The 144,179-nt window shown below is 36.0% G+C and overlaps 1 protein-coding gene across 1 annotated transcript; it reads right to left on the bottom strand.

Annotated features, from left to right (window-relative positions):
- Positions 1-10,089: 10,089 nt before the first annotated feature.
- MUSK (muscle associated receptor tyrosine kinase) lies at positions 10,090-84,496 on the bottom strand. Its single transcript, XM_072404439.1, has 17 exons — positions 84,320-84,496; positions 66,771-66,897; positions 61,308-61,459; positions 58,424-58,551; positions 57,691-57,832; positions 48,966-49,090; positions 47,438-47,597; positions 44,865-44,871; positions 42,918-43,181; positions 36,000-36,175; positions 34,391-34,414; positions 32,774-32,862; positions 30,836-30,995; positions 29,320-29,512; positions 25,468-25,659; positions 18,581-18,729; positions 10,090-12,634 (listed from the first exon to the last, which is right to left on the bottom strand). Exons 1-17 carry the CDS (start codon positions 84,396-84,398, stop codon positions 11,955-11,957), a joined length of 2,847 nt encoding a protein of 948 aa, XP_072260540.1. The 5' UTR covers positions 84,399-84,496; the 3' UTR covers positions 10,090-11,954.
- Between the last annotated feature and the right edge of the window lie 59,683 nt (positions 84,497-144,179).

Consider the following 144,179-nt stretch of genomic DNA (forward strand, 5'->3'; position numbering starts at 1 on the left):
AACAGCAAAGGCCCAGGCAAGAGATAATGAAATAAAAGTAACTCCCTGGGTATAGATAACCTTGGGGTTGGATTCTCAAACACATTGTGCTGGGAATAGAGGCCTTTATAGAGAGCTAGCTGGTCTATAGTAAAGTCCTATACTAAATTGGACAAGTCTGCTAACCATTATTGAAAGGTCAGACAAGGCACAATTACCATGAACCTCAAAAAGTTGGGTTCAAACCTCAAATTCTTTTATGATATAAATAAAGCATTGAATCAAAAACACTTATGATATCAATAAACCCAATTTCCCCAATTTTTTTTAAATGATTACACAAGTATGCCAGTTTTGCTGACCTAACTTTTCTTGTCTTTTCAGAGGTTTCTGGAATGTTATTTGTTACAGATGGTGGAATAGTAAGTTTAGCATCTGTGTAGTGCAGGTGCTGTTGAAATACTGATCAGGGAATTTTGCTTTATCCAGAGAGCTTGGAGGACAAGTCTGTATCAGGAAACAAGCAAGCACAAATACTTTTATGAGAAAGTTGTTGGCTAATCCAGAAGTGATCTAATGAACCAGACAATTCTGCAGACATTTCTGACACGTGTGGATTTACATGTGTATGCACATTGACAGACAGCCTTAAAGTGGACTTTCCATGGCAAACAGAAAATAGAATGTATGCCAGTTCCTGCCCTCCAACACAAAAAGTCATTCATAAACAGTTTGTCCACTCATATGTTTAAAAAGAACACCGTTATCAGGTCTCCGATGCTTCCTGGCAGCATGTCACCTTGCTTTTTCCAGCAAGAGAGAAGCTAACAATCTAAAAAAATAAACACTTTTATAATGGGCTGGTGTGCATTCTTGTAGAATTTAGAGATCTTTTGTTTGTCTTAGATCAGAGGTGGGCAAACTCCGGCCTTTAGGTCAAACACACCCTAGCCGGTAGTTTGTTCTGGCCTAACGCCCCCTGGCCGATCTGGCCTAATGCTGGCCGGCAAAGCACACTCCGGAGCCGCAGATTAGGCTGGAACAATTTACCGGAGCAGCAGGAGGCTCTTGAGACTCCTTTTGCTGTGGCTCCCTTCTTCCCTATGTTCCCTATTTACCGCGGCCAGCGTTAATACTTCCTACTGGGGGGCAGAGCCATTAGGGCAGAACTTAGGGAGAGTCCAGCCTAGTGTGCTCCTGCTCACTCCATAAATGGCCTAGTGGCCCTAAAAGATTGCGGACCTCTGCCTTAGATGGTCCACTTCAAGGGAATGCTGGTCACAAAATGTAACATCTTCCCTAATAAACAGTAAAATTTTTTAATTGAAGGCCAATTCAATGACTCAAAGTTGATCTAAACCCTAGGTGAATGATATTTAGTTTGTTAACCCACCATTATAAATCAAATGTTAAAAACAAATACATTTTTCTCATGAAATACTGTCTCACTTTTTTCATCCATTGTTGTTACATCTCAGTGCTGCTAATCTCCTCTAGCTTTCATCAAATGCATGTTCTTGCTGTAGAGCAGGCCTCTTGATAATAGTCAACTATACCTGCGCAATGGGTCTGATTTATTAAAGCTTGTTAAGACTGCAGAAGATCATGGGAGAATCTGGGTGATCCTGGAAATTTTGGAATGGATCTGGTCAAGAGTTGAAAACATTTGCCAACTAATAGCAAATTACTTTTATTAAATCAATTACAGGTTTGCTGGATCACCCATATTCTCCCATGATGTTCTATTTTCTCCAGTCTTGGAGAGCTTTAATAAATTAGGTGTGTTTGGCAGAGCAGCTTTTCTATACAGAAGTGGTAGTGTGACAATGCAAAAGCACCTTTCAGAAAAGGACCTTCCTGCAGAATCACTAGGTATTATTTTTAAGCTTCAGATTTAAAAGGATTAAAAACAATCAAAATGTTAGAACAGGTATTGCTATTATGAGGTTTAAGGGTTTGACTTTAGATACACTTTAAAGCTGAACTCAAGCCTCACATTTTATCTCGCACAGATGAAAAGGCTTCTCTCCTGTGCTGAAATAGTTTATTATGATTTCACTGCACACAGTCAGCCTCTCATATTGTGCATTAGAAACTACAGAAAATGACATAGAGCCCATCTCATTTCCTGGCTGTTCATGACCACTTTTAATTTATTGTATTTGAATTATTCTGGTAATGGAGGTTCAGAGGCACACAGAGGTGTTTACTGGAGCAGTCTGCTTTAGCAGGGTGCTGTGATGTTTTGGGAAGCCAGGATTTTCCCATATTGCACAGGGAACTGTGGCCTAACAATTGGGACTGCTATTAGCATACAAAAGGTATGCATATACTTTTTATATATATTATAGCTAAAATAGGTTTGTGTGTTTTGTTGAGTGCGCCAGATCAATTTAGATTGTAAGCTTTTTTGATGGCAGGGGGCATTATAAACACAATAGATACTGCCCAGGAATTTGTGAGCACTATTTAAGGAATATTAAATACATGAATGAAAGGTATTAGACTAGATTCAATAAAACTTATAATGTAACAATGTAGGCTACAGCTTGCCTTTCATAGTAGGACATTTCACTATCCATTCAGCTAATTTGGTAATTAAAATGAATCCATCTAATACTCCAGATTATGACAATCCAATTCTTCCAGTGGATATTTCATTATGTCCTATAAGCGCTTATTGATATTACTGAACTGCATTAGCAAACCCAATCATCCTTATGAGTAAGATGCCAAAAAGAAGGAAGACACAAAAAGCAAAGGAGTCGAATACTACTATACTAATACTTGTACCTGTTTGTTACTATTTGACAGCACTCTGTTCATTTTAATGTTCACAGAAGTTAAATTAATGCAGCTTGTTTTGAAGACATGTGAAAAGAAAGTTTCCTCAAGAATTTCTATATATTTCAGGCTTTTTTTGTATTTTTTAAATATCTAGTGAAATAATTAGAATTCCAAAATTTCCAAATGTCATCGTACTTTTGTCTTTACACTTTTTTACGTCTTTTTTGGTTAAGTAACAAACATGGCACACCATAGACCCTCCACAACTAAACATAAGGCCTAAAACCAAAAAATGTCTAAAACAAAAAAAAATATATATAAAAAATATTATATATATACCAGTCCTTTTAATAGGTGGTTGCAATAGTTTTCTTTTTTAATTTCATTTTTCCCTTACTTGCACTTGGCAATTCTTTAAATAAACTGTGGGTAATAGTTATTATTGTTTTATGCTTCTGGTTCAGCCCATAGAAAGAGGCAAGGTCATTCTATTCCTAGCAAAATCTACAGGTATTTTCTGTGCTTGTTGTAAATATTATTAGCTATAAAAATTAAAGCACGGCCCTCATATTGAAGAATTAGGAAGTATATAAAATTATTGTTCTTCAGTAATTCTTTAAACATGAAAGTAGGGCACATGGAAGCCTTAAAAGTGAACAGTAGGCAAGGCCTCACAATTTATTACTGTAGACCTGCCACATGAGACCTCCTGGTATTAGAAATGGCAAATCTACTGAGACCCCAACCCACAGTGCAATACAAACACTTCTCAGTAGGTTTTTGATTGACTATAGATGATGCTCAGTGCTGACTTTTCCAAAAGTCGATATTTGTATACTTTAGAACAGGGGTGCCCAACAGGTGGATCGCGATCTACCGGTAGTAGATTGGTAAATAAACTCTATTTAAACGAAACTCATAAGAGTTATTAAGTCCAATTTTTTATTGTTGATAGATCATTTTGACTTGGTCATTTTAAAAGTAGCTTGCAAGTCAAAAAAGTGTGGGCATCCCTGTTGTAGAAGCTTTGAGAGAAAGCCAATTCAGTCTCTAATAAACATTTGCTGATTATTAATTCTAGCATCTGTTACTAGCACTATAACTTTTTTAATTTCCTTTCAACATGAAGTTGTTATAGACAAGTTCTTGTTACATTTGTTGCAATATAAAAAATACAGCAAACCAAAAGTAAGCTTTTAAAGTAAATATATAAAAATACATTTTGTTACATCACTAATGGAAAGAGTTAAATATACTGTACAGTTGTTGAGCTTGTCCAATATTTTACCATCTGCTGATGATTCATGAGGCTCTGGAGTAATAATTCATACCAAGGTAGCCTATAAATGCCATTATGACTTTAGTGATCGCAGGCTTTTTTTCCAATATATATTTTTGAAAACTGAGTCTTGTTCCTTCCACCTCTCTGAGCATAAAATCCAGACCACTATCCAGTGAGTTAATGGAAAAAACATCCTATAAAAAGTCACAGAGACACATGTGATTAAGTGTGAATGTCTCTGCTTATGCATTTGGAAGAATAGGGTCAAGGGGCTTTCCCAGCTTCAATATAATTTGTTTTCCATTCTTCTGATACTCAAGAATGAAATATGCCAATGTCAACCATGATGTATTCATCATATATATAACTTACATTCAATTATACAAAACAAGAATGTAAAAATGTGTAATGTTACGTTTCATAATATCAATTGTTGATAAATGTAAAGTTTCTGTTAAAAGTTACACAGATATGTTTAAAAAAGCAATAAAATGGCTATGTCTAGAGGAAGTTAAGGGGGCAGCTGAGCAAAGGCAGTTGAATTAATTCCCTGAATTATTATTATTACTACACAGTACTTATTTAGCGCCATCATATTACGCAGCGCTGTACAAAGTCCATAGTCGTGTCACTAACTGAATTAAAATATGAACTTTGATTAATGATATCTGTATATGCCATTTGTTCTACATCCTGAGATTTTAGTGTTGCAGCCGCTCTTCAGCCTGGAGCTCTGCTGCCACAGTATCCCCAAGTTCCTTTCCAGTTTTGCAGTCCCAGTTTTATTTTATGTTTTATATATTGGTAACACCTTTTACCATGGCCTTGGTGCATTATCCTTTTTTTTCTCAGCATTTATATCCATTAGTCATTGAACCGTTCAACTGTCCATTGCGCCATTTTGTCAATCTTATCATAAAACTAAAATTGACATAGAATGTGAAGTGAAGCTTTAAAATTTGAGTTATGTGTTTGTAGTGATTGGAAGACTCCTCAATACTCTCCATGGGTGGGTTTGGGTGGATGTATGAGGTGACATCACTACCCTACTTTAGCTTGTCACTGAAGCATTTAAAATCTGTAAGCGCTTTATATTGTTTTTTTTAGGAATTGTAATAAATAAAACTATACAGTAATCTGTTTTTTTGTTATTTTGAATCAATCACATTGGGCCTTATTTATTAAAGCTTTTCAGGGCTGGAGAGGATACACTTTCATCAGTGAACATAGGTGATTCAGAAAACCTGGAATGGATCTGGTCCAGGATTGAAAACATTTGCTAATAAATAGCAAATGACCTCTAAGATTTCTTTCTAAGAAATTTGCTGGACCACCCAAGTTTATTGTTGAAAGTGTATCCTCTCAAGTCTAGGAGAGCTTTAATAAATCAGGACCACTATTGGAGGTTCCTTCCACTCATGAATGGACACTTTTTGGTTACACTAATAATTGGGGAGAAGCAAAGCAAGTGTTGAGCACTAGTGTTGGTCGAATATTTCACTCTTCAATCTGACAACTTTTCGATCAAATAGGGGAATATTGTTCGGGTGATCGAATGCCGAATTAAAGTCAATGGTGGGAAAATTCGGGTTATTTTTAGGGACTATGTAGAACTGTGAGAGCAATCAGGAGAACAGAGCTGACAGCGTTGCTCTCGATTGCTCTTGAAGCCCTTTACTATTTGTATGTGTTCTTGAATAGAGTTTCTCTATCCAAGAACACAGGAGTCCACACATAGAATAGTGCTCCCTGATTGGCTGAGGAAAGCTTTCCCACACTGACTGGAGGATTCCCATGTCCAGCAACTGTGTAGCTGTGGGAATCATCCTGTCATTGTGGGATAACCTGTAAAAAAATAAAAGTTAGTTACACAAATCAAGCACATTCAATAAATTACTTTAACAATAATTTTTTTATAACACATTTTTTACATACAAATTTGCACCATCAAATCCCATGTTTTTCGGGTCGGGTCTATATGAATTTGAACAGCCATATCTGTGTCAAATATAAGGACAACCCGAATTCGAACACCAACACTGGTGAGCACATCCATGGGTCCAGTCAGTTCCAGACAGAGATTGTTTTCTGTTCACATTAAAATGTTTTAGTTGTTTTTATTTTGAGTTGTTACCAGTCAACTAAAAAAGAATAACTCTATACGGTTGGTTATGCCAAGTTTAGTCACATGATTAGAGCCATGGATAGACTCAATGTTGTAAAAAGAATTATTTTACCTTTGCTGCCATCCTTTAGATGTTTTAGATTCTTTACAGCTATCTCACTAAAGATGAATTCCTCCTGAAGAACATTGATGAGGAAGCCTGTAATTTGACCTCAAGTGCTTTGGCAGATTTAGAAAATCCTAACAGCTGCAAACTAAGATGAAATTTTCACTGTAATAGTGGGTGACTTGTGTAGAAATTATGTTCTATCATTTTTATGTGTTTAGTATATCTAAGGTCATTTTTTTAATATTGGATAGAATATGGAATGGCAAAAAAGCTTTTTTTTCCTTCTTGGCCTGTAGGGAAGATTTTCCTACATCCCGTCTTGCAAATACAACAAGAACTGAATAAACCAAATTGAGCACTAAGCCCTCTTAGTTTTCATCAAAAGAAATTTAAAAATTTCCCCTAATCACTTTTGTGATGACTAGAGTTGATTGCATTTTTCTGTTTGGTTTAAGGACCATTTGCCTAAAAGGAGGAACAATCCAGAATATTCAATCATAAGGTGTAACTATATTGCAATGCAAAGCCTTTGTCACCACCAGAGTAATAAATGGACAATAATATAAATTAATGGATAACCCAGCCCTGTTTCCTTAAAAGGGCTGAGATCACAGGAGCTGTACTGTCAATGTGGGTTGAAACTAATTGAGAGAATTGACCATTTTGTGTAGGGAGAGATGGTTTACATTACTATTTATTTCACTACATGCTTACCATGGCTGTGTCTGATTTCTGATGCCTTTTTGTTTGACAATAGCTTGCATTTTATTCCGGCCAATAGCATACATTGAATTACAACCTTTACTCCAATAGACTTTAATACAGTTTGCTGCAAAGGTCACAAACTTCAAAATTCAAAGAAGATTTGCAATACTGTTCTTGACCTGAACCAAGGCAGATTCACTCATCTCTGTTTAGCATTTCACTAGGGAAAGAATGCTGTCACATTCACCTAGGCACTTTGGGAGCAAGCCAGGGTAGGGTAAAAATTTTAATTTTTCTTTACTTTCATATCATTATTTACAATGGAGACGTCAAGGTCTAGATCCCAATTCTCTTATCTAGGCATTGAGCAACATTCTTTATCCAATCGGCCATGGTCAGTTGTTATATTAAATAGTGCTACTATAATTTTTGTGTGCGTTTTTCAGGAACAGAAATGCCTTTTCATCCGTATGTTCATTATAAATACTAGAGAGAGGTGAGAAGGCCATAGTCTGCCTGCTGTAACATGTAAGCAACAGGAAACGTGCATCTCCCAAATCACTTGGCACTGATAGTCAATTATGGCAAGCAGCATTTTTTGTAACTGGGCTTACTCTCACTATGTAATGAAATGTCCTAGGTGAGGCTGGGTGATCCAGAATCTGGTTCAGAACTGAAAACATTTGTCAAAGATCAGCAAATAATTTTAAGAAATCCACATCAGGTATGCTGGATCACTCAGGTTCACCCATGGTAGTCTTTTCCAGTCTTGAGAGGTTTAATAAATCCAGCCCAGTGGATTCAGCAATATATCAACAATATATAATCACTAAAAATATTTGAAATACAACCTAGCAATTACCAGTATTTGCCTTGATTTCAGTCTGATGTATTCTACAAGGGTAGAGCTAGCAGAAAGACTGGACTGCTTTACTGTCCAATCACAGGCTGGGAGCAGGCAGATGACCAAACTTTATTGCATGATTGCAATGGAGAAAAGTCAGGTCACTAACCAAGTTGTGCTGTCTGCCAAGACTGAATAAACAGCTCACATATTTGTAGTTGAACTGTCTTTCAACCGGTTGTCTGGAGTTCATCTTTAAATTATAAATCAACGGAGCAGGCAGATAGGTTTCTCAATTTCATAATTCACTAGCAGTGTAAAATGGGGTGTAAGGAGAATTATGAGTGACTATATAAATATTTTCCATAATGTTTATAAAATCTTTCTAATGTATAACACAGTCTTATGATATTTTTCTTTATACCAAATTTAGATATTACTGTTAAATAAACACAGCATGGTCGATAAATTCACTATCTGCTTGTCACAATGTAAGAAATATTGTTCTGATAAACACAGGAACAGGTAGCTAATGACCTTTCTTGTGTTTTCATTCAAAATAATCTTTTGATAAGCTGGTATTTAGACAACATTTTATGTTGAGGCATAAATAGTTTTAGAAGCAGATGATGATATAATGTGCACAATATATTTCACAGGTAATGATTTATTGTCTTCTCCTGTTCTTGTTGTCATACGTGACATACAGTGACTACTGAAATTTGTTTGTAGCTATGTATTACCAAGATAATAAAATATCTTTATGGCATTCTATTTTAACCATATGATCTCTTAGAGAGCAACTTTGAAGATTCCCAAAGTCCTATATAGTCCAGTTTACCCCATATTTTGGGGTTAAGCCTTCAGGAGGGAGAAATACAGTCTCTCAGCCCAGAGCTTACCATCCACTTTTGCTTGAATCTTGCATGCTGCCATTCTACCGCAAAAGAAGGACACTCCTCTGACAGTACAACTGTGCTATTTATTGCCCATACCTCCTGTTTGGCTGAAGCAAAGTCCATGTGGCTACCAGGAAGGAATTGGAAGGCCCATTCAGTACCTCACTTCCAGTTCTAGAGTCTGAGGGCCTGAAATATCATGAAAAACAATTGCAAACTAAAGTTGATTCCTATTTAGAATCCTCCCCTAGCGACCTTTCTCTATATAAAGAGCAAACATACCTCCCCTTCAGGACCCATCCCTGCTGATGGTACTACATACAGTTTCCCTGAAGAAACATATTTTTAAATTGACTGATCCATGCCAGATGTCTGAAAAAGAGAAAGATGCCAAAAAGAGAAAGGCAATTTTATAAACAAATATCATAGCAATAACAAAAAAATTGTAAAACACAGTTTTGGCCATATTAAATTTCCAAATAGACAAAGTATTCGGAAAATTATTTATGCATTAAAATAGATTTTGGGAAATAGAACTTGGGAATTGTCTGTAACATGGATTTGCCACTTCCAGGATATAGACCACAGACCTCTGTCTCACATATCCCAACATAGATTCCTATAGGTTAGTTCACATGGATTCAGGTGCACCTGCATACTTGAGTGGCATCTAAAACATTATGGTGGAGTCAACTAATGAGGTGTAAAGTGAAAGTCTGTGAGTCTGCCATATCTGAAACTGGCAATGCTCAGGGCAGCATGATGAAGCATGAAGCTAAGTCTGCAATCATTGAGAAGAGTGTGCAATCGTAGGGGAACTGCAGAGTTCATCTGCAGTTCAGTTCCCACAGTCACATGACCATGGGAACTTTTTCGGTCACAGCTGTGACTGCAGGCAATCCCCTGGCACTAGAGGTTTCCCCATTCATCACATCTAGTGCCCTGTGTTCTTGGATAGAGGATCTGATTGCTCTTGCAGCCCTTAATAGTCCCTAAAAAAACCCAGAATTCTCCCACCATTGACTTCAATGATGTTCAAATTCGGCATTCGATCACCCAAGCAATATCTCACTATTCGATCAAATAGCTGTCGAATCAAAAAATGAGATATTCTAACAACACTATCTAGTACTCCAGTACTAGTATGTACTGGGCTGATTGCTGAATACAATCTTTCTTTCCCAAAAACTTATTAGCACTGGAAGGATATTCATGCTGGGCATTGAACAAGGTTGTAGTGATTTGGAGTACTCTTCCAAGTCTGATAACAATAAAATATGAATCATGAGTAAATTAACACTTAATAGCCCATTATTATAACTTATTTCAAATATAAATAAACCAAACAAATCATTAAATATCCACTGTTTATTTGTAATAATAAAAAAAGACATTTAAAAGTGACATACATTTGCATTTGGCTGAAATAAAAAAGTAAAATAAAATGTAAATGGAAACATAAATGTTTGCTCTTGAACAATTCAACACAATTACTAGGTGCTGTGAAATTGTCTTGAAAGTTTTATTTCATTAGAATTATGTACCACTTTATTACAACAGAATCCGCTGGTAATGGAAATACATATTGCACATTGTTATGAAATAATTGGTACCACTGTAAAGCTATACACTGCATGCCATCGAGCAAATGTGAAAAAGCCATAGTAGATGTAACCCCAATCACAAAAATCTCAAATAAGCTTGAACATGTTAATTTAATTTCAAAGTCATGTTATGTCTTTTGAATTTGCATCTTTCATTAAAATAATACTTGGGTATCCTTCTTTGAAATTCCTTGTTTAGACACGTTCTGTTAAAAGGTGACAACACTAACCCAATTGTGTCATCCTGTCTCATAAGCGTGTAGTGGAGACTATAAGCAGTTTTGCTTGCACTTAATGCACAAACATTTTCCAGTGTTTTCATCATCAGGAAATCAGTCCTGAGAAATGCCATGCAACCATTACTAGAGTGCATGCATGTGGTTTAGAACTGGATATAAACAGGCTAAACGATATAACAAAGAGTGCTTTAGCAAACTAAATGACACCCGGTAAGAATTTACATTTGTTATAAACATTATGTTTATAGAAAAAAATGCTTTTGCTTTTTGTTTCTGTACCATTTGTACCTCTAAAGCTTAGCCCTCACCTAGGAATCTATATTCTAATTCAAAACCTACATGATGAGAAGAGTCATCTAATGTGGATGAACAGTTCTTAAAAAGAGACAGCAAGTGTGTATCAATGTTGAAAAAGTTCAGCAAACAATACATTTACAGGGTCATGTCCATCTCCATAAATACTATCAAGATCTATGCACTTTAGAACAAACTGAGACACATAACGCTGTCCATTTCCATAGTATTATTCTTGTCCTTAACATCCCAGTTTCTTTTTTTATATGCCTGCTTTTTTTTGTTCCATTTGTTAATATTTATACTTGCTTTATAAATTATTGTGCAGTCAACAGTCCTCCTTATGGACCACCCGTGTTTCTGGTAGTGGCAGTTGATATGAAAATACATTCTTGATCTTTAATTTTGGTTAACATATTTCATTTTATTCCTGCAATGTTGGACCCACACAGTTGTCAGAGTTCTCCAGACCTTCAGCTGGCAGACTATATAAATGTTGAGGTGTTGCTCACATTCCATCTTTCAAATATTTAGGAGGTGTTGAGTGGGTCCCAATGATTGTTTAAATGATGCACATCCACTCTGCATGTAACAAATATTTTTTGATATTTGTTAATAAATTGCATAAATTCTAATTACCTAAATCTAAATACTCACATCCTGCACTTTTCAGGAAAACACTGAGTTGTCTATAAAATACCAGGAATGAATTGGATCTTTGGAAGCTTTATGATGTGAAAATGCACTACAACTGAATACTGTTATTTTCCAACTGTACATTACCTTGAAATGTCCTTAATGTTAATTAATGTGTGTTGATAGTTTGAGCCATGATACTAAAAAATGAACTTTTGTAATTTTTGTAATATCAAACAAGATATACATTGATACAGTGAGATTTTTTGGTTATTCAGTTGTGATATACATATGAGAGCATTTTTCTTTTCTTCTGGTGATATCTATCCAATGACTACTCATGAAGTGCTGGCTACCAGTGTACTCACACATATCATGGTACCACAGCAAATCATAGAAGACCAAGATATATTATGTAAAGGTGAATGTAGTTCGTAATCTACATGTGTCCTCACACTTGAGCAGAAACTGCTCTGTCGTACATGCGCTCTAAAATACGATGGATGGAAGCAAAGCTTGGGCGATCAGCAGGCATCTTGCTCCAGCAGAGACGCATTAAATTATAAAGCTCCAGTGGACAGTTTTCAGGGCAAGACAAAATATTTCCATCTCTTACATAGTAGATGACTTCTTCATGAGCCATGCCATAGTATGGTTGCATTCCATATGAAAATATTTCCCATAAAACAACACCATATGCCCAGACATCTGATTCCGTAGTATACCGGTTGTAAAATATGGACTCTGGAGGCATCCATCGGATGGGTATAGCATCATTCTCATTAGCCTTATAATAATCAGCTGAATATATGTTTCTTGAAAGACCAAAGTCTGCTATTTTAACCACCATATTTTCACCAACCAAACAATTCCTGGTGGCCAAGTCTCGATGGACAAACTTCCGTTCTGACAGATAGGCCATTCCTGCTGATACTTGACGGGCAATGTGTAGCTGATCTGTGCAAGATAATGGCGATGGATTCATGTCCGAGAGTCGAACCTTTGTGGCAAGGCTGCTGTAACTTAAGCTGCTTAAAGCTCTAGGTGACCTATGACGCAAGTATTCATTTAAGTCACCATGGGCCATGTATTCAAAAAGAAGGCACATAGGTTTCCCAACAGCACACACACCTGAAAAACAAACAAATAAAATGCTATTAGTAATGTCTTTTTACCTACATTTACCCAAGTTTAAGGACTGTTTTATTTGGTATGGACCTGTTGAATGTAACAAGATAAAAAAGAAGCAGACAACCCTTTAAAAATTTACTAACTCATTTGTAACACTTGGCAATTTTTTCTTACTTGTTTTTTTCCATAAAACAAAAAGTAAAGGTGCGAAGTGCACTACCCAATTGCAACCAAACACATAATTATATAATCACATCAATGCAGTATTACATCATGGTATTAAACAGGCCCGATAGTCTTCCATGTTTGAAAATGCAAAAGAAAATAAGCAAGCAGTAACTTTTTTCCATTAAAGGCCACAGCCTCAACATCTTCTTGCTGGTCCTTTTTTGGGTGCAGTACTCTAGCACAATTGCAAGGTTAAGATTTTTTAACAAAAGTATTGTAATCTTATACAAATGCTAAACTGGGGAAACATGGAAACATGTGCTACTTCCCCCACCTCTGGGATTGTAAGCTTTTCTGTATGCTTTTCTGGGCAGGATCCTGTCCTCCTCTTGTGTCATCTCCAAGGCTGGAGAAGATACACTTTCATTAGGAACCTGGAATGGAGTTTTTTGCTATTTGTTAGCAAATGTTTTCAATGCTGGACCAGATCAATTTTAGGTTTTCTGGATCACTTAGCTTCACTGATGAAAGTGTATCCTCTCCAGCCTTGGAGAGTTTTAATAAATCAGGCCAATTGCATCTGTCTGTCACTTGCGACCCATATTTAATGTACAACACTGCGTACCACCAGTAAACTAGTCCTCTTAAAATGAAAGGTCAACAGTGGCAGTCTCTATATCCTTTCTGTATGGGTTTCCTTTAAATAGAACACATTTTCAACAATTGTCTGAGGCTAATTTGTTATTTGTATTCCATTGTGGTTTTAACAAAAATAACAAAAAAAGTTGGCTAACAAGAAACAAATATGTGACCTCAGACTCTCAGTGTGATGACTTAGGAATGCAGAGACAGAACACTGTACTTGCCTAATCTGTCTATGACCTAACAAAAATATGTGTGAAATCAATGTTAATAAATCCATGTTAGCAAATATGTGTGAAAACCATTATTCACCCAGATATATGTCATACCCATGTTTCATACAGATTTTATATTAGTATATGTATATATGAAGTATATATAATGTATGCATGTTATTGTCAGAGCAATACAACAGTAGATCAAACCAAAAAGAGAAAATAATGTATGACTATGGCACTATATATATTATAAAATAAACTGAGCTGTGTTTTCCTAATAGGCATCTCCCTTTCTGCTGCACCTTTTTTTTGAGATCAGAGCTTATGTTTTAGATGTCAACCACAGTACCCATTTGTCATGTAAAAAGTATTTCAAAGCGTCTATTTATAAACAGGGAATGTGACTAGATTCTCACCAGGTCCATGTGTTTTTAATGGCAGTGATTGATTCCCCACCAGGGAATGTAAAGCCAAGTATTTTGGCAATCAAATAACCCCACCTCTAGCTGATATGGAGCAAGCATGCATGTACTATGACTGGTCCGGTTGAGCAAATGACAGCTGCAAACTGCTAACTCCGAAGTTGGTACATGAAAACAATGCAATACAATTAAAATAATGATTAAATAATCTTAAATAACCATGAAACACAAATAGATATTTTCCTACCATGATAACAAAAATGTGATCTTCTGTCTGGAGACACAGGTAGCTAATAAATCATTTAAACTGAAAAATGAATTTTGAAATTTGTCCCTTTAGAAATGAAAATATTCATCTGGTACATGGCAGAATGATTCATACATCAGATGTATTTAAAGTCTTTGTGTAATGCTACAAAACCAGTTGAGGAAATAGAACGAAAACAAAAATAATAAAGAATTATATGCAAAACAGTAAAAAAAACATAGCAGATAGAGGAAGAAGGGGATGCACATGTTACTATTAACTAATTGGGGTAACAAAAGGGTAATAAGCATTTCAAAAAATTTTATTAAATTGAAAGTTTATGTGAACAATGATATTAGAAAATTATATTATTATATTAAAAAATAGAGGTTTGCTGAGACTGGTATTAGGTGCAGATCCAAGGACAATACTTTGACTCACGGGCTGGCCTGTCTTGTTGGTTGTAATGGTCAGGACACTGTTGTCAGTGTGACAGTCAGAACCTCAAGAGTGCTGGGACAGAATGAGAAGAAGGCATAGAATGGAGCAGGTACTTTAAATAAACATTTATGGACCATGCAAATAGATACTAGAACTTGCTGATGGATTGACAGTCACAGTCCAATTCTGTGTAGCAGAGCAGAGTTGTATCTTTGGCTACAAAGTCCATAGTTCTATCACTAACTGTCCCCTATAGAGGCTCACAATCTATTGTCCCTACCAGGTAAAGTCAATTAACCTAACAGCATGTTTTTGGGATGTGTGGTGTGACTAGAGGAAGCCCATGCAAATGCAGGGAGAAAATACAAACTATGCACTTAGTGCACAAAGGTAAGTGTGGTAACCACTGAACCATTTGTGCTGCACAAAAAGCAATTGGTCAAGAAGCACCTAGTTTAAAGATTCAGTATGTATAAAAAAACAGGAATTACTAGAAGAAATCTACCTTCAACATAAATGCCAGCTGTATATATAACGTACAGTACAAATACATACAGTACATCAGATTTGCTATGTATGTCATAAGTACACATCTATGAATCTTTAAGCTAGATATGTTTTGACTTTAGATAGTGGTAGACTTTAGATTGTTGACTAAGGTTATGTTATATTCAGTTGTCTTTCAGATTACAAAAATAGGTGGGAACATTTGTCTTGTACATTGTAGTATATATATATATATATATATATATATATATATATATATATATATATATAAATGTAAGCCACATACATATTATGGCTATATACACATATATATATAAAAAACATAGTTTAAAGGCTGCATATTTTGTTATGGTTCAAGAACGTTAATCCTGGTGGAAACCATTGGAAGCGCAATGGGCCTGACAAACAACAAACACCCTGGATTCAACTCAAACCCAAGGTGCAACCTCGAACCTCATCCTTATCAACCATAATGTTTCAACAGAAAAATCCTAATGACCTTTGTGGTGCTAGTCTTATATTAGGAAGCCAGATATAAAGGACCTGATTTCATAAAGCACTCCAAGAACTCATGTTATTCACTAAACCTGGATAGGATTTCTTAAAGATCATTTGCTATTAGTTGGCAAATGTTTTTAATCCTGGACCATTTCAGGTTCGCTGGATCACCCAGGCTTGCCCATGAAAGCCCATCTTCACAAGTCTTGGAGAGCATTAAATGAAACACAATACCCATTGTATTTCACTCTCATATCTTCAAACAGCATAAGAGATTGTTGTTATAGCTGTCCATTACATCTATTTGGTGTCTCAGTGGCAATGGAGTACCTTTTTAATCTGTAAAACTAAACTACATTTTATAGAAAGGTATGCCTAAAAAATCATTATACTCAAAATATTTATATATATCCAGACATACAAAAAATGTAGGATTGTCCTGTCCTCTCCAATAATGGAATTTGGTAGAGCAGCCTAAATATTTAATGGAAAACTAACATTATGAACGGAAAACATTCCAGGGAGTTAAGAACAAAGGCTCTTGGGCTGAATTAGTTAAACTACAAATGTAATTTTACTGTGCAACACTGTGTTCCAAGATGTGTGATTACCAGAGATGGTGTGCAAATCTATGAAATACCTCATTAGATGTTGTTTACTGTTCTCCAGGGGACTGACTAGGATAACTATATGATGACAAAGCACAGCTGACCACAAACAACGTGCATGATCCGATTGAGTAGTAATCAAAATTGCTGACCTTCGTTGATGACTTATTATAAAACAGGCAGCTGCTTAATCATCAAATTTCAGCATGACTTTTTCATTTGTTCTGCTTCTTACAAGCACCATGAAATGTGACATTGTTGAAACAATCTTAGTCATTAGTCATACAAATTAAAAGCTGCACTCTACTTAACTGGGCAAAGTGGGTGACATTTTCACCACCATTCCCATTATAAAACATTCAGACACCCTCACTGTAGGATCATTATAAAGTAAAAAATATCCTACCATGGAATTCTCTGGGACCAACAAAACTATTGTGAAAACTCAATCTGACTATCCTGTAAATAAAATTATAACCTTGTTTTTTCAGCTCATACCTACAATTGTAGATCAGCCTCGCCTCTGTAAACTCATTATACAACAATGTGTTTGTTTTACTTTTAATATTTATGATGCAGCAAGTTTATGTAAATCTGTCAACATTTAGGAACTTTAAGCACTTTCCACAGTTTCAAATATATGAAAGCAAAGTCAACATACAGCACATTTTTTGTTATAATTGGCCTGATTTTAAAGAGGAAGACATCAGACTTAAAGAAGGTAATGTCCTGGTTAATTGCTGAATTACAAATAGAAAGGTGTGGCATGGAAATATACAATTGTCAAAGACATACAAATGACAGAATACCAACATAAATCATTAAAGATAATAATTCTTTATTGGAATATTTGTTCATAAACAAGTAGAATTTGTTTGCAAATGAATTATTTTGTACTCAGCTTAGTAATGAGGTTAGGATACATTATTTTTACTTTGCAAAGACCACCCAATTATGTTCAAGGCAAAATCAGAACTTTTTCTTGCACAGTAATTGGTTGACTGAAGTCAGCACAACTTCACCAAAGTACAAATGCATTGTATAAGTTAAAATTCACTTTCCTAAGTGAACAGACTATAATCTTTTAGTAAATCAGTCCCAGTCTTTCAAGATTACATTACTGTGTGCATGACAAATCTGAACTGTAGTCTGTGACTGCTTATGAAATTAAGACTTTTTGCCAAAGTTCACTGTAGCTAATGATGTATTCTGAACAGATTGTTCAGTGTTTTACACCAAGGAATGCAGTCCTTTTGCTAACAAAAAATAGTTTAAATATGTGGCTGAGAAATAATGTTTTATGAAATGTTGTTTCATTATTCCCATTACACACAGAAAAGCAGCTTAAATTTATAGATAGTAAATATAGATGTTAAAGTACAATTTTCAGCACAGTGTCTGCACATGGCTTGTTATTCACAGTGATTCACTTTTCCCATAATTTGATATTGAAGTCACCCAATTTATTAAGTGAAGATTCCTAACTCATCTAGCAAATTGCCTCAATCTCTAAAATATGTATTTCTGGAAAAGCACCATACTTGGTCAAAGTACCTGCTGGTGTTCTTCATTTGCCTGGATACCCATAAAGCTGCTGAATTGCTGTCCTTAGAACTCAGCATTTGTTCAGGGTATACAGAAACTTTGCATGTAGACCAGGGGTGGGCAAACTTTTTCAGTCAGGGGCCACAATCTGATATAAAATTTTACAGAGGGGCCGGGTCAAGTGATTAAACCATTATGGAAGTTTCTGTTCTATAGTAAAATTCATAAAACCTAAGGGGGTGAGTTTGTCACATCTGTTTTAAATTTAGAACAAGAAACAAGTCATTTTAAGTAAAGTCTAAAGAAAAATACCAGCCTACTAAGATTCCTGGGCTCACTAACTGTTGTTTTATAGTTACCTATTCTCGCTGCATGGGTTACTAATTTGTCCCAGCAAGGGCAAAATCATACCTGATCCTTTTTTGGCATTGATAAGAACACTTTAAAAAAAGCACAAGTGTGTTTTCCCAGTGTGGTGCTGCAGCACACTGATACCAATAAAGTGCATAATGTGAACCAGACCTAAGTCGGGGTCATTCATTTCAGCCCCAGATTGTGATGTCAGTTTATTACCTTTTATAAGATGTTACTATAGGGAGCAACCCACGGACATTATGTCATAGTTAATGAGCAACTGTAGATCTCCTTACCTAGAAGTTTTACAATGTTTGGATTATCAAATTCTGCCATAAGTGCTGCTTCCCTCTGGAAGTCTGCTTGCATGTCAGCTGAGGCTTCTTCTTTCAACATCTTTACCGCCACCATGGTGAAGGGTTCATATGGAAGGAGTCCTGGAGCCCTGCATGTCAAAATAATGATTATGTTAATTTTGTGTTTTTTTTTTAGGTAAACACATTGCTCCCTTAGGACATCAAGATGATTGCAAATTACAATAGTCAAAAGGACAAAGATAAGGTATTACCATAATGTGCTATTTATGTTTAGTTTATTCATTGTGCTAGTACTAGATTTTAAGGGAGAGTACCTATCATTTTAGAGCTACAACATCAAAGAACACTTTCCATGTGCAATGCTTAAACTTGTTTTTTTTTTTTGTTGAAGATGTTCCTTAATGTCCTTTGTGAATATCTAAAATCAACATCTATCCATGAGGGCTAGTTAAAAAAACATGAGCCTCATTGTTATTTCACAATGGTGAATACATACCCATCAACAATCCCATCTTCAAATTGTACACCAATACCCTAATTGTACAAAGATCTAAAGAAGATGTTCACTGGGTTTGTATTCTCTTTTCCACTATTCCTTTTATAGATATGTCTTTTTTTTAGTAACCTTCCTGTGTAGTTTTGTAACTTTCATGAATGTCATATAAAATTGTAAACAGAGGAGTCCTAATATCACTGGCAGTGTTCTACTTGGGTTATAGGATATAGTTATATTTAAACTACGCCAGATCTGTTAAACAACATGATAATACATAGTATTAATGCAATAAAAACATGCGACAGTCTTAAATTCCTCTATTTAGTACTTACAATATGTTCTTTTTAAGGCCGGATTTTTAAATATATACATTTATAGAAAACATTTTAAAAAAACATTCTAAAAAAGAATACGATGGTATAGAATGAATGCTCACAAAGTAAGAAATTTCAACCCCCAGCATAATTCAGTTTCCTAGAAATGTGAACAGAGAGGACAAACATGGTTCCGGAATCACACTGCTAGAAATATGCCAAATGATAACAGCATTAAATGCGGAAACGTGGAAAGTAAGCTTATAGACTACTAGACATGTTTGCTTAGCACACGTGTAATGAGCCAGAAGGTTATCATTTGTCCAAAAGTCAAAACCAGCAAAGGCAAAGTGACTGTCCTAGATTTTGTGGAAATTTCCTGGAAAGTTTTGCACAGATCTATGATCCATCTCATCATTAATGGATAATTCCTGTTACATCTATCCTGCTTTTCATTTCTGCAGTCTCAGTTATATATTTTTTCATTTTGTATTTGGGTAACTTTCTGAATAGACTGGATTGCAATGGTTTATTGGAATATTTTAACTTTATTCACAAATCAGCAACAACTATAATGTGTTAAAATAACTGTTATTTTCATCAATAGCAACCAATCAGAGCGGACAATTACAGTCAAATCAAAATAAATAATGTTTGTTAGGGCATAGAACTTGCTACAAAAGCATAGAAGTATTTTGCATAAACAATTAAATGTAAGTGGAACTGATTATTAAGTATTTGTGGAAGTGCTACAGAATATGCAGGGGAAAAAAATAAAAGTCATTTTTATTTTCAGTATTTTCAGTACCCGTATATTCAGTATTTTCAGTACCCAGTTACTGCAGCACAATTTTTGATATAGGTGCTATCACACTGGACGCTCCAGGACACAGAAATATTTTAATGTATTATAATTTTTTTATTTAATTGCTTAAAAAGGTTACTAATAGTGTGTAGTATGTGTGTCTGTCCATATTGTATGTGTTATCAACCAGCTGAAGAGAAAAAGAACCAATCACTTGAAAACTAGTAGCATGTGGTAATAAGGCAAGTGCCCATAAGCACTGAAATAGTGTTGTAAATTAAAGAATACCAGTCTACCTGGTATAAAGGACATACACGTTAGTATCAGAATGCCATGGGATCTACAGCCTCACTGGTTTTATGCCATTAAATATTATTATTATTATTATTATTAATAAACAGGATTTATAAAGCGCCAACATATTACGCAGCACTGTACATTAAATAGGGATTGCAAATGACAGACTAATACAGACAGTGATGCAGGAGGAGAGGACCCTGCCCTGAAGAGCTTACAATCTAGTAGGTGGGGGAATTAACAGACAATAGGATGGGAGATATGTAGTGGTGGAAGTAGTGATGGTTTCAAAAGACAGAAGAACATGGGTAGGCAAGTTTGAAAAAATGTGTTTCGAGCGCTCTTTTAAATGAGCAGAAAGTAGGAGCAAGCTGAATAGAACGAGGAAGACCATTCCAGGAAAGTCGGGGAAGCTCCAGAAAGGTCTTGTATCCGTGCGTGTGATGAGGTTATGAGTGGGGAAGACATTAGGAGGTCGTTGGAGAAGTGGGGAGAGCGGCAGGGGGAGTATTTTTTTACCAGGTCAGAAATGTAAGTGGGACAATAACTGTGTAGGGATTTGGCAAAGGCAAAGCACAGGAGCTTTATATAAACCCTTTCGGCTAGTCTGCTGGGGTTGTGAGAATATTAATTTTCCTTCAATGTACAAAATATTAATAGCTAAGAAATCCAGAAGTATTAAACATCATCCAATTCCAAACACAAACCTTTTTTAAGTTGCAGTGTACCAGCCCTTAAATTTGTTGGCTTCACTAGTTTTTTTGTTTTTAGACTTGATTCCTTATATTGTCACCTGATAATCTTGTGAATAACATACTTCCTATCCAATTATACATTGCTTTCTTCATTGCATCTATTGAGGGAGCCATCAATGTTAAACAGCTGGACTTCAAACATTTCTGCCTTTGTTTGTCTCGTGTCATGGTGAATTGATGGAATTGATATTTTACACAAGATAGATAGCATTATTTGTGCTTTCTTTTCAGATTACAGCAAGCCACAAGGACAATGCATATCTACCAAGATCAGCAGGTATTTTTTATACTTGCTGAAAATGTTGTGAACTTGCAAACAAAAATGAATGAAGTCTCCACATCTATGGCCTGGCATTTTGAAATATATTTATTTTTGTTTTTCTGTTTAGATCCTTTTCCCGCAATGCTTGCCTCCCCTCCGGCAAAAATTAGGTCATCCAAGAACCAAGGCATGTGTACATTGCTATGTATTTCCTACTGTAAAAATATATTTTTTTAAAATGTACTTTAAAGGAAAATTCTGTTTTAACTGATGGAACAGGAAAGGGGGGGGGGTGATGTTTGTTGGTCTACTGCTTATATAACTCTTGGGAATCAAGCTAAGTAGGCTTAAATGATATAGCTTGTGCATTACAGAGTAAAAAGATTTTGTACTTTTTAGACTGTCATACAGTAACATTTAGTTGTACTTTTTCAGTGCACCTGATTTGAGTTTTTATGTTTCTATTTTAAATTAAAAAAAAAAATGAGAACAAAATTAAAGTTTATGTCTAAAGTTTAAGAAGTAGAGCAAGCAGTCAAAAAGTATTGTATTATTGATAGGATCTCAAAATACAATACAAATCAAACATTTGTATAAATTCCACAAGATAAAAACACTAAAACTAGACTAAATAAGCAGCTACTAGATATGTATAGTAGGTGGGCTAAAAAAGAGTCCAGTTAGAATAGTATCCGTGTAAAGAATTCAGCAGATTGCAAACGTGTGACTGTGTTACCCGACGCGTTTCACCCGATGTAGGCTTATGCAGCGGTAAACTTTATTGTTGAGGGTTGGCAATACCCGGTAAGGGAAATTACATATTCTATTCATTTCCAGGGACACTACTACTACACTACTTTCCCTCTTCTCTATTTTTATGGCTAAAGTTGCAAACCCAAATATTTTTTTTTTTTTTTGAAAAGAGGGTCCTGGGCAGGGTCATTGTTTGTATTTGTCATTTGTAACCCCTATTTAATATACAGCACTGTTTAATATGTTGACACTTTATAAATACAGTTTAATAATAATAATACTTTCTTAAAAATATTCATTGATAATTATAGACAATGGTATCTATTCACATTTTACCTTCTCTGATTTTGGCGCTGGCTGTTGTGAACAGTGCTACTCATTTTTGTTGTTTTTGGCATTTCAAGCAGCACAAAAAGAAATGCAAAGGTGCAACTGTAACTTTTAGCAAGTTAGCAATCTCTTTACTATGCAATTCTTGTACTTTTATAATTAAAGATGTGTATATTTGTTAGCTGCATGTTGGTCACAGATTTAGCACTTCCCCTTGAGAGATTTAGTAAATGCCATGACCCTTATTTCCTGCACTGACAAGCTCCTTGACTATATGCAGGCTTTAAACAACATAAACAGAATGCTGCTGGTTGACATATTACTGGCACTAAACTAAGAATTATGTCTCAGGAGACAAAATGCTGCACTAGGGGATACGGGGAGGTTGCTAAGTTTAGAAACAAGAACGTGTTTAACATAAGACAAGACAAATATTTTAATAACAGCAGAAGCAGATGATTCGACTTGTGCTGATAAATGTTGTGCTTCATAGACACGAACATATGGTGCTAAAATGTAAATTTGAGATAGACACAGTGCATATGTTAAGGAAAAAATGCATAATGTAAGTCTTACTATTCTTTTCACAATACACCAGATGTCTTATACACTATTTAGGATATTTAAAGATTGAATTCCATTTTTTAGAGAATCCCCCAAATGAGATTCTTCCAATTATTGATCCCAAGTGTTATTAGATCCCACATTCCTTTACTCTATTTTTGGAGCATCATTGTGTCTGTATAGTGGCTTTATGATATCAGTTTTTATTATCAGGTAGGGTTGGATATACCAGTAGGCTTAGTAGGCTTGTGTTTGTGGGTGACAGGGGCAAAAAGGCAGCTGTAAAGTGACTGGGCAATCAATTTTTGAACCTTTGGTCGAAACAGAGTCATCACATATTTATGGATATATGCATATTTAATGGTAATGCATCTTCATAATTAGCCAGGCCAGGATAACACTAGTAAATCAAGAACAAAATAAACTTACTTGATTGTTGAGGAGCAATGTTACTAAGTTGTGTGCCTACAGGCTCCAGTAATTGAAGTGATTGAAATGCAGCCATACCACCAGATGGTACGGCAGCTAAACCCTCTGATCTAACAGCTGAAGAAGTTAGGCCAAGAATGCAGGGGCTTTTCAGTGAATAAAGGACATTTCCCATAAGGTAAATAGCAATAATCATGGTTCAGTAGGCCATATCTGACCAGCTAACTTGTATCTTTTTTGTTTTACTGTAGCAAAAGGTCAGGATAGTTATGTCTACCACTGCCAACAAAGACTATCTGCTTTTTGAAGAAGAGACCCAAAGAGCAGGAGTGTTTTTGAATTCCTTTGTCTACCACTTGATTTACTCCGTGTACCTCCAATCAGCTGAGACCGCGGTCCCACGGTCACTGGGCTTTACTTATCATTGATAGTTCATCTGCAGTTCTACTGCGATTCCTGGGCACTGGAGGTTAATTAACCTCTAGTGCCAGGGATCGCACACTGGATTCCCAGGGCTGCATAAACGAATGCAGCCCTGGGAATCCAGTGTGCGATCCCCGGCACTAGAGGTTAAATATGGATAAGTCCCCCCATTCAAAACCTCCAGTGCTCTCTGATTGGCTGAGGAAAGTTTTCCTCAGCCAATGCATTTTTTTAAAATATTTTCTTTTTGAAATTCGATCTCGTTTGGCGAATTTACACCGGCCGTTCCCACTTACAATTTCGGTAAGCGGGAACGGCTGAATTTGCTCATCCCTAGTTGCTAAACGTGGGCTTTAATGTAAACCTATCTACTTACTCATATCTTTGAATAAACTATGGGGAAATGTTAGTGTTTCTGTAAAATTTTTATTATTACTTCATATTCATTACCATAAATAAATAAATGAATATATTTTTTACTTTATTCAGGTTAATAGGAAATATTGCATATGAATAGTTCATATTTTTCTGTTTTAGCTGACAGGTAAAGCTCTGGACTATTCTCCACAAAAGGCCAACCATCACAGGTCCCTGAAGGTTTAGGGGATCTGTGCACCCATTAGCTCCTCCTACCATGAATCTCATTGAAGTAGGAGGACCTTCCATTCTCCATTTTTTAGGTCCCTGTATGCACTTACCAGACTCTTTGGCATTCCTGACTTCACCTTGACTTTGCATCTTGATCTTTGGTATAGTGATCCTGGTTCTGTCCTGACCATCCCTGTTTGACTCCTTGGCCCATCTGACTAGGTTCCTGCCTATCACTTTTTTACTTGATCTCCAGAAGTTCCAGAAGTCACAGCCTCTGCGTGTACTGGGGCTGCAGCCTGGGCACAACCCCCTAAAATCCAAAAGGTTCCACCATCCTGCCAATGAGTGTCACGGTGCTGCAGGACAGCATGATGGACCCTCCGTGTCACCAGCTCAGCTGGCACAGACGTGCGTGGGGTGCAGAGTCTAAGCAGTAGCTGACTGGGAGTTACATGACCTAGGCCAGAAAGTGAGCCGAGGAGGTGATTCCTGAGCAGAGTTAGTGCAAGCAGCAGGGGAATGGAAGGTGGGTGACCCTGAAGGGGGCACAGATCCTGTGGTCCTGTGGGGATCTGTGACAAAGAGTTCTATCTTGCTTCATACCTAATTTCAATGGAAAGGGATAGACAGTATGAAAGAAAACAGCTTCAACTTTGCCTTATCTTCGGAAAACCAATAATGCTCCATGGCACCTGTCTTCAGAGAACATTTTAAATATGTATTAGTATTATTAGGATTCAACACAATAGTAAAAAAAAATGATGATGCCCATTTCATGTAAAGGACTTTTTCCCAATGAATGAAAAATTATGATATACATGTTTCTGCACAATAAATAAATAAATACCTGGCTTGAAAGACTCTCCCAAAAGCTCCTTCTCCAATGTCTCTTACATATTCTATATTATTCCTGGGATATTCAAGGCTGATGAGTTTATGGTTAAGGAGCAGAGGCATTCTCTGATACATTGGGTTTGGATGTAATCTGTCCAGGACAAGTTCTGATGGAAGAGCTGTTAGAGTTGGGACCTCAGATTCCCTGAAATAAATGTAATTTACTGTCATTAAAGTAGCATTTATTCAATGTTTTATGTGTACATTGGAAGAAACATTTACAACCTGCAAAATAATGAGATATTAGCAGTCATAGAAAGGTGTGTAAAGGTGCGTACACACTTCCAATTTTTATCGTTCCAATCGAACGACGAACGATCGTTTGGGCAAAAAATCGTTCGTAAAAAAGTAACCAACGACGCCGACGAACGAGGAAAGTTGTTGGAAACGAACGACCGGACCGGCGGATCGGATTGGGCGACGATCGTTGAACATTGTTCGTGTGTACGGTCGTTCGTTGATCGTCCATGAGCTGAGCATGCGTAATGAACGAACGTTCGTTCACTTTCCTGTCGTGCACATAGTTCCTCTATCGCTTAAACGATCGTATCTATTGTGTGTACAATATCTACGAACGATCGTGTCGTTATCTCTATGTGCAGGATCGGTGCTATACGATCGTTCGTAGATATCGTGCAGGATCGTTCGTCGTTCGTTTTCCAACGATAATAATTGGAAGTGTGTACGTAGCTTAACTGTATAAAACAAAAGGCTTCTTAGCTTTTCACATAGATAATGTGAAGTGATCTTTAATCAATCATTCTTGAAGTAGTACACTTACAGTACAGTATTGTAAATTTCATTGTTCTATAAAGTGAATCATACAGGGCAAAGTATATTGTTCACTTTAGAGCCAGTCCACACAGTTGTCCATACTTACCTCACTATTAGGGATGAGCGAGAATGCATCTGACATTCTCGCAAAAATTTCCTTGAACTTCCGATGGGTCAGTGAAATTTCGGTAAACCCATTTTGTGGACCCATTAGAAGATCGAGGTAATCATTACAGGAGGAGTACCGCGGCTGCATTTAGGAATGTACCTGTGGGAATCCTCCTATGCGTGATCCCTGGGCACTAGAAGTTAAATGAGAGTAACCTATAGTTCCCTGGGATCGCACACAGGAGGATTCCCACAGGTGGATTCATAAATGCAGGCGCAGTATACCTCCTGTCAGTGTGAGTCCCTTGGCTGTGCTCATCATTGAATGCAGCCGTGGGAATCATCACAGGATGATTCCCATGGCTGCATTTCTTCATGATGAGCACAGCCGCTGGACTTCTGTGTTCTTGGATAGAGAATGTCTTAACATTAGATAGAGGGTGTCTTAACTTAAAAGAAGCTTTGCATTTGTGTTGCCATATGGCAGAAAACACTAGGTATGATCTGGGAACAAGCAAAATTATATGTAGTTGCAGTGACTGGCACCAAAGTGAACTTGTTGTTTTACACTGAATGAGCAAAGCACAAATGAAATTTAAATGAGCGTTTCTGTATAATAATAAAGGAACAGGGACAGTACAGCTGGGATGAAAAGGGCTAGATAAAGATGGATGTCCTCTAGCATGAAAAAGAGGCAGGCTTCAACTTTATTTGCTGCAGTTTCTAAAACCCAATGTGATAATCTCACAATCTCACAGATTATTCGATTTTTAAAACAGGAGCCTGAACATCTGCACAAGACTAAAGGTAAAGCTGGAGTTACCTTTAGGAAAAAAAAAGATTTTGCCAGCCCTATGGGACAACCATGTAATTGATGGGGCCCTTCCATACTAGTTGCTGTGCTGTAAACACACAGAAGGAACATTTGTCATTTCATGCTACAGGTCAGAGTAGGTGAAGCGGGTAGGACCCTGGTAAGCTTCAGTTCATATCTCCGGACAGTTTCAGTAAGTTAACACATTTTGACAACTGAAATACCAATTTAGGGTTTATTACTATCTGCATAGCTGCTATACATTTGAGATTACCAACTTTTATAATTCATAAGACATAGCAAATGCTGGCCATACAAGTGCTGTAATTACCGTAAAGGACAGGGATGTCTGTTTTTCAAACTGTTTTGTAAAATATCTAAATCATTCTTTGAGCAGCTGGACTAAGCCATGTTGGTTCTATGTGTGTGGTGCTTGCTGTGAAGAAGACCGGCTATAAAATGTATTCCTGACATTACAAAGAAAAAACAAGAGGATTTGTGTTTGACTAAATTAGCAGTGAGTAACTAAAAATATTTGTGTATATCCTAATTGTTTTAATTCTTGTGTAAGACATAGGGCTCTTTTTATAAAACTGGGACTTTGACATTCCCTCAAACATTCCCTCGTGGGAATCTTCCATGTGTTTCAAAGGCGGTGATTGATTCCGACCAGGGAACATTTTAGCGAATGTCTGATTACCTGTTTTATAAATAGAGCCCATAGTGATAAAATGTAAGCAGAATGAATATCTGTTTATACCTTAAAATATATAAAATGTAAAATGTAAATAATATATAAACATTCTAATTATTTTTAAACATTTTATCTTTTTAAAGTTTATTTTACATTTTGCATGTTTTTTTGTTTTTCATTCACTTGAAATAGTAATGTCAACCACCTAACACTGTATTATGTTAATATAATAATAAATAACTAAAATAAATAAAAATAGGCATGCTTCATGCAAACGTTAAGCTTAATGTTATTTTTATTTAATGGTTCATAGTTTGATTGTGTTAAAGAAATGTTCCAAAGCCAGATAAGAGACATTTAAATGTAAATGAAATCACTTTTCATTCAAATTACCTTTCAGTCAATAACAGGCACAATTGAAAAAAAAATCAGAAGCATATGGGACTATATAACAAATATGGTGGTCAGTTACATAGTTCAAGGTATTTGTGGTACTGTTATGTTACAGGTATTTATAAATGCAATCAAAGGACTGGCTGCCATCATATAAAATCTGATTACCGTAAATAAATCTGGTATTGCTGCTACAGTTTCTACTGCATGCATACGGTTAATGTTTGTTTTTACATTTATTTTGCTTTTTGACATCTTTGTTATTGCAATACCAATGGTCACTTAGTACTGTGGTAGTCAAGTAGGGGAGGTTTTCAGCTTTTGTTGCTATTGTAGATCTGTACCTGTGATGTTGGGAGATCATTTAAATGGTGCTGTTTCAGTTTTGTTTTTGCTGATTCACTTTATTTGATTCACTTGATTTACTTTGTTTGCTTTTGTTTAATTTAATGTTTTTACTAATAGCAACTTTCCAGAAACAATGTCAATAAATAGATGTATTGTTTGGAGTACTTAACTAAGGTTTTTTGTTGATCACTGGCAGGAAAACCAGAAAAAATAAGGAAGGATGATAGCTTGAATAACCAATTCCAAAATATGTTATACTATAATATATAAAGTGTTAGAAACGGGCTTATCAAATTTGAGAGAAGTAAAGTAGTACTTCAAAGGGCTACATTACTACAGCAAGCAAGGCTTCAGACTGCATATTACTGACCCATACCTATTGAATGTTTAATTTAAAACAAACCTGGTTGGGAAAATTAAAAGTGATCTATCATTCTTCATCTACCAAGTCAAAGAGAAAATATCTGGAGCAATAAAAATTTTGCAAAGGTTTGAGTTGTAACCATTGCAAATCCACACTCAAGATAAAGTAAGTACAAAGCTTCAACATATGTTTCCAATCTAAATGTTAAATGTGAGCCACAAGATGCATAAACCTGAATTATAATAAATAATAGAAAATATAAATAAAAAATAAAATAAATATAATAATATTATATTTATAAAAGAAATACCTGCTTATATTCTTTAGTTTCTTTTGTCTGCGACAGCAAACCAGAATGACAGTTAGCAATATCAAGGCACCAAAGCTGGATATGGTGGATATGATGACTGTCATGGAGTGTGCTGGAGAGAAGGATGAAGATAATGATGGTATAGCCGGTGCTTCAAATGCAGTTTTAATAGTTGCTGGTAAATGTGGTACACCTTAAAGAGGAATAAAATGAAAGTGTATAACTTAAAAATATAAAAATAATGTATTTTATGGGTACATTTTTGTTTGCATTTTAAAAGGTAAATTTCAACAGTACAGTCATAAGAAAGAACAATATGAAAATAGAGCAATTTACATCCAATAAAAACAACAGTAAGAAACACATATGATATAAAACAATACTAATACCGGGGGGGTTGGGGAGCTAGGGGTGGGCAAACAGGGGGTGGGGATACCTGGGAATCATAATCTAAAAGAGAACAAGTAGTCTGTTGACAAGTGAAGAAGAGTTGGAATATATCAACCATATAAAGCATGGAGAGGTAAAAATAATGTATTTTTAATGCCCATCCAAACCTGAACTAGCAGATAGTCAAATGTGTCAGCTACTCTCTCCATTCTAAAGCAAATTTGTGGTTAAAAAAAGATTTTTGAAATATATTTTGCCTGCAAATATCATAACCAGTACTTGTCTCCATCACTGCCCATATAGCCATCTAAAGACCTTTAAACAGTGATACTTTCAGACATAATGATTTCTCAGCCCCCTGCTACACTATTTGGTTCCTCCTGTCGGCTCCTATCTTATTACAGTACACACTAGTGATGTAGGGCTAGTAGATCAACCACTGTGTGACAGGGCGACCAAGAATCTGAATCCAGTACTCCTAAGTTTTGTTTCATTGCGTTAAAAATAGGCAATAAGAGAAATTAGTATTAACTATCCTTTGTGCAGGTAAAGTTTTAGTTTCAATACCTTGTCATCAAATTGCTTGGTATTGTTATGTAAATTATTATGGACTGATTAGCTTAAGTTACAGTAATTCACTCAACTTCTTTCTAGTTATCCATAAAGCCCTACTTCCTAGGGTCTAATCCCAGAGCTTAAACAGCAGGTAGAAAGACTAGCAATGTCAGGGAATGGCTTTAGGAACTAGGATAAGGCATTCTTTAGTTCCAAAATCAAGTACAAGGGATCCTGTGTGCACCCAGGGATGATATTTACTAAAAGGAGAATATGCAAAATTGAGAAATTTGTTTTCACAAAATAATTGCATAAATACAAGTTTTAGTGAAAATGTATTGAAAATACAGATTGGCCTTACAAGTTACCTGCAGAACCCCTGAAGATAGTATTGCCTCTAAATCTGTGTTGAGGTAAGGGAAGGCAAAAGGTGGGTAGGAATTAGGGGTGTGGAAACATGTCTCAAGTATTTCCATCATGATCATTATATTGTACTTGAAAATCTAGAAGCATCGAAGTGTTTTTAAAATTCATAGCGAGCAGCACAAACTTGATTGTGGAAATACACTACCTGTCCTACATAATGGAATGTTGCAGTACTCCCATCGAACATTGGGATCTGCTGTATAACACCAAGGCCTATCGTGTTCTCCTCCTGGGTTTCTACAATAATTCTCAGAATTGGCTAGCTCTTGGAAAACATCTGACATCCTCCTGTGTAGATAAGGTAGCTAGAAGAAAATAAAAATCTCCTTTAGTAATGGAGGGAAAACCTGATTTAGTTCATATTTATCAAAACCAATACTTAAAGTGTGTTTCTTTGACAGCCATTGTACTGTAGTAGATTCACTAAGCTAATTTTAGGCTTGCATTAGAATAAATGATGGATGTACGGTCCATAGGTAAGCATTTGTCTCAGTGTATGTTCCTTTAGATGTTCCCATGAGTTAACACATCACATTGTGAATGTCTGTTGAGCTCATGTATAGACTTTGGTTTGGGCGCTTCCTTTAGGACTCTCAGGTTAAACCAAATATCATTTTAGAGTTGCAGGGGAAGTTGGTGCTGGAAGACTACACTGTACCAGATGCTCTGACCACAGAAAGGGGAGCAGCACTGTGACTGCAGACCTAATCAATAGCTAAGATATGAACTATTTCCACTCTGGGCCACAAACTCAGCATAATTTAATATTATTATAGCACTGAACCATGAGGAAAATGTCCCACTGACGCCCCAAGCCCAGTCCTCTCCTGAGACTTAATCATGGTGAGCATGAATGTATAATTACTCATGCTAAACCAGACATTTTATATTTATATACATTTGTGGGGTACAAAACTACTAAACCAACAGTTGGAAGTAGTAGCTGACAGTGTAAATTAGCCAAATTCACTGGATGGATCCTAGGATTCACATAATAGATACACATAAGGATCAATAAGATTTTTAGGTTTAACCTATAATCTTATTTTCTAAAGTGAGAATTTAGGTTAAATGGTATCTATTGTCAATATTTTTTTTTAATTCTGGATGAGTAAAGTGTAGTTGGAGTTTGTCAGATGTGATTGATGCCCCTGCTAGGAATGGTCAGCCACTATATGTTCTAGTGAGAAAATAAATACATATAAAAAATATTGAGTTGCTATCAAAAGAGAAATAGGCTTGTAACCTTCCAATGAGGGCAATTGTTCCAGTGACTGAAAAGCAATTTGCCTCACTTCAGAGAGATTTTCTTTCACCTACTGTTTTGTCTTTCAGACAATATATGAAAATGAATATTTTGAATGGTATAAAGATGACCAAAAATACAACTAAACAAAATGTCTAACTTTTCTCCACTTCTCTAAAGAGTTTTGATACACTTTGTGAACTGTTTAATTCCATCATCCAATCACAGGCAAGCTAGGCTCTATTTTATTTGAGTTCCTCTGTACATAATTGGATGTTTGTGGTAAGTTATCAACTCTTTATATTTAAAAAAATGAGTCCAAATAAGAGCAAATTAAAATATTGAATTTTAAACAACAGGGAATGCTCATCTAATGTAGCAAAAGCTAATAGATTTTAGTAATTCTGTTTAATGTTGTAAAGGATAGATAGCACATATCTCTTTTGTATCATTCATGTGCAGCCCCCAACAAATGATTTTCTCTGTAAATAGTGCTAAACCGAACCACAATTACATTTGCAGCTGCAGCCATTTACCATTTCGCAGAAGTCTTTTAGGGTCTGTGTTTATATCTCAAGTTACTCATTTTAAAATCAAATAAAGCATTAGAAAATCCCATTCTGTTTCAACAAAAGGATATGCAGGTGCTTGTGCAGAACAGCAAATATTTTTCAATGGTCTCAGCTGAATAGGAATTTATTTTATTAGCTCTTTTCCCACATTTAGATAACACATTGGAACTTGAATCCAAGAAATGCTCAAATCGTAGACACTGGTCTGCCCTTGACTGAGGCTTTTGCTTCTGTAATGTGTATAATATGATGTAAGATATATTACCTGCTGACTCCATTTCTGGCAAGGAGTTCCTGAAGCTGTAGTGTTGACATTTCCTTGGTAATGTCTTCCATTACCTCTATAACATGTTTCTAGGATACAAAAAAAACTTCATTCTTATCCTTTTTTATATCAAAAGAATCAGTTCACCCAAATCTATTCTACCAGTTTATCAGATTAATTAAGCTGTCCAACAGTTTCTTACATCTCTTGGGAAACCGCTAAGCTACAGATATCTGAGCCCCAGTGAAAAGTTTTAGAAAAGTTCCCCCCTTCCTCAACTCCATGGTTCAATTCTTGCCTCCTGTGTAAATTTAGAAAGTGGCTCTGTTATTAACTAGTGCTGCTGGCTGCAAAAGACAAGGAAGGAATCAGAATTGGATGGCCAGGGAATGGGGCAGGGTTCGGTAGGACTAAGAATGGGCAAAACTAAGAAATGTATTTTCATTAAAATTTCCAAATGTGGTCAAAGCACCTAAAAATGAAAAATAAAATAGAAAATTGTCATTAAAATGTCTGGGTGGTATAGGAGGCATGTGCATACATGCCCCAAGTGAAATGAAAATACCAAGTATGTGTTTTTATCTGTAAAATTGAAGTTAAAGTATATTAGGAAATGCATGTACTCACAGATATTTTAAGTCAATTGTAAAGCCCCTGAACAGAAAATTGTTACCTTCGCTGGAGAGGGGTCAAAAAGACTCATTGGAGCACATGGTAAGCGAAAGAATTTTCTGAAAACCATGAAGTTTTTATCATAAATCAAAATTTTAATATAGTCAGAAAAAACGACATGCTTTATAATTGCTTTTTTTAATTGGGTCGTATTTTTACATATTCATAGCTTCTCCACCTCCATCAAGTGTGTAGACAATACTATGTACAGTGGCTTTGGAATTAACTTTGTAACACAATTGCAAGGATCAAATTGAAAACATTTTTAGAAAATTAAAAAAATTAGTCTAATTTTCACAAATTTCGTCAACTCGACTTTACGAAAAAAGGACTTTGATGTACAAGAATGAGGGGGAGACTATCATTTTTAATTAATATTATTGTCATTATGTCATGTAGCTTTTATGAGCTTTTATGTCATACACCTACATTTAGCATGGTATCAATCTTTCACAACTCACTAAGCAGCACAGCTCAGACTGAGATGGGGAGAAGCAACATACTGAGGTAACAAACATAACATACCAAAGGACATGCTAATAGGAGAAAAGACTATAAATGTGCTATATATGCTACTTCCAGACACGTTTAAAGTATATTAGGCCAAAAGGTTTTCATGTAGTTTGTGGTAGAGAATGGGTAAAGCCTCTGTCAATTACTTTCTAAGGGCCTTAGTCCTTGGGACCAGATGTCTTTCCAAAGTAAGGTTAAAACAGACACCCCCATTTAAAAGATTTCTTCTTAATCACTGTTTTCCTTCACCCTACATTCCTCTCTAGTGACAAATGTTCAAATGGTCAAATGTTTAGAAAAATGTAAAAAAAAAAAGTGCAAATGTGAATTTATATCTACATAATTTTAGATTTGAGTCTCAATTTAACAAATATGACTGAAAGAAATGAAACACATTTTACTATGATGAAATATTTTTCCAGCTCTACTTACTAGTAATGCTTTCCTTATGCAACTCTGGAAGAGAAAAAGAGAGAAATGTGAATTTCAAATGTCATTTTTTGTGCAAATTATAAAGTATGTGCCACATGCTAGATAACCTAAAACAGAGATCCAGGAATATGATGGAAATCTTCCAAAAACAAAATAAAAACCAAGCAATTTATTACATGTTTGTTGTCCTAATTGCCTTTGTCCTGACATTGGGTCTGATTTATTAAAGCTCTCCAAGACTGAAGAGGATACACTTTTATCAGTGAAGCTGGGTGATCCAAAAAAACCTGGGATGGATCTGGCCCAGGATTGAAAATATTTGCTAACAAATGAAAATCCATTGCAGGTTTGCTGGATCACCCAGTTAACTGACGAAAATGTATCCTCTCCAGCCTTGGGGGGCTTTAATAAATCAGTACCATTCTTTAATTTGTGTAATAAAACACAATCCTCCCTATTTCACTGTACAATAATGCTAGAAGCAGCTATATTTGATGGTTGTGTCATATTCTGGTCAAAGGGAGAGTTGTACATGTGAAAAATTTAGCATTTGTTTTTTTTTCTGTCATATCCTGGTCTGTTCATACTGCAATTAGAGGTTTATCTTCTCCATATACATATTAAATGTCTATTAATACTGATTTATAATAATTGGTATTTTAGAGTTTTGGCAGTACCATGGATTTTATTTTGTGTGGATAGATATCTCTGTTTTAAAGTTTGGGATATTCAAACTATAGCATTCACTTGCTGCTAAAAAATGTTTTTTCTTAGAACTGCCTTTCACCCCTTACACTATTACCTACATTCCCATAGTAAACTCAAAATAGCAAGCAAGTCTGGACAGCACTGATCTCAAAGGTAAAAGGGGGTAATTGAATGTATAGGCAGGTCCTGAAAAACCTTGTTGGTTCCTTAATACTATACTAGTCTAGCTTTAAGACATGTGGGATCTATATATATGTCACACTAATGTTCTCATCTCCTGACTAATGCAGTTTTCTTGAGAACCATTCCTTCCCCTCTGCTTATTATTAGGAAGATTATCCCTAACTTCTTGTTCTATCTGACACTCATCACCTGGATAGAAGTGAGGGCAAATCTTCCCTATAAAGCAACAAATGCAATAAAATCCTGACTGAAAAAGCATTAAAAAAAACAACAACTGTATACTGCAAGAGCCAACCTAAATCATAGTCTTAGTTTATATCCAGTTGGGCCCCTGTACTACACAGTTGTTGCTGCTGATTTAATGGGTACGATTTATGAAAGCTCATCAAAGCTGGAGAGGATACACACACATCAATAAGCTGGGTGATCCAGCAAATTTGGAATGGATTTCTTAAATCATGTTCTATATGTTAGCAAATGTTTTAATCCTGGACCAGATCCATTCCAGGTTTGCTGAATCACCCAGATTCACTGATAAAAGTGTATCTTCTCCATCCTCTCCATAAATCAGGCCCAATGTATCTGACAATGCATAGCCTTCTTCATCACACAATAAGATCAACAATACATTATCACATATAACTCTGTGGCATCTCCTTTTGGGGAGAAGACAAGCACTAAAACCAAGCAATCAGTTGCCGGAATTGCTCCACCTTACCAAAATAAGGAATCCTAATGCAAGACCTGGGATTTTTCTGTATGCTGGGAAGTTTTTCACAGTCTGGAAGTGTCAGCAACATTAAACCAGGCTTATAAATTCCCTTGCGTGAATTGTCTTCCATGGAGAGCCATTCTTTAAAGCAATAAAGATCCTTAACAGCAAGGCAGTGTTCCCTAAAAAAACAAAAATAAATTGTAAAAAACTGCAAATTAGAAAAAAAGAAACAAGAAGGAGGAATGTATCCTACAAGCAAAAAGAGATGCAACTGTACTATCGTTTACACTGCAAAATGTTATTCTTGTTAGCCATAAATAAGAAACGGAAACGTAACAACAGAAGTTAATAAGGTATAGTTATAAACAATTCACCAATAACTGGATATAGTGACATTCATTAACTAACAGGTCCTTCTGTACTTTATTTGCTCAGATGACTCTGAAAAGACTTTAAATTAAAAAAAAAGTAAGAGAGAGAGTCAGAAAAAAAACATCTGTCTTTTTTTAAAAAAACATTCCTTTATTACTGTATCATTGTTATACCCTGAATTATTTTTATTTGCACAACAACAATAAAAAAGTGCAAAGACTAAATTATTATTTAAAATCTTAAAAATATATATAAAATAAAACTGAGACAAATGATGTACAAAATTATTATGGGTAAATGCAATAATGTATCATAAACCTGTAAATAGGTGCCCAAAAATCTACATTTTTAAACCTTATATTTTTTTTTCTGACCCACGATACCAGCACCTAGTTGGTGTTTTGATTAGCATGTGAAATGTTATTGAAATTATAAAGAAACTAAAAAGAACATGAATAATTAACAGCTCAATTTCTATAAATACCCATAACAAAATGTTGGTTTTCTTTGATAGGATAATTATTCCTTAGATTGATGCATTTAATGTAACCTACTCACATTCCTAAACTAAGCTGATTACTTACCTGCCCCATTATTAAATATTCTACTTACTAAACTTCTTTTATTTGTTCTTAAAATTATGCTAATTCTAATATATTTTATAAGATCACAGCTCATCTGAACACAGACATGGCTACTAATTCAAAGTATGTGAAGCTAATTTTGGTGTCCATGAATTGGTGAAAAAAATAAGTAAGGTGGCATTTGATATTGATTATGTGAAAAACATATTACAAGGGTAAGAGGTAGCAGATGGATAGGAATGTATACTAAGATATGTTAGGGATCATTAATCGTGTGTTAACTTTACCACAGCTAGGTATATTATTTACCATACTATTACTACAACAATGTTGTCTGTGATGCCCCATTTCATTAAACACTCATTCGATACGCTAAGTCCTTGAGCGGACAGTGAAAATGTCATATGACGTCAAAGATATTGGACACTTGTATCTGTCCTCACAGGTCCAACGAGCTGGTATGGTATTCATGGTCACTGTTGCCAGACCTTATCACTATTTAATCAATCATTACACAGTTGCATTTCTCACAGGAAAAAAGTACCTAAATAGTATCACATAACACAAAGCTGACCTTTACACAAAATAGCACTTTAGATTTGCCTGAGCAGAATGTACATATACTGTAGAACAATTGTTTTTATTCCATAGTTGGTACTTTTCAAATGTTTTCAATGACTTCATATCAGCTGTAATTATATGTAAATCCCTGTAATATAAAGCAGTTCTTTGCATTTATAAAGGGTGAATATGATCCTGTTTTGAGATCCATTGTCATAAAGCTATACTCTTGCTTATATTCCTGTCAGCTTTGATCAGCTGATATGGATGCAGAGATTTCAGAATAAAAATATTATTTAAAAGCACACTACTTAATATTTCAAAAAACTTTATTGTTGATATTATGCGCCACATTTTTTCTAATGATGCTATATGGTACTAGTGATGGACGGATGTGCTCAGGCACTTTAATGGACAGTAGTTTGCCTCTTACTCCCTATAAGAAAAAAATATTTTCTGTAGACTTTAGCAGGGTTTGATGACCCTGAAATCTGAATCTGGCATTCTCGCCAAGCACTAGTTGCAATTACCAGAATAAATTATGTACTGTGTAGCTAGCTTTACAGCAAACAAGCATTGTTGTCAGGGAGGTAGTAAAGAGAAAGGGTGACACCAAAGAGAGTAGCCCAAGATCTAGATTGGTTTGATAAGAGAGTTCACTCTCGAAGGCCAAGCCTGTAGATTACATGGAGGGGAGAAAGAAAAGACAGGCTTTTGTGGGGCCAAATAGATACTTGATAAAAAATAAGCTTTATTCATATTAAACATCCTATCCTAGCCCTAGCTTAACATAGAAGTACTGTTCCAGCATCAAACTGTTTTTTTTTGCATTTTGCAATTTTTATGCATACAAGGTTGAATTTACCTGCCCAACGCGATTCCCTGCCCTTCCTCCGGGGGTTGGGAGATCGTAATTGGATTGCTGAAACCTTGAACTTGGGAAGAGGTCAAATAGTGCCTATCATTTCTCAAGTGGATGAAAAGGATAAAATCAGTTGTTCCTCTGGATAAGCTCAGTGCTATACGATGTTAGGTAAAAAGCATACTCAGAGGATGGGTGTATTGTGAAAGGTCAGCTGGTAGGCTCTTGTGAGTAAACCAGAATATCCAAGTCTTTGGAGAGAAAAAGATGGGTTTTTTTGGTGTAAGAACCCAAGTTTGTTTTAGAAGATAGGGGTTGGTAATAGCATAACTGACCACTTAATACGAATAAAGATACATTTTTTTATCAAATATCCATTTGGCCCCACAAAAGCCTGTCTTTTCTTTCTTCTTGTCAGGGAGGTAAATGAAAATGGCCCCATATGGAGTGGTCACAGAAGGATCCAGATTTCTTCTGGGGTTTTCAAGCTTCTGAGATTGTAAGGGTCTTGTTTAAAGGTCAACAATAGCTTGCCAACTGTTTGGGAGAAGGCAAATAGAGGGCATATAAAGAGTATTTGCAAAACCCCTGTGCTTGGCACTAAAAATATTGGTGATCAGCCTAAAGACAAAACAAAATCTAATTTCCTTTACTCTTTTTTTACCATTTTGTCTTTAGAAAACATAATTACATACAATTGCATACTGAATCCCACATAGTCATTTTATACACTGCTGCTTTGCTACTGCATGCTCAATCCCATCCCACCATCTTGTTTTTGAGAGTTGGCTGTCACTGATGTTAACAGCAATTCCTATATTATAATGCTGTTGTACGTGAGTAGGACCCATAGATTGCTTTCAGAATTTCCTGAATCCCCTTGGATGCACAGCATGGATATTTCAGAACCCTCTGGTAGCAGGAGATGCAGATAGACCACGGACAATACTATTGACTAGTCTCTAACCCTCTATTTGCCTTTTTGGGCATAGCTTCCAGAGCTCAGTTATTATTATTATTACACAGTATTTATATAGCACCGTTATATTATGCAGCACTTTACAAAGTCCGTAGTAATGTCACTAGCTGTCCCTGAAAGGGGCTCACAATCCAATGTCCCTACCATAGTCATATGTTAATGTCTTTATGTATGTTAATCTTTAATACAATCTAATGTCAATTTTGGGGGGAAGCCAATTAATCTAACTGCATGTTTTTGGAAGAAGGCAGAAAAACAGATTACCCAGAGGAAACCCATGCAAACACGGGGAGAGCCTGCAAACATGACCGAGATTCAAACCTGGGACCCAGCGCTGCAAAGGCCAGAGTGATAACCACTGAGCCACTATGCTGCCTTTGTCCCCTTTATTTATACATTAAATAGGATATAAGTGACTGTGTGTTTGAAATGTTCAACTACTAAGACATTTAGGAAACAAAATGAAAATATTAAATTTCAGTGAAATAGTTTTACCCACATTTATCTATTATCTAAATCCAGATACACTTCTAACCCCATTTAAAATGCACAATAATGACCTCAGCAATCCTCAACCCTAAATTAACCTAGTGTACTCAGTGTTCTATTTTTACTTAACTCCGGTCAGTCTCTGATCCCATCTGGGGTATTAAACAAGGCAGCACAGGTTCAGTTCCTTATTCCTCAACCAAAGGGGAAACACCTCCAGTCATTTCCTTATTCCCCTCCTGTGTGATAAAGTCTAGGAAGTAACTTCAACCTGTTAATCTTGTACAGAACAAACTGCACTCATACATGATTCACACCCAAGAGCCACATTTATCACACCCTGGAAAATCCAGAGTGACAGCAGCAAACTAGGCTCATCACAGTGACAACAGGAATAAACTCTTACATAAAGATTTGTTGATATTAATAATGTTCTTGCTGTACCGTGCCAGCTTCTGTGGTGAACATCATACCACTGCAGCTGCAGGTGACTGATGGAATACCTTGCAAAGGTTACGAAAAGCCAGTGTTCCTGATGCCAAGTATATTAAAGCCCAGAGGTCAGAAGCAATCATCCTGAATTCTACTTAGAAATATAAACTGAAAAAATATTGATCCTCTTACAATAAGGACTTCATGATGGATTTTATTTCTAGTACTTTGATGGCCTCTGCCTGAATGTGTTGTCACTGCCAAGGAAGCCTCTTAGGCCAAGATTTATCTAGGACAGAGCAAGCTCTTAAGTCAGTATTACAATTATAAATGTTTAGTTATTAAAACTACATATGTAAACTTAACAGTAAAAATACTATTATAAATAGATTTAAACATTTACCCTTACCTAAAACATGGAGATTATATTTTTATTTACCCTTAGAAGGCATATAGATACATACATATACACATACAGAGCTATTAACATTTGCTTTTCTTTTGTTTTCTTTTTTTTTTTTGGACCAACATATTGTCAATCACTTTACATTGTACTTACAACTGTTCAAATGATGTCCTGTCTCATTACCTTGTCTATGCAATGTGTTAAAGATTCAAAAGCAACTGAAACTCTAGAGATCCTTAAGTAGGAACCTTTAAACTGGATGGGATATTTAAAGATTGTGGGTGGAAACAGAGACAGCCCAGAAAAATTGCTTTTAAGGTGCTCAAAGGATACTGGGAAGCTGTAAACCCTAATCAAGTGTACTGCAAGTATGGGCAGCGTATGAAGACCGCACACAAGACCGCACAACAAGAATACCCTGCCTGCCCCCAAATCTTAGCCTATATGCATCCCCTGAGGACTTGAGTTGTGCAGCTATTGAGACTTAGCACCTGATTTAATAAAACTCTCCAAGGCTTGAGAGAATACCCTTTCCTCAGTGAAATTGGGTGATCCAGCAAACCTGGAATGGATTTCTTCATTTGCTTTTTGGTAGCAAATGTTTTGAATCCTGGACCAGATACGTTCCAGGTTTGCTGGATCACCCAGCTTCACTAATGAAAGTGTATTCTCTCCAGCCTTGGAGAGCTTTAAAAAATCAGGACCTAATGTCTCATCCTCTTGGCTGTCCAGAAAATCAGTGTCTTAGTTTCCATTTCAGAGGTCTCTACCATTGGCATTTTAATGAACATGACATTAGCTGACTGCATGCATAGTTATATGCAGGGCTTTAACAAGGCTATGTGTAACATTTATTATCCCTAATAAGCACCATGATACAGAAACTCAAAGCAGATCACACTTGGCTCCAGTTCCATTGTGCTTGATTGCTGTGGATCATAAGACCTAAGAAGCTTGTTTCATTGTTACCTAAGGCTGACCATATATAAGATGATTTTCTCATTTGATCTAGCAGTCTTTTGAACATCAGATGGATATTAAATCGATTCTGTTTTCTCAATATAAGTAATAAAAAGTGTTCAAAATGCAGAATGTAGAATTTAAAAAAAAATAATATCTATCTGGTTTTTAGCAACTTTAACTTTGATTCATATCTGTTTGGTCAATATTTGGAGAATGTGCAAAAATATTTATCTTCAATGGAGTGTGCATCGATTGTGGTGTACGATATATTAAGACTGCCTATACTACCTACTGTTTGTCACATTAGTATTGGATTTAGAACTATGCAGTGTGACCTAACGTTAGTATTTACATATGTGTCCTCAAAACTTGAATAAAGTCTTATTTTGTAATGAGGATGTACAATTTGTGGATTTATTACTTACCTCCTTAACTACCATAGAAAAGTTGTGGGGTATGAGGAATCCAGGGATTAAATAAACCATACTAAAATCCTCATGAAACTTAGTGGGCTTACATACTAGAACTTCCCCATTCCAGAATTCCTGAGTTAAATGATTTTCTAAAATAACATTTGTGCTTTATTTACCACCTAGGTGAACAGTTTTTGGAAATCAACCCACTGTGTCGATGACTGACAGCAACACCTCATTTCATAAAGGTCAAACAGCAGCTGTCAACATTAAAATATAAAGGCTGTCACCATTACATTAATTCTAAGGCTTCTTGTTTTGGCTGCTCATGATATTTGAAATAACCGTTTTAATGCCACAAGGAGGACTGATGAGAACTGAAAAAGTTACTTCTCAGATGGACATTGAGAAACAGAACAAACAAAACATATGCTTTAAAGAAACAGGTGGCTTTTATAGGTTCAAACATTTTTAACATTCTCTAATGACCCCTTTAATGAATAAGGACTTGTAAATGGACACGATGGGCTTGATTTATTGACGTTCTCCAAGATTGGAGAAGATAGACTAATATAGCACAACCTGGATGATCCAGCAAACCTGGATGATCCAGCAAACCTGGAAACTGATCTAGTTTAGGACAGAAACATGTTTCAACTAATAACAATTGAGATTGAGGAAATCCAATCCATGTTGGTTACATCACCCAGGTTCTGCCATGATGGTATATCTTCTCCAGCCTTAGAGATCTTAAATAAATCAGACCCAATATGGTCATTTCCATGGTTTCTTCTAACCTTAGTGCACTGTCTAACTCAGGAACCAACATTTTTTTGCCTCTTTTTTAAAGCACATTTTACCTGCATAATGGGCTGGGTGCTGGACCATCTCCTGTTGGGTTGCATTCTTGGAAGAAGTAGTTGCATAACAGAACTTCTGCAGCTGGGCGGCAAAAAGGGCTGACTGTCTTCAGCTCTGTCCAAGCAGTTTGAGCAAGCATCTCTTGGCTCTCCTCTGGTTCATTATTGGATGTATTAAAGAAAACCAAGGAGTCCTTTGCAAGCATATTACTACAAATATCTCCTCTGTATGTGCTGCAATAGCCAGTATCTCCTTTGTAAAGCCTGACAAGGGAAAGTAAAAGCAGGGGGTTTGTCATGCAAAACTAAATTATATTGCTTTCTGTTTTCCTGAAATTATCATCATATTTAAAAACTACACTAGCACTTACAAATCATTTATTTTGGCATATTGATTTAAAAGAAAGTTGCAAAATACAGATTTTATTTTTTACATTCCTTTTGCATTAAAACCTGCACACCTTAATCATAAATGCCAAACTGGTACATTGTGATCCCAAGATATGTATATCATACACATGCGTGTTTATTAACTCATAGCATAGTGCCTTACCTGCGTTACTCAAACAGGTAGTAGAAATAACTGAAAAATACTTTACACAGAAAACATCATAAATATTGTGTGTTGGTACAAATCAGAGCATACTCTGGTCAGAGTAGTTGGGTTGCTATAGGAGGTTACCATTAAGGGTGAAAGGGGTTTAGAAGCTCTGTTCATATTTTGAGGGCAAGATGGGTGAGTATTATAAATAATTGTTTTGTAAAGAGTGGTGATTTCCAAAAGTGTAAAATATATATTTTTCCCAAACTGAGAAGTTAAGCTTTGAAGCCCAACTCCACACACATTGGTATAACTGTATTTTAGTTTAATTATATTATGACACTGCCTGCCTTTTACAAATCACCAAATGAAGAAAGGCATGGAGACATACAACTAAAGTTCCCTTTTTAGGTTTGTATGATCAGGTAGGTCATTATTGCAGAAAGGGAGAGGAGATGTCCCCTCTTCTTTAATGCAACTTACCTGCCTGATCATGCCGGGCTGGGAGCTGAGCAGCGCATGCGCAGTATCAGCTTTGGTTGTGCATGGGCCTGAATGGTGTATGATTATGTCATCCTGGCACAGCCAATCAAGATGACCAAAGTTTATCTGGGATTGGAAAAATAGACGGCAGATTGTGGTTTCTGGTGCTGGAATGCAGCCAGGTGAGTTTGTCAGATGAAGTTTTGCTTTAACTGAACTTCAACACAGGAAGTACAACAAGAGTTGTAAAACTTAGGAAAACTTACCCTTTGATATTGTTACCAGAATTCCATAAGTATAATACTACAACACTAAGGTAGGGAGCTATTATGAAATTCAAGCCAGTAATATCATCATGCTTTTTTTCTTGGTATTATATGAGAACATCTTCTATACTTTCTAATTTTGAAGATTGTGTTTATTTGCATTGGTAGATCATAGATTTGTTACTCTCCAATACATGTACACAACTGAAAGAATAGCCATAAATTGGTGTATTTTTTCACAAAAGTCCACCTTGTCAATCATAGTGTAAGGACATTAGGTGAGTTTTATTATTCAGTGAAGTCACTGAAGTCACTTTATTATTCACTGTTAGTCATCCACTGGGCAAATATTTATGAGACTTTATAGGGAGTGATATTGTTTTATTTACAAACGGGAAAATTTGTACTAAACAAGACATTAGCTATGTTTTACTGGTTTAGAGGAAAAAACAAAGGCATTAGTAATTAATGATCCAATGAAAGCAGTTTTCAGTAGGACTAATATCAAACCAGGTGCCTCATAACTGAGAAACTACATCAATTGTCACAAGCTTCAACAAACTACCAATACATTAATAACTCAGTGAATCACTTTATTCATGTACGATGTTCAATTTATTTGTGCTGAAAGGAATTAAAACTTTACAAGGATCCTACCTCCATTCTGCATTGAGGTTTTATGATGCAATCCCAGAAACATGTAGAAACAAGAATAAAAAAGAGAATAATTAGCCAAGGAATGTCTATCTATGGTGCCATCAGTTTTCTGCCATCAGACCTCCCAACAAATATTGCTGTATGATAAGTTGGTCATATTTCATTCTTTGTTATCAGAAACACTAACTAACTCAGCATGGACAGGTGATGAGGGTATTTCAAGGGGCAAGGGAAGGCTTTGTTATTTATGGCGTGTGAAAAGCTGAATAAAAGCCAAGAGAAATACCTTGTCATGCAAAAGTTCAGTAAAGTTCATGAAACCTAACAGTTTCATGAACAGATTGTAAAAACATTTAATGCATCATTCCAATTTCAGTAAAATAAAATTATTTTTGCTGAAGTGTACTAGAAGGTTTGTTTTGCAGCCATGTTCAAACTGTTTTGTTTCCACTTTGATATCCTTTAAAAGTAACATCTAAATAGAGAGGCTCAGTTTAGGCTTTCTTTTCTTGAATTGGACTAATCTGCCTGCAAAACTTAGGTCTTTGGTACCACACTTTCATGTAGGTGCATTTTAAATGAATGCACATAGTTTTGAATCCAAAGAACGTAAACAAAATTGTTTCTTGATTATGCAAGGTGCAAAGATTCCAAAAGATTTATTGCTGTGTACAATTATGTTTTTTTACAGTCTTAGAATAACCTCACTGTTAATCTAAGTATTTGTTGGGTGAAATGCAACGGAAAGAAAATTACAGGTAGAGTGATCATCGGACTTTTCCACTTAGAATAAATGTGTTAGGAGTTGTGCCTGTACTTGGGGTGCTTTTGGTATGGTATTGCTTTTTTTTTCTGATTGTTATTAGAATGATATTGTTATTAACAGATATCATGTCTTTGTCCAATAATACTACATTACTACCTGATAATATATGAATTGGGATTTAAATGACCTACCATGAAGAAGTTAAAAAACTCTAATAAGCCTTTTATTTTCTTGAATATGAGGTCTGAAAATATCAAGAGTGTTTTTAACTTCCCAAAATAGCTGACCTGGAATACAGCCACTTGTTTAATTCCCTTACTTTAAAGTTGCACTATTGAGGCAGTTTTCTTTTACCAGGAGCACTTTCTTACAGATGATATTTGAAGGAAATAGATTTTTGACCCATGTTGTTTACATTACATAGTTTACCTGGAGTTTGATTTCACACTGTAGTTTAGTGAATAGCTTCGTTTAAAACCTGAATTCTTTCAGTCAAAAGTATTTCAGGTTGCTTCACACCCTGGCTCCTTATGCTTTATATACTTTTATATTTTTTAATGAGATAATACTACCATAATGCCCAATTTATTTCAACTATGACTCTAAAGTAACTCACCCTTGATCGATACTCTGTAAATTAGAAAGAAATATAATAAATAGGTAAAATGAGATTTAAAATTTCTAATGAGTCAACCCTAAAATAAATAATTTGATGTGACTTTAAAGAAACACTCTAAAATACAGCTCTTTTGTAAGATCAACATGTATGTTTTCAAACAGTTACAGTACAACAAAATGTTTTCCATGGTAATTTTACCAGGCCAAATTGGAGCAATAAAGCTATTTTTTCCTTGCTTTGCAAATGTTCTTTTTCCTTTTACTACCTTATGCATCTGTGAAAGTAAAATTGAAAGAAAATGTCTAATCATTACCCATTTGGCATGTTTGAAGCAGATGTTCTGTTTCAGGGCATTATTATACCCTAGTTATGTGACAAATAAGACTTCATTTTATAGTAAGATGGAATTGGTTTTGATGATAATTATGGATGACTATTGCATGATCAGCTGTTAGGCATCTCTAAGTATATCAAAGTACAGGACAATCTGAATCACATGGTGTAAGCAGGCAACATAATATATATTGGCTTTTATCTTTTCTAAAATCTCCAATCTATTTTTTTATAGATATAGAAAAGTATCTCAAGTGGACTGGTACTACTGATGTTATCCTCAAAAAGAAAGAAAGAGTACTAGTCAAGTATGACTGCACTATGACCTGGTGTCTTACCATATCTGATACTTTCCCCCAAGAAGCAGCAGGAAAGGTGATGACACCACAAACCAATAAAATGAGGTATGAGCAGGGATATACCTCCACCGAAGATCCTTTGGTTTAGCATACTCTCCAGGAAATAGAACGGAGAGGCTAACAGTAATAATAATACCAAATCTCACTCCAAATCTAGCTTGGGAGAATTAAGCAGCAGTGCCTAAGATGCTTTAGATGAGGTCACACTGGAGATACACCTTTATTAGGTTGCAGAGCAGATATTCAGGATTCATAAGAATGTACACTGCTATATGGATGAGAAATAATTCTAGACAAAACTTGAATAATGCTTAGGCACAATTAACATTTATAGGTATTATTACTAAGACATTAAATATTTAAGCTTAGACTTTGAATAGAACAAGAAAATAAAATTAATTTATGTATATGGGGCAAACTAGTGGATGATAAATCCTAGTTTATTAATAAACAGTTATTTATACACTCAGGGCAGCATTTTTATTCCAGAACAAACCTGATATGCTGATTGCTGCTGCAGCTTTGGCAGGACCGAAGCTTCCAGTATGCTTATTGTCCGCCATACAAGTAAAGAGTCCTGGTCTGGTGGCAGTAATGTGCAGCTTAGAGAAGATCATACCATCTTTGACATAATCCTCAACAGATTCTGGTAAAACCTTGTGGAAGAGATAAAAAAATCACAAATTGAATACATGCATTATACAGTACATAAAATTCTTATTTTTTTTATAGTGCATTTATTTGTTTATTTTACTGTAATAGTGAGTGGTTGATATATACATTGACAATTTGTTTTATCTACTCTGGGTGGGTAATGTAGAGGCTGCAGACTTTTTCTAAATAATTTATTTTCCAATAATAGTCCGCTTGAATAGAAAAAAACGTACTCAAAACAACCCTTATGTGATTTCTGAAGAAAAAAAACAATTCTCAAAGCCCATTAACATTTTTGCATTGAGCTAATGAGTGGCTTTACCATTTTTGAGGTCACTATGACTGCAGTTGTAACATGTGGTCACTTGGTCTCCCTAGATTAGTATAGTATGGTAAGAGGGCAATTGATATTGGTCCCACAAGGCAGTGTAGGGAAGCTTGGGGCAAGAAATATGTAATGGTGCTGAGGATATAGTATATGATAATGATGTTCTTCAGGACATGCTGCCTGTAAATGGTAAATTTACATGGTAACAATTTTTTTTTATAATTTTTAGATGTTATTTCATGTTCTAAAAAATGTTGTTGTTAGTATTGCACTTATGTTTTTACATTTGTTACAGGTTATTCTTTGTTTATTTCAACAATTGTTGGTTACCGTTTTTTACATATGTAACAAAATTGTTTTGCAATAAATGATGGCGGTTTTATTTTAGGGGGGAAGTTTCCTCAGCAGGGGGTGAAGTAAAGAAAGAGGGATTGTAAGTGGCTGGGCAGCTAGAGATGGATGGAAGGGGCAACTTCTGAGCTACCATGGTCATGTGCATGCTAAGCCCAACATTATGTACAATGAGAATACCAAAAAGCCTTCTAGTATTATCAAGACAATGTAATAGGAGGCCCCATGGAAGTAACTATTGTATTCAAATGTGAATCATATCAATGAAAGATGACATTGCTTAAAGAAAATATTTTTTTAACAAAAATTGTTTCTATTTAATCTCCTATTAACATTTAGATTTTGACTTCTAATTGACTTCATTTGAGCTTTTCCTATTCTGCTGTTTTTTTACCTGATTTTTTCCCCCTAATATTATCAGTTTTTGAATGTTCATGTTGTTTGTTGATTAACGAGAAAATAAAAAAATGAAGAAAAGATTCCAGTGGCTCTAGCCAATCCCCACTTAATCTAAAACTAAAACTTATTTAGAGATCCTTTATGATTTAAGCATCTTGTAGATTTACACTCTGCATTGTAAATCATTTTTATGAATAAAATAAAAATGTATTTCTAAAATTGCAAAGTGTGCTTTAATTTTTTACGGACATTTAGGGTAATCTATAATAATAAACTTCAGAAACAAACTCACAGCTTTTCCATTTTCAAACCACCTGATGGAGGGGACTGGAATACCAGTTGCTGCACACCTCAGAGATACTTCCGCACCAAATGTTACATTTTGGGATTCTGGCGCTTTTATGATCTTGGCAAGCACTGGAAAGAGAAGATGCAACAAGGTCACAAATAATCTGTTTCTGTTTCTTTTCTTAAATATGTTTGCACTTTCACTTTGTGACTTCCTCTGCTTTGGAAATTACATTTTTCAAGTAATTTATTACTGTATGGTGGCTATATGTGAAGATTTTTTTAGGTTCTTTATTTTCACCTAGTAATCCTACCAGCAACACAATTCTTGTTTTAGACTGGCTGTTCTTAGAAATATGAATTTGTTTTATTCATTCTTTCCTAAGTTAGTTTCTCTCCCTCCTAGAGTGCTGCGTAGTGGGCCTTCAGGCTCGAGCTAGCAATCTTTACTGTGTGGTCCTAGGCTGCTCTGCGTATCCTCCAAAAATGGTTGCTTCCTACTTTGTATGCACTCTGCAGCATAAATTATTCCTATGGTATAATTGCATTCCTGGTGTCTTCAGGCAGTCACTAGGATTTCCTCTTTACTATAGAAATGAATGGGTCTGGGGCATGCTTTATTTTTTAAAGAAAGTGTGCTTCCAAATAGGTCACACAGTGAGGATCGCTGGATTGTTGCTGAAGGTAAGTAAGGTAAACCCTAGTGGGCTGCACCCAAGGGGATATAGGAAACTAGATTAAAAAAATACATCTATACTTTAAATACACATACACGTTAAAGCTATATACTAAAATATGTTCTCCACTGTTTCATTACATACATAGAACACCATATTCATATTAAGTGTTGTGACAGTTGATGTGACCATGCTTAGTTCACTCAAGAAATTTCTAAAGTAGTAAAAAAATTGTTAGCAATGGCAAACCAGATGCTTCAGTTTTCCTCTATTAGTATTATCTTTCTCCCCTCCCTAATGTTAACCATTAAAGTTTTCATCAGTTAATGTACTCGAACGAACTGATGAGCTGAAATATTCCAAACACTCTTTTTTTTAGCTGCTAACTTACTTCAGGAAAACAGCAAGCCATAGCTTTATTTTATATCTGGAGCTGGAATCTTTTCAATGATGACCATGTCTATGCAGTTAGTGATAATAGACCTATAAACAGAGTAGGAGCATTGACATTTCACTCCAAACCAGATCTAACACATTCTAATATACCTTAATCAGCAGAATCTTCTCCAACACTCTAGTATACCCTATGGGACACCAAACGTTTTCATCTTCTGCATTGCTCATTCATACCAGATTTACATGTATGATTCCTCTTTTTCTATATCCCTCCCCTATACATTATTAACTTGCAAGCTCTGCTACCTTCTTTTGAGTTATAACAAGAAATCAGGTTTGAGTTTATTACTAGCATGGATTCAAAGCACATATCTCAGAGTTGACCAAAACTTTTGCAAGTTTGTCCAAAATTTTAGCAGGTTTGCCTTTGCCCTTGGATAATTGAGTCTAAAAGAATGATACTGTTTTTTTTTTCAATTGTTAGGCATGAGGGAGAATAAGCTTTTCATCCTCTATATCCACCTGTTCCAATAATTCTATAGACGTTAAGGACTGTGACCCGCTGGATCAATTTCTCATGTCCGCATACACTATAAGCCTTTACACCTTTGTTCTATCAGTTCTATCAGGACCAGGGAGATCACCACAATCCAAGTTTAAATTGGTGCTTCTGAGGACCTTCTAATAAAATGTTTTTCCAAGGTCTACCTATGCCTAAACAGCACTAAGTGTGGCAAAAAGGTCTGCAAAATGTTTTGCAAAAAAGGTGAAAATACTTTTAAATTTGGCATGAACCCTCACGCAATAGGTTTTTCTGGATTATGTGTATATTTGCTGAAATGTGATAAAAAAGAGTAAATATATTGCCAAGGGTAGCTTTACAAGCAGAAAAAACTGTTGGAATTTGTATTATCTTATAGAAACATATGGTTATATCTGAGTTATCACTTCCATAAACAGACCCTAAACAGTGCAATTAACCTGCCAGAACTTGTTTTGCTGAAAACAAATATTCTTCAGCTACTACAATCATTCATTCAAAACAAAGATAGCCAAAACGTAAACACAACTGCAAGCAATTTTAGCCTTTTAGAATTAGTAACCTACATTGACTTCTAAACTGCAATTAGCCCTCTGGGTCCTATTTTGTAAAATTATTTTCTTGCCAATACAATCAGCATTCATTCAACACAAGAATAAATGAGCGCTATAAGCTCCAGCCAATACTTTCTGCCAGGTTTTAAACACTTGTACTGGTTTGAGAGGTTTTACTTCTCTTACTGTTCTATCACCTATCTTAGCTACCAGAAGTCAGATAAATTCATTCTAATGGCTCTACAGACAGTAATAATTATTATACTTTTATATATAGATATATAATACTTTATTATTGCTTTCTGTTCTCCCTGACAAGTCAAATAGGAAGTAGGGGAGATGTTCCCTTATTTCCGGTTTTGTCAAATAAACTAGGAGTGAGAAGTAATTGTAATATAAACATCTAGAACACATACTAAATTCATCACAATTCAAACATGTATCTATGGGAAAATGTATCTATGGGAAAAGATGTGAGAAATTAGAATGTTTTACTATATCAGTCATTGCACATGATTGAAATAATTTGCTACATATAAAGAACAATAGGAGGAGATAAATAGGGATTATTGCTAATAGTAGCAAAATACTCCAAATATGTGGAACTTAATGTGTGGCAATTGTGACTGATTACTCATAAGCATGAACAATACCCACTATAGTAAAAGTCAACCATTTGTGCCTAGTATGTATATTAGTTTATATACGAGCATTTATTCTGTATGATCGGTATTACCCTGACTCCTAAAGAAGAAAATAAGCTTTTTAAATCTGTAAAAATACTTTTTCTTTTATTTACTGTGTGGCCTTTAGGTTCTGGACTCACAAAGGTAGCAATCTTAAATATATCCAAAGCGGAATGAAATATTTATTGTGAATACACAAAAGGCTCTATTTGTAAAATAGGGAATCCAACATTCCTTCATGTGTTTCAATGACAGTAATTATTTCCCACAAAGGAATGTTGGGGAGAATGTCAAATTCCCTGTTTTATAAATAGTGAGTTTTTAAGTGTGGCTGTTTTGCTTTTAAAAAAAGTCCTGGTACATGATGGCTTTCCCTTACCCTGTCATATATTCTGTGCAATAGAGATGGACTTAAATGTAATGTATAATATAAAGAAACATGTTATTTACAATGGAAGTAGCAGATATATGACCTCTCTCCAAAATCAAGTGGCTTATTAGCTATTGGTCTCAAAATAATAGGGATTTGGCCATTACATACACAAAAGCAAAAGGCTCATAATTTAAACATTTATAATATATAAAGTTAGAACTTTAAGAACTTTAATAAGAATCACCTTTTTCATTGGTTATCATTTTTTTAAGAGCAAATTTTGCAGCATGAAAAACAGTACTTGTCAACATGTCTTATTTAACGCACAAATAATAAATAGTTTATGTTACATCCTGCAAAAGTCTAAATTTCTGTTATTGTTATGCTTGTTATGTTCAGTATAACGCACTTCTGAGCTCGTTAACTTGTGCAGCAGTGCAGCTAGTGTGTGCCAAAAGCTCTCTAACTGTTCCATGAGGTCACTTGGTTCTGTGTAGCTGTCCCAAGTCATTTCCTGCAAGGTAAATAAATAAAACATCTGCTGTGCTATTATAATTAAAGTCAGCAATTCAGGCAATCTGTAATCTAATACCATGCCTTCCCTCAAGATAAATGTATTGCTTTTAGCATATATTGTAAAAGATACTTTGAAGAACTAGTAAATCTAAACAACTTGGTTTACATAACCTATTTTATGAAAGATATAGATACATTTGTACATTATATATATATATGTAGTTGTGTGGCTATAAATGGATTACATGGCATATCTGGATTGATACATGTTTCCATTGCCACTATTATTTGTCTTTACTGCTCCTTTTTCTTGTATTGTTCAATTTGAAAATTACTCAATAAAAATATTGAAATAAAAATAAACATTAAAAAGGTATAAAAAATCTAGCATTGGAGAAAATCTACCATTTATATGCAAAGTATTAAGCCGACAACCTTCGTTGACTTGAATACAATTTTGGATCAGTTCCTTGGTAACAATTTTGAGTCTTGATCTAAAGATGCAGATCATTCGCCATGAAATGCATCAACCAACAAGTATCTACATAGAAACTCTATACATGTGCCTCTTTTGTGAAAAATAATTTAATTCTAGCCAAATATTGGCTGGACCTTAATTTGGATATTTATCATCTTGCTCAAGAAGGGACTGTTCTACACTGGTTGACGCATTGCTTTTAGGTAACTAAGACTTGCTTTACGGAAAAACTCTTGTTCTTTACTGTTGTGTTTCAATATATTTTGTTATGTTATATATGTGTGTATTTTTTTGTAGAGAATGGATTAATAAGCATTAATGTATATATAAAATCGTTTACTGAATCAGCCAATTCGGCCGCCATATCCAGTTGGATCTGCTTCAATCAGATTTGATTCAAGTCATAATTTTTAAAAGGTGCGCGTAGTCAGCAGGTGAGACAGGTACATGCAGTGTATATAGCTAGCAATTGGAGCCTGACTCTATTTCTGACTTCCTGATTGGCCAGACTAACATGGGATGGATGAACTCCCATCCCATTAGAATTTATTTTAGTCATGTAAGTGCATTGACCCATTGCAACCATAAAAAATTCTTCTTGAGTCAGTCAACCTTAGCATTGCTTGCTATTGGTTACAGCATTCAGGAATAAATCTGTGTGAATTGGGCACCTCTAGTGCTAAAATTCTATAGCTAAAACACCCTTCTTGATGCATCAACTATCTGTGTGTCCTGTGTCTAAACTCAACCCTTCCTATCCATGTCCTAACCCTAACCCCTTCTTTCCAGTGTCTAACCTACTCCGTATCTAACCTCAACCCCCCCCCCCCCCCCACCAAGTGGTCAGAACTCTTTGTTGCAATGCTAATCCTATTTTCCAAGAAGTTTTAAGCAGTAAAGCTACCTAAAACCATGTGCTAGCTAAAACAAAATCTTACACTATGTTTACAATGGTGGTGTTGTTGCAGGGCAGTTACGGCTTTTTACTGCTGCCAAATCTGCAAATGCTGGTAAAACCCAGGGCTGCACTACAAGTGCTGAGTGACTGGCAAGGTTCCAGCCACTAGGTGCACAAGACTGAGCGAGGCCTTATATAGCAACCCAACACCGTGGTACACCAGGGCTCTGCTGTGGGCAGCAAATAGTTAAATATCTGGCCTTTAATGAACTTTCAGTGACCCTGCAGCCTCTCATGTCTGCTTTGAGGTTCTGGAGGAAAATATACAATATAGGATACAGATACAAATGTATACATATCAGGAAAAGATACAAATGTATCAATCTCATCAGTGAGCAGAGGTGGCAGGCTGACAAGATTTACTGACAGTTCTCTGCAAAGAGCTAGGAGCTGCTATATGGTGACAAGCCAGCCTGATAGGAAGAGAAAGCATTGCACTGACTTTGCTGGATGGCTGCCGGGCCCCTGTTTCAACAGGGCCTGGTACAGCAATCCCTCTTGTCCCCCCATGATGGCGGCCCTGACTAGGACAGTCATAGCCGAAAGGCTTAAAACATTGTAGATACATTAGACATATACATTTAGGACTAGGGCCGCAGAACTCTTAATAGTGGTACTACTAATAGCCAATATACATTTTAATGATAAGGATTGCATAAGCAACATTTAAACTGGATACATAGCAGGGGATTTAAATGCCTGCTATCTGAATATGAGTAAAATAAAATGATTCTTTATGTTTTATGCTCTCATCAAGTCTTGGGCAGATGTTCCTAAAAAAAGACTTTAAATTATTTTAACTTTTAAGCCTGTAAAAAAAAAACTTTCCATGGTTAGGTTGATTATATGTTTGTCACTGATGCAGATCAGACTGGCTTTTCGTGCCTTGTCACGATTCAAAAAATAGCTTTTCTTTTACAAATAAGTAAGCAGAAAATTGAAAACAGATAGCTGACACTGGAGCTATTTTATGAAACCAACGTCTACAGATCTCCCTTCTATATCCAGAACAAATACGGGCCCACGGGCTATATTCAGTAAGCTGACATTCCAGTGCAAAACGGAAGGTCATGTCATTCCAGGACAGGGTGGCATCTTCTGTCTGTTTCCGTTCTACCTTGACTGAAACATTATTCTTCAAGGGAAATGTCATAGACTGTTTCTGGCTATCAGTCTCTGCAAGCAGCTTAACTTCTTATAAAAGCCATGATAACAAATAAGCCGCAACAAGAAAAACATTTTTATTGCTCTAACAAAGGAAACATTTTAACGCCATAGTAAAAGAAAACACTTTAAACGGATGTGCATTTTAACTGTTGAACATTATTCTGATGAAAACATTTAGCTGAAAATGGAACAGAACACGTTGTTTAGGAAAAAGCTCTGCCTAAAAATTGCATAGTACATTGTGTTTATTTTATTTTGCATTATAGAATTCCAGGGCATTCTAAACGTTTTTTTGCTGCATACTTTTGTGACAAGAAGAGTTATTAGTAAGACCATGTTAACAATGTCCTGCATGAAAATAGAGTCCATATAAGTAATTTTGTTATTTTACCGTATGTCTTGCCAAGTGTTAGTCTTTGGTGGCTGGTTTACCTTTTGGTAATAAAAGTCCATTAATAAATTCCGCTGAGGTGGGAGGAGGGAAAAACACACAAAATGGGTCACAAAGCCTCTTTTCTTCATTTTATATAATGTAAAAAATGTATGGTGAGGGCAGTACGGTGGCTCAGTGGTTAGCACTCTGGCTTATGCAGCTCTAGGTCCCAGGTTTGAATCTTGGCCACAACACTATCTGCATGGAGTTTGCAGGTTCTCCCTGTGTTTGTGTGGGTTTCATTTGGGTACCCCGGTTTTCTCCCACATTCCAAAAACATGCAGTTAGGTTAATTGGCTACCCCCCAAAATTGACCTTAGACTGTGGTAATGACATATGACTGATGTAGGGACATTGGATTGTGAGCCCCTTTGAGGGACAGCTAGTGACATGACTATGGACTTTGTACAGTGCTGTGTAATATGATGGCGCTATATGAATACTGTGTAATAATAGGTTTGCTTTAATGCCATGTCCAGTAAGCATTGTAACTAAGGGTTCATTTGATGGAAGAACAGTGAGTGGGAAGGGGTTAGTTTAGGGTACAAGGATTAGCTGTATAAGGCTCATAACAGGCAATATGTGATGACTGTTCACAGGATGGAAATGTACCCCTAAAGTTCCACTTTTAAAAATATTGCTTCAGGTAGGTCATTATTGTACAAAGGTGATGTCACTTGCAATATTTATTCCTACCTGCCTGATCGCTCAGTGGAATCAAACACACTGAACTGCACATGCGCAACTTAGCATTTGTTGCAAAGATACCTGGCAATCCCAGCTTCCCCTGCATTTTTCGGGAACTCCTGCACAGAAGTTACATCACCCCGACCAGGACAATATCTATATATTTAGGAAAATAGGAAGGAAGAAGATGGCAACGCCTTGCGAGAAATGGAGGACAGGTGAATATAGCAGGGTATTGCTTTGCTTTAAAAGTTGGCTTGGAGTCTGGCAGCATCAACAAGCGGTTTAGCATAAAATACAGCAAATTGCCTAATATACAGACAGAACATTTTGTATGGATAAAATTACAACAAACTAAAAGTATTGGGAAAGATGTGGCTTTGCCAAGTTCATTTTCCACAACAATTTAAACACAACTATATACAGAGTTCATTCAATCCTTTTTGCAAAGCAAATGTATTAACCTTGGCAACTATATACTTGACCAAACAGCTCTCAGACTTCCAAACCTCTACTATTTCTCTACTATGAGTGCTGCACCATTAGAGCAAAATATCTACTAAATGTAACCCTAGTTTTACTATCTGTACAGGACTGTATCTCTAACATTATCCCGGTCACAAAACATATATCCCAGTTTTAAAACATATTAGAAGGAAAACATTGTTAGGTAACTTGTTCATAAATTTGGTTTACATTCTGGATATTATATTCACAACATGTTTCCATTGTGGTCACTACTGAATTATGTACAGTATTGGTTTCAATGTTTTAGTTTTTCAAACTTATCTGAACACTGAAAACTCTGGTATTCTTCCTAAAATATATGTGCAATGACAGAACAATTTAATTCATTTGAGATCTAAATTATGATCTTGTAAAAATAATAAAAATATATTACACAGACAGAACATGTCCTACTTTTTATTATAGCACACTTTGTTCTCCTACAGACATTTTCAAAGCTTTGATATGTAATTCACTAAAAGGCATGCTTGTTAGCCATCACTAGCAGGTATGTTTTATGTCCATACACGGAGCTGTATTTTAAAGAAACACATGTTCTTACCCTTTCCAAATCTATCTAACTTAAAAAATTAGATGCACATCAAAAGACTATTTGTAAAACAGTGAATCGGACAATCGCTCAAACATTGCCTTGTGGGAATCCATGTGGGAAGTCCATGTGTTTCAATGGCAGTATTTGATTCTCAATGGCAGTATTTGATAATCTTGTATAGACAGTTTCAGACAAAATCTTACCTTCTACTTCAAGCAGTGCAGGTTTGGAAATTTCTGTACCAAGGCTGTTCTTTGCTACACAACGGTACTGACCAACATCTTCCCTTTGAACTTTCTGAATTCTTAGACTTCCAGAATCCAAAATGGAGATACGAGCACTCTCCTACAATGAAATAAATAAATCATTTTTGTTAAAGCAGAAGTAAGCTAAAAAAAGAAAATCTCACTCACCTTCTAAAGATCCATTGATCCCTCCAAGTTTCCTTGATTGGGTCCTTCGTCATCCTAAAATCTATCTTTGTCCTGGCTTGGAGGAATCGATGGGAGTCACCATCTTCTTTCTTGTCTTTCAGCTTCTGCCTACGTCACCCAATCTTGCACTGTACAGGCAGGAGATTGGGTGACATAGCCTGTTGTAAATAGGGAAAAAAAGAGTGCTGATCTCACTGTGCATGCATGAGATCACCATTTTTCCCTATTGAAGAAAATGGGCATGGCCGAGGAGCCAGAAGCTCTAGAAGGGGTAGCCAAAAGCTTCACCTTTTTTTTTTTTTTTTTTTTTTAAAAAGGGTTTTAGACTCCCCCACAAAAAAGAAGGTACATTTTACGTTACATAGAGGGGTTGTCTTTTATGTAAAGTAAAAGTTCTAGTGATAGGTTCGCTTTAAGGGCAGTCAAATCCATGCTGATATGTGAAATATATGTACATACCATGGTCATTATAGCAATAAAAAGGATTTTTATTTTCAATTACCTTGACAGCATTTTCTCCTTTTAACCAGGAAACAAAAGGCTTTGGGTTTCCCAAAGTATTGCAGGGCAGGACAGCTTTTACACCTTCAATAAGTTTAACATTCATTGGTGGACGAGTGATTTTGGGTTCTAAAAGCAAGAAAAAAAAATAGGTTTAACAAAATACATTGTATTTATTAAATTCCCAGTAAATCATAGTTTAAGTTTAGTTTAGAAACATAAAAGGGTCCTTTTTTTTAAAAAAAAACATGAATCTGACATTCAATGAAATATTCCTTGAATGCAAATTGTAACTCAGTTGCCTAATAGTACTTCGTGTCAGCAACAGGGTCACCAGCGATAAAAATCCTAAATTGCCTCTGTGGATTTAGTTATCTCAGATTAAATTGCTAGCAACAAATTGCTTTAAATTTCTAGGATTAGAGAGTTTTAGCAGCGGTTAACTTATTAAATTTCAAAATTGCTCGCGTGACATAAATTTTTAGGTTATCTTACATTAGAGCACTAAAAATGACAGGGCGTGTGCACATACGGGTCTGGGGAGGGGGTGAAGGGACAGCAGATGCTGGTACACACAGACAGAAATCTGAAACTCTGTTAACATTGTTAAACCATGCAAAACTTTTAGACCTCTGTACAGTGAATAAAATAAAAAAAAACTTAAATACCCATTAATAAGCATACAAAATTTTATGAACGTGAATGCTCCATATTTTTCATCCTAATTCTCTTTCTGCCTTTTGCTCTTGCAGTAGCTAGTATTAAAATGTTAGATCATTAAAATAGGATTTGGTGAATAGTTAGTGCAAAGTAGTAAATCAAGTATTCCTGAATCATGCTTAAAGGATAATTTCTGAGAATTATGTAACTAATAAGTAAGAATAGTAATTATTAGAATAGCCACTTATATGTGTCTGAAGTTCCGTGGTAAAGCTGTCATCCGTATTCATACTTGTATATTCTAAAAGCCTGCTTCTGACATGAGGACACAAATGCACATGTGCTTTGGAACACTGAGTGAATTTGTAGAATAAAAAGATGGCATTTGCAATTTTAGCATGCTATTTAAGCACAGAAGCACGATGAAAATCCCTATGTTTTTGTCAAAGAAAGTTGAAGTTAGGTTGAGCAAATAGTTACCAAACATGCCAAAACCTTAAATCTGAATTTGCTTGGGAAACAATAAAAACCTAGGTACTCATGGTCTCATAAATGTGATCTGGTGGCTTTACAGCTACTCAGATCATATTCACATAAGAGCTATCAGCTGAGAATTTTCCAATGAAAAAAATGTCCAATAATAATAAATAGTGTAATAAAGTGTGTATAAATGTAAATCAGGCTTTAATGACTTAAAGAGTAAGTGTCACGGATAATTGGGAGGGGAGGAAAACAGAAAGATAAAAGGGACTAGGCCTTTAAAGACTAGGGAGAAGGAAATGGTCACCCCCTACGGACACCCTAACCTAGCCCTGACTCCTGACAGTGTGAATATCCCCTGATGGTGGGAATATTCATACACTGGAACCTAGGCCCTAGTAGCCCTGAATTGCCCTAGGAATAGTGACTGGGCATGAGACTACTGGTTCCTTTCCTGATGAAAGAACCTACGTCTCCCTGAGGCCTAGTAACAACAAAAGAACAACAAAACACCAAAAGTAGTTCAACTTATCTTAAATAGCAAATGGAGGAGCAGGAACCCTGAAGAGGACAACACACCAGCTCTTCACATCCCAGAAGTGAATATCAACCGCATAGCATGAAGTGTGAGGCCAGACTAAATGGAGGAGCAGTAATGACCACCAGCTGCAGCTGATACAAGGGGTGTGGTCATTACAAACAACAACACAGAAACAAGTAAAAACAAAGAGACAGATAACCTCACGTGTAGCTTGTCTCACAGATCTTCTAACCTCAGTCACCGAAGGGACCCTGACAGTAAGGCTGGGTACACATATCCAATGGTTCTCGTCTGATAATCGTCTCAGGGCCGATATCGGACGAGAATCTGGTGTGTGTACAGTGCCCGTCGTCCATCGTCTGAACAACCGTCCTGGTGGATCCACGGACGATGGACATCGAACGATCCTAACGGAAGCGAAGGGGGAGAGCACACAGCAGGGTGCTGCCCTGTCGTTTTCCCCCTCCCCTCTCCATAGAGCAGAACAGTGTTGTAGGTACAGCACTCGTTCATGCATCGTACAGTCATTAGTCATTGGAAAGGATCGTGAAAGATTCTTTCCAACAACAATTATTGCATGTTTGTATGTAGCTTAAGCCTACCAATGCTGAACAAACACATTGTAGCATGGCCCAAAGACAAGATTAAAAAAACACAACACATGTGCCTAAAATTTAGGTAAATCCTAACAAACTATATTCTATTCTCTCCTTTTGTCCGGTAATACCATTGAAAATGTTTCGTTATATATTTGTGATGATTTCACCCACTACCTTCAGGCAGTAATCTAGAGATCTTTAATTTCTAATGTTGGTGAGCTTCAATATCATTATTTTATTTTTGGCTCTAGATACACTTTTAGTTTACAATTACACTTTAATTAACACTTTTGTTTACATTTGTTTTAATGGATATAGGATTTATTCTGGCAGAAGGAATCATATAAGTAATATAAAGTTTTTTTGGCAAACAAGATGGAGGTTTTCTAAATAGAAATGTAAATATATTTAAATAAGTAACTGTTTATAACTACCAGCACAGAGAATAAGAGTCTCATATTTTGAACACACATATGTCGTAGTTGAATTTATTTTAGATGTTTTAAAAGCATCTGAAAAAATATGTGAAGCCTGCTAACTGGGGTTTAAGGAGAGAACAACTGTTGGCACGAAATGAACTCATTTTTATTATCATTGACACTTACTCATTTTCACTTGTAAAGCCCCACAGCTTTCGGCAGGGTCTCCCACACCATTTTTAGCCACGCAGCAGTAAACACCATCGTCTCCTTCTTCCACACTGAGAATGGTCAGGAGTTGTCCATTTTCTCGAATGCTGTAGCGTGTGTCAAATAACCTGTGGGCAGAATGTCAGATTTATTTCTATTTATCTTTGTAGCTAGCACATTTACAGTACATACTGCATGTACTCCGTGGGGAAAACGAGCATTCCCTTTGTAAAGTGAACATTACTTAGCTTCTAAAACAAAATCAGTTTGTTTTCATGTCAACTTTTCATCCGAACCCAAAAATTCTGTTTATGGAGTTTCTTTGGACTTGTTTAAGTGTTCCAAGTGTTTCAAAGTGTACATATTCCACACCCTTTGGAAAGCAGCCGTAAAGCACTTTTATATATACTTTCCCCCAACTTAGTTTTATTTGCTGGAGGATATATTCATCTACATTGGATTATGAGCTCCTTTGAGGAACAGCTAGTGAAATGACTATGGACTTTGGAAAGTGCTGCGTAATATGTCAGCAGTAGCTATATGTGGATTCTATCATCTATGGACTGTTGGGACAGTTTTTGGCCTATTAATTAGATGCGTACTAGTTGTGAACTGAATAGCGTCATTGTTATGGTCACAATTATACTTACTTTTGTGATGCTGTAAGAATTTTTCTCTAATTTGTATTGCGTTTTGATAATCTATCAATAATACAATACTATTTGCATTAAAACCCCACTGTTCGCTCTGTTTTTACTATTTACTGCATGTAGCTTTATTTTGTAAGCATTGTGAGGCTTCTGTAAGCTAAGCACTTATTTCATCTGTTTGGTTAGCTGTGTTATCGGAAGTTTCACTGACACATATATGATGCCTGATCTGAACATATATCATGTCGGGAAGCACTACGATATGAGGGGACGTCTTTACATTTACACACATCCCTCAGCTCCTGGTGATATGAACACTTCTACTCAACTGTTTGGACAAGTAGAAGGTAAGCAAACGGAAAATGTTATGCTCAGCTGTTCTGTGCAAGCACAATTTAGATAAACTCATTGGAAACACATCTACGTGCTGACAACTGCCAAAAATGTGTTTGATGAACTTATTTCATTTCTTTTTTCCATTCTAGGAAAAGCCTGTGAAAAGCACCATAGTGGTGGAGTGAAATGTACTCTGTAATTACACTTTTATCTACGCTTCCCTAATGAATACTACTACTCAATGATTTCAAAGTAGAGTTCATGAAATATTAATATGATGAAAAGGCTCCCAGCAGAAAGATATTCCAAATAAAATTGCACTTTGCATATTGCAATATGGAAAAGCCCTGTAAAGCTGCTTCTGACTTTAGGAAATATTGTTCTTTGAGAAATATGGAAACTGCCATTTAGCTGATTGCCTGACTTTTTGTCTTTAGATGTGGCATTTTGTTTTGTGCTATTTTTTCCTTTTTAATTGTTTTTTATTTTACTTGGTAATTCTGCTAGTAACACACTTCCAGTTTTAGGGTGACAAAACTTACTGTATGCTTTATCTAAGTTGGAGCAGCATTGTCCCTCTAGATCAGTGCTTCTCAACCAGTGATCTCTGAAACCCTAGGATTCCCCCAGAGTGTTCTACGGGTTCCTTCTTCCCAATGTCTAGCAGTAGGGTGAAATTCTTCCCAATGGCCAGCAATGTAAGAGGCATTCTTCCCACCGACACCACACTAATATACTGTCAGTTGTGAATATAGTAGTTATAGCATGGGTTCCCTAAAGACCTAAAAGTTATTTCAAGGGGTTCTCCCATGTTAAAAAGAATGAGAACCATGAACATGAATACTATATGAACTAATACTACTACTACTGGATCACATATAAGGACTGGTAAACTGCAATGTACTACATTTTTGTTTTTAAGTTTAGATGTACTATAAAACTGAACTAAAGTTAAGAAGAAAAAATTGTGCACATGCAAGTTCAATACTACAGAATATGGTGAAATCCCTTCTGCAATAAAATAAACGTACCTGCCTGTTTTTCTACCATCAAGAGCACTGAGCTGTCCGTACACGGTTTAGTGTACAATACAGGGTATTACAGCATACTACTGGCAACAATGCACATTGATGTGTGTTTTGATGCATTTCAAATGCATCTGGGGGAAAATGCGTTGGGCTGAATGCATATGGTTATGTTTCAGACTATATTACAGAATTGCAGCACATTTAGAAACGCTGCATAGTGTAGTAATGCACATTTTCTGAAGAAATGTGACACTCATCCCAACGTTCTACATTTGTATTTTTAAGACTCTGAATTTGTCTTTACTACTAAATATTTCAAACAAGAAAATGTTAAGAGTTCAAAATTCCAAGGATCACCCAATATATGATTCATTACAGATCTGTGTGAATTGCTGCAGCATTCCTTTTCAAAGTGCAGGCTTTGAGTTAGCATCTGCCAAATATTCATCCCCTGCTAACGTAGCGGCTGTTTTGTGTAATCCATGGGAGTAATATCTATTGTTGGGAAATTTATAAATAGAATGGTTGGCAAACAGCTACCTTGTTTGACATTTGTAGCCTATACAAGAGAACTTCGCGAGCTGTATTAGAAATTTTCCATTAACCAATAGGTAAAAATGAATCAATCCGTATCCAACCTGCTCCCTCCAAGCCAGCATTTGCTAAGAAGGCCTACTTACAAATTCATTCTGTTAGTGCCTATTACTAAGTAAAGAAAGCATAGCTCTTCTTAGGCCAATACTAATACAGGGGTAATAAATAACACAACATACAGTATATTCTGGGAAACCTACAATTTAATAGAGCCCAATGCTCAGGGTAATATAAAAAGAACAATCCTTTTATTGTTCCTCTGAAAATCATTTAAATGTTATCTCTTGTTCAGAACATTATTATTATTATTTACAACAGTATTTTGTTCATAGGAACTAATTTTGTAGGGTAACAATTGTTAGCCACTGTCCTACAAAGTAGCCGTGGCATTGGCACCCTTTCATGAAATGTGGGGCAAAAGAAATATTCCTTCAATTTAAAATGTAATTAAGATTTCAAGCCAAAGCCAAAACGTTCTTTCTTTTTTATAGAGTAATGAGCAATTAGAGACTTGTTCAACTCGCTGAGGCATTTCCTTTATTTAGGAGGGATTTTCTCTTACTTCCTGTTAATTCTACAGGACACATAAATGAAAATCTGCCCAGTGAAACACAGTTGGCAAAAAAAACTGGCAAAAGTTATTATTACACCATCCCCCCAAAAAATTGCTGAGATCAACAATGCATTTCATGGCTCTTACCACTTCTTTAGGATGAGTAGGTGTATGATATTACAATTTAGTATTATTTTCGTTTATAAACAGTTCCAGATATAACTCTCCTATCACATATATGTAATCAGCCAAGGCCCTATTGCAGCCCCTCCACCTCCAAACATACAGGGGGGGGGGGGGCGGCAGAAATAGGGATAGTGGGCGATCCAAACCAGCTCATCTATATTAACAACCTGGACATGCCTCTTATAGTCTAGTACCATCATTTTTTTTTAAACTTTATTTTTAAATTTGACATCCAAGAAACCAACAGCAAACATTACATAAAAATGCATTAATCAAAACATACAGATGACCAGCGGTCATATGTTAACATTTTAACTGTTTTTGCAAATACCTAAAATACTTTTTTCAGTGATCTGGCATATGGGTAACAACAACATCCCTCAACACAAGTATCCCCAGGAAGACTTGCAATGCAGAGGAAGAGAGGAGTCATGTCTGACCAGGTCTGCTGAGATTACAAAGGGCACCAGGCAGCTAGAGAGGGTCAGTGAAGGTGCGTTTTTTACAGCTTCTTACAGATATATATTTAATTTAATGTTCACAGCCTATAGCAGCCTTTCACAACCTTTTTAACCTTAGAAATATTCTGAAGGTCTCAAGGAACCCTTGAAAATATATTCACGTCCAGGGAAACCCCTGCTAAAATAATTTTATTGGCTGTCAGTGGAAAAAAAGGCTCTCAATTGGTGTCCAGTGGAATGAATGGCTAATAAATCCACCTTGCCAACAGCTAAAACATCATTAGAGTTTTGCAGCAGGCAGGGGTGACTCAACAAAATGTGGGGCCTAAGGCGAAGGGGAAAAATGGGACCTAGCTTTGTGATGCCCTGGATGTGGTTACCATAAAATGAGTGTGGTTACACTGCGGACATGGTTAATCAATATTGTTAATATTGTCAGTTGCAGAATCCTTACTGTTTTTTCATTCCCATGTAAGTGGATCATAATTCATAAGCCCAAGGTCCACATTCCTGCCATGAAACCCCCATGACATAACCCATAACCCCCAGGCACACATCTCAGAATCACCCCCATGATGACCTAATCCATAATTGTCCCCTCCATTACATATTCCCCTCCAACAACGGTTCCACCACATGAGAATAAAATGTATTTGCATAGATGAGAGGAAAAAAATGCAGCTGCCACCAATGTTTCTGCCTCAAAAAAAAAAAAAAAAGTTGGCAGTTGTTCTATAAGTGGAGCATGAGGGAATGTGATATAAGGCTGATCAGAAGGGAGGAGCATGCGTGTCAGAGCTCCAACTGGGTTGGCATGCATGCTCTATATTGGTTGGGGACGGATTTTGAGCCATTACGTTAGATGCCTTTAGGCACCATTAATGGAGTTATCATATATGGTGCCCAAAAGGCAGATGGTGTGACAGCACAAGGGGTTGTGACTAGTGTGAGAAAGCCATAATTGCTAAGGCAGGGAGCCTTAGCAATTATGGGGCCTAAGGCAGCCACCTTAGCTGTCTTAAGACACTCCTGACAGCAGGCTCTACCCATCTAGTTGGCCACAGAACTATGTTAGTATCATCAAATGGGAGGTCAAACAGCCATAGTTTCAGGAACCTACAGCAACCACTACAGCAACCCAAGAGTTCCACAGAACCCTGTTTAGGAATGGTTGGTCTAGGCAAAGGTGTACTGTAAATTTGACAGGAATAATTTCTAATGCTGAAGTTCAGGCATAGGCAGTGAAACATAACGTTCAGTATTAATTGATGTTCTGAAATGTACTTATTTAACAACAATTATTTTAGGCAGCTGGATTAAATATGGTATTATTACAATTATTATTATTAAACAAGAGTTATGTAGCACCAACAAATTATGCAGTGCTGAACAATAAATAGGTGTTGCAAATGACAGACGAATACAGACAGTGACATAGGAGGAGAAGAGGACCCTGTACCGAAGAGCCTACAAACTATGCAATATATTATTGCTGGAAATGATTTAGTGTTACACAACATCTTATATAATTTGTATGGACATTTTTATTATATATATTATATAAATATATGTATTTTGTAAATGTTACACAATTTATCAATATAGCTTAGACACAAAATATTTTAACATACCTTATAGGAATGTTATTACGTGTCCATGTTATTTCTGACGGAGGATATGAATCAACCGCACACATAAAAGTGGCAACATCTTCCACGAATCCATCAAGTGTCTCGAGAGGAGTAGTGATGAAAGGAGCTAAATCAAAAACACATAACAATCAATTGCCACATACTTAAACAGATATCTCAAAACATCCAGTATCAGTTAAACACACAAATAAGAGTATATCCTGCAGATAAAGCATAGATTATCATAGTAGCTTGAACATTAGCCTGGAAGATCTTAATAAATAAGGATGAAAAAAGTGTACCATATATCTAAATAATTCTAACTAAAAGAAACAACATTTGACATGGAACATAGGATTATGCTTTTTGCAGACAATATATTACTGTCTCTTATGACACCCACCACTACATTGCCAAATTTAGTTTCTTCGTTTTCTAAGTTCGCAAACATTTCTGGTCTAGTAGTTAACGATAACCTATCAAAGGCATTGAATGTTACTTTGCCAATGACAGTCGTGGAAGCTTTATAACCCCATTTTGCCTTTCAATAGCTAGAAGTACTCCCTTATTTGGCGATTAAAATTACGTCTCGACCGTCATCTATATATTAAGCTAATTATCTGCCATTGTTCAGGGAGCTTTCTACTTTACACTCCAAATGGTAATGTCACCCTTTATCCTGGTCGGGTAAGATTCATGCTATTAAAATATCATACCTTCTGAAATTGCTTTATTTGTTTTGCACACTTCCCATACCTGTTCCTTTGAAAGATCTTAAGGCTGAACAATGTAAGGTACTCCGCTTTATATGGCACCCCAATAGACCCCGAGTTTCCGAAAAAGTGCTTTACCGTGCTAAATTTTCTGGTGGTTTAGCGACGCCCAATTTCCATAAATATTTATTGGCAGCTCAACTGGCTCCATTGGTGGCACTTCATCGCTCACGAGATGAACCAATTTGGGCACAAATATATGCGAAAGAGTTGCCGTCAGTGCCGATGCATAACCTGTTATGGATATCTCCATATAAACGTCCATTAGTGGAAGACCCCACCTTGTCTTATGCCCTGGGTTTATTGGATAGGCCTAAATTTTCTGCTGGGCTGATGTCTGCTCATGCACCCTTAACCGGGATTCTCAACTGCCCCTCTTTTAAAACCTGTATATGCCAATTCTGTTGCATTTCGCTGGTGTGTAGCTAGACCTGTTTGTTATGTTTACAAACTATACTCCTTTAATAGGGTGAAATCCTTTGCCTATTTATGGAAACATTGGTCTCTGCCCTCCAGCGAGCTGTACCTGTATTTGCAATTTAGGGACCAGCTGAACGATCTTCTCAGGAACTCACCTAACTCTCCCCTGAGATTGACATCTTTTGAATCGTGTTGTTTCAGAAACGCTGGTTCCTCGGGACTGGTGTCCACTTTGTATGCAACGTTACTTCAAGCAAACATTTGCCCCCCGCAGTATATGTCTAGATGGGCGGGTGATTTAAATTCCACTATAACCAAAGATGACTGGAAGGATATATGGCAAGCTATTGCTAAATGTTCTCCTAATGTGATTGCCCAGGAAAATGGGTATAAAATACTATTTAGGTGGTATTTGACACCCTATTTAAGGGGCTGCGGTGCCATGTCTTGTGGGACTGTCCTGTAGTTCGGAGGCCCTGGATTAGGTTCTATAATCACATCAGGTCTGTTTTGCATGTGTCTATTCATAAAGATTCCTGGGAAGCGTTACTTCATAATTCTAATTCATCTCTTCCTAAAAATAAATGTATACTGGTATCCTTTATTTTTCTGGATACTCTGCAGGTTAAAGCTGCTGCTCGGTAGAAACTATCTCTTAATTTTCAAGCAGTTGTTTCCCAATTATAGGACACAAAGGTGTTGGAAAGAATGTCATCAATTGTTAATGACACTGTTGCTAAATTTTTTGGTTTGGACACCTTGGTAGGATTATCACACTACCCCCCATTTGGACAGCAGACTACTCTGCCAGTGATTTTCTGTTTTCTTTCTGTTTAACCATTTGAGTTTTTCTATACCCTGGGGTTTTCCTATTACATATTTTTGTGTATGTTCTGATCACATTTGTTTTTTTGTGTGAAGTGTATTTTTTCTGATTGTTTTATTTTTCTTTCTTTCCTGTTTTTTTGTTCTTATATGACTGTATCCACTTGTCATTTTTGTCTTCTCTAGTTATACATTTTTTTTGAAAATTCCTATAAACATTTTTGAAAACAAAACATTTCATTGGCTCTGTGGGATTCCTTCTGGCTACTAACATCTCCAGCACAACTTGGACAAGATTTGCAGAAAAGAATAATAAATAAGGTGAACCTGTGTTACATAATGAACACCTAATCATGCACAAATAAAATGAAAAATAAGATCTTCGTAATCATAATAATATTTTTTAAAAAATTAGATTAACTTTATTTACTAAGCTTAGTTAACTTCAACAATCAAAGTTAATTATATATTTTTTTTACTCCACGAACCTCATTACTTGCTTTGGAGTTTGGAGGTTGTAGGTTTAGCTATATTGTTCCTATAGTGTGCAAGTCTGTATACCAGTATAAGGGCTAATCAATGGGACAGATATGGATATAAATGTTTGTTTGTAATCCCTGTAAAAGGTTACAAATGTGATTGCAATTAAACAAATGCTTACATAAAATAGATGTGAAAAAGGCCGCTGATCCAACATACACTCCATGGTGAAGATGGATAGCAGTAATACTAAGAGGCCCCTGTGACAACAGTTTAAAGCAGACCTTGCACCTAAACAAGCTGTAGTTTTTCAAAAGACCTTTAGCATCTAATTGCAAAGTGCTAATGAAAAGAAGTAAAAATGGAAAAAAAACTGTGCAAACCATAAGAAATATTCTTTGCCCCATATCCTTCTTCCCACCCCCAAAACCCCCCTACTTCCATACCACTGAACTTTGGAAGTTTAAAAAATGGAACATCTCGGAGAAAATAAGTTATGAGTTATACACATGGTAGCAGGTGAGCACACAGAAAGCTAAACTTTACTCAGTGGCAGGATGCAACCAAGATCTAGTGGATGTCCATGAAATCTAGGATGGTTGAGTTCTATGTCTGCAGCCAAGTCAATGGACAACACAGCCAGATCTTGGAAAAGTTCGGTATTTCAATTCCTTTAAAGATTTATTGATATACAGGTACGCCATTCTTGTGAGATTAGGAGTCTATAGAGTTACTAAAGTGTTACTATGTACATTATATTTTTAGATTTGTGAGGCACTTATATTGTTATGCCTCTAACAACGCGAAAATTATGGTCACGGTCAGATCTTACTTTGCCCAGCTGCCATCTTCTAGTTTTATTTCATAATGATAATAGTCAATATATATAATATATATTTTAGGCTATTCCAAATGAGCCTCAGGTAGGTGTTCATAGAACAGTTCTTGACATGGTGAGTTAAGCTTATTTTTAACCCCTTGCATTGTCATTGTCTAAATGTTTAGGATTTCCCTTTACTATCTCTCCTTGGCACAAGGACAAAAAGAACACATTTTTTTAAATAATTCTCCCCAGCAATGATTGCGACAATAGGTTAGAGGTTCCTACCTAATCTACTCTATCTACTCTTATCTAATGTCCTTACACTAAAAAAGTTTTGACTTACTACATAAAAATACTAAATAAAACATGCTCAAAATCACTATCCTCTTTAACTTCCTCTTTAAGGATGTGGGATTATCACAGATGGAAACACATTTGTCATCGAAAGTATTACCCCTTTTGTGTGCAATCATGTTTTATGTTCATATACTCCAAAATCAATATCCAAATCTCCCAACTATCCCTAATTACACCTCTGAAACAATCTGAAATTATATAATATTCTGAACCCCTAATCCATTCTAAAGGCTGTACAAAGGAAGTAAAGGCTGTGAGTAGGTAAAGCAGAAAAACAAAACAAAAAAAAACTAAACAATGAAAAAACACTTGTAGGTTCTACCAAGCATTTTTGGCACACTCAATGGCCCTGATTTATGAAAGCTCTCCAGGCTGGGGATAATACACTTTCAGAAGTGAAGCTGGGTGATCCACCAAACCTGGAATGGATCTGGTCCAGGATTCAAAACATTTGCTAGCAAATAGCAAATAATTTTGAAAAATCCAGTCCATGTTTTGTGGATCACCCAGCTTCACTTCTGAAAGTGTATTATCCCCAGCCTGGAGAGCTTTCATAAATCAGGGCCACTATGTGGTTCACGTAACTGGGGACATGGCCGATGTGTGTTTGTGCTAAATGTTGTCCCTATTTTCCAACTCAAAAAATTGGAAGATTTACATTTAAACCTTCTGCAAAATTAAAAATCAGGGACACCATATTTATCGCATTATATACAGTATTTGGTATTTGTCAGTAATCTCGGTTTCTAAAATTAATTTACTAGAAGTTTAAACATTTACATATGTTTATAGAGAGAGTTTTCTAAATCTGTTGTGGTTATGTAAGAGGCCTTATGCTGTGCATCTGGAAATGGATAAATAGATATTTGTTATGTGATTATCAAGATTTGTTGATATTGCATAGTCAAGGAGTAAAGCCTAGAAGAATCTGTTTCAACACCTCAATAAGCACCACACTGCACTGATTCATCTTTCTTTAATCTGTTTGTTTTATCATTATGGTTTTACCCAGCTGTAATGGATTTAAATATAATACAGATCAACCCAGCTTTTCCAACAATTTTCTCGTTTTTATTTTCAGGGAAGAACTGCACAATGATGAAAAGAAAGCATTCTCTGTACAGAACATTGTAAACCTTAAAAAAAGAACAATGATGTTCACTTTAACACTATTAAAGGGGGGTTCAAGCTGTGCTTTAAGTAGATTGTTTGCAGAGTTGCAGTGGAGTTAGGGGTCTAGGTCCAAATTTTGCTTGGGAGCCCATAGGTCTGTGGCTGCACTACAGATTGATACAGTGCAGAAAAGAGTGTAGTTACCCTAGGATTATAAAGGTAAACAAACCTAAAGCAACAAAACAAATGCAGCCTCTAGATCTGGGAACTGGTAATATGCAGTAATATACATTTTCTTTTTGTGTTTAGATATAGATATACTATGATGGTATTGGTCATTTATTCAGACTGCTTTTGTAAGAGTAGAGAAATACCCCAAAAGTGCATATAAATTTAGAGAAGGGTGACTATTTTTATTGGTACAAAAAGTAATGGAAAATTCTAAATCCTATCACCATTACATAAGAGAGGAAATCTCTTAATGGGGCAGATGTGTAAGAGAGAAATTCATTTCACTTAGAATGGATTTCCTTTCATTTCTAATTTTGAAAACAGGCGAGGATATAAAGAAAAAACTCTCAAATGGGACAAAAAAACAAACAAACTGACAGGCATTCTAAACTCTCACTAGTCGAACAAGTTTTGGCTGAAAATAAAATGTCAATACATGGATGTGAATAAATAATGAAAAAACATATATGAACTATTAAGTGAAATGCAGTAAGGTCTATTGCATTCAACTGGTATAAGTAGAAAAGCAGTAAAGCATAATGATAGTGAGGCACTGTTAAACAGGAGACACAATGGGGCCCATCTGCAAAGCTAAAAATTTGCATTATTATTTTTAACAGCACTATTGAGACATTACCCCATTCATAAAAAAGAAAATCAGCTAACATGATCATTATATTATTAAACTGGCAACCTCTACTATTTACTGCTGGTTTTACGTCTAATGCATTTACAAAGTGCTTAACAGATCTTCAGATAGCATGTGCCACTTTGAAAGTGACCAACAGCATTAGCCCACAATGAAGATTGTTTGTTTTAGACCTCCTGAGTGACACCTTTTTCTGCAGCTTCAATTATTGTGTACAGAAACCGCAAAAAAACATATGATCTAAGCCAGGGGTGTCAAACTCAGGCCAAATCTGGCCTGCACTGTAATTATATTTGGCCCGCAAGAAAATACCAAATGTCTACTAGAGCTGGCCCGCCGGTAGACAATGCATGCACCGCTAATACTACAAATCCCAGAATCCTCTGCTGGCACGTTCAGATTGACCCACAAGCACCCCTCCTCTGTTGACATTCATTATCAACCTTCCTCAATTGTAGATAATTTTTCAATAAATATCAAGGTTGGCCCACAACTTTGTCCAAATTTTTCATTTTGGCCCACTGTGTATTTGAGTTTGACACCCCTGATCTAAGCCTTCCCTACTGTATCCTAAACAGATAGGTTTGCCTTTGCAAACACTGGATGGTGTAAAAAAGTAATTGATGCAAAAAAGTAAAAATTAAGCTAAGGCAACACTATATGGGATACACTTGTAACAACTGATGCTAGACTCGCCAGGATCAAGTAATACTCTTATACAGAATAATGCAGCAATCTCATTGTGAACTATTTTTATGGAGCATATTGTTGCTTAGCAATGCCCTGTTTATTTAGCAGATGGCACATATATATCTACACATCTCACTGTTCTTTTCTGTCTATGGCCAAATTTTACTATACAGCAGTTTACTTTCCATTTAATGATATATAATAGCATTACAAACATTGGATAGTGATGTTGTAATCTGAACAGAAATCAAATTACTTTTTGGCTTACTCCTCTGAAAGTCCCACAGAAAGAATGTAACTGAGGCAAAATGCTTCCTGTAGTTAACAACCCTCATACAACTCAGTAGAAGTGTCTCTATGTCAAAGCCAAATTACTTGATAAAACAGTTCCTTGCTTATCATTTTGTCTCAGAAAAGAGATGCCTACATTGTCCCAGGACAACTAATCCAATTCAAACCTACAAAGGAAAATGTCTTATTTCAGATAAACATGGAATTACCTGGAAAACACACAGAATTGCCCCTGAAGCAGATATAGTTTATTTTATATATAAATAATCTTTATATAAATATAGTATATTATATATATTTTTATTATCTATAAATATATATATATTGTAGATGTGTGTATGTATGTGTGTATGTTGTACCTTCACTCAAAAACGCATGAAGACATTTCAACCAAACTTGCCATTTATATGACTGAGAATCATGTGAGTGCACCAGTCATCTTTGTACAGCGCTGTGCTTTATGTCAAAGCTATATTTGGATGGATGTATATATGTGTGTGTGTCATCACTAGGAAACGCATGGAGACATTTCAACCAAATTTGCTATGTTCCAACACTCGGAAACGCAACCACATATTTCAACCAAAATTGCTAGATATATGACTCATGTGAGTGAACCGCTGATCTTTTTACAGCGCTGTGCTATACGTCAGAGCTATATTTGGATGTATGTATGTGTTATATATATAGATGAGTGTATGTGATCACTAGGAAACACATGGAGACATTTCAACCAAATTTGCTATGTTCCCCCATCTCTCGGAAATGCATCGACACATTTCAACCATGAGACCTTATAATGTATTATAATGGTATAATATAAAATTGCAATAAATACCCGGGCAACACTGGATAATCGGCGAGTTTATATATAAATGTAAAAAAACAGTTACATATAGTGTAATTTTATTTTTATAAGCAGTACATCCATAGCTTTAAATCATTGTTAAGGTCACTTTACTTTAAATAACATAAGCTAAGTATTGTCCTACTCACAACACTTTCAATTAGGTTGGCTAAATAAATTTTGATGGCCATAAAAATATCTTTACTAAAAAAAAAGCTTGTATCCTTTCAACAGACATCTAAGCCTTTATATTTAGTCTTATCCTAGCACTTCTTTATCTTTATTTAGAGTTTGGCTAAATTACAAATCCATTGATGTTCTCAACTAATGACCATCACTTGTGTGCAGTGCCTAGAGCAGCCCCTCTTTCTACTAGTATTTAGCTGACTTAATAATTAGGATAATTATATCAACTTGGCAGAAGCTAGTAACAATCTTAGCATCAAGCCAAATAGTCCAAAAGCCAGGTCAGGAAAAAGATGTCAGGTATGAACCTTAATGCTAATCAGGGTCAGAAGGTCAGAGGTTAAGTCAGGCAGTAATAGCTCACAAATCAGTAGAAATAGAAGCCCATGAATACATCAATGAGTCAAATACAACTATAAATTTAGATAAAGCTAAGGAAACAAGATCTTTTCAGTAATGAGCATTATTCAATAGGTATTCTGAAATTATTATTATTTTAGACACAAAACTTCCAAAGCACATGTCAATTTGAGTAAATGACCAACAGAATTTTAATAAAAAAAAGAGTAAAAATACATAGAAAATTGGGAAGGACCCCTCCTGTGGGCTGATCCTTCTGTGTATGTGATTGGACATGCGTCATAAGGGGCTTTCCCAGAATGTAAAAAAGCATGCACAATGAGATCAGCATTTTTTTTCACATTATCAAAAAGACACATCACCCAATCCTGCCCCTGTCCAGCGTGAGATCGGGTGATGTGAGCAGAACCCGGAAGAAGAAAAAAGATGGCTGCGCTTACTATGACATCAGAGCCAGAATAAAGATAGAAGCTGGGGTGGTTTGGGACCTGCTAAACTAGGCATACAGGGAGTTCAAGGGCTTTTCACCAGTAAAGATGTTATTTTTTTCAGTTCTGCTTTATGTTTAACCCCAAACTTTTCTTTAGCTTTGGATTGAGTGTATAAATATTTAAACTTCTGTCAATTGAAGATGGCTGTTTTTATACCCACTGGGGACAGTGCAAGCTTGAGTTGTCCCCAGGGACAGGAAATGTCCAGGGAAAAGAAATGAAAGGTTAATCTATCAATGGGAACTACTGTTGACAACTGTACATTTCCAATAGGACAGCCAAAAAAAGGAAAAGAAAACTAATATAAGCACACACACAAAATGCTTTTCAATATGGTTCCATCAGTCCTAGATTGAACCCAGTCTGTATGTGAGACGTAGGAGATTTCAAAACTACCTTAACTCTATAAATACATTTAGAGTGTTCTTTAGGTACCAGGAGAAAATACCAACTTCAATTTAAATTGCTATGTTAGTGTTTTTATCTGCATAGCTGTTTTATCATTTTGCATAAATTCCATGTTTATGTTAGTTATTACAGCATAATACTGTTTTCTTATAAATCACAATATTTTCAGAACTTTAAATATGACATTTTTTTCCATCATAATCTTTGCTGCCATTTAGCAGTGTGCAGAACCTACTACGTATGTAGATACAGACCCCCTTTCTGCGCTGCAGCTGCATCAGCCTATCCAAGGTGATAATGACAACCTGGTATGTTAGGCTATCCGCAGATGGTTTGCAGTTTGTGCTAATTAACATTGCATTACTTTGCTGTACATTCCTACCATATTTGAAATAATGTTTTGTACTATAGCATTACCCCAGTAGAATATATTGGATTAAAAAAGATGGTTAACTTACTGCTAATATATTTGGTTGTTTATTGTCTCTTTATTACTTTTAGATAATATTCAAATGTTTTTTGAAAGATGATTGGAGTTGATTTATTTGATTTATTTATGCTATATATGTATTTATTTCCTAATGATTAACAGAGGTTTTCTTTAAAAAGTTTATGTAAACCCTAATCATGGACTCCTGTCTTTTATTTTTATTATTTTATTTTTTTAAAGGAAGATTAGAATTAGAGATAAGATTAGAAGATTAGAATTTTACAACAAAAACAGACAAGCAGGGGTCTGTGTAGTGCGCTTCATCTCCCCACCACCAAGCCAACTACTCAGCACAATGTATAATAAATGTAAGTTTATTCACCAAAATGCCAATATTTCTGTTTCAAACTAACCACATAGGATTAAAAAACTATTAAAATATTCACTTAGGAATTATAAAATCAATGGCAGCAGATGATTTAATTTAGGCCTTGATATGGTCATAAGTATACATTTGTCTTCACATGGCTATAAATAAAAATAAAAATCTGGTTTACTAAGGCCATAGTTATATATCCTAGCAGGACTCCACAGCAAAGGCAGAGATCAAAGGGACTGGGTTCATAGTGTGAATGTAAATCCAAAATCAAAATACCAAGTAAAAGCCTAAAAGTACCCAAGGCTTAATGTATCAATGAAGATCTGTGTACCAGGCATGGCATAATAGAATCCAACAACAAACAAATTCTAAAACCAGCAGGTCAATCTCTATCCACATTAACAGTCCACAAAATAAACATTAGAATAAACATAAGAATAAACATCAATTGATATTGCTAATACTATTTAAAAAAAACAACAAACACTTTATTATGCATACACACTCATATAGTTGAACTCCAGCCTTCTCTTTAGTCTTACACAGTTGTAGATGCTACGCTGCTGTATTGAAATAGTTTTCTCCTATTTATCTGCATAGTGTAAATTTCTCAGTGTGTGCATTAAAAGCTGCAGCAAGTCAGATAGAGTTTTCTCTTATCTTGGCTTGAGGATATCTAGCATCATCTAGCCAATTTCTTCCCAGTCTAACTGTACTTAAACTACCTGTTTCATTCATCAGGTTTTAGTTCTTTCAATCGTTGAAGCTCAGCATCATGTGGCTGGTACATTGGATTGATACTTCGCATGCAAATGCAGCCTGTCTAGAAATGGTGGACTGACTTCCCATCAAGGTATTTCGATATTTGTCCTTCCAATAACCAACCCTTTACCTGCAGGCTGTGGGTTCCTGATAAAAGTACTGAGGCAGGAAGCTATGAACAGCATTCTGCTTTCCCTGCCACCAGTCTTGATCTGCCAGCATTGAATAAAGAAGCACAGAGACAATGGTGATGACCAGTCACTGGGTCTAAAATAAACAAAAAAGTTTCAACTCCAAGCTGGAGTAATGTATAGAGATACTGGGATTTTTAAGGTACTACTATAAAATATAAATATTTATTATTACACAATATTTATATAGCGCCATCATATTATGCAGCGCTGTACATTGTCCATAGTCACGTCACTAGCTGTCCCTCAAAGGGGTTTACAATCTAATGACCCTACCATAGTCATTTGTCCTTAATACAGTATAAGGTCAATTTTGGGGGGTAGCCAATTAACCTAACTGCATGTTTTAATGGAATGTGGGAGGAAACCTACGCAAACACGAGGAGACCCAGCAAACTCCATGCACATAGTGTCCTGGCCAAGATTCGAACCCAGGACCTAGTGCTGCAAAGGCCAGAGTGCTAACCACTGACATAACATACAAATCACTATAAAGATGATATAAATTAAAATTTCATATTTATTTACCAATTCCTAAAATCCAACACTCTCTCACTCTCACTTTACACTCTCTTGAGTCAACAGCTGTTCTTGAGAAGTCACATTACAACTGTTGGAAATCTACAGCAGATACAAAAGACTCAAATAACTAGAAGACACAGGCTTTAGTATTCTAGTGTGCACATTTGGGCCTGCACATCAAACAACTTGCAGATGGCAGCTTTGATTTTTCAACGTCTGCTAGAAAAATGGCAGCTGTAAGCAAACTGCAATTCTATCCATTTTTTACAATGAATAATTTATTTATACCATCTCCATTTTAGCTAAAGAATTTTCCTATTTTATCAGAACAGCTAAAGCAAAAATTGCAGATTTGTATATTATCCTTCATGATCGCTCTCCTACTGTTTGTTCTGTGCCAACATTTTATTATACCATATAGCCTAAAATAAGTTTCCGGGCAACCCTTCAAATTATTGAGCTAACTTGTGCATCCAGTAAAAAGTACTTTAAATGCTACAGCCTATATTACTAAGATATATTAGACAATTGTGTGGCAACAGTAAACTTTGACCTTAAACCTACTGAACACCTTTGGAATTCCATTGTGAGTCAGGTCAGCATCATTACTTGACTTCACAAATGCTATTTTGTCTGAAAAGGCAAAATTACTATCAATCCCAAACAATGCTTATGCTGTTTGGAATTGGTCCCAACAAGCTTATATGAATGTGATGATCAAGGAAACACCAATTTTTTGTCACATATCACATATCATAGGAATGATGAGGTTCAAGGATGATGTTCAAGTCAATCACAGCTTGGGTTTCTGGAGAAGTTTAGGAGTTTGTTGTTCACCAGGTTTGTAACCTAATGTTAGCATTCACAAACAGCAAACGTAAATGAGGTTTTCATGGTAACAACAGTCTCTCAGTCAGTTCTTTACCTTGCCAAACCCTTTGTAATTGGTGGTTGCCAGGACTGGTTCTGTTCCTAAGAATCTCCAGGCCAAAGGGAAAACTTCCAATTTTGTACTGTAGGGAGCTGTACTTGGGCATTTACTAGGCATTTACTGTTTGCAAAATTTTGTGATGCTAAAATAAAGAAAATTGTATATCCAGAAAGAAATGTTTAGACATCCAGCATACATAGAATAGGTAATGTGCCCTTTGAGTATGCCAGTGAAGAATAAACATTTTAGTGTAATCTGAAATTCCTTTATAAGTACAGAGTTCAAAACTATTATCCTCAGTTTCCAGAAGTGCTAAAAACCACTCAAGTAGCCTACTAGTCAGCTGTCCACATAAAAAATCTAATTCCCATGCATATGATTGATTTTTCAAAGGGACAACACTTAATGATTGATTATGTTAACTCAACATTTACTTTTCTAAATAACTAGCTCCTATTCTTTTTTTTTTGTAAACCAACTCTCTTGTTTGCTTACTGAGCTGCCTTTAAGATTCATGCAGGTTTAGAAACAAGAACTAGGATACAGGAAAGACCATGCAACCTGAACTTTAGTGAGATGTTTTACTGCAGGCTTCAGGTGCTGAACGTGAAAAAATGGTGCCTTCGGCTAAACCCAATCCGAATAAAAAAGTATAACAATACAAAGGAACTTAAATACACACGGTGAAAAAAATTAATAAACAGTAATTCAAATAACTTCTTGTTACAAGCAATGTCTACAGAGAAGCAGCCCTAAAGGCATAACACATTGAACTTTGAGGCAGATGATGTAATGGAGTGGGGAATATTTTCTTGGAATACTTTGGGCCCCTTAGTACCAACTGAGCATTGTTTAAATGCCAAAGCCTACCTTTATGTTGTTGCTGACTATGTCCATTTCTTTATGCCATCACAAATCTCAAATCATCTCAAACTGGTTTGTTGAATATGGCAATAAATTCACAGTACTCAAATGGACCGCAGACAATAGGTTCACTTTACTCAAATGGACAGTAGATCTCAATCCAATATTGCAGCTTTGGTATGTGGTGGAATGGAAGATTGGCATTAGAGATGCGCAGCCAACAAAAATGCAGCAACTGCCTAATGCTATCATGTCAATGGACCAAAACCCCTGAAAGATGTTTCCAGCACCTTGCTGAACCTGTGTTCCAAAAAATGAGGGCAGTTCTTAGGGCAAAAGGGGGTTCAAACTAGTACTACCAAGGCGCACCTAATAAAGCACACCTTTGTGGGATTTTCTAGTTTAACTTTACTTTGTTGGCACAAGATGTCTGATATTGTACTTTTTTTTTTGGGTATTCCACTGAGCAGAAGCACATGAACAAAACCCTGTCTTGGGTTTGTTCAGCAGCATGTAAGATGCTATTGGTAATATTTGAAAAAACAAAAAATCATTGTTATAACCTTTTAAAATTACTGTTCCAGAGCTTTGCAAAATAACTTGCAAAAGTGGCATATAATTCTATATTTTCACAAAAAAAATTGTATTTGAAAATTTAGCATGTTTGCAGTAAATTGATCAATGGACTGTCTGTTTTTGTAAAGCTAATCTTCATACTTACTTACTTACTTAAGTCATATCAACTTACTGATGCATTCTCCAAAAAAATGTATTTACAGAATTCTAGGTCTAGGGTCAAATAAATTATTTTGATTACCTCTGGCACAGAGGACAGCCTTTCTCTTTTTTATGTGGCAAAGTTCCTGGCCCCTAAAGCTGAAGTAATAATTAAAAATACTTCTATATGTATTTTGGAAAGAATCAGTGAATTGGCTGCAAATAAAGCAGCATGGTGGAGATTTTTGAAACTTGAGCGAAGGTTAGTCTTAAGGCCTGTACGCATATCAAACTTCTGTTGTTGGAAATTATCTTTCATGGTAGTCAATTGGAGGTATTTATCCCATTGACCACCATGCTAATGTAGTGCAACTCTGTATTTAGTAATTATGGAAGGGGTTCCCAGAAGACCGCAAAGTTATTTCAAGAGTTCCCTCATGTTAAAAAGGTCAAGAAAGGCTGCACGCTACATTCTGTTGTGTTACACAATTATCTAGCGGGAGTACGTATGAGTCAGCACTCCTTTTGATGCTTCATAGTGATGTCAGACAAATTTCAGATTACTGTTGCTGAAAACTGGTAGTTTCCTGTGACAGATGAAGGAACAAGTGCTGTGTAGATAAAGCCATTTTTATTTTATGGAAAGGGGAAGGAAGTCAAGTTGCTGATGTCATTTATGGCAAGTTTTCTCCAAAGACTGGCTCAATGATTTTGGTAAGGTAAGTTGGCATATCCGATTTCATATTTAAAATCTACCACCGATAGCTTAATGGATAGTAGTCAGCAGTACTTATGTTAGCAACAGTGGACTATGGCTGGGTAGAGACAGGGAATGGCATAACAAGAACCCTTATGGCAGGATTACTTGATCAAATGTATATATGATTTTAGTGATTGAGCCTACAGATATTATTACATAGAAAATTGAGAGCCTTATTTATCCAATGTAACTCTGAAAAAAGCAATTTTAATGTTTCCAACACTTAGCACATACCGAAAATACAGAAGAAGAATTTTAAGTTGTGTGTGTCGCTCTTACCATGTCCTCACTAATATTTGTGTGAGCACAGACATGGCATGGCTTTTATTGACGCCCTATAATTTCTAAGAAGAGCTGGAATAGGCACAAGTAATTTATAGTGAAAGGAAATCTGCACAAAGTGTCTGCAATTCTGATCTAAGCCAGGTAATAACTGAAACACCTGTCCCTGACTCCCCATTGATATCTCCTGACATTTTAATGTCATGACAACTCTGAAATGTAGTGTTTTTACATACTTCATTGACAATTGTTTTATGCTACACAGTACTTTAGTAAACTAAATGTTCAGTTTGGATTTTTTACTTTAGTTAGCAAAGTCCTTTGTCAGGTGGTTTGGTTAGTGACAGAGATAGGCTGACCAATATGTTGGTAGAGATCCCTTTATATTTGAATCTTAGATGAACCTAAAATGTTGCATCTTTAAACTTTACCAGGATGACAATTCCATTTGATCTGTAGTAAAATATTACATTTAAACCCTTCCTACACAAAGTGAAAACAGGTATTATTCCCTGGGGATCAGGGTTGTACAAAATGGAAGACAGAAGTTCCCTAATACTTCTAAATTGGTGATCAGAAACTCAGGGATGGTTTACAAGTAAAACCTAGGTATTAAAAAAACTTTATCTTACGTTTGATTCAACTGGGATACAGAGTCTGATTTTTTAAAGCTCTTTAAAGCTGGAGAAGATACACCTTTATTCGTGAAGCTAGATGATCCAGCAAACCTGGAATGGATCTGGTCCAGGATGGAAAACATTTCCTAACAAATAATCCAGCTTTACTGATGAAAGTGTATCCTCTCCAGCCTTGGTGAGCTTTATTAAATCAGGCCCAGTGTATTCACTAAGCAAAGCCAGCATTCTCCTTGTATTTCTGATCTTTTCAGAACAGTTTATATGTTGAACCTGGGTATACTTTGAATATCCAATCAGGTTTAGGTGGAAAAAAAACTGCTAGGACATTATTGATTATTCAAAGCCATGAACAGCTCCTATTATTGTTCCACTAGCAATCTGCAAATGAGCAAAGAATTTCATTATTTGCAGCTTAACCTATGATCCAGGTGTAGACGGGTTTTTCTCTGCCACCAGGATTTACCAGCATATTGGTCTGCTACATTGTAATAAACTACGTCCTAAATATTGCTGTGTCAGGTAAAGTCACTAGCAGGGAGCATTGCTAACTAATGTTTCTCTACTACACCTCTATAAGTACTGATATTTACTCCTCTTTAAACTATTCATCTCCGGGTTCTGTAGGACGCCAGCGGACTGAGATTTAAACTGCGTAGCAATCTGTCCAATCCAAGTTCAATGACTTGCACATTTTTGGTAGGCCTTAGTCTTGGTGGCCTATGAAAAATGAGAGATTTACAAGTTTTGCAAGTGAGAATTCGCTCCCCAATACTCTCTTACATTTCCTATATCTGTGCCCTTCCTATTTCTGATGTACACATAGGTTAAAAAAGTTTAAAGAGCCATAAAATGCTGTATTTCAGGGTTTAGGTAAAAGTTTACTGATTAGTTTAATGACTTACCGATCCTTCTATATATATGATAAAAAAAACAAGCAGTTATTTTTTTAATTTACTATAGGAAATCTTTACAAAGATGCTCAATGTTCTGATATTAGGCCATATTACCTATAAATAATATAATCCGAAACATGCATGTAATAAAAAAATAATAATCAGAATCAAGCTCGGACAAAAACTCAGTCACAAGTTATATTTAACATTATTTTACAGTTTTCTGCCAATCATTTGAACACAAGATAATCATTGCTCTTGTTATGCTAACTAATAAAAGCTTCCTGCCTACATCTTTTAACCAAATGAATCTCATTCTAGAAATGTTACAATCAGAAAACGGTAAACAAAAACTAAAGAAGCAACGGATTATTAAGAAGTAATGAAGTAAAAACAAAATGAACATGTATCATGATTTTAGATATCATTTTAAAACCTAACTTCTGTAGTTATATAATTTATATACTACTGTAGGGCTGGCCATACACAGACATTGTACATTTGTACTAATATTAGTGAAGCTTTAGATTCCACAAAAACATTTACCTCTAATTGTGATTTTATATTATGACCTGGTTGTACTAAAAAAGTAACTATATATGTGGCAAACCCATCTACCCTTACCATATGTTATCCCCTAGCTTATCAAGTGGCTAAATGTTATCTTTCACCATCACTAGAGAATAATAGGCCATATAGGATTGACAAAGGAAGAAACTATTCCACATGTGCATACGTATCTTAGCTACACATATACATGTGCACAGTGTGTATACACAACTATACACGTATGCAAAGGTATATATATATATATATATATATATATATTCATTAGATTATGTTTTTTAAATATTTAAAACATGTACTGTGAGTTACCATTATTTTAATCATTTTCCAAGATCATAGTAAAAATCTAAGGGAAATTACATAAACTAGTACTAAATAATCTAAATATGCTGTAAAATATTAAACAAAATCTATTTCTAAGTTATTAAAACACTTTTAAATATAAGGAGCCATTTTAGCAGTGTAATTGTAGTTTTCACAACTAAATAAAAAAATGAATATCTAAAGCGTGTCAAAGTTAAATGACATTCACATGAAAATATACAAAATGTACATATAACATACAATATAGGGCTATATGTTAAAAAAACAAACTTTAAATCAGTCTTTCTTCAACAGTTAAAGTGCATAGCCATGACCAAGCCACAAGATGAAGCAATTGAAACAAACCTTTGGGGAGTCTCTCTGCAAAGCCAAAAGCAGCCACCGTGAAGATAGGGAGAAGTGGAATGTATGGTAAATCTTTCATGATTAATTCACAAAAAAGCTGGCTTCTTCAGGAACAATTCCAAGCTTGTTTCATTTTAAGCCCTGGTTTGCTCAAGTCCTGCAAACTAATGACTGTTTGTGCAACAGGCCCTGCCGGATCTAAGTATATTCAGGAATTCTGTGACTTGGCTCCAGTGATGGACATGGCCAGCTGGTGTACATCTACTTAGGTCAATGCAAGTACGCAGGGCTCAGAAAACAAGAGAAAGCAAATCTGCCTAGAATCCTTTTTAGTTGAAATGTTTGATGTACTAAACTGGCAGGCTACACATCACAGTTTTTTGGACCAGAAGTAAGGTGATGTATTAATACATTTTAGATATATTCTTTCAATTTGCAGTATATATAAAAATGTATATCAGTTGCACCAACAGTACAAAACTGGTCCTCATTTTATAACATATACTTATTTGAATATTGATTAATATGGAATTGGAAACATTTTAAATGTACTATGTTTTGAACATTTTTCTTTGCCTATTTACCATATACAGGATAACTGTATGAGTGTCCTGCATCCATTTTTTTTCTATGCTATAAAGTGCAATTTGATATTCTGTTCAGTTGTATTCATCCCTATTCAAAAGACACAGCTGAATGAAAAAAAGAAGGGATCCCCCCCAGCACCCTTGCTCTATTTTACACTGCTTTGTATGAGGTTTCAATTAGAAAGATGCAGTACAAAAGTGTGCAGCTACTGCTTGGCTCCCATAATTTTGCAGTGCTTTGCAAACATAGTGACTTGGAGCAACTTGTATTAATTTTTTATTTCTAAAAAAAAGACATATTAAGTAGCATAAAGATGACTTGATGTGGTTATATTACATCTGCAAATACCTCCCTCATTCCTCCACTAATATAACACATAGGAAATATGTGAACCATCCCCTCAATTTGTGGTATATATAATATATGAATGGCCCATAACACAATTTCCTGTACAAATGGGAATTCAAATATAGATAGTAGTTTTATAAAATACAACTGTATTACGGATGAAGAGAATACACTTTCATCAGTGAAGCTTGGTGATCCAGCAAACCTGGAATGGATCTGGTCCAGGATTCAAAATATTTGCTAGCAAATAGCTTTGAAGAAATCAATTCCAGGTTTGCTTGATCATCCAGCTTCACTGATGAAAGTGTAGCCTTTCCAACCTTGGAGAGCTTTCATAAATCAAGCTCTATGTATCGGATGTTTTGGCATTCTGCACATGTGCAGTATGTGTGTATGTGCTGTGGATACATCTGCACACATATATGTACATGCGTAGTGTGTAAGTTTTGCTGTACTGCACATGTGCGCACGTCATCATGTAGTGTTTGTACCTTTATATATTTCACTTAAGAAATATCCAATCAGGTAACCTATCATACTACATGGAATAGGCAGATATAATACTAGGGTTACATGTACAAACATATGATGAACACACATGGAGGTATCCAGTATCAGGAACTAGAAGAAGGCTTAACTCGTGAATTACTCAGGGATAACATTTACAGATAACACCATGTGGAGTATAGTGTGCACATGGCATAAACAGGAAGATGAACACACATGCTCAGAGAGGAAGAGAAAACCACAGAGAAACAATAATGCAGTATAGCAGAACAGCATACAAAATGTAAATTAGCAAATATGAACAGCACCACCTATTAACCATTGTAGGTAATACACAATATTTGAAGCGTACCTAAACTCAACATTTTTACTTTACATAGAAGGGTAGACAACCCTTCCAAATAAGCCTGAAGGCTGTTACATATCCCAACATAATGAACCTCTTAGCTATAATTGAAACTTCACCACGTGCTGGAAGTCATCTCATTTATTGCACAATGTGATTCTAATAGGATAACTGCCAACAAGAAGGTAAAATTGGCAGTCACATGGTTTAGTGACATTTCAGACCCATGGTTTACCGCAGTGTTTTGCCACAGGCTTAATTGTGGTCCCCACCACTTCCATTTAGGTGAATGAGAATGTAGAAACAAGTCACTTTCATCCACATGGTTTCTTTTCTTTCTCAAGAGGAAGAACTGCACAACATGAGTTTGCTATGTGCCAAGGAGCAGCCGTCCGCACAGTATTTCATGATAGGGGCCCTAAGCACCTATGAAGTCCTATGCTGAGAAGGATTGTATAATCAGACTTATTATGTTACACATTAGTTTGATTTGTTTGTGCCTGTTTCACTACTGGATTCTGAATGGTATCTAAAACATTTAAGAATGGTCTTTAGAAAGACAAATATCCTAAAAAATATCTATGAAGTTTTAATAATATGGTGACTGCTTTAATTTTTTCAGGCTTTTTTCCAGTGATTATACACTTAAGGGCTTATTTATAAAACAGTGAACATTCATTAAACATACGGTATATTGGAGAACTTAGGAATGGTGTGAGTTACACTAACTGTATCCAGGCGAAATTATTATTTTAGCATTCAAAAGTTGACCAAATCAATTCTTATATATTATTTTTTATAAATCCTGGTTTCTGAATGCTGATAACATGGCAGGAGGCAGCACAAACTCCAGTAGAATTGTCAGCCCCCTTTGCAAAGCAACCTCCACAATCTACAAGCATTAGTAGTTATTCTGGTACTTCCTCAGATGTCCTTGCCATGTCAACCTGAAGGAAGTGCCACACATTGCCTAAAGCATGCCAGTCACCAATAACTACTTCCTGTTCACCATGCAATCCTCTAACAAGCTTCATTTGCTAAACTGAGACCTGCTATAAAGGGGAATTGGGTATGAAATCCAGGACAGAAATACCGCGCCACCGGACATTCCAGCTCTGTTTCATTCCACATATAGTCCAGGCTTTTGTAAGGGGGAAAGTGATTATAGATGAAACATCTTATAAAATATTATCTAATAGGAAGGGAGATAGCTTACAGGAGTTTTAATAATTCCCAAAGAGAACAAACTTTACATAGTGTGGTGGTCATTGGGAAGAATGCTCAATGCTCATGGCAATGATAACAAAGCACAGTGTAATGTTTGAGTAAAATAACACAAAACAATCTGTTAAATAAGCAAACCACTATTGTTTCCTTTTCACTAATTTTAATTACTTGAGAGTGGAAAGTGGAACTTTACAGCCATTGAAGCATATATACAGGAAAGACTTAGACAATACATATAAATTGCAAAGAGGTTAATCATTATTCAGTAGAGACCTATGGAAGCAAATAAATTGATTGAAACATGCACCGAATGAGAGATTACTGGTTAAAAATCCATACATGTCTTCTTTGCAAAGTAGGCATAGGAACATTAAGGAGAAGCAAAAAAAGGGGCTTCCATAAGTCTCCTCTTTTTATTTTTTTTCCTCTTTGTCTGACAATAGATCTATGTTTCCATATATGCTGTATATATTGAGTTACATGATTGCAGACTTTGATTACACTGGGGAACGCAATTTTTGTTAGATCTTACACTTTTTTTTACAAATTTTTGGGTGGTGAATCCAGAAGTGACTCCAGTTTTTGCTGTCACATCCAGTTCTTATGATACAGGGTACCCTCCATTTTTGTCAAAAAACAGGCAAATTGTACATACAATGAAAAAATTATGAAATAATAACTTGAAAGTACTGTTTATTTAAATTTCTTTTGTTCATACAAAGCATTTATTGTTACTCTATGACATTTTTTTACAGTAAAACATTTGAAAATAATTGGGTAAAGTAAAAATTTATGCTTATAGCTTTTCCTGGAGTGTTTAGTGTTAGGACAATCCCGCCAGGTGCTCCAACAATAGTCAACCATCATATGTACATCCCATCTACCCTGATATCGTCCTTCCATGACCTTCAATTCTTGGTGGAATCGTTCACCTTGCTCATCACTGACTGCACCATGGTTTTCCGGATAGATAGAAAGATGCCTATGCGGAAAATGCACCTTTTTGCCCTTATTTCAACCAACCATTTTGTAGCTCTCCAAGAGTTTCTGGACAATTTCTGTGTAATTATTTGCTCATGTGTTTCCAAGAAATTCCTTGACGATGGCTTTGAATGATAACCAAGCATTGTTTTCGACTTCTGACATTGTCCTGATCAAATGTTCATCTTTGATGAGCTGCCGAATCTGTGGACTATTAAACATACCAGCCTATATTTTTTCAAAGGACAGGCTATGGAATGCCAAAATGAGGTACTTGAAACAGTCTCCTTCAATTGGCAAAGTTTTAACGACCTGCTTCATCAGACCCAGTTTCATGTGCAAAGGCGGGAAGATGATATTCTTTCTATCAACAAGTGGCTCATGTAGAATGTTTGGATCACCTGGTTTTAGGGCAGACCTTGGAGGCCAATTCCTTTCCACCCAATGCCTCTCACAAGCTTTGCTGTCCCACATGCACAGATAACAGGGATACTTGGTGTATGCATGTTGCTGACCAAGAAGAAAGCATACCATTTAAAGGTCAACACAGATGACCCAATCGTGTTGGTGATATTTTGCAACAACTCAATGACTCTCTTTATGCATATTCTTCAAAAAGAGAAACTGAATGGCCAATTGGGACTGACCCAAAGATGTTGCCATAGTGAAGGAGGACACACTTAAAGCTCCGCTTTGAGCTATCGATGAATAGTTGCTATTCAGTTCAGTTATAAATTGGAATTCATAATTCCTTCATTAAACCAGGTTGTCACGGTCCCTCCCGTGACTGAGGTTAGAAGATCTGAGAGACTGGCTGCATGTGAGGTTATCTGACAGTCTCTTTGCTTTCACTTGTTTCAGTGTTGTTGTTGGTAATGACCATACCTCTGGTCTCAGCTGCAGCTTGTTATCATTACTCTTCCTCTATTTAGCCTGTCCTTACTATTCAGGGAATGCGGTTGATATTCTCTGCTTGGAGGAGGAAGAGCTGGTGTGTGGTAGTCTCATGAGTTCCTGTGTATCCATTTTCAATTGAAGATAAGTTTACTGCTCTTTGTATTTTGTTGTTACCCTTTGCTCGTTGTTACTAGACCTCAGGGAGACGCTGGTTCGTTCATCTGGAAAGGAACCAGTAGTCTCATACCCTGTCACTACTCCTAGGGCATTTTAGGGCTCCTAGGGTCTAGGTTCCGGTGTATGAATCCTCCCACCTTCAGAGTCTATTCATACTGACAGGAGTCAGGGCTAGTCTTAGGGTTGCAGTAGGTGGTGACCATTTCCCTCTCCCTAGCTTGGAGGTCTAGTCCCTTGTCATTATCTTCATGTTTTGATTCTGGTGTTCCTCCATTTCTCCCTTAACCCGTGACATGGGTATGTTATGGCAATGCACAAAGCCACTGTCAGTTTTAAAGTACTGCAGAAATGCAATTTCTCTTGTTTGAAAGTACGATAGCTTTGTTCCTTTTTTCAAGTAAGTTTTTCTCACGCAGTCTTGATGCTAGGAGTTCTGAAGCCTTCTTTGATAGACCCAAATCATGTGTCAAATCACTCAACTCATGTTAATCAAATTCCTTACGAACAGAGTCCTCTTCAATTACAAACTCTTCATCATTGTTGTCACCTAGTTCATCACCATAATCATGTTCTTCAAGAACATGTAGTATAACGAAAACCGGCACTGGGATTTCATTTGAATGAGCCACTGGGCATATAGCCGATGGAAGACCAGGATACTCTGTTACATTTATTTTTCTTGTTACATCCTGAAGTTTTCACTATACGAAAGTAACAGTCACGGAAATGATCTCCTGCCTCTCGCCAAACTATAGGTATACCAAATGGCATCTTATCACGTGTTCCCTTTGTCCACATCCATAAACCCTCAACACACTGTTTGCGCACCTTATGAGGGGCCTAAGACTTATCTTGAACACCACGTTTAACTTTGAAAAATGCCAAAAAGGCTTGCTCCACAAATTTTGCTTATTCACTACGTAGAGCAGCGCACAACCTCTGACCACACTGTCTTGCGTGTAAATAAATAGTCTATACAAATCCACACTACAGTAATCCCATTATTATAGACCGTAGAGAAAAAAAACTTATGTGATAGAAGAAAACTAACTACACATGCTTTCTCAGAAAGGCTTGATTGTTTTCCATGTGTGTACCATTTACCATTTGCCATTTTACCATTATCTGAGACACTCTACTCCAACTTTGCTGTGTAACTAGTAGAGCACATTATTCCTTAAGTAGTCATCTATTATTATGAGAAAATCCTTTTTCTTTTCCAGAATCTGAGCTTTCATGGCACCACAAATGTACAAATGTATATACAAATGTAAATGAGATTGAAAACAAGACAGATACAAATTTTAGCTATTCATATGAAATTAAAAAGGAAGTTTTGTTTTTTTGTTTTTGATTTCCCACACAGATAAGGATTTCAGTTCCCAGAAAAATCCTTTTCAGAGTTTACAAGGAAAAAAATCATTGAAATACACATCACATGTATTTCAATCTAATTCTAGAATTATGTAGAAATTTATGAGATATTTATCATACTGTAAACATCCTACTATTAGGGGTTCATTAACTCCTAAATTCTATCAATACTCTTCCAAAACGTCCAAACTATCTGTACGGCCCTACATTTTAGAACTGTAAACCTTTCATATTGTGTACACCAACATTGGGAAAGGCTATTAATTTGGGAGTTAGGGTGCAGAGCAGGAATGATTGACACAAATTATATCTGAAGTTCCCTCTTTGCAGCTCCAGCAGTACAAGATTGCAATACACTGTTACTAAGAAAAGTAAGAATTTAGCTGGCTTATAAAAGTATGGCGAGAATTTAAATGTGTGCTATAAGAGTTTAGACCCTGTAGAGAAATACCTGTGAATGGAAAGTCATTCAGGGTACAGTACCTCCAATGGGTGAATGACAATGATGGAACAAATGACGGGCTGAATAAAAGAAGGAAATATGTCACACACAGATTGTATCCATTATACCAGCTTTATAATGTCTCCTTGACTGGAGCATCGCTTCTAAGAGTTCCAAACTGGACAGCCGGCAATAGAACCCCAGTTATGTACTAATGAACCACAGTGTTGTTAAAGTCAGGGAGAGCCCCGAGATGTGATACATCCTCTTCAGAATCCTCTGCAAGTTGTGGAGTTTAAAATCAGAGACTTAGGCTTGGATTTGCAAGTTATCTGTTACATATCCATCTGTTCTCTTTGTGAGATTTTGCCGAGAGATTATTTTACCATTGCAAAATGTCTGTATTCATTCTGTAGTGCAAAGTGGCTGAAGTGCCACTGTTGACTGCTGGCTTTGAAAGAAATCAATGCACAAAAAAAAAATAAATCAAATTACAATCACATTTTAAGTTATCTGCCTATCATATTTTACATTTTTCTATTTTAACGAAAATTATACATATTTTCTACTTTTTGGGGCTTTTAGAGAATTAGTTTATTTATGCAAAATCAGGGAAAAACATCTACAGTTGTGTTATACATACTACAGTAATTCAATGTTTTTACATGGTTTGTTTTACGGAGCCAACCCTGATTGGCCGTAAAACAAGCAGAAAGAGTGGTCTTTCAGCATACAGGACTTTAGGACTTAGGTCAGGATATAAATTTTAGTAAACTGAAAACCAGTGATTTTGTTTAAGTGAGAATCATGTTTATCCTAATATACTTCACTGAGCTCTGAGTGGTTTATCTAAGAAGATAAGAGCAACACCAGATATTGAAAGATGTGTTCTTGATCATGAAATGACTCCTTTGACTTTTAGTACATTAGTCAATAAAATAAGCCATTGCAATTCATATATGAGCATTTATTCAATTTAGTTTTACACTATTCTGCATTTATGTCAATATAAAAAAATAATAACAAGATTAACAGTTTTATTTTTCTTTCATTATTCAGTTTTCTTTACATAGTAGGAATATACCCCCCCCCCATATAAGTTGTAATAAATATTGTATTTTCAAGACTGTTTGACACAGAGAATACTGGGAAGAAACTCCGATAGATTCTGATGTGGACATGTGCTTGGGGTGTCTGTGGTCTAATCAAAGATCGGATTATTCTTCCTAACAGATTTTAATATTTGTTTTTCATGAGAGAAAGAAATAATGTATTTGTAGATGATCGGTTTGTGTAGAAATTATTATCCAAAACACTTAGAGGAACAGTTTGGCAATCTTAGAAATACAGAATAGTAGATTACATAGTTTCCCTAAATCTGGTTTAAGTAAAATTTTTGATGCAGTAAAACCACCCTCACCAGGGAAATGACCTCTGCTAAAAAAATCACTACGAGGAAGTTTATACTATGGTTGAAATTGTATGGGGCTTCACCTCATAGCTGTGCTAAGATAACCTCTGTTTCCTTTTTTTTGTTATTCATTCATTCATGTGAAAAAACAGAATGTAACTTTTGTTATTTGCTGGTAACAGAAGATGTTTTTTTTCCTAAAAAGAAAATACACTAATATGAAAAACTATTCTTTCTGAAAGGAGGAATGAAACAACGGGACAATGTACTTGTTTATAAAGTAGATATAAAATAATCACTGTGAAAGGGGTTTATATTACAGCCTTTAAAACAGAATATTTTATATGACATTTATATTACACAACATATAACATATAAAACATTATAAGAAGTGACCCATCATAGCACCACATAGTGGATGACAAGCTTTGCTTCCTAAAGTTCCTAGGCTGCAGCCCTTAGATCAAACTTTCCCACCATTTTTATCCCTTAGGAAATATTAAAAGATGTTCAGGTCCCGGGGAACCCTGATAAAACCAATTATTGGTAGTCAGTCAGAAATAGTCTCATAAAGTATTGGCCAATGAAAAGAATGTCCCCTACTTACTGATCCGCTTAGAGGGGCTGGAATACTACCTTTATAGACAACTAAAAACATCATTAGATTCATGTAGCCAGCTTTACTAAGTGCCATTGGCCCAAGAACTTTTTGGGGGATAAATCAGTCATAGTTTGGGGAACCACTAGCAACCTCTGGAGGAACCCTGGTTGAAAATGCAGGCAGGAATAAAGTGAGACATCATGACAAACTTAAACACAGAATAATAAATTGAACTAGTATAGGTATGGTGCCACATCCAGTATCATCAGAAATACAAAACATAAACATAAACCTTATTATGGACTTTTAAGGCATCTTTTATCAATAGGCATTCACAAACATATTCATAAAATCATAGTTTGTTTAAATGTTAAAGAACAATATATGTATCAACATTATTGGACATATAATGCACATTGGCCTCTCATGTATCTCTCAACGCGTTTCACAAGGTCAGGGCAGGCTGTGAACAGATGCAGTCAGGAGCAAGCACGAGCAGGCACCCAGAGAAACAGCAAAGAATCACTGAACACAGAAGCAGGAAGGTCAAAGCAACTGGAAGAATTGCGTGGATCACAAAAAGCTCGGAGTTCACAAGTGGCACAAGATTCACCAAAGTCAAAGGGGCCCCAAAGAAGAAGAATAAAGGCGTCAGCATCCAGTGGTACATCAGACCTTACAGAAATTTTACAAAAAAGTCAAGCAGATAGCTACTTTATTACAAAAGGAATAGGCAATGTCGATTCTGCAATAAAAACTTACCTGCCTGTTCACAGTTTTAAAAATACACTCACCTTTCCTCCTTTCTGGGCACCACTATCTTCAATGGTCTTCTTTCAGGTTTCCGATCAGCAACAATCTTGATTGGGCAGATAATAATGATATAATCATGCACTCCTAGGAGCCAGTGGGGATGCCATGATACACAGCATAGTACACTGGGCATGCACAGCTTAGTGTAAATAGAGGAATAGATTTCAAACAGGCAGGTTAATTTATGTTGCTGCCCAAAGGACAACACCTCTTCCTTCTGCAATAATAAACCTGCCCGTTCACAATTTTTTCTTAATTAAGTATCCCTATTTAATGTACAGTGCTGCGTAATATGTTGGCACTATATAAATCCTGTTTAACAATAATATTATTAATAATAGCTCCATTTTATTTTTCAGACCGATCAGGAGAACTAGAAAGTCTTTTGCAGTAGAAAGCAGTAAGTGTACATGATTCATATGCATCCCAGGCAGTTTTCCGTAATGTCAATATAATTTTACCAGAAAATTCAAAGTGACTAAAGAGAGCTGGCCTTTGCAAAAGCCCCTTATTGGCTCTTCTATGGCCACCGGTAATATTTGAATGTATATGTAGCATTTTGCAGGTCTACAAATCATGATCCCACAGCATTCTTAAAACCTAAGGTAATAGAAAACCTGAACCTCATCCCTAGTGGTTAAAAAATTAAAAATATATGCTGCTACTGGAAAGGGTAAGGATTTTGTAGTTTATATAATGTTTAGGAATAAATGATAAATACAAGGTATATTAATATTTAACTACATTATATAAATCTATTCACATTTTGATCACACTCATCACAGTTGTCTCTTCTACAAGCTACCATTTATAACCACAAATTTAGGTTCCATTATTTTTTTTTCAATGTTGTTGTAGAGATTTAGTAGTCTTATTATTTGTTGAAGTATAAAAAAAAATCTAAAAAATAATAAACCATTTTTTCAGAAAGTATAGTAAAATAATAATTTTTAATATTTTACTGTTAATTCTTAGGTACATTAAAGCTTGTATTCAGCTTGTTAGTGGCCTCCTTAAATTAAATCTTATTATTACTGTCAAAATGTAAATCCCATATGTGCTTCAGTGAGTACAACTGACTCATCAGTGAGCCAGCCAAGGTACAAAAGGAAGATTTACTTAGCTCAAGACAAACTTTCAGAGCTTCATATTTCATTTGCCCTGCGATACTGACAGCACAGGATCTCATCAGACTTGTCAGACTCAAATGTGACAGTGTTGAATAGAAAATTCCATAGAGGGCTGCATTACTTGCACTGCAGTTATGCTAATTAAAAACTGCAACAACACTTTGGATGAATATCAAGTTAATGAAAATATATAGCAAATATAAAGCATATATAAAAAGTAACTTTTTTACCCAATTCTAACCTTCTGCAATATAGTAAATGGATAGCAGACCCTCTTGACAGTTATAATTTATGACTAATGGGTGTTTGGGATGACTTCCCGGTTAAAGCAGGAAACCCTTCTGGGTGACATGGGCATGTGGCCCAAGACTGGAACCAGTAATGTCAGGAAGTCAAACTGGGCAGTAATCTAAGTTTGCTAGCTTCATGTAATAGAAGGGGTTCCAAACACTAGAAAAAGGAAAGGGTGTGGGGGTTTTAGATGATGCACAAATGAAACAGTTTGTCACCACTCACCCTGTAAGGGATGCACCTGGGTTCAGATGTGCTCTAAGTTTGCGAGTGGTAAGTAAAGAGTGCTATAATGTGAAAAGGTGAATGAGATCAACATAAACTATGCTATGACTGTGTTGGAATGTAGTAACAACTATGTATGGGCCTAATTTATTAAAGCTCTTAAAGGCTGGAAGTGATACACTTTCATCAGTGAAGCTGGTTGATCCAGCTACCCTGGAATGGATTTCTTCAAAGTAATTTGCAAATTGCTAGCAAATGTTTTGAATCCTGGACCAGATTTATTTCAGGTTTTCAGGATTACCCAGCTTCATTGATGAAAGTGTGTTCTATTCAGCCTTGTAGAGCTTTACCCTCCTGAGTGGTAACCCTGAGTGTGGCTCAGGGTAAAAAAAAAACCCAGATGATAAAGGTAACCCCAAGCCACACTCAGTGCGCTGACGTTCTCTGGGAGTTTCTGGTGATGTTGGTGCGTGGTGGTAATTTCAAATTATTTTGTATTGGATATAATACAAAATGACTGTATTGAATCCAATACAAAGTAATCATTATAATATATATATATATATATATATGCTACTGTACAGTTATATTAAAGATTTTAACAATTCTTTTTATTTATTTACGCTTGCCTGTAACGGATTTTTGTGTTTTTTTATTTAAAGTTTATTTAAAAATGTAATAAACATTTGACATATTTTGGTGAGGTATGCCTAAGAATTACAGACCTACAATGTAAAATACATTTTCATGAAAGACAATGCACCGCTTTTAGACATATAAATCTGGACAGAAATGAACCGCCCAGGAGGTTATAAATCAGGCCCTGATGCTTCCAGTTATTCATATATAGCTTGCATGGTACATGGCACTTTAATAAGTGAACATTATACCAAATCACCTCAAGGAAATGTCATTTAGTGCCATAGTAAACTTTGTACTTTTAGAATTGTCTGCTTTCCAACATATTCTAAAGTTCGGACAAAGTATGGGATACTATTGTCACATATGCTAAAGAAGACCGAGCTGTCAAAGCTGCTATACAAAGCATCTGTTGTTGGCCACCTGTTCTGCTTAAAGAGGAACTTAACTTCAAAGATAAGAAATTGCGACCAGGCAGGTTCTCTGTTGCAGAAGGGACAGGGGACAGCAGCTGTTCCAAGTTGCTGAAGTACAGGAGGAGTTGTGTGTGTATGTTCTGTGTGCAGTTTCTGTATTCAGCAACAGCAGCGCCGTACTGCAAAACCACCCTGTGTTACGTACTACAGAAGCAAATTTATGTTGGATTCACTTTGCTTAAATGATGTGCTGTTACTGAGTTCAATTGGCTCTCTAATGACTTTATCCATTTAATAAATTGAGAAGGTCAGCACCATCCTAAATAAAAGGCTAAACTCTGCTATAGATTCTAACTTTAATGGCAGTAAAGGTAGTTTTTAATGAAGCCATGAAATTAATTACTCACATTTCCAAACCAAGTTTATTCAGTCCTGCTGTCATGGGGAGTAGTAAATAATGATTTATACGCTGAATGGTATAAGGACAGTGGTGAACCTAAACTTGGGCAACTAAGTGACAAATGACATTTAATATTGGCAAAAGTTATACATATGGGAGTGACAAAAACCCCACTTCATGCTCTCCAGATGGAATCCAGCTTGGGACACTATCTGTGTGGAGTTTATTCCTGTGTTTGTGTGGCTTTCCCACATCCTAAAAACATGCAGTTAGATATGTTAAAGCTAAATTTTAACAAGGTAACATAAATATTGTTCTTAGGCTGTGTTACTGACTTTTTACTATGGCAGAGATGTTAGATTGTGAACCCCCCTTAAGGCAGGGGTCCCCAACCCCCAACAGCTGGGCCAGGGGAGCACAGAAACCAGAGGTGGTCCACGGCTCTGGCCGGTGCACCCTCTAGTGGGATCAAACGAAGGACCCGGCTTGGGGGGGCGCACCAGCCGGAGCCGCCGATGATGTCCCCGTCCGAATTGTAGACTCAGGGCGGTTTGAGTCTCTGGACCTGTGATGGCAAAGTGGGTGGGTTCTGGCATCATGATGACACTATGGGGGAAGTAACACAGAGCTCCCCACGCATTTTCCGTCTGGAGTCCCATAGATTTAGTGGTCCACAAGCTCAAAAGGTTGGGAACCACTGCCTTTAAGGGACAAATAGTGACATGACTATAGACTTTGTAAAGTGCTTTGTAATGTTGGCACTGTATAAATAGGAAATAATGATAATGCCTTGTAGCTGTACAGCAACAGGCAAACATGGCTTTTTCTTTTAATATAAAAAATTCAGTTCAGAAGTTAATGCTTAATTTTTATTCTATTCAATATGATTGCATTCAGATTACCTTGTTTAATTTTAGCTTTAACATATCTAAGAAGCAACCCACACATACGTGTAACCCTATCTCTGGATGCTAAAGTGCAAGCCCTGCATGCACCTCTAGTGGACTTGATGATGAATTATGTTGTATTTCAGTTACAGTTATTCATACCTTGAGGATAAATAAAACAGGTTTAAGGAAAACTCCAAAGCATTATAGTGAAATGACAGAACAGATTCAGCAGCAGCTTAAAAAGCAAGACAATACAACAATGGTTAGGAACAAAGAATTGAATGATAAAACAGAAGTCAAAACTCAACACAGGAGGATAGAAAGGCTACAAACGAAGGTAAAAAGACTAGGGACATATCTAGAAACGCGTGTAAGGGCTAAACAAGAAAAAACGTACTACCTGTTGACTTTCTGCTGCACTATGATGTCATAACGCAGCTGTGATGGTCGACAATCAGCTTGTTCACTTTCCGCTGCACTATGACATCATAGCACAGCTGTAAGTGATGAAAGTGAGAATGTGGATACCTCATGGATTTAGACATGTGGCAAAAGCCTATAGAGAAACTTTACAAAATCATAGCACAGCTTTAAGTGATAGTAGCCAATCAGCATGTTCCCTATCTGCTGCACTATGACATCATAGCACAGCTGTAAGTACCCAAGTTATACACGTTGATTTATTAGCCACAGCTTTTATACTTCTAGATGTTCATAACAGCTAACAATCTGATGTTACTTTAGTGTTTACCTTCAGTTATTTTTGCTCAGTTCAATAACAGGAATCTGAATGAAGTCTGAAGCCATTATTAACAAGAGGTTTTATCCCAGGGTGCACATACCCTCTACATGTTACGTGTTACAATGCAGTGAGTCAAAAGCCCAAATATTAAATGGCTTTAGGTCTATTTATACAATTTAGAATAAAGAGAGGCAGGAAGTTGCTTGCTTCAGAAATAGCTTATTCTTTAAAAATAAAGTTTAATTTTTTAAACTCTTCAGAAGACATGTTTGAAGGGTTTGATTTTCCAGAATGCTTACTTGTCTGATGCCATCCACTTGGCTGTTCTTCCCAAACAGGCAACTGTTATTCAAATGATGATTTCACACATATTAAATGTCTTGCACAGTTGGAAACGGTAACATTGCATCTCTTATGTTATCCTTTCATGAGCAACAGAGAAAGTGTGGAGCTACCAAGAATCCTTTATAAGGGTCTCTTCTTACATTTTACATGGAATCTCCAATGTATTAGTGGATAATGGTTCTAAACATCTTAATGTCAACATGTTGCAAAACACAGATTGAAAAAGGTGTTAAAAGCACTGACTGTATGCTGTGAGTATGAATAAATTACAGCATTTTAAAGTTGTAAAAATTCTCCTAATATTTGAAAATCAATTTAAAAAAGCATATGTGATATTCAAATTAAGTAACTAGACCATCTGTGTCATTGGGCCTAAAGAATGATTAATAACTCCCTGGTGGGCTTTGTTATGGTTGGCTTCCAGGTCCTTACTTGTCCTAGGACAAGTAGATAAAGGTGATCATCAAACACTGGGGCAGAAGCAAGCCAAGTTGTCAGTAGGAATCAGAAACAGGGTAAGGAGATCGAAAGTCAAGGGAACAGCGCCCTAGGATCTATGTCTTAGATAGAGTTTCTCCGGTCATCATGCTGGCGCTGAGCATTTCCCATGTAGCCTTTTCCCAAGGTATGACTTAAAAAAATTCACAGGACCACAGATATCATGAGTACATGCTTGTAGAACACACAGGGCAGTTATATTTCTAAACCACTAGATGGCAGACTCTGTGGAACTTTCATGAAACCTCTGAATACCAAAATAGGCCGAAAAAAAAATTTAAAAAAGGAAGAGGAGATGTGTCAAAAACCAAGACTAAGAAACTTAATCAGTAAACTGTGAATATTTTGCAGAGTCAAAAAGTCAGAAAGTAAAAAAAAAACACTCAATAGCTTGTTTTAGGCTTTAAACTTGCCTTCTCCGCCTCTAACATTCCTATTGACCAATCTTTATCATTAACTGCCAAAAGGAATGTGTATCTTAATACTTAATTTTCAATGTAAAATTTAATTTTACATTTACAAGTTTAACTTAAAAAACACTTTAAACTGTGTCTCCCATCCTCTCATTTTATGACAGCCATGAGTAGCATACCATTTTATATATATATATATATATATATATATATATATATATATATATATATATATAACTGCTCCCTATAGCTGCTGCTTTTGTCATTAAGCTCTATTTACTTTAAACAATTATTTTAGGGTTTGTAATCTTTACTGTTTGCAAGATGTACTGTTCCTTGAGGCTGAGTGGCTGCCATTTGTTAATATGAGATTGGCCCCCTATGGTTTCAGAAATGTCCTTCTTATTCCTCCCTCCGGAGTGTTATGCTCACTCATATCATTTCACAGGGTCAGTTTTCTCAAGCAGACCTTCCTAGGTCAAAGCATATTAGTACCATGTAATCTCATAATTGTATACCATGTCATATATGAATTGCAATTAAGGTGTCATGTCACAAAAGTGCAATGTATTCTATCTTCTCAAAACTGCACTTTACTATCACATGTAACTTATTACCTATCATGAGTTGTCTACATAAATAGTAGAAATGTATAGAAAGAACAAATAATGCATGATTTATTATAAATTCATCATTACAAACAATCACAGTCATTTTTAGCATATATGCACACAGAACATTTTTTTTTAAAACTCGGCCTCCTAGAAAGAACTCTTTTGTTAATCTTAGCCTAATTTCCTCCAATAGCCAGTACTGATTATGTAATGTCAAGAACAAATTAAAGGAGCTAATCAGTAATTCAGATCCAGTTTTGTATATAGTTAGTGCAAGTGTGCTGAAGGACAGTAACATAAAGAAAAGTGTGATTTTGCCTAATTTCAAAGAGTGGCTCCAGGTATTTAAATTGGACACCCCTTGTAGTTTTTATCATTGTGTTTAAATCCCATCACCAAAATCATTTAGCTATTACTGCCAAGTTCTGAAAACAAATGTTTTTCATTTGTTAGTAATAATAAATCTCCAACATTTAAATGGCTTGGTGTGCGTTTACCAGATTCACATTAGGATACATGCAGCTGTAAAAACGTTATGATTTTTAATTAGATACATACACTTGCTTGCCTTCTAAATGTCAGCTAAAAGTCGCTGACATTCAATCTGATATTGCCTTACTTATTTTGGCACTATTACTCCCTAGTTAAAATATTGCTTTCACTATGCCATACACATATCAGACAAATGATTGATTGTGATTGATTTAAAAACATTTGTGCATCTTTAGATGAAGCATTTTCACTTAGCGTTAAAGTTCCATCTATCAAGTATATTAATGAGCAATAGCAACCACATTGAATTATTGCAGACAATGCAATGTTGTTTGGAAAGGGTTAGAACCCCAAAATGCTAGTGATGATGCAATAAACGTTTTTAAAAAGGGGTGTTGTGTTGTCAGTTTTTTAATCATTCCACCTTGGAAACTAAATGTCTTTTTTTTCCACCCATTGGGCCTGCATTATTAAAGTTCCCCAAGACTGGAGTAGATTGACTACCACAGGAGAACCTGGATAATCCAGCAAACCTAGATTAGTATTCTTAAAAATAATTTGCTGTTCAGTTGCAAATGTTTTCATTCCTGGACCAGATCCAATCCAGGTTTTTTGGATCACATAGCTTAATAGCCTATCCTCTCCAGTCTTGGAGATCTGAATAAAGCAGGCCCATTGTGTCATGTGTTTTTTTTTAATTCTGTAATGAACAACCTTAACCCTTTGCCACATGCTGGTTGTTATTCCAGCTCTGATCACATAGTAAAGTATACCTACTCAAACTAAGGGTGCACAAATAGACTGTTGGACGCACAACCTGCTCCTGATTAACAGGTTCTCTTTGACTTTTGTGCATACTCCTGAGATTTTTATTGTATTGGAACACTGTCTTGATCATCTTCTTTAGCTAACTTTTTGGAACTTGAACTGATTTGGCATCTGTCCTGCTTGCTCGTCAGCTTTTCCATGTGATGTACTTCATTGTGTCTTATTACCAAAATATCCATGCTATTGTTGAGTCGAATAAAAACCTGACCACCATGGCCATGCTGTAGCCAAAATCCATGCCATAATGGTGACAACAATGATCCATAATACAATCTATTGCTACAATGTGCTACTGTAGGAACGTTCCTTTTTTATTCTTTCTTTCCAAATATTAAAGTTTGTCCTGCATTTTCTTGTTACTTGAAAGTACATTTCATGAAACAGTTTGACAACACAATAAAACTAATATACTAAGGTTCAATTTAATATTATGCATGGCTATTATATTTTAGCAAGTTCTTAAAAAAAAAAACACTCATTTCTATACTATTCATCTAAATTACATTTAAGTTCATAAACTTAATATTAACCATAAGAAGGTTAAAAGTAAACCTAGGCTGTAATGTTAGTTTGTTTGTAGATATCTGTTATGTTACTTGAACTTGAATGTTAGTCCCCCATAGTGGTGCTGGCTATTACAGCTTTTAACCATGAAAAACAAAACATTCAATATATGGATGGTGGCCATCTTGTGTATGGCACTATTGGCCTTGCCATCCATCCTGACCTTTTTTCCACCCAAATTCGTCCTTCACTGCCCAGGCTCCCCACCCAAGCTCTTTAACCAATTAAAAAGTGTTTTCCTTTTTTTCCATTGCCATTCATTTTTAAGTAGCATCCAAGGCAGTTTGATTTCGTGACAATTACAATTGCTTATGCAAGAGTTTTTTTCAAACAGTTTCAGGCATTTTTTATACCTGGGAAATGTCCAGATTGTAACAAAATTCTGCGTGTCACTTGTGCAGAGATCCCACTTGTACTGGGATGGCAGGCTCTGTCTATGTCAGTGTTTCTTGACCTTTTTAACAAAGAGGAACCTTCTATATTTACTATATTCACATCTCACAGTTCATTATTGTGGCGATCAATAGGAAGAATGACTCTTACATTGTTGGCCAGTGGGACAAATCCCACCCATACAGGTAGCCAAAAAGATCTTTTTATGTCACCTAAACTGACCCGAGAGAAACAAATTGCTCATTGTTCAAGGAACACCTAGCACCCTCTGGAGAGACCCTGTTTGCAAAACACTGTCTTAGGCTAAAGGCACTGGAGCACAAAGCCACTCTCACCAATGATGTAGGTCTCCAAGCTACTCCTATCAAATGACTCACACCTGGAAACTACACCCAGCAACCCATCACAATTGTATTACTGACAGGTATAGTAGGGCTCAGTCAATCCTGTTGCCAAACATGGACAAGTTTAGTAGGCTTTGATGATGATAACTATTCATATTATATATACATAAATAGTCATATTGTATCTGTAATTAACAGATTTATTTTAAATCACATACTATAAATTAAAATATTGAATAAAAATACAAACTCTGAATCAATTAGATTTCCTCTATAATTGATCTACCAGATCCAAATCAGATTTTTTTGTTTTCATTTGTTTTAATTGAAACTGAACAAAATGTGAAAAAAAAGCCTGCATTTTATTTGTTGAAAACACAGTAACATTAAATGAAGTGCACCATTCTCAATGTGTCTAATGTATTTTTATGTGATACTACCAGTTAACATACACTGACAATTCACATACCTTGAACAAAGCACAATAATAATGTGCACTTATGTTAATGTTAAGTTAATGCATTGCACCTTTATCTAACAATGCACTAGGTCTGTTTTTTGCATGGCATTCCATTGTTAATTCTGCTCCCCCCTCTCCTTCCATTTTTGTGATTTGTTATGATGCATTTTATGGTCCTTTAGGTTCCTGCCATATGCATATTCTTTCCAGGGACTGTAAACAGATGTTAGGTGCTGTAGCAGAGGCCAGCAGAAAAATGAAGCCCGCACCAAGGGAACAAGGCATAGGGCCTGCATGATAGGATGTGAGGGCAGCCCCATCAGGTACCTAAAGGGTTAAGTTGGATTAGTTTAGGGTTGGTGGTGGGGTTAGTTATGGGTCGGGTCAGAAGTGGAGGGAAGAGAACAGAGGGATTAAATAGGATGTTAGTCAGAAGGGGGAGACAGTTTTTTGCGGTAAGAAATTTGGTTCAGGTAGTTTCAAACAGCGGTTGCCAACCGGTGATTCGCAGCTCTGGCCCGTGTGCCCCCCAGTGGGGTCAGGAGAAGGACCCAGCTGGGGGGGGGGTGCACCTACCAGAGCAGCGGACCATGTCCCCTGTATGGACACAATTCACTCACTTTCCCATCACAGGCTCAGACAATGGTTCTGTTATTTAAAAAATCATGCTAAAGGGCTAAAAATGTATGTATTTCTGGAATTTAGTTTAGGCAAGAATTCAATTAGGAAGTTGTCCATGTAAAAGCCTTGCTTTCTGACTTATAGTACCTCATTAGGCAGATAATATTCTGGTCCTTACTATCTACTTTCCTGATCAAAAACACTTGGGTCCTGTATATATAAAAAAAAAGGTTACAAAAATAGAATTTTGCAAATGATTTACTTATGTTGTGCTATCTGTAGTGATTTATGCAAAGCACATCTATCAGTAAAACTGGCAAAAGCCAGAGATGCCAGAAGTATCAAAATATTATTCATCTTTAGAATGGTGAGAGGGGCACTGGAACTGTTAGATATATAAATGTAACCTAAGCTGCAGTGACACAATGTGCTCTGTATGTGCCAAGAAACACAAATGGATACTAGCCCCTAAGACCAGATGCATGCTATTGGTTTATGTTCTTTTTCTGTGCTTTGTAAATAGAATTAAATATAATTAAAAAGGAACACAACCTATATGCAAGTCAAACAAAATAACCAAATATGTATTTTGTTTTATTTGACTTTATGTGTATCATTATTACATATTGTGTCATAAACTGTTGGGGTCAATCACCTAAGAAAAGCCATAGTTCCTCCAAGAGACTCCAATCATGGGAGCTGAAGTTCAGAATAACTGAAATTTCTATAGGATCACTATGCCATTGGTGTACAATTGTTTTATTGGAAAGACATTTTTGTTCTTAGCTTGTGGTCAAATGTTGGTGGAGGTATAATTATAATTGAAGTAACATTAAATTACCCCTGCAAGTACAACCATTCAGCTTCTACATGGCTGTAGTTTTGCAGGCACAAGACAAAAAGTTCACCTATCAATTACACATTTTTGTGGCATCATTTTAATACACAAAGTATGCAAAGCTGGGAGGTTATCATTTGAACACAATTTATTGCATTTAAAGACTCTTTAAAAACATTGTCACATATGTTTTCATAGGCCCCCTGACCCCTACATCATTTTTGTGATAGTACTATGTTCAGGGGCTTTGTAACCAACAAATCCAAAAAATAAATTTAAATCTGAAAAATAATTTTACTGTCACACCAGTCTACAGATACTGAGATAACTATTCTTTGCAACAGTGGTATTAGGAAAGGAATAAATGAATAAACAATAGGTTGAACCTTAAAGATGATAGGTTACAGCAGCAGATTGACATTTTAGGTTCCTCTTCTTCAAACTAAGAATAAGGCATTTACTTAAGACATTGGACCACAAAAGCTGGACAATTTAAAACTTGGCAGATCTTTTTTTTAGTTGGAAGAAGCAAATGGTTAGGTTCACATATGTCATAGATAACATACCATATGACATAGATAACATAAATAATTTAGCATGGATTACGTTTTAGTGATAAATATAAAAAAATGCCATTGGCTCAACAATTGCATAATGTCTTCTTAGCATTAGAGGCTGATGACATGGTAGAGTGCAAGCATGAATTTATTAGAAAGGGCAAAATCTGGTGTCAAGAAAAATACAGTAATATCATCTCCCTTCACTCAGTCTGCTAGCTGGATCATAAAGGAAATCTCCTCCATACTATACTATTCACACTGTGTGCTGCCACAGGATTGGCTGACATTGCTGGCACTTCCCTCTACAGAATGTAAAGAAATTTGAGAAAAACACATATCTGAAAATTACTGAATTATATAGTGCTTATACACATTTGAATTTTGATAATCATTATTATGCTGTGTATATATAATACAACCTGGGTTGTATCTTTACTTTTACTGTTACTGTGCAAGGTATTGCCTTTTATATTGTTGCTATGATATTGCTATGGAAATATGTTTGTCAAACACAAAGCTCGTCATCAATTTGTTAATTGTTCAATTCATGGAAAACATTTTATGACCTTTCAGTATCTCATTGTTTTCACTTCAGAATAGAGTATTGTTGGGAGTTTGTAGATGAAGAACAAAGAAAAGAACATGCTGACAAAGCTGTAAGCATCTCCTTGACCCTGGGAAAACAAATGTGTGCAGAACATTGAATCACTAGTTTCATTGAATCACATGGACTTAAAACAACAAAAGCACTACAATGGGAAGAGTTAAACTTCCCTTTACTATATATGATTTTACAGGTTGCAGCCTATGGTCTTTAAGGCAGAGGACAGAATGGGGACAAATGAGTGAATTTAAAAAATTGCGACCAGACAGGTAAAGTTAATTTATTGCAGAAGGAATATGGCCTGGCCCTACTGCAATAAAGGACTTGCAGTCCCAGGGGGTTTGCTCTACTGTAAGGCTACCTAGTTATTACCTTTCAGTATCATAGAATAACACATATAATATAGAGAGGTACACCAGAAAAAGACCATGTGGTAATCTTTTTTTTTTGTTCTGGACAGTTTTTTTGTTGTGTATGTGTATAAGTATAGACCCAAACATTATTAAAGCATACATTCAGTGCAAGAGAAGGGGATGATAAAAACCCCTTTGGGTTTGGTTTGCTGTCAGCATCCTAGGGTTTTTTTCACTCCTTGTCCTTAAAACAAAACCAGACACAAATAGACCTAGATACTGTGGGCAATGCAGTCAATGGCCATACAATAGCTGAAGAGGATCAACATGTACTCCAAAAAGTTAGTGGGGGAGATGGTGGCTTCAATGGTTGTTCTCACCCACACCAAAAAAAATGTAGTTATGTCCTAGCTGTTTTGTTTCAAATGCCTCAATATGTCTTAAAACACCTTAAGTATGATATCAGCTTACTATTTAAAATACTGCTCCTTTAAACCTTATTCACACAATGTATTTAGCCACTATAAAATCTTAAATCCAGAGGGAAATGTAAAGAAGCCTTACATGGGAGGATGATTCGAGTAGGAACAGCAAACTGTAATGAGAAAACTCCGTCTCAGAGTGCACAGGTAGGAAGAGATACAACTAGTATAACAACCTGTATAAAAATGGTTCTGTGTGCATAACAAGGAGCAATAAATCAAAGAAAAATAAAAGTAGCACCAAATGGATATAACACACACAAAAATTAGTACAACTGGGGATTGTAATTGCATTAAATGTAATCATAAGAAAAAAATATATGATTCAAATAGCAAGTCTAAATTGTCATATATTAAGGCTTACTGATCCTTATACGTGGTAGCCACATTTTTTCAGACTTTAATTCCTTTAATTTTACCTGGCAGTCCTGCAAGTAACACATTTCATGTGCCTGGATGGCCACACTCATGTTTCCACTTTATCTAACAATACCACCATGGTTGTTACTCAGGTTGGAATATCTATATACCTGTCTGTCTTTGTTCATATCCATTATGTGGTTGATTGATAGGATTGGTGGTTTTATAATATAAAGGAGAAAAATTTTTCACCTTCCTTTTAGCAGACAGGATTTAATAAAAACAACAATCTTTTGGTAGAAAAAAAGGTATTTTCTGTACTTGACGAAAATAAACTTTGCCTGAAAAAAAAAAATGTAGAAACCACATCTAAGTATTGATAGGCTGAAATGCAAAAATATTTAGTTTTTTTGGTTTAGATACACTTTAAAGCACCATTTAGGTAAGATAACTCAATACTGTCCAATATCAGTATTTAAAAGTCAGGATCTGCACAAATTTTAGTATTTCTCCAACAGACAGGAGCAATTTTATTAAGGTTTGGCTTGTATGTGACCTGCAAGAAGTTGATGCAGACACCCCTGAGATAACCAGATAGAAAAAAAATATGAAGGTAAAATTATTCTATTTTTTGGCCTTCTTGTTTCTTTTTCCCACTTAATTAACATTCTAGTGATTTTTATAAATTAAATGTTTTCATTACCTACTTTATTTTATAAAATCACACATACCTTCTCTAAAACATAACAACACCCCATGATTATGCCTACATAAGATGCTAGGCCTCCATGAATGAAATCACAATGGAACCTTGCACTCCTTGGCTATCAAGACAGTAGTACAGGTACAGCAGTACAGGAGAGGAGATTGTACAACTGAAGATGAGACTGGAGTTCAGCTTTAAATGTGTTATTGCTGATTGTGAAAGCCCATGTTCCCTGCTGATTGCAAAGCTCTAGCTGATTATACAATTTGAGAAAATGTATACAATCAGCAGTTAGACATTTAACAGAACCTCTGTAATTTATTCAGAAAAGCATAAAAAAGTAAAGACACATTTTGCTTGCATTTAGATTTATGACTTTCTTTTAGTGTATACATGTATTATATTTGTAGTTTCAGTCAATTTGTAAAATTGCTAGCTCTCCAAGGCTTTGACACACAAAGGCCTTATTTATCAAAGCTCTCCAAGACTGGAGAAGAGGGACTATCATGGGTGAACCAGGGGATGGATTTGGTCCAGGATTGAAAGCATTTGTCAAATAATAGCGAATGCTTTTAAGAAATCCATACCAGGTTTGCTGGACCTCACAGGTTCACCCATGATAGCCTATCATCTCCAGTTTTGGAGAGCTTTAATAAATTGGGCCTAATCAGTCACCATATAATGTCACTTTAACCTCCCTAGCGGTTCATTTCTTTCCGGTTTTATATGTCTAAAAGCCGTACATTGTTTTTCATGAAAATTTATTTTACAGTATAATATATTAGTATGAGTATAATAAAGTTTGAAACACAAAATCATGTAAAAACAATAAATTGAATAAATTAAAAAATCTATATATTTAAAAAAAAAAAATTAATTTTTTTAAATTAAAAAAATAATTACACATTATACTCATACTATTATATATACTGTAAAATAAATGTTTTTGAAAACAATGTACTGCTTTTACACATAAAAATCCAATGTATTTCATTCAATACAGTTATTTTGTATTGAATTCAATACAAATGGATTTTGAATTTCCCGCCCCGCCAGCAATGTTCATGCACCGATGTCATTGGTAACTCCCCGGTGACTCATCGGATGCAGAAGCAGGAAGAAGGAACAAGAAAGAAGACAGAGATTGCAGCGCTGGATGGCACAGGACGCCGGCAGGTCAGGTAAGGCTGTATTTACTATTACCTTCCCATAGGTTTACATACCCCGAGTGTGACTTGGTGTTACCACTTGTAGCAACTTTTTTTACCCCGAGACACACTTGGGGTTACCTCTAGGGAGGTTAAAATGGAATGTGGATGTTTAGTAGAAAGTTTATATGTGAGTAGTTCCATCTGCTCTCATCGGAATTTTTTAATAAGCAATATTCCCCTACACAGTGGAGATGGTTTGGGCACTTAAAGCGGAACTATACCTTCATATTAAAAAGCTGGGACTAGACAGATCCTTTATTTCAGAAGGGTCAGGTGATGTCACTTCTGTAATATAATAAATTTACCTGTCAGATCACAATTTTTTATTTACACTCACCTGCTCTCACTCATGGCCATCTTGATTAGCCAGGCCAGGTTTATGATACTCCAGCACATACGTGCGACAGTTCATTCAGTCCCTGCAGCACTGGCACCTTAAACTGAGCTGTGCAATCTTGTGAACAGGTAGATATGCTTTATTGCAAAAATGGATAGGCAGTTTTTTAATGTGAAACTATAGTTCAACCCTAGAACATGTTGGTGGTAATCCCAAAAAAGCTGGTAGTAACTGGTGGTAACCTCAAATTTGCTGGTGGTATCTCTGAACAGGTTGATAGTTGGCATCTTAAAAATGCTAATAGTAACCCAGCTGGTAGTAACCCTAAAAATGGTGATGGTATGGTATATGCTGGTTGGGGTAACTCTGAATGTGCTGCTGATAACCCTGTATATGTTGGTAGTGGTGATCCTGCCCATGCTGGTGGTAACACTAAACATGTTGGCACATTGTTTATGCATTACAGAGATAATGCAGGGTCAATCAGTGTATAGTGGCTGGATCACTATCACTTGATTTTTTGTGGTTCACATATTGTCACTCATGTGTTATACATATATTGTCATGAATGGCTGTTTGTTTCAGGTATATTATTGCAATTGTCCTGTTTTGCAATAGTTCACTGCTAATAAGTCTTTGAATTTTATAGCATTTTGCTTTCATCTCTATATGGTGCTGTGTATGCCACTATTAAACCTTTGGGTTTTCTTTTATTGAGCCTGCAATTAATGTCCACATGTTTTGCAGCTTTTTTTTAATTCAGCAAATTGTGCTTTGTTGCAGTGCAAGTTTTCTGCCCAATAATAATGTTTGATGAATTCCATGATTAATAACAAAAGCAATGTTTATGTTAGTGTGTGTTTTAAAAGCAAATCCACCCCAGGTGTCAAATAAGTTAAGTATGGATTTGGAGAACATGACAAACCCATGTAATTTTCTTTCCATTTCGAAGATTTTGTTAGCAAAATCACAGTCAGCAAAAATAACTTGATAGGAATTCTAATCCCTCCTCAAAGTAGCCAAAGAAAAACTTTTTACATTTGTTCTGCTTAAGGCCACACGTTTGCTTTAAGTCCTCATTTGCCCTTGCTGGCATTTATCCTTTCCATCCGCTGCCGGGGAATAGCAGCAATACGTTGATAAATGCGGGTGAACCTTGATGGGCCAATGTGGACAAATTAGCCTTCTGCTGATAAATGTGTTATGTCCTATTCACAGAATGAATGCTAAAAATCTTGATTTCACAATTTCTGTAAAATGTTTCAATTGTTCGTATTTAGTGGTATTTTCTCTAAAAATAACAAGGGGAAAGAGTAGAGTACAAAAGAATGAAGTCAGCTCTCCAAGGGTCCTGCCAATAATGATGTCAGCTAGACACGAATACAATTTCCAAAAGCATTTAAAGAAATGAAATCCAGCTAAAGTAAATAGAATCTGTATTTGTTTTACAAAATCTTGACCCAAAGATTACTTAAGGTTTAAAGTAAGAAAGTCTAATTTAGTCTGTGCTCAAATGCTGTACCTTGTGTGGCAAAGAAAATAAAATAATGGAGTGAACAGGACTTTAATAGCTCTAAATCTATTAAAGGAGCAGTAAACCTAATAAACATAGATAGATAGTTTTTTTAAAAGTATTTTTCTTATTAGCAGATAAAATGGTGAATGTGAAGATTTTCATACAACTCCTGTTCCCCTTAGGTTGTTGAAACAAATTCTGATTTGTTTTTTTTTTTTGCTGCTGTGACATATAGAGCTACCCATCAGTATTGTTCACCAAACCATGAGAGTTAGGGATCTTTTGCTGCTGTGTGCTCGGGAGAGGCATACTGTTCTGCAAATAACTAGATTTAAGGCTGCAATGCAAATCTTCTCTTCTTTTTGGTATCTTTGCCATAAACTGTTGCAATTTCATGCAATCTCGTGGTTTCTAATCTGGCCTGCTCGCCTAAATGGGTAAGGTTGGGATCGTGGTGGAAACTGCAGCAGACCGCTGCAGCACACCACGGGTCTGAAATGGCCCCCTAGTGTTAGCATTCAGGTTCTAGATAGGTTATTCATACACATGACTACTTGACTACCTACCCTAAGCATATATATATATATATATATATATATATATATATATATATATATATATATATACTGTATGTATGTTTGTGTATGTGTGTGTATTTAAAAATAATGTTTTCACAATATGCACAATATGCAGGCATTCTCACATCAGCACGGGCAGTACGGTGGCTCAGTGGTTAGCACTCTTGCAGCGCTAGGTCCCAGGTTCAAATCCTGGACAGGTCACTATCTGCATGGAGTTTGCAGGTTCTCCCCGTTTCTGCGTGGGTTTCCACCGGGTACTCTGGTTTTCTCCCACATCCCAAAACATGCAGTTAGGTTAATTGGCTCCCCTACCTTAGACTACATTAATGACATATGGCTATGGTAGGGACATTAGATTGTGAGCCTCTTTGAGGGACCGTTAGTGTCATGACTATCGACTTTATACAGTGCTGCGTAAAAAGATGGTGCTATATAAATACTTTGTAATGATAATCAGCAGGCCAAATTGAATATGATGGTTTATAATACTCATGTCTTTTTTTTTCAGATATCAGACATTCTTTAATCCGAACAGAACATGCAAAAGCAGCATTATTTATCTCATAAACTGCATTAGCTATATCTAGAGATGCTTTAGTAAAGAAGGTCAATTATGTGCTTCCATCACAACCATTAAGTTGTCATTATTTAGGAATGATTAAACACAGAAAGGAACATTCTTGTGTGTCCTTGTGAGCAGTCTCATCAATACTTACTTTTAATGCAGAGTGTACCAGGTGAAGATGTGCTGGTTAGTGACATTCAATGGAATACAGCTGGACAGGATATCTGGGATGGCTCCAAGCACAGTGACGCTCCTCCATATATCCCCTGTGATTATTCTTGTGATCTGTAATGACATCTGCCATTATGTTATGTGTTGGGAAATGGGGAGGCCTGGCCCAAAATATGCATCTGGGCCTGAGCATCTGCAGCTATGTCACTGTAAGTTATTACACACAGGTCTAATACATTGTATTCCTTTCACACGTGTCTGACTACTAAATCCATAGTGACCCTATAAACAATAATTCATTTTTTTCCCCAAAGAGAATATTTTTCCATTTCCTTTATTTTGTAATTATAGTATGGTTTTGTTCAAATTTTTAACATAGTATTCTGAAGTGTCCATATTGACTAATGATATGCAGCAATAAAAAAAATGAATTCAATATAAAAAGGAATACATTAAAAAAGCTAAAAGAAATCACTAATATATGACTGAAGGCACCACCTGTTCACTTTAAAATCCTTGCTGTTTTCAATTTGACTTTTGTCCGACAATTTGATGTTCTTCTCTCCTCTAAGTAGTTCCATAATCCCGAGGGAGAACAGAGGCACAGAGGCTGCATTGCGCTGTCACTTAGCTGTCCAAGATCAACTTCCTGCCTTCTACCAAACCCAGGTCACATTTTTCAGTGTGTACTTTCCTTTTTTTTAAAATGGGTAGGGAAGAGCAAACAAATTGCAATTCCTAATGAATTTTCACAATTTATAAATGTATTCACATTGAAAAGTATTCTAAAGAATGAACCCATCCCTTAAAATATAACATCTATTTTGTTAGTATTTGAATCTTTAGACAAATCATTAATAGTTAAAAAAAAAAAAAGCAGAATAGATGGACTGCTTGCTTAATGATTCTTTATGCATGTACAAGACATTAAAGCAATCATTATAGCTAATGTTTCATAACTGCTATCATCTCGGTGGATGTTGAGTCACCCGCCATCATTTTCATCTATTGCTTTAGCACTCAATAAATTATGCCAGCACTGGTGGGTCATTTGCAGGAATTGTATTTTTATTCTAATTTTCTTTTTATTTCATCAAAAACACACTTAGCTAGTATAAAAATTAGGAGGTCATGAAAGATTGCTATATAAAAGGAATGGCAATAGCATTCTTCTGAATTCCTGAGTAGAAAAAACTCGCTGTCACTGCACATGCATTCTTGTGGCTGACCTTTCTAGATGGAGCAAATAAAACAAAAGATCACAGAAATTTATCATCTCTGCTTTGTTTTTCTGGTGTTACAATATTAAAAAAGGAAAATCTGAATCTGATGTTGCATACAGTAATGTCAATGGCAAATGTGTGTGAGTCCTGGGAAATAGCATTATAGACTACACTGACACCTACTGCCTAACTTTTAATACAAACATAGGACAGTGTCCTCATACAAGCCTAGGTGCAAAGACTGTTCTGGAGGATGATAAAATACCTTACAGATATCCAACACATTTCAGTAAATGCAGAAAAAAGTGCCCAAAAAATACAGGGAAGTAAAAAAAGTAAGGTAGGACCACACAGGTTTATCAGCTAATCACAATGCAAAAAATGAATTCATATCATATATTCACTTTTATATTGGAAGTCTAGCCATGATAACACTACATTTGTCAGAATGAGTTTATCTACTGTTATATTGGTCTGTTTTACTGTTTTACGTAGAGATAAAATTTTAGATAAAGATATTTAGATATAAAATATAAAAGAACGCATTGCATTCCTAGCTGGTATAGAATCAAAATAATGTACAGCGCTGCGTAATATGTTGGCGCTTTATAAATCCTGTTTATTAATAATATTAATAATCAAATAAAACATAAGCCATGATATACAACAGCTGACTTACTACCATTAACTACAACCTAATTAACTAATGATAAAGAATAACATTTCATTCTAGTCTGTTACTATACATATGTGTGTGTGTGTGTTAGGTAAGCAATAGATTGGTAAACAGTGTAATAAACATCATTCCCATTGTTATCTGTAGTCTTGGAACATACTCAGCAGAAACCTGATCTAATTCACAGTATAAGATGTTCTGAAGCAATATAGTTCTTAATCTATCTGACAGCATGGTTGCTGTCTTTGTCCTTTGTAAAATATCATTTTGAACTTGTAGAAAAAGTTTTATGTGTGTCCAGCTGTCTGATCATTTAGAAAAGGGATCAAAATCTAAGGGATAAAGAGAACAATATATAGAACTTTCATACTCAATTCAGCCCAATTATAGCAAATAGGCCCTGAAAAGTAACTGCATAGGCCAACATGATTAGTTTTCTTTGAGTCTGAAAATTACTGTTAGGTTACAACCCATGGGCTGTCTTGTTTCTTGTTGTTTCTATTTAAGCATTGTACAAAGCATTCTTTTTTATTCTTTGCTGCAATAATAGCAAAAAGGGACTGCCGAAGGATGAGAGAGAAATGGTGAGCTTTAAACGTCTAACTTTGTGTAATAGAAGGTCTTTCTTTGTCTATCCTGCATTGAAAATATGTCAGTGTGCAACTTAATGATCAAATAGGTTATATATTTATATATTTTCTTTACACTATGCAAGTAATCACTGATAAAATGTAATCTATAGTATAAAACAATAGATTTGGAATACATTATCTTACCTGGTTATTGATAGACCACTTGCATTGCTGATCACCTTTTTATAGTGAATAGCCCCTTAACCATTTTTTTTTATTCTAGACACAGTGTAATTAATACTTTATATATTTGTGATATTGACAACACATCTTATTATAGTATTCTCGAGTGAAAAATACACAATGCAAAACTTATATAATGTTTGAAAGCCAACAGAAAAAGTCATTTATTAGAAAGTAATCTGAGACTTACCATGGGAAGAAGTTGGAAGACATTTATTTAAAGGTACATGTGCCCATCAGGGAGTTGTACCTAGGAGTAGAATTTAGGAATAGACATGCATGAACACATGCTACTATAGTTCAAAAGAAAGAAACACCCTGCTGAAATTGTCTTCCTTCAATTATTTCAAACTTGTCTACCTACTGTTTTCCCCTGTCTTTTAAAACCCTCACTACTTCCCACCATTACATATCTCTCCTTCTATTGTGTGATACTTCCCCCACCTCCTAGATTGTAAGCTCTTCTGGGCAGGGTCCTCTCTTCCTCCTGTGTCACAGTCTGTACCTGTCTGTCATTTGCAACCCCTATTAAAAGTTCAGCGATGCGTAATATGGCGCTATATCTGGAGGTTGCCGGATTTTTGAATGTCAACCTGTAGTGTTAATAATATTAATAATAATAAAAATGAATGAATATCCAAGGCATTGCTAGAATTATTAACCTAAATGGTGACCTACCCATGAGAGCAGTATGAAAGCAGCCATTGTTGATCTTATTGTAAAGACGCAAAGTATGCTAATTCCCTGATTGTAAAGCTCATCTTTTGGTATTAGTACTGTCAGTCACACACGGCAGACAAGCATGCAGATGATTGTGACAAGTGGTGTGCCGACCAGATGAACACCTGAGCTGTATGCTTTATTATTATTATTATTATTATTATTATTATTAATAATAATAAAAAACAGGATTTATATAGCGCCAACATATTACGCAGCGCTGTACAATAAAAAGGGATTTCAAATGACAGACTAATACAGACAGTGATACAGGAGGAGGGGACCCTGCCCCGAAGAGCTTACAATCTAGTATGCTTATTTTATGTCAGTGATTCAAAAGATGTTAAAGGCAGAGAATCAGAACACCAACCAGATAAGTTGTATAAATGGGTGTAGTCTTAAAAAAAGAAGAGGGGGCATGGTAATAGTTAAGGCTATCAGTGGCGAGCGCACAGGGAGAGCCAATACGGGGGTCCCAAAAAAAGTAAGGGAGCGGTCTGTCCGCCCCACTACACCCCTGGTTGTAAATAAAACAACCAGGACAGAAAAGGGGGCTTACATCATCTTAGTATAGTTTCTCTGTAACTTAATATTAGCTATTTCAACTTACATTTTTTTTTCAAAATAGACACTAGAGGGCACCAGAGTCAACAAAATCCAAATATACTACATTTTGCTGCTACATTGCAATGAAGTGGTAATTAAATTTATATGAATATACTGCAGTTACTTTCTGATTATATTTTGTCAATGCCTGTTCCACACAGAGGAAAGAAAACATAGCATAAAGTTCAATGAACTGAAAAATTACCCTCATACATTTAGCATCAGCAAATACATCAGCTCATACTGTAATTCTTTTGAAGCCTGATATGAAATGTAATGAATGTTTTTTAGTGCATTCTTCATTATGCAGAACTTGTAGGTGCAGCTAAGGATATATATATATATATATATATATATATATATATATATATACACTGTATAATACAGATGTGGTCCTCTTTTACTATTTCTCATTTTTATGCTGCTTAAGAGGACATTTTAAGAGGAGCTTTTACATCAAGTTCAACCATATTGGAACTCAGAAAGTCCTTATCACTTATCAGAGGTATAACACTGGTCAACAAACGTTTTCTTGCCAAACAGAATAAAGTCATTTTAGGTTATGTTTGATGCACAGATTCCAAATATGGTATTCGTTTTCCAGGATTTGACCCAGTTTTTGAAAAAATGAACTCAATAATACCCTCATAGAAAGATGAAAAATAAGCAAAATGAAACTAGATATGCCTACGTATACAAAATAACATTTTTGAAATACTTAATATATTCCATATTCAGTATATTTACTGAAATAACTAAAAAGCAGATTACCGTGTAATCATCGTGTAATCTGTAATCACCCTCCAGGTGTTGTGAGTGGTGATGTCCCACCCTGCCTCACCTCCTGAATCCACCAACACTCCTTGCTGCTCGCATCACTCGTACGATATGATGCAAAATGCAGAAGCTCTGCATTGTGCATTGCATCTAACAGGTGGTGCGAGCAGCAAGGAGTGTTGGTGGACTCAAGAGGTGAGGCAGGGTGGGACATCACCACTCACAACGCCCGGGAGGATGTGATATCTTCCTGGTGATGCGAGTTGCGTGATGTATTCTGGGGGTGTGGCCCCCAGGCAATAAAACACATAATAAAAATAAAAGTACATATTTTATAATTATTATTTATAATTATTTATTGTATTTTAATTTAGAATATAATAAATAAATTAATATAATTAACATACCACAAAATAAACAACAAATTTCTTTGCAAAAAAAATTGTATCATTTTTTTACATAAAACTGACAGAATTAGAATGCTAGGGGGGTTTTTCCCAACTTTATGTATAGTGGAGGGAGAATGAATTTTTCTTTGTCAACCATTGGCTCGGTAATGATGTTCGCTACACCAAATCGTTGAAAGAGTAGTTCAGGTACTTGCAGAATGGCCATATCACTGTGCGCTTTCCTCATAGAAGGACAACACAACTTTATCTCAATATGTAGGCATGTGTTTAAAAGAAGGTTACCCAAAAAAGAACCTATGGTGCCTTGCTACTCAGTCCTGAGAACTGTGAAGTTGATGGGTGGCCGAGTTTGCCAAGACAACATTACAACAAAGTGTATATATCTGTATACGAGGGTTGTCAGGCCCCATGTGATAACAACACAGTAAAATGGAAGCAATAAATACATACTAATAAACAGAATTACATGATCCTAGTGCATTGGATTTATCAGCAAACCCTGCACAAATTTAAAGCTCATGAATACTTTTAGTACAATGCTAAACAGAGAAAAAAAGTAGCATTCTTTAATATAGCTTATTTACAATTTTTTAGAACTGTTGCAATTGGTTTGAAAAATACAGAATTTCAGATTTGTGCTTTTTTTTACTTATTTATTCATTCCATTTTTTTTAACATTTTCAATTGTTACACATGTGTCTATGTATATAGATATAAGATATTAATAGCTTCAGTTTATCTTTATGGATAAATATTTGCATACCTATTATGAAAAGTCCAACATAATTAACACTATCATTGGAGTATGTAAGATTTGTACTTTTAGAAAGGGTTACCTTATTATTGTAATACTGGTTCATGTACAATGCTATTGTATGTGATGTGACCGATGTCTTTTAGAAAGTGTGCATAGTATATATATATAACAAAGGATCAGGGAAAGATGTGTATCAAACCAAAGTGACACTTGTTTTATGCAAAATTAGTGCATATACCAAGAAAAATGACAAAAAAAGAGTGATAAATAAAGGTAATCATGTAAATGATAAATCAGGTAAATGATAAAAAGGTCATCAATGGTATGTTTTAAAAGGGGGCCAGGTGTGATAATGATAGAAACCTACAATACAGATATATCTTTTGGCTTATGTATATAAACTAGAGTACCCAGAGAAAAGCTTGGTAAAAATCAAAGAACTTTTAAGATTAATGTTGTCCTGCTCAAAATAAAACCCACCATGATTGCTTTTTTGTAATTAAGGTCACATTCAGATATACCACATGGACGCTTTATTGCCATGCTTGGGAAACTTTCAATTGCAATGTTCCCAAAAGATCATATAAAAGTCTAATAAGTCACATGAAATATAGATGCAGAGCCACCCACAGCAAAAGTTGTCTGTAGATTTTCCTGTTATTCAGAACATGGAAGGTTTTTATATGCAATTTGAAAGAGCTGCCCTTGTAAATCCTAGGTTTGCTGTACCAATTCATTTGCCTTTGCTATACCGATTTGTCAGTTAAAGCAATTAAACCGACCTTGGCAGTTTACACTATAAAATAGGATGTCCACTTGCTTTGATTACAAATTAACCCTATAGCTTGATGAGTCCTCTAAAATACAAATAGTATCTTGACCAATAAATGCAAAAAAAGCAGATTTAAGCATTTATTCTGTTATAGGAGGCACATGTAGAAATTCTTGGCCCTGATATACTTAAAAATACTTTATTAGGTACACCTATATAATAAATTTAAAAAATGGTCAGCAGCATTATTCAGTGATCACTTAATAATGGTGAACACAATGGGCCTGATTTATTAAAGCTCACCAAGACTGCAGAAGATACACTTTTATGAGTGAACCTGAGTGATCCAAAAAACGGATCTGGTTCAGGATTAAAAACATTTGCTAACAAATAGCAAATGATTTTAAAAATCCATTCCAGGTTGTCCCCCATGTTCACTGATGAAAGTGTATCCTCTCCAGCCTTGGAGAGCTTCATTAAATCAGACCCTATGTCTGCAAATAGAACGTTCCCTACTCCAGTCCACAACCACCACTCGCTAGAACTAAGACAGGAGGCATCCAGATGTGGTATATATCAAATTATGACATGCATTTTTCAGCTGGACATTCCTGTATTCTACTTATCTAGTTGTGGGTATACTATGTGTCTTTGGGCCTCATTTTACAGTTTGGTAATATAATAGTTTGGTAATGTAATGTGATGGGTACATTTGCTTCTCTTTCTTTCAGAACTGCTTCTAAACTGTAGCTAACTTTCTTCTAGGACATTCCAGCTTTTGCTTTTGTTCTGATATAAACATAAGCCTGTATATACGTTTTATCAGAAATACAGCGACCACTAGCCAATCAGGCTGAATTTGATTTGTTATAAGCTCTGAAACCATTTTTTTTAGGTTTGCCACACCTGTTCACTGTAAGTCCATTCTGCAAGACTGTGATAAGAGCCCGTTTCTGGTTTGCAGCTTCCAGATATCCAAAGTAATTTTTAAGGATTGCCTCAGTGGGGTGTTCACTGCAAGTTTAGGTGAAGATTAATGTCATCCCTATTTAGTGTTCAATGCTGTGTAATATGTTAGCTCTATATAAATACAGTTTAATAAAACTCCATGGCAATCACCACATTCCATACTAACAATCATTTTACTCAGAGATTCTAGTTTTTTTTGGTAAACCCCAATGAAGCCTTTTGTCCATGTGCTCATGTTTTATGTATTACAGCAACATAATTCCCAGTTTGGCTATTCATAGTAATGAACATGTGCACCTAATATAATGATCACTGAATATAAATATTACTTGATACAGATGCACTGGCATGGTGTTCTTGGAGAACATGGAAACTAATAAAGAATGGAAATGTGTAGGTTGTTTAATTATCACATTTACATTTTTTTTTAATCTTATGTTTCTGAGAACCAGGTACACAAATAACCCAAATCACTTATGTTTTCACATCTGGCACATTGGCTTCTCATTGACTATTCTACTGAGTGAAAAGCCAATTGCCTTAATATGCTTTTTCACTGTGCCATCTAGAGCGTGTTTCCTGAGCATAAGGAAAAGTCCACATATTACACTTTTTTGCATTTATGTGCACAACAACTTAAAGTATTACACTAATAAATATTCACAGAAGCATATACACATATAAATTATTTGTGGTCATTCTTCTGTTCAGGCAAATAAAAGATTCAGGGTTATACTGTTAATTCAGCAGCCTTGTAGACCAATACAAAACAGCATTTCAAAGGAATACACCTTATAGAAATATATTTTTGTACATATAGCTGGTAACCCACTTAGCTGAGTCTCACACAATCTTGAATAGTGGAGTTATCTGTTTTTTGGATGGAGTCAATTTATGGTTTTAGTAAATCAATCATGTCAGGTACAACTTTGCAGCACAACTAAATTGGAAAACACAGCATTCTAACAACTTTGATACAACTCTCAGAAAAGTCAATTTCTTCCTATATTCTTGTATTTCAGAACAGCTTCTGGGGAGGAATACCCCACTCTACCTGTCAGCACCGCTTCTCTTAATTTGCCTTTAGAAGAGCTTAGATGAGTTGCATTATGTTCTGCCAATCCACACATAAACTTAAATTAGGTCAGGAGGAAAACACATAAAGCTTAAAATTTGCTTTTCTTATTTTCACATCCTTCCTTTGTATAAAAAAAAAAATCATGTCTACTTTTCTTCTAATGGATCACAGAGATCACAGGCCCTGTTTTCTTCCTCTCCATCTCTCCATAATTTCTCTATGTGTACAAACAGAGAGTTCATGAAGTTTTCAGCTCACAAAGTTTTTGCCAAAATCAACAGGTTATTTTTGCAAAATCAAACACATATAACATAAAACTTTTAATGGTATATTTAGTAGACCAAAAGTAACATATAAGTTCACCATTAGAGTTTCTTTACACGTCAAAAAATTTCTAGACCCCAGGACAATATAATATATTGCATCTTACCAATCGTATATTGTGGCAATTGTTTTTGTTTAGTTTTACTTGGTGTCTTGGTTTTGTTAATGCTAATAAGGCATTTCATGACCTGCTCACTTTGGAAAAAATGATTAAAGACATTTAAATGTAGTGTGAAAATAATAAATTTTAGTGGAATTTTACCATCCAAAGACATTAGGATTGAGGATAAACAGTTTAACTAACAGTGCAGAAGCAAATAGGAACTTCACTTACCTGTCCATATATTCAAAGCTGGAACTCTCCTGGGCAGGCCAAGAGACTCAGTTTAATTAGTTTGATTATTGGGTCTCCAGGTCACAAAAAGTTCCCTCCAGTCTGATTGTAAGCCCACAGATCAGAAGACCGGTGTAGTACCATTAGTGTCACTGCTCCAGTAAATGCGGGTCAGAATAGAGCCTGTCACAGTGGTGATGGGGAGGGCTTTGTGAAATGTGGCTTTCTGTTCCTCTGACTCCTGTAAAAGATTTCTGGAAGTTTTAGAGAGTGGGATAAGGGCTAAGGATTCATTCTTACTTCATTTTTTAGCTTAGGTATTGTCCACATGTTGCCAGTCCAAAGATTTTCAGAGTTGTCTATTTGTAGATAGTAAATCATCACAATGTTTGTTTTCACCAAAGTACCCCTATTTGGAAATCATTTAAACATGGGCAGCACGGTGGCTCAGTGGTTAGCACTCTGGCCTTTGCAGTGCTGGGTCCCAGGTTTGAATATCGGTCAGGACTCCTTTTGTCTGCATGGGTTTACTCTGGGTACTTAGTTTCTACCCACATTTCGTTAACAATCATTTTTCTTCATAAAAGTATCAAAGAACTGGGTGCAGAAAACCAAAAATGGGTATGAAGAAATAGACAATGAACAAAACATAATAAACACATGTATAGGAAAATTAAATTGGCAGCATTATAATAATGGCAGCTATAAACCATTAGTAACAGCCCCAATGCCAACGTTGCATCAGGAATAGAATGGTAAACAAAAAGTGGGGCATTAAAGAACAAGGAAGGAAAAAAGAGAAGAGAAATCAACAGGGCAAGGTCTGTGCCTAAAGCCTGCTATCCTACACAGCACCAAAAAAAAACCACCAGGAGGCACCACACTCTCACAGGATTGCTGATCCCCCAAGAGTGGGATGCCTATAAGTAATCCAGGGGTCCCACACTTTCAGGAACCTATCATGAGTATCCGTTAAAATAGTAGTCAGGTCTTCATTTATCATGAATGCTTCCAATCTGGATTTGACTTCCACTAAATTCCACCCACATTTCAAAAAAGCATGCAGTTACCTTGATCTTACCGTAGATTGTGTTAAGGACATATAAATATAAAAGGGACATTAGATTGTAAGCTCATTTGAAAGACAGTTAGTGACATGATTATGGACTTTGTACAGCGCTTCATAATATGCTATATAAATACTGTGTAATAATAATGTTAACATATGACTGATCTCACATGTTTCCTGACTGGGGAGCACAAGAAATATATTGGTTTTGGTTTAAACTATTACAAATAGATCTATATAATTGTTCATATGCTGCACAAGCTATTGTCAGCTTTGCTCTTAATGACTAGTTTCAGACTGGGTAATATTATCAACCCATTGGAATAATGTTTTTTTGACTTTTAATGGTTACACTTAAGTTACTTTATTTCCTTCTCTTTTATACAAACTGTTCAGATCATACAAATGAAAAGATTTAGAAAGGAAATGAACCAGGTAAAGGTAAAAGGATAACCTTGCATATTTTAAGTGTTCCAAACTGAGCAATGGTCATATTAGTGCTTTAGGATAAACCTTATTGTTATACAAGCACAAGTCATTGATACCTTTAACCTGTTTTCCCATCTCCTAAATGCAAAGTCCAAATAATGCATTTAGTCTAGACTAGAAAGTAATAACTCCCCCATCTTTTGTATACCTAGTCTCACTCATGGTTGCCCTGGTAGTTTACTATCAACTGAAAGAAATTCTGTATTATTAATGTACATCTGCGTAGGATCTCAAACGCAAAACGAAGAACAATAGAAAGAGAGAGATATAGAATTAGAGAAAGATTCTTTTCCAGTACCAGAACAGAGGAAAATTTTGTTGAATGTTGACTGAATCCTGGAAGAAAAATTAGACTGCTGATTCTCCTATTGTGCTACCTGAAACTTGTTTCTCACCAAGATTACTGGTAGGAAAGACCTGGAGTGATTTATTTTTTTATAATGTAAAATAATCTAAACCTGATTTTTGCATTTGTACCATGTATTCATTTGAACAATGAAAGTCACAGCAGTTGTCAAGAAGAAAGGACAGATAGAAGCATGCAAAATCATTTTTAGATGTAACAGTTCTGAGCTGCAGACAGCAGGGAGCTTTTGAGCTGAATAAGCTGTAATAAAAATAATCTGTCATCATAAAACTAAGAAGGACCATTCAGCATATGAACTGAAAGGCAGTTTGAATAAAGCCCTTGCATATACATCTGAACCAAGCGGCCTGTAGGACATAGATTGTTTAGTAATTTTATCTCAAGTACACAAATAAATTGCTTTAGCGGCAACAAATATTGATTTGGAATCATGAATACCTGTTCAGCTGCTGCAGTATACCTTTTTGACGGTTTAGTATATAGGAAAATATATTAATCATCTAAATACCTGGAACAGCATTACTCTAGTTAATTTATGATATATGAAAATCCTTTACTTTAGAAGGAGTGAAAGTAGTAAACACATCTACTATGATTGGAAAACACAGTGGATGGTCCATGTACCTTATTACACTGTCTGGGGATTGTCTTTATCGTCTTGTCTTCCCATTTGATGATGCCTGCATAAAACACTAAGTGGAAGAGACAGTTGCATAACTGGAGCACATTCTTTCCACTGACCATCAATTTAAGGAGCTTTGTCTTCACTGCTAAAAAGTTTTAGCAGGGGGTCACCAAAACTTAAAAAAAATGATTTCCTGGCTTCCCCGGGGGGAACAAGATAGGGAAAAGCTGCCCTAGATTAACCACTTTCTCAGGGGGTTACCTGTGGTATTGTGGGGTTAACCACCACCACCAAAACAATATGGCTCTACATACAGTATATTGTTAAACAAAATGTGTTTACTAGGTTTCTCAAATGTCTATGTCTCTCTAATATCAGGCACATGGAAAAGTCATGGGGAATATGATTTTTTTAGGCTGAAAGGTTTGCAGATTTTAGGATGGTTGTTAAAATGGAGACATTATTTGGGACATGACTAATTAATCTTCAATATGCAGCTCTACTGTTACTTTGAGAATAGTTTATGAAGTTGTTGTAGCACAACCAGAAGCAGAATTCATGAGCTAGGGATTCTTTATGATACTCTTGAAAAGCAGCAGTTAGCAAGTCTTTTTGTGATTATTCAAAAGCTGTCAAAAGTAGGCTGAATGTGGGTTATGGCTTACATTGGCTTATCTCTCTAGCAAGAAAAAAGTAAGCACCGATCTTGTGAATCCAGCAATAATCTTTTCACTAATACCCATATACTAGATTATTTTTTGCAAAGCTGAGTGGCCAGTGACATCAAAGCAAAAGCAGCTGTGGGTAGCCATACTGCACCAAAGCTATGTACCAGCACCATGTTTGATGGTGATCCTATAGGAAGACTATTTCTGGTTAAGCCACTAAGCCAGCAAAAAAAAAGACGGTTTGTGGATCATATGGGGGACTTGGTTTGTGGACCATGGGGTCAAAACTTAATGCTGGAAAACCTGAACCACCTCAAGTTGAAACTGTACTGACAATTTATCTCACTGCTATGTTAGCAGTAGTGTTGGTGTTCGAATTCGGGTTGTCCCTATATTGGACCCGAAAATGGCGGTTCCAATTCGTGCAGACCCGACCCAAAAAACACGGAATTCGACTTTGCGAATTCGTATTTAAAAATATGTTTATGTGTCAGCTCCGCTTCCCTGTTTGCTCTTGCAGTTCTACACAGTCCAGAAAAAATGGTGTTTGAATTCGGCGTTCAATCACCCGAAAAATATCAGGCTATTTGATCGAATAGCTGCCAAATTGAACACTCTGTTCGACCAACACTAATTAGCAGTATGCCACAAGGAAAGTGGGTAGCAGAGTGGTATTCTTTTGTTTCCAGTGTTTCTTTTACATATAAAATATCTGGCACTGCACTGCTGAGATTACAGGATAATGATTATGATTAATCAGATAACCCTGTGTATCCCCTTGCAGGTAATAATTGCAGAATACAATCCACGCACTGAATGTGCCTTCTGTAAAAAGCAAGAAGCAATATTCATTGTTATCTGGTTATCTTGCCCGGTCACAGTTATTGTATTATTTAATATGAATTTAAATTATTTAGATAAGTATTATTGTTGGTTGATGAGTTTTTGTGAAGAAAAATTTGATATTGACATCATTATACAGTTTCCATAAACTTGCATCCACTGTAGTATAACTTACATTTTAGGTTTGATACATATAGTATGAAATGATAAAAACCTGCATTATGTTATGAAGTCACAGACCAAGAAAATCATTTTTCAGCGTGACAGAAAAGAATGAAATCTGACTTTTTGAAACTTACCAATTCTAACTTGTCCTAAAAAATGGATAATGCCTCTAAGCAAAAGTTCTTTGAACCGATTTAAGTTATGAAAGGTTTTACTTTTGTCATAAATAAGTAACTATCCATAAAGCTACACTTTCCATACCAACAATCAGCTTAACTCTCAGCAGATAGGCTGATCCATAAGGTCTGATTTATTAAAGCTAAATCTTGGGTGATCCAGAAAACCTGGAATGAATTTCTTAAAAGTCATTTGCTATTTGTTAGCAATTGTTTTCAATCAATTGTTTGACCTGATCCATTCCAAGTTTGTTGGATCCCCCAGTTTCACTGATGAAAGTGTATCCTCTCCAGGCTTGGAGAGCTTCCATAAATCAGGCCCATAGTGAATAATTCAGTATATGCTGCTTATATGAACAATCTCCTTCAGTAGTGGATAAATTAGGAAATATTAGGGATTGGAAGTGTAAAGCCAGAGGCTGTTTAGTATCAGAGGTGGCTATGCTAGAAAGGATGAGAGTGATTAGAAGGAATATTGATGCAGGACAGGGATAGGTGGAGAGGGCTGTTTTAAAAAGGACAACACAGGTATTACTCTTAGATGGAAATTAAACAATCTATTTCTATGAAAACAGCCAATTCTAAACACAACCGTATAAGAAAACTACTAAAAATAATAAAATATATAACTTTAGTAATATATATATAATATATACCTATAATAATAAAATAAATAATTAATAGAATACCTGAAGCATGTTAACAGGAGTAAAAAAAAAACAAATTACCCAGACAGAGCCAATGGGCCTGATTTAATAAAGCTCTCCAAGGCTGAAGAGGATACACTTTCATCAGTAAACTTGGGTGATCCAGCAAATCTGGAATGGATTTCTTAAAGTTATTTGCTATTTGTTAGCAAACATTTTCAATCCTGGAGCAGATCCATTCTAGGTTTGTTGGATCACACATGTTCACTGACAAAAGTGTATCCTCTCCAGCCTTGGAGAGCTTTATTAAATCAGGCCCAATATCCTTGTGGGTAGCAGTTACTTATAACGCATTAGCCTGTTGCTAGTTAGGCCACTAATCCCCGATTTGCTCTTTTTATGCTTGATTTTTTGAGCTTTTGCCATAACTGGCACAACATACCCTACTTACTTTTGAAATGGGCTCCACACTGCATGTCTAGTGCACTGGGCAGTATTGGCAAAAAAACAAAAGCCACCAAGAAGATGTAAAACTAACTACAGTTCTTGGATTTATTCATTTTTAGTATATATTATAATGTATAAAACACTCACTATCAGGGCATATATGACTGACTGATACAGTACAGTTCTTTAACCCAGAAAGGTTACTTTGTTAGGTTAGAAGTGTGACACCGCTTAAATTTACATCATATAATGTCATTACAATTTGATAGAGCTATTGTCCATTCTCTCCTGGCAGCCTGAAAAATATATAGTAATCTTTAGAAACCATAGCCCATGTATGTTTGGAAGGAGAAGGTATATCGCTCATTTATTCATTTATGGCATTTATATAGTTCCACAATATTGCTTAGTGCTTTAAGGAATACTTGTGTTTACCATTCACATCAATTGTTGCCTTAGGGAGCTTATAATGTAAAATGCTGTCAAGATTGAACAGTACAGATTTGTTTGAAGCATTATGTTCACTAGAAATACAATCAGTAAAAAAACGTGTTAATGTGCTCCTAACAAGTCACTAATATTTTGCAACAGGCCATTGTATAAAGACATCAGTCAGTCTTCTGACCATGCTGCCGCACCAGACGGGACATTTGATAGACCACAGTGAAAATTGCTATTACACCTCAGGTATTAATGGTTTAAGGTATTAGATAGCTATGAACAAACACAAAGAAGGTACATTAGTCCGTTATATATGCCGGTAGTCAGAATTTAAATCTTAGTAATCGTAATCACTAAAATGTCATATCATTGTATTGTAACCACATAAAAACCTATATTAAAATAATACCTGGTATCATGAGACCTATCTTGAAAGTCACTGTTCAGGTACTACTGCCTATGGGGTGAACTTTTGTCCTGGTTCTGGTATGACATCCTAACTTTTAATGTAAACTACAAGTGGCGAACATCGAATTCGGGACTGTGTAGAACTGTGTAGAACTGCTAAAGCAATTAGGGGAGCATACCTGTCAGCTCCACTCCCCTGATTGCTCTTGAAGCCCTTTATTAGTTGTAGTGGAATCCTGTGTTGCTCAATTAAGAAACTCTATCAAGCAAAAGGCATAAACAAGAATGCGTGTGGCATTCTCGCAAAAACATTTCCTCGAACTTCCAATGGTTCCGCAAAATTTCGGCGAACCGATTTCGCAAAACCATTGGAAGATCAAGGAAATTATAAGAGGAGGATTCACAGGGGATTCACAGAATTCCCTGGGAACCCTCCTGTTTGCAATCTCCGGGGATCCCACAGCCGCATTCATTGAGAAGATCCCTGGCACTAGAGGTTAAATGGGGACAACTCTCCCCATTCATTCACCTTTGGTGCTCTGTGATTGGCTGGAGAAAGGAAAATCCTGATGACGCTTGAGCTGCCATCAGGGTTTATCTTTCCTCAGCCAATCATAGAGCACTAGAGGTGATAAATTGGGAGTCTTGTCCCCATTTAACCTCTAGTGACGGGGATCTTCTCAATGAATGCCTTTGCAGCCATGGGAATCATCCTGTCATTGTGGGATAACCTGTAAAAAAATAAAAGTGTTACAGAAATCACACACATTTAATAAATTACTTTAACACTAAATCCTCTTTTGTGTTTTAACACATTTTTTTAAACACGAATTTGCGCCGCAAATTCCGTGTTTTTTGGGTCAAGTATATCCGAATTCAAACAGCCAGATTCGGGTCAAATAGGACAACCCAAAAAGGACAACCCGAATTCAAACACCAACACTATCAACCTGAATATACCTGCCCCCCTTTTTACAGGGTAAAATGTTTTGTGTTTTTGAGTTAATAATAACACAGCTCAGCAAAAAAAAAAATTTTTTTTCACTTATCAGACTTGCTGAATTTCAATTTCAGTATTGCTGAATCCAGAAATGACATCAGTTTAATTGAATTTGCTCCAGTTCTTGTAAAACAGGAATCAGAATAGACGATTTTACCAACAACAAATGTTAACACAGCATAATATTATCAATCTTTATTTACACTGATGTTTTGCGTTTTATATATTAAATGAAGCATTATTTTCATGAAACTTTTATTTGCCTTCTTTTTATTCAAACATTTTCTTTTTTTTTTAGAAAAAAAGAGTTCTTCAAGAAGACGTTGTTTAAATGACCCTAATGTATTTTGCTACATTTATGGTAAATATTCCCAGGAAAAACATTACAGAATTGGAAAACAGGCATATCTTGCATATTGTGGTAATAAACTGTGGGACCAAGATAAGTATTGGGCCCACCATATGGTATGCAAAACTTGTGTAGAGTGTCTACGTCAGTGGAAAAATAGAAAACTGAAAAGTTTGAAATTTGATGTACCTATGGTATGGGGAGAGCCCAAAAATCATCATAATGAACAAGTGGGAGTACCCTGATTTGGAATCAGCAACACAAACTGTGCTGCATGGTGCTGATGTTCCCATATCAGTGTTCAGTACTAGTATTGGTATTCGAATTCTGGTTGTCCTTATATTCGACCCGAATTTGGCTGTTCGAATTCGTAGTGGAACTGCAGAGTTCATCTGCATTTCAGTTCCCAGGGTAACGTGACTGTGGGAACTTTGCAGTCACAGCTGTGACTACAGGCAATCCCTGGGGCACTAGAGGTTAATTAACCTCTAATGCCTTGGGGAAAGCACGCTGAGATTATTAATGATTGCAGCTGTGGCTGCAATTATTGAGAAGAGTGTGCAATCCCCGGAGTACTAGAGGTTAATTAACCTCTAGTGCCCCGAGGATCGCAAAGAGGGAGATTCCCAGGGCTGAATGCAGCTCTCGGAATCATTCTGTTCTAATTTCCACTTCTGATGGTTTCGTGAAATCGGTTCACCGAAATTTCGCAGAACCATTGCAAGTTCAAGGACATTTTTGCGGGAACGCCAAAGGCATTCTCGCTCATCCCTATCCCACAATGACAGGATTATTCCCACGGCTGCACAGCTGTGGGAATCCTCCTGTCAGTGTGGACTCCCTGGGCACTTGAGGTTAAATGGGGACAAGTTTTCCCCATTCATCCCGTTGGAATCAGTGTGGACTCCCCAGGCACTAGAGGTTAAATGGGGACAATTTTCCCCATTCATCACTTCTATTGCTCTGTGATTGGCTGAGGAAAGGTAAACCCTGATGACAGCTCAAGCGTCATCAGGATTTTTCTTTCCCCACCAATCACAGAGCACTAGAGGTGAAATTAATGGGGAAACTTGTCCCCATTTAGCCTCTAATGCCCCGGGGATCTTCTCAATGAATGCGACCGCGGTACTAGAGGTTAATTAACTTGTAGTGCTGGGGATCTTTCAATGAATGCGGCCACATTCATTGAGAACAGTGTGCGATCCGCCAATCAGGGAGCACTATCCCTGTGTTCTTGGATAGAGAAACTCTATCCAAGAACAAATACAACTAGTAAAGGGCTGCAAGAGAAATCAGAGGAGCGAAGCTGTCAGCTCTGCTCCCCTGATTTCTCTTGCAGTTCTTCACAGTCTCTAAAAATAAGCCAAATTGTCCCACCATTGACTAATGGTGTTCAAATTTGGCATTCGATCACCTGAACAGTCCCTATTCGATCGAATAGCTGTCGAATCGAAGAGTGAGATATTTAACCAACACTATTCAGTACACTCCCTGATGTCCCTGTATCCAACATGAAGGATATACAGATTTGAAATATAATCCAGGAGTTAGCAATAGAAGTGAATATGAAGGAAGTGTATACGTAGGCATATCTAGTTTATTTTGCTTAATTTTCATGTTTCATTAGTTGGTTGAGGTTAATATTAAGGTCATTATTTCAAAAACTAGAGCCAATCTAGCAAAACCAATACCATGTTTGGAATCGGTGCATTGAATATTACCTAAATGACTTTAATCTGTTTGGCAAGAAAAAGTTTGTTGATCAGTGTAATAGGTCATTTGTTCCTAATGATTTTTAGTGCATGGTGTTGGACACCAGTAGGTGGAACTGTGTCCTTACGTTAGATATAATATTCTTTGACATCTCTGATTTGTTAAACCAGAGACAAATGCAGTTTCAGTATATAACACTAGGTGTCACCCGTGTATGACTGTATGGTTTATATTTAAGTATATACAGTAAAGATTTTGTATTATGGTTAGCAAGAATCAACTACCCTAATTCTTGACCCTAGGTTTCTGAACTTTTGGGGCATAAATTTAAATTATTTTTCTTGCAGAGTAAAAATTACTGTAAAAGTTACACAATCCCTTCATATTGTGAGGTGCTACAAGCCGGTAGGAGTTACAATAAGTTGTGATACTTTTTTAAAAAGAACTATTGGAGTCTTTATGTTGAAACAAGAATGAGTCCCAACAAAATAACATTTTCAAAGTGTAAAATACAGCTTAAATGAAACCTTTAAATACCTTTATATAATGATAAAATATATATATTTTTTTATTTTGAAGGGAAGGAATGAATGGGAAACCCGCAGCCTTCTGGTATACATACGCCATGTATGTAAGGGCTTTCATTGAATGTTATAAAAAAGTGATGATATCACGCATGCGCAGTGATTACTGCAACCACATTTTAATACTTGAGAGGCTGCAGGGGACCGAATGGCCCTTGGATTTTAAAGCTAGTATATGTCCCATAGAGCACCTAGGGTTTTAAGGGTACCAGGGTGCTGGTAACTTAATGCCTACTTTTCATTTTTATAGCTGCTTTACAAAACTGAATTGAAAACAGTTGCTCTCTGTAACACCTGCTTTATTAGGTATGCACCACATGTTTCTCCACTTGCTATATTACTCATGACCCATTCGGAAAAGTGCCCACAATACATAATTAGAACTCTCCTATGTTTGACTAGCAGCATGAGGACACATCAAAGCTGCAAGGGCAAAGTGACTATGATGTCACTAGGTGGCAGTACATTTTTAAAAAAGTGTAGGGCATAAAGAATGATGTGCAAATTAGTTTGAAAACTTGGCAAGTTGACAAAACTTCCCATTGCAGTTTTTTTTGCCTAAAATATGAATGTCGCTTTATCAGTTCACAAATCACATATGTAAAAGGTATATTGGTATTGTAACTGATATCTCATATCACAGTTTTTGGTAAATATCATACACATCTACATGCAGAAATTCAGATTAAAAAACATGTAAATAGAAAATTCTCCTGACTTTATTATTCATAGATGTAACAAAAAATAGGATCAAACTTGAAAGAGTTATTGAGAAGAGTTATTATTCAGGAGTAAATGTTGAGCTACCTCTAAATAGTCGAAATATGCGAGGAGAAAAGAAAGAGGTTTCAGCTCATAAGTTTTTTGGTAAAATCATTAATTATGTATTGATATAAATCAAATTTCATACATAATTATTCTACATACATTGTGAAAACATATATCCAGTCTGGTTTAAATTTCAACCGACTTGAATATATGTCATGTTCATGCAAAGCTTACTTTAAGATTTGTCAATTTACAAAAAAATCACACAACTCACTCACACAACCTGAAGAAACATCTTCAACATTAAAATATTAAGTCTATCTGAATATGACTAACTATACTGGAGATACAAGAGACACCTAAGTAAAAGACATTGGTAGTTAATGAAAACTATCCTTAGAATTAACACAATGACTAATCCAAGTTGTTTCTTACTGTGTACACCCAATGTTCTAATCTTTCCAGTAATGTGAGCCAAATGATGCTAACTCCTATAATATGGAGAGGGGCAGTTCACCTCCACTGCAAAGCTGTGTGGTGGGCAGGCAGTGAATAGCCCCCTTTGCCCCATCCAGCCTCCGTCCAGTCAGGAGCAGTAGCTGCAAGGTGGGGGCATGGTGGGTTTGCAACGAACCACCCCCATCAAGCCTCCATCCTGCACACGAGCGAGCAGCGAAGCCCGTTCATATCTAGGAGGAGCCCGTATACCCTTAACTTTGGGACTACACCTCCTACAAACCCCCTGATATGACTGTAAATAGTCATTAGCTCCCACCTCTCCTGTCTACCTGCTTCCCTCCATCTTCCAATACCTTTACTTTTCCTTTGTTTGTTACTAATTAAAATATTTTCAAAATACTTTCAACTGATGTAAATCTTTTTGGTTCCATCCTGCATCTCTGCTTTGTTGACTTCATTGGAAATATGAAACAAAAAAAAAAATCCCTTTACTTCTTCTCAGAAAAATGAGATAAATTCTCTGAAACATTAGGGGAATCCCTGCTTAAACTGTTGTCACTGTAACAAATGTCCCAACTACAAGATTTCTACTCGATTCCTGCTATGGTGAGAACTATATGTTATGCTATGCTATGGTATGATATGGTATGTTATGCTATGGTAAAATGTTCTGTTTAGTTTTACTATACTATTAGTTCCAGCATTAATTGTAACAAGGACAAATGAAGATGGTTTAGCTCTTCAATGGATGCACAAACAGCTAAAAAAGCCTTGACAGTGGTTCCAACCCTTACCCACTAAAACTTAAAACAAGAATGTTTTGGCTTTATATACAATTTTTAGATCCTGATATACAAATTGTTTCTTGATTGATTAGAGGAGAATAGTTGTTACAGGTAATGCAGAAAGCCTTGTATATTTCAGGTTTTGGAAACCTTTCCCTGTGTATGTAAAATTCTCCCTACTGACCTCTTTTACTGCTTTCTTTTGGGATGCTGCTTGAGTGGCATGTTTCTCTTTGAATAAGTACACACCCAAATATTTGTACATACAATCTTGGTTTTCTGTGTTTCAATAACCTAATCTAACTAAATAGTTAGATAATGTGTTAAAAAATAGGTTTTAAATTAAACTCAGCCACACAGAATAATAACAATGCTTAATATAAACCATATGTAACATTGTGGATATATCATTTTCTTTTCACATGGCTACATCTGAACATAATATAATATTAAGATGTATTACACGATCATATTGCTATGTAGAAACACAAACATTTGTTAACCCATATAAATACAATATAACAATGTTAACAAACAAAACATCATTTTTAATTTGTACTGGAAATACTTTTAGCTAAAATTGTACTCTGGAGATGATTTATTTACTCCACTCCTGTAAAACCAATTAATCCGCTTATCTTCTACAGATTCACTGGTATTCGTCACCTGTAGCAATTTTAAAGCCTTTTTTTGACAAACAAAATGTCAGGAATTCAAATGGCCTCTGCTGATCACAACCCTTTGGTATCAAACATGAGACTCATGATGGTTAACTTAAAATGGAGTGCTCTCTCAAAACAACAACATGGTGTGGATATCTATCAATTCCAAAAGTTGGTGCTGCTGATTTGTTTGCTGCATAAAGAAGGAAGATATTCCCATTTGGGCATCTCACATCTATGGGCAATGGTACAAAAAGAAAGTCCATGTTACACTAGTTGTTAATTCAGGAGATTGACCAATGTTATAGGCTAAAATAGACCCATTATCAGGGTGTACGTATACCAGGGCAGGCAGGATTTACCAAGACTTAACTGGAAATGAAGACACAGGGCCTAATTTATCAATGAAATCCGCGCTCGCTGGTCCCGCGTACTTTCGCGCTGTTATATCGAGCCGGAGTCATATGCGCTCGTACACTCCCCTCCTCACTGCCAAGCCGGATGCTTGCCTTCATTACAAAATGGGCAATAGGGGTCGCGCATCCGCCAATTAAGGCGATTAGATTTCAGCTGCGCGATTAAGGAGGATCATTAGAAAGAATGATTTTTTAGGGGAACAGTGACTTTTAATGCAAGCTCGCCAGTGTAAAGCTGCCGGAGATGCGCGGCTCCGGCCGCAAGCTTTCAGTTGCTGAATTGCGCGACGGCGTACGATTTCGGATCGCGAATACGAATGCGCGAGCGAGCTTCCGATTTTGCTTGATGAATCAGCCTCACAGGGTCAAGTTTAGTGGATAGCAGGCTTTGTAGTGGGAACCAATAACAAAGGGGCAAAAACATGTAAGCAAGGCGGAGGCCACTATGGTCAATCATATTTCTGAATTTGAAATTGATGGCTCTATAGAATAGGTACAAATAACTATTCAGTCATTTGAAAAACAAAGTCCTAGGCTTATGTCATCTGTTCCTGAAAGAGCATTTGAAGTTCATTAAAGTTAGCTAAGTCTGCTAATTAACATAAAATCCTTATTGTGTTGAGACTTTCAACCTAATTAATCAGGACAACAGCTTTTCTAAGAGCAGAGCTGAATTCATGGACTTAAAGCAATCTTTGTTCCTTTACAGGTTGCAAGGTTTAAGCAATGAGCAGTAGAAAATTGAGCTACAACCTAATGGTACCTGCAAAGTTCCAAAGGTGATGTCACTTGACCATGGATCATTGGAGCACCACCCTGCAACCATCAGATTCAAACACTGCACCAGAGAGGTGGGAACTTTTACAAAGATTGGGACTGGTGTTCGTTTTTTGTTATGCATCCTGACCCCAATCTTCTAAGCCTCTACACTTGAACAACTCTGAAAGTACTGTATGCTGAACATGTTCTAAATGTTCTTCTTATCTGAAGTGGATGGGAAAATATTTGATATCCCTAACCAAACAGGTATTCTGTTAGGACTCCATGCTAAATTGATTAGTAGCCTGGAAGTACATCACATTTTTAGGAACGTACATTAAACAATTTTAAAAGGAAATAAATTCTAGTATTACCAACCTCTGATAAATGTTGCCACAGGGTTTTATGCTCGAGTACTACAGAGCTGAACAAATCTTTTATACAGAACCAATTTCCCTTGTGGCTAAAATGTAAGTTTTCAACATCAAAAATACTGGTTTCATTTTGTACATTTTATTGCAATTTCATGTTTTGGTGAACACAAATTTCGGTGTGTTTTTTAAGATACATTTAAGTTAAAATTCATAATATTGTATATGTCATAAAAATAATCTAAAATTAAAAAATAAAGCCTGTCTTTTGTTTGCTCTCTTTTAACGCAAGACATTCCCCATGGTTTATCCCTTTCAAGTATTGTGATGTTGAGCTACCAGGGATGCACTTTTAAGTTTTAAGCTGAAATCACACAGCCTATTTGGTGTTGTCAAACCTGCCCAGCTTTCTTTTGACTAACTACTAAGACTCACCCACTCACCCATCTCCACAACATAAAAACTAATCATTCTGAAGTTCTAAAATAAGAACTGGACAAAGGATAGCTCTGAATTTCGTTGCACATGCCAAATATAAAAAAGGTTTCAATTATATATTTAACAGACTAAACGGGGGAAAATAAGAAAAGATCATCTTTAACTTTTGAAATGAACACAGGCATTCATCTTTAGGACTGAATAGTATTCTTTTCATCAAATTATGCAAGCTTGAATGGATGGGAAAGACCAGGGGTCCTACCAACCAGGGTCCTCCCACTGCATACATTGTTGACGTAATCCGGCCATACCTGATCTAAAATAACTACACAGAGAATATAACATAATCAGTTGTTGCCCCACTAAAGGAGAGCACAACATCATGCATATAAATTGAATATTCAGCAAATTAAGCCCCTGGAAGCCATTTGAAAAAGACGATTACAGTAAAATTATCCAGCATCTGATGCACAAAATTTAAAATAATTTAAAAAATTCTTCCTAGATTAGAGAACACAGTTATAGAAGTTCATCAAGCAATTTAATACTGTGGCAATATTGACATCATTATTTTTGCACACCAGGAATCCATGTGTTGCTTTTGTGCATAGAAGATTTCTAGAGTAACTGTGCCATGAAACATAATGATTCCTTTATATATCCAGCAATACAACATATAACCTTTTACCTTTTTTTCCTTTCGTTCCTTGTGCATGAACTGTAAATTGTAAATAGAAGTATACTTTAGACAAAAAAAATGAAAGCTATAAACCAGGTTGCTTTCTACATTGTTTTGGAATCACCAGGGGATGAGGAGGGAGGTAGGGATTAGGTGAACCTATTAGGTGGCTGCCTTTTTAATAGTGTGAGATCTGTAGCTTCTGGTAATGAAGACATTGATAAATACAATTAGCTGCTCTCTACAGTACTATTAATCAGTGCAGACTATAGACAGGCTTTAGATAAAGCAAGCAATGTTTACAGTGGGCTAGGGTGATATTGACAGCTCTCGCAGCATATGGAAAGAAATTAAAATGGTAATATTTGAAAAAAAAAATAGATTTTTTTTAGGTACTATTAACCATAAAATTTGTCTCCACATCTGCTAGAAAAAAATATAATACATACTTAGCAAGGATTTCGGCAAAACTTTTTGTTCTAACTCTTGTTGCTGATTAAACTGACACAAGGACTGCAGGAGATTCAAATCTTCTAATCAGAATCAGAGTACGCTTTGCTAAGAAATGAAGGTTCAGCAGCATCAGCCAAAGAAAAATACTTTTTTTAATAGGATGTAAGAGATAATTGAGGCTAACCATGTGAAAAAAGGATGCGTTTATAACACACTACATGGCCATTGAACTATGGCCAGTGGGCATAGTAGGAACAATAAAGGGGCTTTAGGATAAGCTGCCCCCGTGTCTATACCCCCTATGTTTTCTTCAGCGGTATGATCAAAACAAGGGAGCAATGGTTGTGTGGATAGAAAACTAAGGTGAATTATGAGCAAGTATATGAATGTAGTGACACAAAAAGAAGTTACCTGCGCTTTTGCCTTAAAAGAGCCTTAAAATATGTCTCTGTGGGTTAGCCTTTAGACCAAATGTTACAGATTGAGACATCAATACCTAAAAAAACCCTATGTCATCCAAGACAAGCTTTGGCACACTAGGGGTATTGTCTGGCCTGATTTATTAAAGCTCTCCAAGGCTGGAGAGGATACACTTTCATCAGTGAAGCTGGGTGATCCAGCAAACCTGGAATAGATTTCTTAAAAAGCAATTTGCTATTTGATAAAAAAAATGTTTGTGCTGGACCAGATTCATTCCAGGTTTGCTGGATCACCCAGTTTCACTGATAAAAGTGTATCCTCTCCAACCTTTAACAAATCAGGCCCTATGTGTCTAATCATTCCCTCCTTAACTTGGGACATTTTAAATGGAAGACCCTAATGGCAACACTATGGTCCTGTGCATTTGTTTAGATTAAAGTAATATCCCCTGAAGCGTTCTGAAAAAGTAACCATTCCTTACATATGTGCTACAGTCACATTTTTTATGCATGTAGAACTTTCCTTAATGATAGCCATAACACAAGGGACTCCAAAAAGCCTCATTACACACAAGAAGAATGTTCTAGCTCTCCAAATCTGTCCCAGTGGCAGAAGCATAGCTACATTCTACAAACATTTGGTCTTATTTAATTTAAAAAATGTGAACCCATACCAGCATGGGCAGAATACATTACTTTAAACTTGTGTTTTGCATATTTCGCTTTTTAAGCATAATTTGCCCCTATTGCACTTGGTAGCAAAGTGCACAGAGCTCTTTCTGGTAAATACAGATCCCTCTGTTAGTTAGTACTTAGCAAATAAACATGCTCAGTCTAAGTGTTTTTATTGACTTCACCACTTGAATAATCATTGAACTTTCTACTGGCAAAGGTTTGATAGATGTAATTGAATTTTTTCTTTTACATCTGTTTACATCTGTTGATATATCAGATTCTGCTAATAAACCCAGCACTATAAAAGATATATTCCAATTATTTACCAATGATAATGAAACATGTTTCCAGTTGAGTATACAACAATACAGAAGAAAACAATTGACAGACAGAGTCAGATGTCCAATTCACCAGCAGGTTCAGACTGTATGCAATCATAGACAGGTAGTCCCTGAGTTGCGGACATCTTACGTACGGACGACTCCTAGATGAGAACGGGTTTCCCTGCTCACTTGTGTGCAGGACAGAGGCTTGATGGGGGAGGGGGGGGGCTGCATGACTTTCAGAATAAATATTTTTAAATCTTTTGCAAAACACAGCTGTTTCCTTTTGCATATTAAAGCACAGCTTGCTCCAGAAGTTGATGAACGTTAATGCTCCATAAAGTTTTTTTTTGCTTTGTTTGTGATAAACTCACAGTGAGGATTTTATACAATAACAGACACCATGCTGCCTAATATTATGTTAAGACAATCAACTGTCCTAATTGCATTTAATAAAATAATGATCAGTGTAAATTGATCATTGATGAAGTAGAATCACAGTATAATTTAAACATTAACACATGTGATACTGCTAATTTATCTGTGTCGGAGCCCTGAATGACTATAAGGAGTAACAGTTACCTTTAATGGCAACAAAGTAGCAAGTATTGTAATGTGTAAGTAAAATATGAGCCAGTAAGTATTTAACTATAAATGGGGTAGTAAATGGTAGTGGTTTAGGTTAGGATAGTGTGAGGATGGCAGGGATTCTGTGCACATTCTGGACAAGTGGACTTATTATGTAAATCCCTTTCCTATCTTTTAGCAGCCTTTTTTTTTCTTGGGGCCTAGGAGAGTTCTTTTGATCTTGGAATAATAAGACCACACACATAAGAGAACACCATACTTTTTATATCTGAAGGTAAAATAAAAAACACATCCCACCTGCATATTTTTAATAAAGTTCTAATCCTGGAAACTAATGTGAAACACCCGATACTAATTTTATTGATGGAAGTGGTGATAAGAGTAGATGTAGACTTATTTATTCCATATGGCACATCTGAATTTTCTTTAAGATAGATTTTGAGAATGAATGCACCATGCCAATGTTCAGACATTTTTGGCATCTTTACAGCTCACTGAAAAAATGCAGTATGCCTCCTAAAAAGTGATTAATGAGCAATTGTCCCATGCATACCTTTAGTAGATCATTAAGAGAAGCAAATCAGCATTCAGCCCATTTAAACGGAGAAAAGTAGTTACTCTGCTGTTTGGTATCATCATGTATCCCACACTTAACATAGACCAGAGAAAGCAAAGCAGAGAACTGTCTAAAGAGATCAGAAAGGTAAGCTTGTGTGTTAAAAGACAAAGGTTATAAGACCATTTCCAATGGCCTTGATGTTTGCATGACAACAGTTAAAATTTTAGGAGGAAAAAAGTTCATGATGGGACTGTAGCCAACCACCCTGGACTTGGATACAAGAGGAAATTGACCAGAAATTGGGAGAAGGATTGTGAGAACAGTGGACAAAATGCCAGGGCTAACATCCAAATAGACATACACTGCATTCCAAGGTCAAGGTCTATTAGCGTCGGACATTGTTCATCCCTTTTTAGTGACAGTGGACTCATGGGGTCTCATTTATTAAAGTTCTCAAAGACTGTAGAATATAATCTATTATGGGTGAACCCAGGTGATCCAGCAAACCTGGAATGGATTTCTTTCATTTGCTATTATATAGCTAGACAAAAGTTTTAAGTCTTGGACCAGATCCATTCCAGGTGTTCTGGATCACCCAGGTTTACCCCTAATAGTCAACTTCAGTCTTGGAGACCTTTGTTAACCTCCCTAGCGGTCTAATTCCTTCCAAATTTCCATGCAAAAAGCGGTACAATTTTTTGCATGGGAATTTGTTTTTCATTGTAGGCTGTAATTCTTAGGCATAACTTACTGATATTTAATACATTTAATAATAAACTTTAAATAACAAAACACAAAAATCTGTTAAAAAAATATTTAAACATGTAATCGGAGAAAGCAGATGTGTCCCCAGGGCCTGCGGGGACCAGCAGGACGCCGGGGGACAGCGACAGAACAAGGTAAGTGGGTTTTTATCCTGCTTTTAGGTACCCCGAGTCTGACTCAGGATTACTGCTTTTTGCACGTAAAATCGACCCAGTCAGAATCGGGATTATCGCTAGGGGGGTTAAATTAACCCCAATGAAGAATCGGCCAGTACCACTCTACAAGTGACAAAAAAGGCTTATCGACAAACCACAATGTTTCAAGGAAAATGTCTTTTGAACTTAGAGCTTTTCATCCAGTCACATCAGGCCTATGTCCACAGACATGAAAAAAATGAACCTTGCAAAGCAAAAGTAATATGTACCTACAGTAAAATATAGGGGAGGCATAGTTATGTTTTATTGGTGCTTTGTTACATCAGGATACCAACAAAGTTATTTCCATTTGCATACTTGTATGCCACCTTAATCTAAAGACACTGTTTGAATTAAATCTTAAGGTTGGCTTTATGAAAAATTATAAAGACATGACTGTGTATGTACTTGAACAATGCATTTCAGTTCAGTTTTAAATTTGTTTAAAAACAACTTACATTAAATCTAATTTAAATCCGGACAAGCTCACCAAGTTTTATAACCGCAAGCAAATATGATTACACATACCTGATTTCTTGTGTTTGTAAACCACATTTCTTGCTCTAATTTTGAAATATTTCAAAGCAAAGTGATTAGTGTCCTACATTTGATTTAATACAGTTCACACTGCTGGGAAGTTGTATAGCATACAGAGTTTAAAGAGAGTTTTTACTCAGTGGGATGGTAAATGCCTACAGCACTAAGCCTCCAGAAACTTCCCTGAACTTGGCAGGGGGGCTAATACATTACTTGAATACATCTTAGACAAGACCCTTCCACAGTGAATGTAAAGATATTAAAGATTGAACATGTTAGTTTTAGACAAATCACTCATTTTAGTTAAGTCAATGGTATAACACTTGTTGATTAAGCACTAATTACTGTTTATTGCCTGTACATACCAAGGGAGAAGCAGGCATGGTGAATAAAAGGCTAATTTAAAAAAGTTTCATAGTGTAATTAACAGAAGTAGCACAAAGATCATTAGTCATAATACTGCAGTCATTTACACAAATATTCCTGTAGTCATTAGTGAAGCTTATGATTAGAATGATTATTATTTTAATTATATTAAGATTACATTTATGGGGCACAAAAACAGTATGTTTCTTTCAAAACAAGCAAAATATATAACAGTGAAATGATGTGTTTGTGAACCCAAAAGCCATTTTCACATGTTATTGTATGTACAGGCTTATGCAACTGTAGTGTCAATCTTTGTGGGTGGAAAGAGTCACATAACACACAGAGAGGTCTACATTCCACCATCTATAGGATGTAGCTGCGATAGACCGAGCAAGTCAGAACTGAGGGGATGTGGGTGGAAATTTATTAGTGACTACAGGAGATTATTTCTCCTATCTGCAAGCACTGAGATGCAAAGTTAGCTCGCCAGCATAGATATCTTTCCATACTTGGCCTGGTCAGAATAAAATAAAAACAGTGGAACTGGTATTTTCAATAAAGGAAGCAATAAAAGAAGAAAAAAAAAAGAGAAAACAATGAAGTAGTTTATAGTTAAGAGTAATTAAGATTACAATTTACAATACTTTTGTTTGGGATAGCATACACAGCATATTTCAGAAGTAAATATACACTTTATATTAATGAGTAAAACTATGAAAGCAGCTAGTATGAATATACATTATGTGTACCTTAAATGTCTAACCTGAATTTTATTAAAATAGTCAAGTTAAAATGTATGAAAGCTTAGATGCAGGGTACTAGTTTACCTACCATCATGGGGCACAAACAAAATATTGGCAAAATTGAAAAAAATGAAAAATGGTGTGATCTTTTTTAAAAAATGTGTTCCTTCAGCCATCAGTACCCACTTTATTCAGTCTTCATTTACCTTCTTATGCAGCCACAAGACCCCTTTCTAACCCCCCAATGCACCCACCAGAAACCCTACGTTTGTAACACCAGACTCCCACCAATCTTAACCTTTCTTTCCTTCTAGCCTCCAAAGCGTTTATTTAGACCCACAGTTACTATGGTGTAGAACACTGGTGGCCAACTGGTGGTCTGCGAGAAAATTTTAGTGGTCCGCGGGTCTGACCGGTGCCCCCAGGAGCCTGCGATGGGAGAGTTTTTTGAGTGACACATGGCTCCCCACGCATGCACAGTCCTGCGTCTGTGCATTTATTGGTCCGTAGGTCCAAAAATGTTGGCTACCACTGGTGTAGCACACAAGACCTGCTATGACACCTGCCACCTGCTGTGAATAAAGGGGCACTTTTTAATCAATATCCCCAACAGCCTGTAAACTCCTCTGGCTAACATGCTTTTAGAGAAGGATACCAGACCAGTTCCCTCTATTAAAGATCATAGGCTACTATTGTAACTTAACCCCAACAAAGTCACCATGATCCTAGATGCTTTCCTAGATTTTAGCAGCCAGAAACTTCATATCTGCCTCTCTAGTGCACCTCAGGAGTAGACCGCATTTCTCAGTGCTTGGACATCTTTACAGTAGATAGGAAAATCCTATGTTTTGGATCTGGACCTTTCTTCCTCCATAACAAGTCAATCAGAATGATGATTGGTATGCTTTAAATTGAAACATTTTTCTGGTATTGTTTTTCTGAGGTTATCCTGAGCCTTTCCTGGCTTTAGTAGCATCCCCCAATTCCACAGTTACACAGTTACAACCTATTCATCCATATGATCCAGGATACCACTTCCCCCCGTAGGTCAGGTGCCCAAGCAATGTAAAAGTAAGTCACTGGAAACCCAGGATGGATCTTTATTCAGAAAACCTTCTCTTCAAGAGGTAGCAGAGTTATTTGTT

The sequence above is a fragment of the Pyxicephalus adspersus genome, chromosome 3 (assembly GCF_032062135.1).
Source record: "Pyxicephalus adspersus chromosome 3, UCB_Pads_2.0, whole genome shotgun sequence".
NCBI lineage: Eukaryota > Metazoa > Chordata > Amphibia > Anura > Pyxicephalidae > Pyxicephalus > Pyxicephalus adspersus.

Coding starts and splice junctions, on each gene's coding strand:
- MUSK (XM_072404439.1), bottom strand. CDS start 84,398: ATGAAAGATTTACCATACATTCCACTTCTCCCTATCTTCACGGTGGCT. Junction 58,552..61,307: donor GGCTTTACAAGTGAAAATGA/GTAAGTGTCAAT, acceptor TCTTGCTTTTAG/AACCCAAAATCACTCGTCCA. Junction 47,598..48,965: donor GGTTTGAAAATGGAAAAGCT/GTGAGTTTGTTT, acceptor CTCTTCCACAAG/GTTTTACCAGAATCTGTTGA.